Source organism: Melitaea cinxia, chromosome 5, assembly GCF_905220565.1.
Source record: "Melitaea cinxia chromosome 5, ilMelCinx1.1, whole genome shotgun sequence".
Lineage (NCBI taxonomy): Eukaryota > Metazoa > Arthropoda > Insecta > Lepidoptera > Nymphalidae > Melitaea > Melitaea cinxia.
The window spans coordinates 18,037,969-18,182,147 of NC_059398.1; the positions used below are offsets into that span (position 1 = coordinate 18,037,969).

Consider the following 144,179-nt stretch of genomic DNA (forward strand, 5'->3'; position numbering starts at 1 on the left):
ATTTACTCTAGAAATAATAGTAGATTAGCGTGGGCAAACAGGCTACATTTTGACACATCGCAAGGAATATTACACTAACTGAATTTTAGAGACATATTTTGAAATAATGTACTATGAGCTTACCAAGCTCATCAATTTAAATAAATTACTTTAGATTTTTTTAGTGTAACAGTTATCGAAAATTTTTAATTCATACAATCATCAAGCTGTATTATCTACGATAAATCGAGTTTGCGTATTATTAAAGTTATTGTTCCTTGTTATGTGTATTTATATTTTAGTCATAACGACGGTCTTATTATAACGTATCATATGAATTGACAAATTAAAAACAATTTTTAATCTTATATGAATTGAGATAAATTTGTCTTAAATCATTTAGAAAGTAATAAAAAATAAGTATTGCCGATAATATTTTTTATACAATCCGCTAAGACATGCCTATTGCGATCCGGTTACTTTAAAAAGATCAGTGTGTAGCCAAGTTGCTTTATCAGGTTCACTGCTAGCATTGTCGCTCTCAAAAATTTATCCCCCTAAAACCCCAATCAAAAACCTCTAAAATCCCCACAATTACTAGGGATTCCTCCTAATTTTCTTTATTACTTATAAAATAAATGTATTTTTTTTTAATAAATAATACATTAAAAATAAATATTAAATAGTAAAATATCATTAAACAAATAATAGTATATTTTTGACAATACTTTTTTTCTTTAACATTAGATATTTAGCGAATAACTTGCTGATAAACGTACAAATTGAACAAGCAAATAACTAATAATAATCAACGTATTTGTAGTAAACATAAAGGCAGTTTAACCTCGCGTTTTATTTAACTGTGCTTTCTTAGTAACAAACAATCGCACTAGATGTCGCTAAGGCGGTATGCCCTATTATAGTGCGTTTCATCGAATAGTTCCTATGGCGTTATGTTGGCCCCACTGAACTCCACTCTCTGTCAAATTCATTGCAACGAGAAGACGCGACCGCAGATTTTGTTTATTTTCATTTGATTTTTGACTGAAATCATGCCCAAAACTTTGAAAAGTGGTGAAAGAATGATGGTGTTAAAGGTGAAGACATTTTGTGAACGTGAAAAACGTAATAATCCCCCATTAATTCCTTTAAGATGTGTTCAGGCTCGTGTCGCCGCCATGACAGGTTAGTCAAATAGGGTTACCAGTAGCAGATAATAATTTCCTCACTTAAACTAACATTTTTTTTAACGGTAATTATTTTTAAGACCTAGGCAAGCATGTGTAATTGTGACTAATGTTGGTTTACGTATTACTTTGACAATAGATAAACCGCATATTTAAAAAAAAATAATTAATAAACCGAATTATTTTGTTTTAGGTATATCCGAAAAAACCGTGTCTAAAATCACTAAAGAAGGTGAGGTCGCAGCCAGCACTTCGACCAAGGTTTCAACACCACGCAAAACCGGCCCCCGGCCTAAAAGAATCGAACTGGATGACTTCGACCGGTGTGCTACAAGGCATAAAATACATGAATTTTATTCCGTAAAAAAGGAGTTGCCCACTCTAACAAAGTTATTGCATGAAATGAGAAGCGAGATAAATTTCAAAGGAAGTCGTACCACTTTGTGGAGAATAATGAAAGATATGGGATTTTATTTTAAAAAATGTGGATCCAAAAGAAAAGTTCTAATGGAGAGATACGATATTGTCGCCTGGCGTTATCGATACCTGGAAGAATTGCGAAATAATCGTCTCGGAAACCAGCGCCCAGTTGTATGTTTGGACGAGACATATATACATTCAACATATTGCGCCGGAAAATGTTGGCAAAGCGAGCAAGAAGAAGGTGTATTATCATCAGACTCCAAAGGGCCACGTTGGATTATCGTCCACGCAGGTGGTGCTATGGGTTTCATACCCAATGCTCAACTCATCTTCAGATCTCAGTCACAAGCGGCCGACTATCACGACGATATGAATAAGACGAATTTTAATAAGTGGCTTAATGAAAAGCTTATACCAAATCTGCCACCTCAATCAATTGTGGTGATGGATAACGCCTCCTACCACACAGTGCAGCTTAACAAAGCACCAACAATGTCAAGCAGAAAGACAGAAATGCAAAACTGGATAACAAGTAATGGTCTTTCTTACTTGCCAAGTATGGTAAAAGCCCAGCTATTTCAAATAATAAAGGAGCATAAACAACCGCCTGTTTATGAAGCCGATGTAATGTTGGAGGCGCATGGGCATAAAGTGGTAAGGCTTCCACCTTATCACTGCGATTTAAACCCCATCGAGCTGATATGGAGTGTCTTAAAAAGACGAATTGCTGAAAAAAACCTAGGTCAGGAAGCAAATAAAATCGTCCAAATCACAGAAGAAGCATTTGCAACGATCACCGAAGTAGAATGGAGAAAAGAATGTGAGCACGTGAAAAAATTGGAAGAAAAATATTACGCTGATGGCCAAGTTATTGACAGCGAGATGGACAGGTTCATAATTGAAGTGGGAGACGATAGCGACACTTCTGATGACGAAGATGATATGGAAGATGAAGATGACGACGATCTCTTGGGTATAAGTCCGTTAGATGAGCATCTTTTGCTTGATCATAATTATAATAAAAATTATCAAATTATTTATGCTTTTCATTACCGTCCTGATTTTTAAAATTACAACAATCGAATAATTTTTAAATATATAATCAGTAATAAGACCTTTGCACTTTATTCCGTATGTTTTTTTTTTGTTTTTAGTGTGCAACAAAATAAAAATAAATAAATATATTAGAATAACTAAAAAACGTGTATAAAATTACCCTTACTTCGAGGTAAGTTATTATAGATAATGTGGGAACACTGGAAAACATTACTGCCACATTAACGCCATAGGAACTATTCGATGAAACGCAGTATACATTACTTGGTCTATGGCGGTATGAATAAAAATGAATATGATTCGCTACTCGCTAGATTGGATTATCCCTAGAAGCAAAGAGTATATTATATGCCAAGAAGCTTATATACGGTACATCCAGTAGAAAGTTATGTGGTATAATACAACGTAGGTCGACGAAAAAAGCGTCAAGTAAAAACGCATTATTAGATATAGCTCGAAAAGTAGTTGTTAGATCTCAAATAAATTTAAATGGTACCAATTGGCACACACCACCTTTCGATTAAAAGAAAATTTGTCGAAATCGCTCCACCCAGTCAAAACTTCTGATGTAACATACATAAAAAAAATACAGTCGAATTGAGAACCTCCTCCTTTTTTGAAAGTCGGTTAAAAACATTATAAGCTTCTTGGATTATCCCAGGGCCTATTCTATTACACCTTTATTTTGCTTATTTTGACATAAAAAAATGAAATTATAAAAATTCCTAAAAATACCCCTACAAATATGACACCCGTAAAAAAATCCAACCCCACTTTTTTCCCCCTAAATTTGGAGAGAAAACCCCTAAGTTGACATCAGTGACTGCTGGCCTAGCACCGGTGCGAGGTGCGATACGCGAGCGAAATGCCGAACACGCACCGCTGAACCCTGTTTATACTATAGTAGGTACTCTATGGGTGAACCGGTCTGATGTGCATTATCTCGCCCATGGAGCATAGTCTCGCCCTACTAGCTTTCATATCAGTGTGACCAGATTTAGTCGATTTCAAATTTTTTGGCAGATTTCGAGGTACTTGTAACAATATCTAGTAGTTAAAAATTATTTGGTGTATTTTGATAGAATTCACGCTTTTTTCATTCGTATGGCAAACCTCTCGTTAAAATGCGAGGTATTCTCCTTTTCTTCGAATGAATTGTAACTATCTCTTTCTAATATTAATTATTCGAGAGGGAAAGCTGTTGTGGGAATCCCCATGTATTAAAAAAAAAATGACTAGGTAATTTTATTTTTAATTTTTATTCTTTTTGCAACCATTCGTGCCGTGAGTCAGTGATGTAAAAGTTACCGATTTATCAGTGAAACTCCCAATTTTAGTGAATAAATAACTAGAAAATGATTTTAGTGTATAATCTCCCAATTTACTCTATTTTAGCACATGAAACTTAAATTATACGGGTTTTGAGGTTTGTAGCACTGTTATTACCTAAATTTAACTGTACATAAAAGGGTAATTCCCGAGGGTATTTTATATAGGCCTCTTATTAAACAAGCCAATCTAAGCTGTATTTCATAGGTTCTAAGAATTGAATATTATTGTCCTTAGAACGTGGAGGCTTCCCACAGTTATCAGTTACGAGTGAAACACAAAATTTCGATAAAAGTAGAATAAGTTAAAGATTTTAAGAAATAGGTTTTAAAATCAAATTAATGGACTCAAAATAGCTTTATAACAATGTTACCCAACATAAAGAAGAAGAACCATAACTCGACATACCTATATTTCTGTAGATTTTAATTTTAAGTAATAAACATTGATTTGTCTTATTTATAGTGTTTTCCTTGTTCATCTTTAAGAACATTTATGATTCTTCGTTGTAACAAAAAAAAAATTCAGTAGATTTTTAGTAATTTTTCGTTTTCTTTTGGTAGAATTTAGTAGTTTTTAACCTGCACAAGCAGTAGATTCGTTAAATGAAATCTGGTCACACCGGTCTGATGTGCGTTTATGACATTAGATGAAAGTGTAAAATTGGTGTAAAATCGGAGGGAATTGTGTTATTAATGTGATTTTCATGATTTATTTTCGTGTTTTAGACTTAAAATACACTAAATAGAATGGCTTTATATTGTGCAAGTACGTATTAAACATAATACAACTGTAATAACAAGTTTTATTCGTGATTTTAATCGTGTAACAAAAACCGGTTGAATCCCGCTTTTATGAAGTATTTTATTTTGGTGTTGCACCAAAATGAAAAGAATTAAGTTTAATGCATATATATCTTTCTGCATACTCGTATTTTAAGACATTTGTTGTAAATATTTTTTACTGCGTGTTTGGATCTAACCTATTAACCTAGTGTCACCTACCTTTTCTAGTATCAAATGAAGTGCCCGAAGTCCCCGTGGTGTCCCCTTCTTCAGGGGCCGTGTTTGAGAAGCGTATTATCGAAAAATATATAATTGAAAATGGTGTTGATCCCATCAGTGGGAAAGATTTGAGAGTGGAAGACCTTATTGAAATAAAAAGTAAGTAATAATAGTAAGATTGTTAAACACGTGAATATCATAAATCTTTGCCATTTTGACAAGATACTGTATAATAAAAAAAAACTTACTGTAATATTAATATAACGTATACTGATGGAGCCATAGTATTTAAAGAAGAAGAAGAATATAATGTATACTCTATATGTACTAATTATTTATTAACACAACATTAGTGTAGTTGTTAAAGCCAGATATCAGGTTATGTATGTGATCGGTAGGAAAACTACAGAGTAGATGCTACTGAAATGAGAGCTAAGCACAGCAGTCTCCATCTAAACTTATAAAATACTGTGTACTGATTCATTGACTAGTATTTAAATAAATTAATGATGTAGGTAAATGAAGTTTGCTCTGCATCTCTCTTTTGTAATATGGTTGATAAGTAATGATTTTTTTAAATTCTATTAATACTACTAATTTATGCTTATTATATGTAATCACATTAATCTTTCTACAGCACCACCAATTGTAAAACCGAAGCCCCCCAGTGCCACATCGATCCCGGCCACACTGAAGAGCATGCAGGATGAATGGGACGCCCTCATGCTGCACACATTCACACAACGACAGCAGTTGCAAACTGCTCGACAGGTATAAGAACAAAAAGAATATAGAAATGAAAATGTGCTGCATTTTGGGGCAGCTTCACTTACTAATACTTCGCGCAACATTGATAAGAGCCGTCCGTGTCTACATTGATTTAGGATATAAAATATGAACACAAACAGATTGGTAATGTAAACTGAGTTGAATTTTTAGATCAGAGGTTCCCAAACTTTTTGTGACGTAGACCCCTTGCCATGTTTTTCGGTTTTGGATAGACTCCTTACTTGATATTGATTTTTGTAAATTTCTAACTGTAGTGATGTTTAGTGTTAAAAACTTAAAGTAAAAACACATGTTAAGTTTTATACATTTACTAATTGAATCTAAATTAAAACTACTCAAAATGAAACTTACAACTTACACAATTTTATAATCACTTCAGCCTATGGCAGTCCACTGCTGGACATAGGCCACGCAAGTTCGCGCCAGACATCCCGGTTTTCCACAATCCTCATCCAGCCTACACCGGCAATCTTACGTAGATCGTCGGTCAACAGTGGCCATATCTCGGCTGCGTATGTAAACATAGGCAGGACGCATTGCTCGAAGACTTTTTTCTTCAAGCATTGCGGAATCTTCGAAGTGAAGACTCGAAGAAGTCTGCCAAACGCCGCCCAGCCCAACCAAATCCACCTGTTGGCCCCCTTCTCGAAGTTGTTGCGGCCTAGTTGGATAGTATAACCTAGATAAATATAAATCTAAACAACTTAGAGAAGGGTACCATCGACCGATACCGGTCTCGGTATGACTTTGTTGTTAAACATAACTTTTGTTTTGTCCAAGTTCATACAGAGACCAACATGCTGGGTTGACTCGTTTAGGCCAGCCAGCATGTGGCCGAACTCATCCTACGTCTCTGCAAAGATGGCAATATCGTCGGCGAAACGAATTTTATAAACATACATCATATTTTTTTTTACTTTATAAGAACCTTTTACAAATAATGTATGTCTTTATATTATAAGATCGTATGATGTAAGTAAATAGGTACTGTATATATATATGTATACTGTATGTATGTATGTATGTATGTATATATGTATGTATATATGTTGAGATCTACTATTGTGGACTCTCATTTTCAATTCGGCCTCAATTTTTTTTTCTGCTGACATAGACTCCTTGCAGGCTGTCATAGACCCCTGGGGGTCGATATAGACCACTTTAGGAATCATTGTTTTAGATGAATTTGTTGTGTGACTGTCAAATTTAAGCTCGTGTCTGTGGATATAATAAGATACAATTTGATTTTTTTAGGTGACCTTTATTAATTAATTTATACTAGATTATAACTTTTCATGCAGATGCAGTTTACTGTTTTGTTTGGTTTGATAAGTATTTGTGATATTTTTTCTTTTTTCTGGACCTTCACTTCATTCTTTTTTAGGTCATTAACTGAAGGTATGCCTTTCTTTTTTATACTACTTTATTTAGTTTTCCATTTCATATCTTGTTTACTTTAAACCAAAACTGAAACAATATTTGTATGTTTTGTTATTAGGAATTAAGTCATGCGCTCTACCAGCACGATGCGGCGTGTCGGGTGATCGCTCGCCTCACTAAGGAGGTGACCGCGGCCCGTGAGGCACTTGCCACTCTCAAGCCTCAAGCTGGCATCGTCGCACCACAGCCAGCACACGTGGTAACTTATTTATTATTTAATCATGTTTTTTGTAAAACAACAATATTAGTCATTCAATTTATGATTGACTAGCCGACCCGTGCCCACTTCGTTGGGCGTTAATTATTATTATATTAACCAAATAACATACTTTAAAAACAAATTTTATAGCGCTAGTCGAAAGACTAATAAATTGTTTTCTAAGTGGCGGTAGATGGCGCTAGTTTATTTACCATTTTGATATTATATTTTAATCGTTTTCTTATTTACTGAATTTTTTGTTCAATTACAATGAAATATAGCCTATGACACTCCTGAATAGTGTAGCTTTCTGTTAGTGAAAGAATTTTCATGATCGGATAAGTATTTGCGAAGATTACCCCCTACATATAAAGTTATAAACTTTACCTCTTTATTATATTAGTATAGATTTATTATGACATACACATAATATTTGGATTTTATTGTTAGGGAAAGTTAATCAATTACTGAATTTATATCTGGGTAACTTTTGAGTGATGGTATAGTTTGAATCACGTCGGGGTCACCAGTTTGGAGATGCGGAGGTATAAGGTGTTGAGAATGACGTCCGCCTTCGAAAAGGGAGGATCCTCCGACCAGACGGGTGTTGTGTCTGGCGGGCTAACGCCCCAACGGTTGTTGTCGGGATCTTGAACACGTAGATAACTTTGATAGCGTGATGTAGGATACGTCAGTTTTTCTGTAGTTTGTATGTTGCGCGATAGATGTCGCTACAAATTATCTTTATTTCTATGCCAAAAAGATTAATTTAGTAACTGTGATCGTGACATGCTGTCGCAGGCGGAGGGCGGCGCGGCGGGCGGCGGCGCGGCGGCGGCCGGCATGTCGGCGGACGTGGTGGCGCGCCTGCAGGACCGCGCCACCGAGCTCACGCAGGAGCGCAAGCGGCGCGGCCGCACCGTGCCCGACGGGCTGGCGGCGCCCGACGCCGTGCGCGCCTTCCTCACGCTCGCCTCGCACCCCGTGCGTACAGGCTCGCATATCTATACATACATTACACTATATTTTACGGTACTAAACAATATAGCCACCCCCTCTCTTCCCGTGGGTGTCGTAAGAGGCGACTAAGGGATAACACAGTTCCGCTACCACCTTGGAACTTAAAAAGCCGACCGGTGGCGGGATAACCATCTGCTGGCTTTGAAACACACAGGCCGAAGACGGGCAGCAGCGTCTTCAGTGCGACAAAGCCAGTACTGCGGTCACCAACCCGCCTGCCCAGCGTAGTGACTATGGGCAAAACACATGAGTTCACGTTATTTTTGGCGTAAACTTGTGGAGGCCTATGTCCAGCAGTGGACTGTATAGGCTGTAATGATGAGTTATACAACTATACAACATTTTTAAATTTATCAGTAACTTACCTCAGTTTTTTCTATTTTATAAGTCTAGTGACTTACAGTGTTCACAATATCGTATATAACAGTAGTATGAACTAATCGCAACCCGCAGGGTCTCCACTCGGCCAGTGTGCCGGGCATCCTGGCGCTGGACATCAACCCGTCGGACCACAGCCGCCTGCTGACGGGAGGCAACGACCGCAACGCGACCGTGTTCAACAAGGACACGGAGCAGGTGGTGGCCATCCTCAAGGGTCATACCAAGAAGGTGACGCGCGTCATCTACCACCCCGACGAGGACACCGTCATCACCGCCTCGCCCGACCACACCATACGTGTGTGGAACGTGCCTACGTATGTATTGCAATATGACACCTAATTCACCTAAAACAAATTTTATTATAATGTTTTGGTAGTGACCCGCTCCGGTTTCGCACGGTTGCAAAAACTATCAGTCTTCCTCGACTATATTATGTATGTATTATAAATATAAACCTTTCTTTGGAATCTCTATTTAGTAAAGAAAACCGCATAAAAATCCATTGTGTAGTTTTAAAGATCTAAGCATACAGACAGCGGGAACCAACTGAACTTACAGATCTTTTTATAATAATTTTGTGAGTTTTTAGCTGTTTTTTTTTTTTTTTATTTAGTTGGTAATAATTAAACTTTAGAAATGTAAGTTTTTTTTTCTACATTTTGGACTTAAGCAAACTAAATATATTGGGTAGGGTGTACTCGAGTGTTAAAATATGGCTCACTAGGTACTAAATGTAGCTGATTAGTTACTGTCACTACATTTTTAATATGTGTTCATATTAAACAAACTCTTACTCCCCATGCTTTCTTTAACCAGAATCTAATGAGTAAGTCTTTGAAAGTAATTGTCTGGTCACAGTTACCATCAGGTAAAAGTTTTTAGGTAGCTAAGTTCATATAACTAATACCATGTAATACTGATTCTTCAGGTCGCAGACGACGGTGCTGTTGAGGTCGCACGAGGGTCCGGTGACGGGGCTGTCGCTACACCCCACGGGCGACTATGTGTTGTCCACGTCTTCCGACCAGCACTGGGCTTTCTCCGATATCCGAACTGGCACGCTGCTCACCAAGGTACCGTACTATGGCTTTTTTTACGAATAGGTCCGCAGACAAGATTGTGTCTAATGGTAAGTGGTTATCGTAACATATAGACACCTGCAAAACGAGAAGCATCGCAAGCGCGTTGCCGACCCTATACTTGACCCTCACAAGGAACTCTTTCCACCTTACTACAAATACTACCTGAAAGCCGTATACAGTTATTTAGCTGTGTATATTGTCTGTATGGTTGAGGTAAAGAGATAACAGTTTCACTACCACCTTGGAACTTAAAAAGCTGACCGATGGCGGGATAACCATCCAACTATTGGCTGTGAAATACACAGGCCGAAGACGGGCAGCAGCGTCATAGGTGCGACAAAGCCAGCCCTGCGGTCACCAACCCGCCTGCCCAGCGTGGTGACTATGGATAACACACATGAGTTCACACCATTTTTGGCGTGAACTTGTGGAGGCCTATGTCCAGCAGTGGACTGTGATAGGCTGAATGTTGAGGTAAAGGTCCCAAGACGGGCTGCTCAAGATTTTGAACAGGATATACCCTACTGATCGTCTTTTTGTAGTAGTTTTTTAAAGAAGTAATTATAGATTAAATTTCACCTACTCATATGTTTTCTTTTTATATTTCAAATTGTATTCGGTTTTACAGGTTAGCGACGCTTCTGGTGTTAGTCTAACAACAGCCCAGTTCCATCCGGACGGTCTGATCTTCGGTACCGGCACCGAAGACTCTCAAGTAAAGATCTGGGATCTGAAGGAGCAGAGCAACGTGGCCAACTTCCCTGGACACGCTGGACCGGTCACCTCCATATCATTCTCAGAAAACGGTTACTATTTGGCGACGGCAGCTGAGGATGCATGCGTCAAACTATGGGATTTGAGAAAACTGAAGAACTTCAAGACTATCCAATTGGACGAGGGTTACTCTATCAAGGAGCTGTGCTTCGATCAGAGCGGGACATACTTGGCCATAGCGGGCACAGATGTAAGGGTGTATCTATGCAGACAGTGGCAGGAGTTGAAAGTGTTCAACGACCACACAGCGTCTGCTACAGGCGTTCGATTTGGGAAGAACGCTCAGTATCTTGCATCTACAAGTATGGATCGTACCCTCAAACTATACGGCATAGAGTAACTATTATTTTTTCAATTTCTTTTGAATTAAATATATTCTAAACATGAGCAACGTGAGGGTAGATACCAGTGTTCCCAGTCATCACAAAATTATCGTAAACTTGACATAATTTGAAGCATTGTACCACGGAGTAGTATATATACTTCATGCGTTGAACGATCGTACATCCAACATTGATTTTGTCAGTTAACTTTTCTTTCAGGCAAACTTATGCGGGAATTGGAACCAACTTGTACTCCTACTATAACTCTAAATAAAGCAAAGTTTAAATACTCTGATATTGGCAAATCCGCAAAGGAGCCATTTCAAGAATAATAATAATAATAATATGTGACAAAAAGTTACGATAAAATGAGTTTTGTACAGTAATTATACTATTATAGTATTTTAGATATGTTTGATTTTCATTGTAATTTGTGCGATTTAACTATCATTTATTACCCGCTCGATGCATGTAGCGCCCCACGAGTGGTTTATTGACCTATAATTATCCTTATAGTAATTTTCTTATATATAAAATTCTCGTGTCACAGTGTTACTTACAATACTCCTCCGAAACGGCTGGACCGATTTTTATGTAATTTTGTGTCCATATCGGGTAGGTCTGAGAATCGGTCAACATCTATTTTTCATACCACTAAGTAAAATTTTAAGGAAGGAGGTCCCCCTTGGGGTTAATAACATATATGGCAAATGGGCTATGGCAACGTTTGCGAGGTCACCTATTGTTTATATAATTTTAACACATTCACATGAAATCTACAGTAATATCACATAATCTAATGTCAGTGCTGTACCGTGAGGTATATTCGACCCGTTCATATTCATTAAAAAAGTTTTCTGAAGTAAATTTGTGGCCAAATTTTAAATGAAAATAATTTTGAATAAAAAAAAATTGAATTGTGTAAATTTAGTTAAAAAGTTAAATTTTTTTTTTGTGGCTATTTTTCGAAAATCGATAATTTCACGTCACTGTGTCGATCAGACGGGCAAAAGTTTCTGGGAACACTGGTAGATACATAAGCTACGTATAATTTTAGTATAGGACGTCATTCTAAATTTAGCCTCTCGATAAGACTTATTTTGTAAATGTGAGTTCTTCCGTATGCGAGTGACCTTATTATGATTGGGACTCTTTATTGATAACTAGCTGACGAACTTCGTAACCGCAAAATTTTTTTTTCGTCATCGTTTTTTTTTTAATGTTCTTTTGTACAAACGTTGTCTTGACAATAATGAGCACGATAAAAATATCAAACTTATGTAGTTATTCGCAAGTTACTTACGTATATACATTTTCTCATTTTAATTATTGACCAAAAAACTATCAAAATTATAATATTACTTGATTTCCTTCAATGTCAGTTAAAATTCTGGTGTAAAATATTTCCATTGTTTGGTGATGAACAGAGCTGAGGAACATGATTAAGACTGCGTATTGTTTGCATTGACTTCTTTATAATTTACAAGAAATTTATGTCAAAGCTACTTCTTTGATACTTGAAATTAATTTTTATAGCCATAGAGTTATCTTGATATTTTATAAAATCTTCTAGTAAATAAAGGAAGTGACGACATTAATCTTGTTTTATTTTTAAGTTTTTATGTATGATTGACAAACAAACAAGTTGAGAGACAGTTTTTTCTGTTCAATTTCGAACATGTGCTCGTAATTTAACTGTTCGTAATCAGAACGAATATTTTTTTTTAATATAGGAACCGGACTTACGACGACAAATTGACATTTTCATCTCTTGTAACTTTTGTAAATAAATAAATATACCTTATATTTAAAAAAGTCCAGTTTTAAGACTTAATTGGTACATATATGTAATTAAAATTTAACTAGCCGTGCTCGTGACTTCGTCCGCGTGGAATAGTGAATTTAAATGTTCAATGTGATTCTTTAAATTGGCATAACTTTTTTATTTATGAACCGATTGACATGAATCAAACACTAAATGTTAAGCAGAGCATGTCACAATATATTAGTAAAAAAAACCACACCTGAATCTTTCTGAGATTAGCGTGCACAAACGCATAGACAAACAGGCAAAAATTCTGACAATCATTGTTTTGGGTGTTATTTGCATTGACAAAGGTCACAATAATATTTTTTTTCTCATATATCTTAAGTGTAACAGCGACCCGTTGCATTTTTATTATATGTATTGATGTTCAAGTATTATGTAACGCAAATTTCAAAGATTTAGTCCCCCCCCCCAAACGTTACGTAACACCCACATTTGACCATTTTTATCCAAATGTCAACTATGTTGCGCAAACCACCAAGATGTTGTTAAAAAAATCGCGTTTGCGGTAAGAATAAATATATATATAGGGTTATATATATATAAAAAGACCCCTTTTAAAAAAAAGCGAAAGGGCTCTAAGCGGCGATATCAAGATGTGTTAACAGATAAAGGATAAAAAAAGGTGTATTATTCTTTTTTTTTTTATATCACTAGGTCGGCAAACTAGCGTACGGCTCACCTGATGGTAAGCGATTACCGTAGCTTATAGACGCTTGCAACACCAGAAGCATCGCAAGCGCGTTGCCGACCCAATCCCCACCCCCCCTCACCCCAGGAGCTCTGGTCACCTTACTTATCTTCTGTAAGGTCGAGATACTACCCCACTCGGACTGCTCCAGATTTTGAGCAGGATATTCCTGCTGTGCCCTACCTTAGTTGCGTTTTCGTTTTAACCATCGAATTCCACTATTCTTATGACAAATTTCTATTCGCAAATATTTATTTAAAACTTGTGCTTTATTACTTAAGGTGTAGCAGGTCCTAAAGACCTATTGTAATCTGCTGTTCAGGTTTAATTTAGTTAGTATAACATTTTAATTCACTAATATTGTTATCAGTTACTAAATAATAATTATGTAAGGATTGAAATAAAATTAAAACCACATATTTGATAGCATCGTTTATTTTAATAATTTACATTAAACAGTTTGAAAATAATTATATACACTTATATTACAGGAATATTAAAAATAAAAAATTACCGAATTATATAAAGTAAAAACGATCTACAACTAGCGTTATGCCTGCGAATGTTACAATCGAATCATCAGAGCTATAATATACAAAATTTTTGAAATCACGAGCCGTGGGTTACGAGGGCTCTTTTTGGACGAGCTTTAAAAATAGGCCGCTTAAATAGAAAAGGTAATATTTTAAGCCCTATTACAATACTACTTTATTAGATTCAAGCAACTAAAATTAATCTTAAGACGGTTGCTTTTGTTTTATTATCGTATGATTCTAAACGATTTTTTATCACTCGTTACATGACAGAAGGAAAAAGATTCCCGCCTTTGTCCAGGTGTGTTAACAGATAAAAAATGTAAAAGATAAAAAAACTTCATAATTTGACATTGTTGCACTCATAAAAAAAAACTTGTATACTGAATAAATAATGTAAAAAAATTCAGACCACGTATGATTCTTTTATCCGTTTTATTTAAACAAAATCGTCTAACTACTGTCTCATTAACAAAACAAATTGTTTTGAGTTTACGTATGCGTTGTCTTAGTAACGTTTTTACGTTATGTATATCGAGATAAATACTTCAAAATAACACGATATCTAAAGATTTTAAATTCACTTTTTTATTTAAGCGACATAGACTATTATAATCACAAATTCACATCTAGATCAACTAATTTTAAAGCACTTAGCATAACTCTTCCTACTTTAGTCCTTTTACCGACAATCGCCAATCGATCGAAAATTCTTTTAAAACACACCTATCACCAAGTTCGCACAAATCAATAAAACTCTTAAATTTATAAAATAACTACACGCGTCTAGTCTTAATCGACTTTATCATTGACACCTAACTTAAAAGTAGATATTTTAGCGCATAAGTATACAAGGAAAATTTTTTTTATTAGTGAAATCAACCCAATTTCATTCATGTTTAATTTTACGTGACTCACTCACCACTTCAGCCTAATACAGTCCACTGCTTGATATAGGCCTCCACAAGTTCGCGCTAAAAATGGCGCGAAGTCATGTGTTTTTATGTGACATTATTAACTAATTTATTTTAAAAAAACTAGCTGTGCCCGCGACTTCGTTCGCGTGGAATTCAACAAAAAAGTTATTTTTCAGTTCGCAATTATAAAATAAATAAATTTCTAATAAAAGGTTGCCAAGTTACTTCTTATTACATCAGCTATCTGCCAGTAAAAGTCCCGTCAAAATCAATCCGACGGTTTCAGAGATTAGCCGGAACAAACAGACAAACAGACGAAAATTGTAAAAAATGTTATTTGGGTGTATGTACCTTGTACATTATACATACATCCATATGCATTTAGTCAAAAGCGGTTATTTTAATATTACAAACAGACACTTCAATTTTATTTATTTGTATAGATAACGTCTTCGATATAAACTGTAATCTCAAACATTATGCTCACTGATGATACTTTTAGAAATATATATAGGATCGCTATAAATTAAAAATATATCTCTTTTATTTTAAAGTAAATACTTAGTAAAATATTTACGTTTTGATTATAAATTCATTTTATTGCTCTTGTTAAGGAATTACTATTAAAGCGCATAATATTAATGAGTTTATAACATTTGCAACGGAAGGTAAACGAAAACTTGGAAAGTAAGGGCCTGTCTTCACCGCTGCTGACTACCGATATCACATATATACTAAAATTAATAAATAATTGGGTAAGAATTGTTTGTATTCCGCACAATAATAACGCTGGATGAAACTGACAGATTAAACATGATCAGTCATTGCTTCCTCGAGATCCATTCGTCTGTGAAGCTTACACAATCACTTTAGTACATCATATTACAATACATTAGCTGAAATGTACATCACAATAAACAAAAATTACATTTGAAGGTAATCCATAAATAAATCGAAAAAACGACCGCCAGTCTTCTTAAAACACAATTATGTAACAAAGTTCTCGCACACTTTACAATGCATCAAAGACAACGAAATAGATCGAATAAAATTTACAATTAATAAATATGATTTATTTAAACATATTTTTTAATTATTTTTTTTTCAAATTTATTATAATTTTAAAATGAAATGTGTAAATACGTAAAATAATCAATACTACGCTTAATAAATTAATATTTTAATCACATCATTGTAAAGTGTACGAGACTTGAGGTAGGTTTAGTGTAGCGAAAATATCGATAAATTTTCGATAGCAACACTCAATCGACGCGGACGTTACTGGTGCAGCGATGATTCCATTAAAAAACCTTTATGTCAAAATAAATTACCCCACACTCGCACTTTGTACTGAGCACACATCACACGCGTTGAACTGTTAACTAGTTCGAATTTTTTTTCCCTTAAATGTATGTGATTTTGGTATTACTGTGTAGTATAAAAATTTAAAAGTTAATGGTTTAAATGCATAAATATAATTTTATATGGCAACACTGTTTTAATTTTATACTTCACGACTTTATAAAAAAATGAAACTTTTTTTTACAAATAATAAATTAAATCCTATCAAAGTAGCTGGTCGATATAAACAGTCAAATTTAAAAATATTCTAAGAATTTTTTTAACTGGAGCGTGACAGCACTAAATATGAATATGACATTTATTACGGAAAACCATATCAAAGTGTATCAAAGGAACCATGCAATTGAATGACGTCCAAGGTCAATTGTCTCTTTCAAATGATGCGATTTAGAAAGAGACCAGAGACCATAACTAGGACAAGGTGAACCATACAAGCTCTGCCATTGACCACAGAGCAGACTAAAAAAAAAAGAAGAAAAAATACCATAGACCACATTTTAAAAAAACAATTTTTATAACCTTTTCCCATATTTAGAAAACAATTCGTTTCACTTACAAAAACTTAATTTTCCAACAAAACATGCTATAAATTTAACTTTTCCTACGGAAAACGAACAGTTTTCCGAATAAAGGAACCGGGTTTACGTGACCTCTATGTCTTGTTACTCTGAATGCGATAGTAGCATTTTACAATCGAGAACCGTTTCATAGTATGGTTGTGTAATGTGGTGTATGTGTGTGTGTCGGTGCGTCGGGAGGAGGTTGGAAGGTCAAGCGAGGTCATGCGAAAATCAGCCACAAAACGAAGAGGATTGCGACCCACAGGAAGATCTTCGATAGGAACTGCTCTTCTTCGTACTGCGCTGTGCCGCGGGGAGCTGGTGACAAGGGCATTTACATATCATTTTATTCGTGAAAGAAGTAATTATATTTATTCAGCTGAATATCTAATAATGCTAATTTATTTGAAGTGTTTGATCTTTAAGATCAATTCAAGTGCTAATAAATGAAGTCGTTTTCACGATTAAAAACTTTAAAAAAACGAGAAGATTCCCAATTCGACTGTATTTTTTAATGTATGTTACCTCAGAACTTTTTACTGGATGGACCGATTTCGATGATTCTATTTTTAACCGAAAAATGGTGCATGTCGTGTGATCCCATTTAAATTTAATCGATATCTGACAAGTGTTTTTCGAGTTATATATAATATTGCGTATTTACTTGACTATTTTTTTATCGACCTACGTTGTACATATACCTCGAAACTTTTTACTTTGTGTACCGATTTTGATGATTATTGTTTTAATCGAAAGCTGATGGTTGTCTTGTGGGAGAATTAAAATTTTGATAGATATCTGAAAACTATTTTATTATGAATAGTCTTCGATAACGCGTATTTACTTGACTATTTTTTCGATGTAATTGAAATCGGTTTTTTTTTGTTTGCTTGCAACACAATTATATGAGCTACAAGGAGTTCGCTCGAGTTGAGTTCATAACTTCATAAAATCACTCACAAGGGCTCTACTCTACAAAAAACTCCAATTTTTTTTCAATTAGTTCTCCTAAAGGATAAAGCCAGGAGCGGTAGCGCCCGTAAAATTTTTTCGCCATCGCTCGGAAACTACACATTTTTCCAAAGGTGCATTCCAACTTTCATGTCAGACCGGTCAAGCCGTTTGAGCCGTAAAAGAGGAACAAACACACAAACAAACTCACTTCTCATTTATAATATTAGTATGTATTGTTATATTGTTAAAGATTCTTAATTTAATTTTAAAAATTTGTACGTACATTTTAAAAGCAAAATATATAATTATAAAAATGGAATGCGGCTATTATTGTCGATATGAAAAAATAAAAAATAAACCTTGAATAATTTAATACCTACTTAAATGAGCAAACATTGGTTTATCTCAATTTATTTATTTCCGGAATAACATACATCATAGTAGACGTAAAATATTTCCATATGATCGAATTATTTACAAAAATTATATTAAAATCTCACTTTAGAATGTTGTCACCTATGTAAAACTAGTTAGCACTAGAACAAAAAAAAATATAAAAAATAAAAAATTATAACTAATTATTATAATTTTTTATATCAGTATATATTTTACGACGTGTATAAAACACGTATATACTATTGTGTCTATTTATATATGTATATTTGTATGTATTTATATGTTGCGTATGTATTATTTAATCTAGTAAACGCTATTATTATTCATCTTTAGAATCTTCAAATTGTAAACTTCCTATCCGTCGCTACTACGAGCATATCGTGTTCCGTGCCCAAAGGTTATCTAGAAAAAATCGCTCTTCAGCGATAAGATCGCCTTAGTACATCATTGTTTTAGTCACTATTCTATTTGTAAAGATTATTATTATTATTATTATACTCACCAGCACTCGGCCGCGGGTCGCCAAAGTTGAATGTTGATGTGAAGACGCCGAAGGGGAAGGCGCCGATGCCGAAAGACATGTGGAAGCCCTCGCCGAACCCGAAGCCCGGGAAGCCGCTGTTGCTCTCGGGCTCCGTGCGCTGCCCCGCCGGCCGGGGAGGCACCTGCAAATTATTAGACAATCAATGTAATGTTACAAATATTTTTGAAGGAAATCGTTTTGCGCACGCTTGACTTGGAGATTAAGCTGGTAAATGCGTCACGAGAGCGTTACGAAAAGCGTGATCGGGCGATGCGAACGGAATTTTGGAATAGGGAGATATAAATTAGTGAAGATAGAAAGAGACAGAGTTACGTTTCGTAAGTTTTATTTCACTCGTGTGGTCTAAAGCACACTGTTTTTTTTTTTAAATATGAATGGCCAGGATAGCCTATGGACGCTCGTAACATTCCTAGTATTACAAGACGGTTGACGAAATTGCCGTTGGTGTTGACATAGCGCGAAATTATGGTTACTTCTTTAAGAACACAACTCTACTTGAGATCCAGTGTTATAAGATTTTATCAGTAACTACAGTTTTATTTTTCAACAATACAAACAACCGGTCGAAGTTTAATTTATTTATAAAAAATATAAACAGATTTCCATTAATATCGCAAGTAATGTGTTAAGTAAGATAAGAGCGCTGTGTAATAATGACGAACACAATATTTTATCACTAATAAAATATTCGACATACATTTGCGTGTGAGCACAACTTGAGCCTTGAGAAAAGTACGCATCGTCGCTGTTCTCATTAGCGACACAATTGCGCTTATTACTAAACACGTGTAGAAGTTACCTCTCATTTAGATATATTTAATTATCTATACTAATATTATAAAGCTGAAGAGTTTGTCGATTTGAAAAATCTTGTCAATAGAGTCAAATCTTGTCAATTTATCGAGAAAGGACATATACGACTATCATCACGCTACGACCAATAGTCCGAGTAGAAATTTTTTCGTCTTCCTTAGAAGGATCGGACCAGGCATGCCTGATCAGGACCAGATAAGGCATGTAACGCAGATGATTGGTCTGGACCTGATCTGGATGAGATGGGATTTCCTGATGGGGTCCAGATCAGGAAATCTTATCTCATCCTGATCAGCCGGTTCGCTCCGGTCCTTTTAAAAAACACGAATGTATATTCTTGAAAAATTGTTTAACAAAAAAAAAAAAAGCGAAAATATATTATAAATATGTTACTTAGCATAATTATTATGATTTTTATTTCCGTTTATTTTTTCCAATGTATTATTTATTTATGTTTTTACTTTAAATATTAATTATTTTTATGTTAATAATTAATTATTATTATTAATTAAATTTTATTTATTAACTTCTAATAATTAACTACTAATTAACTATATTCTATTACTTACGACTGCTCCACTGTGTCGAAATGGACTCCCAGCTAGACTGTCCTGATAACTGTATATATACTAAGTGCGCTTAAAAACATTAATAGCGCGATTCAGGCTCACTTCGCGTAATTTCTTTCAGGCTATCCTGATCTGGACCGGACCGGGTCCTGATTCAGTATGCCTTACCATACTTGATTATATTTTACATCAGGCTATCCTGATCCAGTATGCCTTACCATACTTGATTATATTTTACATCAGGCTATCTTTGTTTGGACCGGACCAGGTCCTGATAAAGCTTGCCGGATCAAGCATGCATTACTCTATCCTGATCCAGTCCAGATACATGATCTGGTTGAGCCTGACCTTTTTTCTACTCGGGAGCAGCGAAGTCCACGCGTACGAAGTCGCGGGCAGAGGCTAGTTTAAATATAATTATCGTATTAAAATAGTTGCTTTTATCGTCGTGACCTTTAAAAGTGAAAGATGAAATTTTACAATAGTTACAAAATTATCTTTACGTGACGTGAAATCTATAATATAAAAATGAGTCGCTGAATGTGTTGCTAAACGCAAAACTCGAGAACGGTTGGACCGATTTCGCTAATTCTTTTTTTTAAATATTCCTTGAAGTACGAGGATGGTTCTTACGGAGAGAAAAATCTAAAACAAAAAAAATTTAAATTTCCTGAAAAAGTCTAAAAACAACACTTTTCTATACTCCCACACAAAAGATTTGTGATAATACTTAAAAGTCACTGTTAGGCGATACGAAGTTCGTCGGGTCAGCTAGTTTAATTATGTAAATAAAAATTAATCACTCGTGTTGCTAAGCTCAAAGCCCAAGGACGGTTGTTTTTTGTCAAAAATTCGTCTAGTTTTTACAACTTTTCTAATAATAATACTTTTTGAAATGTTCCTGCGGAATGAAAAATTAAGAAAATTATTTTTCAATATTTTGTAAACACAGAGTAACTTCTGTCTGATCAGCTCACCACATCATCATCATCAGTAGAAATCAGTCAAATAAACTTCTTACACTCAACGCCCATAGCAGACCGTACGAAAATACATGACAAGAGCACAAGTGCCAAGACCACATAGACACATTAGACACAAGCAGGATCGAACGTGTAATACTTAGTAGCCATGGGCGTACCCACAGTGGGGCAAAATGGGCATTTGCCTTGCATCCTGACTCGAAGCTAATAACAGAATTTTTAGATTAATAATTTAAATGAGTTTAGCCAAAATGTCCGCAAGATGTAATTGAACTAATATAGATAACGAAGGTAGAAAAAAAAATAATTCAATTTTCTACTACGTACTGAATTCTCAATACGCTCACGTCAGTAGTCGTCGTAACTCCTGCTCCAGCTGGTTACAATACTTCTTGATGTATAGAAGTTATGTTACATTCAAAAAAGCACTAGCTGACCCCACAAACGTTGTTTTGCCACATATGTTATTAACCCCTTTGACCCCCCCCCCCTTACAACTTAGGGATATGAAAAAATAGATGTTGGCCGATCCTCAGACCTACCTAATATGCACACAAAATTTCATGAGAATCGGTCCAGCCGTTAGTAGTTTAGCTACAAACACCGCGACATGAGAATTTTATATATTTGATTGAAATTCTTTTACAATAAAATTAGTTTAGAAAGAAAGACGTAATAGGTAATGGCAATGTGGGCCTACCTCCAGCCCGCTGGACTGTCGATTCACCTAAGAAAGGACTATTTTAATAAATACGATCCCATGAGAGGGTCCTGATAAAATATAGCTTAAATGCTTTCTGGGTTTTCAGGCGTTTACGTACCAAATCTCATTTAGTACAAAGATGATGTAACAGATATCTATTTAATCGATCTCGCAAAATTTCCTATTTATAATATTTGCGGGATATTATTAACTCGTCTAAAGTGCCAATAAACAGGAAAAGTATGAATAAACACAGTTTACAAGAGAGAAGTTACGACCGTCACAACTAGCTTTTCCTTTACGATATGACGTCAAGAAATGTATCGACGCGACAACAATAAAACCTTCGAAATATTTTGTTTCCTTTACATCTATAATTAAACATTACCCGCCCTTCACCGGATTGCTCGACCATTGTTTTTTAATCTATTCATAAAATTAACATCAACGCACAATAAATTACTTTTTTTTTATTTGTTCAGAAATACAAAAAACACTTAACACTTATTCATAAGCCTGCCACAAAAACCTACAAGAGCTTATCCGGACAAGCCGCCGCATCGCATATCTATATATTATCATCTTAATATATATAAATCTCGTGTCACAATGTTTGTCCTCAATGGACTCCTAAACTACTTAACCGATTTTAGTCAAATTTGCACACCGTGTGCAGTTTGATCCAACTTAAAAGATAGGCTATATTTTATTTTGATATATTATGTTATTATTATATTTCAGAAAAAAATAAGGTGATACGAAGTTCGCCAGGTCAGCTAGTATACTATATATACCGTACCGTACCATATTATAGCAATTAAATTTAAAATAAGGTTTTGTGACTATTAAACTTTTAGAGATTTCAATAAGATAAATGTTCTTTTAGTGATCTTCTATATTTGCGTTTGTCCTGGTATAACTTTTGTAGGCCTTCGAGAAGTTCATTAACAAATGCAGGTATAATGATGTTTTACATTCTAGCTCCGTAAAAAATTCTAGCATTCGGTATAGCAATTTTTTTGAGTTTTGAATATTTCTTAGGGTATTGGGTCTACATTTTTCGATTAATAAATCATTCAATCATTAACTTCATTTAGGACATTGAATTTCACCAACGTAAATACATCATTCATTCAAGTTACTAAGATGCCACACTGAACAAAATGTTAATCTAGCGTATTTCAAAAGAATTTTTTTTTCATGTCATATTAGAAATGTGTAATGAACACGTTTCAGAAGAAATTAGGAGATATAAACTTTATGGGTAGGTCTAAACATATCACTATAGTACACAATGTCTACATAAATAAAAAAGTTCAGAGAGTGAAGTTATTGAAGACGTACATATGCCACGTTCTGACCGAATGTGTTTAAGTTGAATCGGAGAGCCGGGTTTTTTTTTGATTAAAATAATATTACTTGTTTGATTTAGGTCTGCGTAATGTAATTTTGAGTAATTATTTTTTTTTAAGGTCAGATATTCAAATTTATCGGCCCTACAGATGTTTGCCGTGGTCTGGGCGTTTGTGCTAGTGGATTGTATCTTTCCGTCCGACACATGTGTTAATCCTAGTAATTGTCACTGTGAAAAGTGAATCAACGGATTGCGAGGCGTTTATTTATTATTTAAAAAAAAAAAGTTTGAATAAACCCTCTATCAGTTAGCACAGGTGCATATAAAAAAAAAGCGACATACAAAGAAAAAATGGCTGACTGGAGTTTGACATGTCAGTTATTATATAGGTTTTTATGGGTTATCTATAATATAAAAATGAGTCGCTGAATGTGTTGCTAAGCGCAAAACTCGAGAACGGTTGGACCGATTTCGCTAATTCTTTTTTTTAAATATTCTTTGAAGTACGTGGACGGTTCTTACGGAGAGAAAAATTAAAATTTTTTTTTTTATATTTCCTGAAAAAGTCTAAAAACAACACTTTTCTATACTCCCATACAAAAGATTTGTGATAATACTTTAAAGTCACTGTTAGGCGATACGAAGTTCGCCGGGTCAGCTAGTACTATATAGATTTTAGTTACAAGTGTAAATTTTTTAATAGTGTCACGGTCAATAACCACGCTCGGTCGACGACTGTGTAAATATAAATTTGAATAACAATATAATCATAAGATAATACTGAGTTATTTAATGATTATCTTTATAAAAATGACTATTGTTTGAGTTTGTTCAGCTATATAATAATTTACTAAATCGTGTTAAAAATTCAGACACCATATAACTTTATATACAATGTAATTGTAAATGTGTTCCAGATGTAAAAAATATTACATCCTATTACAGTTTATTGATTGTGTCTCATTGTAACTCAACTTTATGTTTTTATGATAAATAAATTCTTTAAGCTTCAGTAGCAAAGGATGTAATAATAACTACATTTACATTTAAGTATATATTAATATTCAATACATATAATAAAAATTAAACGGGTCGCTGTCTGTACATTTAAGATATATGAGAAAAAATATTATTGGGACTTTTATCGACGCAAATCAAAACAGAATTTTTGTGTTTGTCTGTGCGTTTGTGCACGCTAATCACAGAAACGGCTTATCCAATTTAGGTGTAGTTTTTACTAATATATTGTGGCAAGCCTAGCTTAACATTTAGTTTTTGTTTTGTGTCAATCGGTTTATAAATATAAAAAAGTAATGCCAATTTAAAGAAATACGTTGAACATGTAGTCACTATTCCACGCGGACGAAGTCACAAGCACAACTAGAGTTTTATAAGGTACATAACACAACATTTGAAGGAATCTATTTTTGTGATGAGAACTGCTTTTTGCTACATCTCAGTTTCATCAGACTGTGTTCTGGCAAAAGAACGTCCAGGAACAGCGTGGAAAGTCCTCTGGCCCGCTAGACTAACAATCTATGTAAAACCAGGATTTCTGGTGCGAACTTAGGGAGGCCTATGTCCAGCTGTGGACTGAAATAGGCTGAACTGTACTATTTCATCACAACAAAAGTTATAAGGTGTTACATCTATTGAAAAATTTATTACATACACTATCTATCATATTGCTTTATTTACCAATTAACCAGCAATAGATAACACATAATACATACAATTTTAAGTAAAATTCAATAAACATTGGAAAAACATATTTTTTATATCAAAATATTTTTTCCTTTCGACATGTAACCTTTTAATAATTTTATCAGTTTAAAAATAAATATTATACTTATGCATGTATATTGTGGGGCTATCTATTTGAATCAGTTTTACATTTTACATTAAAATATAATCTAACCTAACTAATCAAACTTATTTATACATACACCTTAAGCAACTTCTAATAGGATTTAATGCTCTGTTCGAGTTAAGAATAATACAACACAAATTAGAAACCTGGCTGAGGTAGGGAGGATATAGAGCAGCCCGACTGGCAGTGCCTCAACCTTACAGAAGATCACAGCTAAATAATACTGTTGGTGAGTAAGGTGACCAGGGGATGGGGAATTAGTAATAGGATTGGCAACGTGCTTGCGATGTTTCTGGTGTTGCAGACGTCTATAAGCTATAGTAATCGCTTACCATCAGCTTGATGCTTTACCTAGTTGTAGAAAAAAAAAAAACCCTACCACAGCTAAAGACTGTACCAATATTACTACTAATTACACGAATATTTAATCTCCAGATTAAATATTCGTGACTGCTTGTACAACAATCAGTAATTGTGACTACTGCATCAACAGAATATCAACCTAAGTATGTATATACAGTAATACAACAGGTTAAATATTACTTTAGTGTTCTACTGATGTATACTATCCAGGTGTCTCTTGGCAGCAGTTGACTATTTACCAGATTACTTTCAGAAAAGTAAAATTTTTCTTTTTTAACATTCTAATAATTGAGGAGGTTATTAGGAGGAGGAGGAGGAGGTATTTTCAAAATTAGTCGATTCCCATTTTGTAACAACTTTTGAAAGTTAACTCGATTTCTAATAGGCTTTTAATAGGTAATGTTAAATTTATTTTTAAATAATTTTCACAAAATTAGATTTTTTTAAAAGATACTTAATTACTTCCAATTGTTAGTAGAAACAATTTCATTCAAAAAGTTTAAAATCTTTAATTTCACTAAAAAGTATAAATGACACCTAATTTTATACACTCACCTTATTTCTGGGGTCTTCCTGTTTTGTGTTTCCTCTGCCGTAAAGTGGAATGACCTTCTCTCTGCTTATAGCAGCTTTGCAGACTGGACACACCTGCCGGCTGGGTCTAGTTTCTAACCATTGGTGGAGACACGGCCAACTGTAAATATAAACAAGCTGGAATCCTACTAATACATTGGCAAAATAATTTTGTGATTTATTTAAGAATCAGACTACTGAAGAAGACAGTTAATATTTTGCTAAAGTAAAAAAAAAACTAAGGGTTTTAAACGTCAATCAATCTAAAGATGAAAAAGCAAATTAAAAAAAAAAACACTAAAACGCGATATATATGTGTAGTCATGATGATTTGATAAATTTTACGATAGATGAAGGATAAAAATACTTTTTACGACAATTACATCAACATAATTAATGTGACATCAGATCGCGACTTCAGCCAAGAGAACATACCAGAAAAGATGTCCGCACATGCTAACTACGGCATCTCGAGCCGTGTCCAGGCAGATGTTGCATTCCAGCATGCGCTCGTCGCGCTTCTCCTCCTCCCCGCCGGCATCGCCACCGGGCGCTGAGGCACTCGCTTTTGCTTCACTAGTTTCTGCCATTGTGTACTCAATAAAATCCCTTTTTAATATTACGTCACAATAATATTAATTCCTACACTTAACGTATTCACAAACGTAAGTTATCACTTGCACTAAAAAACACCACCTTTACCATACGCACTTGAACTGTTAGCCATGCAAATTACACTTTTACAACATAAATTTAACACATAACGAATTATTCCGGACTGAAATAAAAACAATTACAAAGCTCCCCAACCCCAATTTGATCTGTCAAATTCGCCATAGATTATAGAATTATGTCGAATCATCACGAGAGCCACGTTGGTTAAATACAAAAAAAAAACTTTTTCAAGTACATTTCATATTATACTGTGGAAAAATCTTAAATATCAGTAATTAAAAACGTGATATTAATTAAAAATATGTACGAATCCAGGCTACAACAGTCAATCAATGTTCATAACAATTGATAAGAAATAAATGACCTTATCTGTTATACTTATTTAATAATATTAAAAATAGAGTAATTATCTATGGTTCTTATTCTACCTTAATTTTGCTATTAGAATTTCTAATTGATTTAGATTTCATCTTGCACTCTACGAATTACATTATAAATATATCTTTTGTATTCTTCATTCATTAAAAACCGTCTCCTCCTGAAAATAATGATACGTGGTTTGTGAGTAGGCATTTAGTGGTTTTATTTAATACTAGCTATGCTATCAGTGTTTGTTCGTATTTTGCAAAAGACATGTTGAAAAACAATTTTGACGTCACAAATCGTATCAGCTAAACAATTTATTAATCGATAGTGATTTCAACAATAATATAAATAAAATGGGTGGTGCCGTGAGTTCCGGCCGCGACAACAATGAGTTAATCGACAATTTGATGAGCGGGAATTATATCCGCACAAAACAAGTGGAGAGGGTCCTCCGGGCGCTGGACCGAGCTGAGTACATGACGCCGGAGGCACGGGACGAGGCGTACAAGGACCTCGCCTGGCGGAATGGACCTCTGCATTTGTCATCGCCTTGTATTTATAGGTGAGACTACCATACATCATTTAAAAGGTCTTGTTTTACTATTTAAGAGTTTATCTGCTAACGATTTCTATGTTATGGTTCACAGTTGCCACATTATAGGTAACATAATAAGATAAAACATTAAAACATATTGTTTAATGAAGAATATATTGATGTACTCGATAAAGAATAATATTATTGTTATGATGTACAATTTTATCAGTTATATTATTTATAGTATGATTAATATTTCATTTACTAAGTATGTAGATAATTGACTGTAAATAAACATAAAGCAGTGTTACACAGTTCCACTACTACCTCGAAACTTAAAAAGCCGACCGATGGCGGGATAACCATCAAACCACTGGCTTTGAAATACACAGGACGAAGACGGGCAGCAGCGTCTTCGGTGCGACAAAGCCAGCCCTGCGGTCACCAACCCGCCTGCCCAGCGTGGTGACTATGGGCAAAACACATGAGTTCACGCCACTTTTGGTGCAAACTTGTGGAGGCCTATGTCCAGCAGTGGACTGTAATAGGCTGAAATGATGATGATGATGAGTGTTTATTTGTTGATGGATACAATTTATAGAAGTTAATATAAAAAAAAAACAATAAACTTTTGGATTTATTTTACTGATATAACACAGAGACAATAAATTGTAACTATGAAGAATTTTTTTTGGAACCAGGGTACTGTCACATTCAGGGGACTGACCCCACTTAGACTTGGAATGTTATTATTCTATATCTAAGTGAATTCCATTACCCAATAGTGAGGTGATGGAGGGGTTAGAGCTGAAACCCGGCCTGTCCTTCCTGAACATCGGCTCTGGGACGGGATACCTCAGCACCATGGCCGGCCTCATCCTTGGTACATCTGGCATTAGCCACGGTGTGGAGGTGCATCCAGCTGTATATGAGTATGCAGTGAAGAAATTGAGCCAGTTCATTGAAAACTCTCCTGTTCTGGACGATTTTGACTTTTGTGAACCAAGGTTTTATCTTGGTGAGTATGAGATCTACTGTTATTAGTAATTTATATGTATCAAATAGTACCTTTTTGTTAGATCTTAAAATGAAAAAAGTCATAACATTTACTTAAGCATATGCTAACAAGTTTAAACACACATTTTAAGTTTTAGATATTTAAAATAACAAAAAAAATATGTTGTTTTTATTCTAAACTAACTGTGAAAAAATGTACATTGTATTAAAAAAAACAAACTTTTGTCTGTTATACACACCAAGAACACAAAAAAATTTATTTGAATTTAGTATAAATTAAAATAAAATATATATTCAAGCTAAATAAGTAGGAGTTTACTTTTTAAATATTATTTTGATAAGTTTTAAAATATACATTCAAATGTTGGTACTATTGTAATAATAGTAAATTTCGTCCAGGTAACGGGCTGTGCCTGAGTCCATTGTCCGGTTGTTATGACCGAGTGTACTGCGGCGCTGCTTGCACAGAGGAGTATGAGAATTACTTCAAAAGGCTTATAAAGGTGTGTAATCAATCATATTCTTTTCTATACAAATACTTTTATGAGTAAACAACGATGACTTATAATTATTAGTGAAGAATATATTTGGTTGGTAATTTTCATGCCCTCTTTAAACCCATTTACCGAAATGGTGGCCATAGTGCGCAGCCTAGACCTGGATTTGTCGCCAAAACGGCGGGTTAGTTTCTCTTTAAGATCTTTGGCAGTTTCGACCATCGTGGTAACCACTACTTCTACATTATCATTGAAGTTCTCGACTATGTGTGTCGTCTTTCGCAACTGCCAGCCCACGAGACCCATCCAGCATTACTCTCGTGCACTTTGCAACCGCCAAAACTGGGTCGTTTTTCACAGTTAAAAGTTTCAGTAATGTGTCTTCTCCTCCTGTAGCGTCAACCGTAGCCAAGAAAACCGCCTGTGCCACTATTCCATATATTTTCCTGACATATGTCCTTTGATAATCTGTTACGAATCGTTATAATATATGGCCGCCTCTGCTTCATCGAGCTGCACTATAAGTAGCTTTTCGCTACCTTGCTGGTAGGCCTACAGGATCTTTTTGCAGGTTGTCAAGTTGACTTCTCGATTAGCTATGGCCAGGAATTAAAACAATGCGTTTACAGCATGGTCTAGCGTGTTCAAGGGCGGTCCTAGTCTGGGAGGGATCACTAGGGGGGCACCCTATTGGCCCTGGTTTGGGGAGTTTTCGTCTTAACTGGTTTCCCTGAATGGTCAATGCCCTTAATGTCGAAGGTAAGGGCCTTAGTTAAAGCAAAATAGACGTCGCTTATATTGGAGAGACCAATGTATGAATAAATTTTGCAATGCCCCCAAACGGGTATCTGGAACTTGCTCTTTATTTATATTGGTCACAGAAGTGGTGGCGTCTGACCTCTATGCCACTATTTTAAGTAGAAGGCGCTTGGGCTCGTTTAGTGGAGGCTCATTGAGAACAGGCCTTGCAGGTGGGAACAATGGTTTAACCTGCGCTTTCAGAAAGCTTAGCTCTTCCCCCCTGGCATCGTATTCTATGATCTCGTGCCTTTCCGACGCCACTAAGAATCCTCAGTACTTTGCTATATCGCCTTTAACAAAGCTGAAGGACTCGAAAGATTAGCGTGGATGCCATGAGAATTCACGTGGCATTCACGCTAATCTTTTGAGAGCCACCATCTTGACCTTCCCCGCTGAGATCTGTGAGTATCGAACATACTTGCGCAAATGTGGACTCCGCACGCCATTCGAAGAGTGGCATCACTTTGCCTTGCAACGGCACGATTAGGTAGGTTGAGCCACTCACCGCCCGTAAGTCTAACGCATAAATCTTATTTTTTTTTTTATTAGTCCACAAAACTGACTACAATCATTACATGATTATATGTCTATATTAAACAATTGTAGTCAGTTTTGTGGACTAATAAAAAAAAAAAAAAAAAAACATGACACACATGAGTTCACGTTATTTTTGGCGTAAACTTGTGGAGGCCTATGTCCAACAGTGGACTGTATAGGCTGTAATGATAGACATATAAAGTAAAGGACAAAGTGTTAAGTATGTATGTACAATTGAGTCTACTAGATGTGGACATAGCATGCATTACACACAAAAAAAAAAACTAAACTAAAATCAAAACAGATAACTTAACAATAGTGCAAAATCAAAAGTTAGGAATATAAAATACTGAAACACATGCAGTTCAAATAATAAAAGAAAAACAAATTAAACATTTCGATATAAAAAAGGGAAAATTCATTACAATAGAAACCTAAAATACTGTAAAGCAATATACAATTTAAACACGTAGCTCATTACACAGCTTATTTTTAACGGTATACTATCACAGAAGATATCTATTACGTCTCTCTTTCCAATTGCGAAAAACTGCATTCTGTGCAGTTGTGTGTTTGTGTCTACCAAGATTACTTTTTACTCTGGGCAAACTAAATGTCTTACGGTTATGTAAGCGGCAACCCTTACGAGGAACAAGCAATTTAAGGCGTTCAATCAATTCAGGTGCATCGATTAACCCTTTCAGAAGTTTAGACAGGAAAACGATATCCGCGATCCGCCTACGGTCCTTTAGCGTTACCATTTTATAGTAAGAAAAACGAGCCTCATATGTAAACAATTTTTTACACTTGAAGTCTCCGTAAGCTAGATGGAAAGGGAATCGCTTTTGGATTTTTTCAATTCTATCGGAATGAACTTGATAACTCGGGCTCCACACAACACTACAATATTCAAGAAGGTTACGGACAGTACAGTTAAAAACTAGTATCGATAAATTGGAGTTATTGAACATTTTCATCTGTCTGTAAACTAGCCCCGACAACTTAGAAGCTTTGGTCGTTACGTTCTCAATATGTTTGCGAAAACTTAAAGTTGATTCTATAGCTACGCCAAGATCCTTGATACAGTCAACTTCAGTAAGTTCTATATTGTTTATTTTGTACACGCAGGTAAACCAGTTTCTCTTCCTTGTGAATTTATCAATGTTTAAGGACATGCCATTTCTGATGCACCAGGAATTAATGGCATCTATGTCACTCTGTAGTGCACGTATATCATGCTGGCAGTCAATAGCTCTGTAAACCTTTAAATCGTCAGCAAACAGTTTCATTTTAGAATGTAAACAATGTGTTAAGTCGTTAATAAAAATTAAAAAGAGAATGGGACCAAGATGGGAACCCTTTGGGACACCGAATGCTACCTGTATCGTAAGACTTACAGCCATTTACAGCAACGAGTTGTGACCGATTCTCTAAATAGGACTCGCACCAACGAAGTAAAGAACCGTGAATTTCCATGTACTCAATTTTCAACATGAGGAGTTTAAGGTTGACCAAGTCAAACGCTTTGCGGAAATCAGTATAGATTGCATGTACCTCACCAGCTGAATCCACTATTTCTGCGATATCGGAAATATAGCTAACTAAGTTACAAGTCGTAGTTTTGCCAGGGCGAAAACCATGTTGGTTGTTGTCTAAGAATGGGGCCGTGTGGTTTCCGGTTCAAAAGAATAGTACCACCCCATTTCTTCCCAGGGAGTCGTAAAAGGCGACTAAGGGAACTCAAACTAGACCTTCTAGTTTGCGTAGTTATTCACCATCCAGGAAATGGAAAATTCCGTTATTAAACCCGGAAGGAGTCTCCGTTAGGCGTTCTCGCAGCTGATTCCTGCAACCGAACTGGCTCCGCACGTATCGGCTTGCCGTTCCTGCGGATTAAGTCAGCTAGGTCGAGAGGGTGGGCGTGGGTCTTGGGCAACCCTGCGTTTTCCTTAATCTGTGTCCCAGGCGACGCAGTGTCTGTGGAGAGGTCACTCTGCCCACGACAGCGCTGCTGCGTGGAAAACAACACGGGGAGTGGCAGTGACCGGTTATAAGTCCGCATATAATAGGCGTCAAGTGCGGGCGCCAGGGGTCACTCTCGTCAGTGGGAGGGTTCATCGAAGACCCATTGATCGGTTACCGCCCGCTTAAACCGGGCAGCCCCCGGCCAATTAGGTACCGATCCGCCTCGTCGTGGATTTGCTTCTTTAGGGTGTAGGAAGCACTAGTAAATCTAGAAAGTTCACGTCGTTACCAACCACACCTGGATCTAAGCAGCAATTAAAAATACACACCAAAAACCCACTTTTCATGCGTTTATCGACATGGAATGTCCGTACGATGAGGACAGGCTTCCCGGACACCAATGGAAGCTCAAATGGCGCTGACGACCTGCGCAAAACTGCCTTAATCGATGTCGAGCTCAAAAGACTCAACATAGCGGTTTCCGCACTGCAAGAGACCAGATTACCGGACGAAGGCTCAATACGCGAGGCCTCATATACATTTTTCTGGAAGGGAAAGGACTCTGCTGCCGCACGTGAGCATGGCGTTGGTTTCGCAATCCGCAATGATCTCCTTTCCGCAATCGAAACTCCTCGAGGAATTTCGGAGCGCATTATGGTGTTGTGGATGCGAAGCAACTGCGGCTTTGTTACTTTTTCCGCATATGCCCCAACACTAGTTTCACCTGACGAAGCCAAAGACCAATTTTACGACCAACTCACTGAGACGGTACGTGGCGTAAGTTCTAGTGACAGGCTTTACATCTTGGGTGACTTTAACGCCCGGGTCGGCCAGGACAGCTCTGCTTGGCCCGATTGTGTGGGTCCCCACGGCATTGGAAAACTCAACGAGAACGGACAACGTTTACTTGAGTTCTGCTCGAGCCAATTGCTGTGTGTGACCAATACTTTCTTCAAGGGTAAGCCTATGCGTAGGGTGTCCTGGAAGCACCCTCGCTCTGGTCACTGGCACCAGCTAGACCTAGTCCTCACCAGAAGAAAAGACCTCCGTGAAACCATTCACACGCGTACATTCCACAGCGCTGAATGTGACACTGATCATTCCCTAGTAGTAACACGTGTAGCCCTGATCCATAAAAAGATTCATTCGTCCAAACCACCTGGTAAGAAGAAATTAGACCTTCCTAAAACTAGGCATGACGATTTGATTCGTGATTTTGAGGATTTGGTACGTAAGGAGACTGAAACTTGGGATGTAAATGCGACCGTCGAAGACGAATGGAGTAATGTCAGAACTCTTCTCACGGAAACAGCTGCCAAAGCTTTCGGCTATCAGAGAGCTAAATCTCAAGACTGGTTCACTGAAAATATAGAGCAACTTTCACCCTTGCTTGACTCTAAACGCGACGCTGCTCTTGCTCACCGTCTGAATCCTAATCCAAAGACGCGCGAAGAGCTTACAATTTCTAAAGCAGCTCTTCAGCGCAGCACACGCCACTTTGCGAATGTCTATTGGACCAATATTTGCCACAACATCCAAGCGTGTGAAGACTCAGGAAACTTCAGCGGTGTGTACTCTGGTATAAAACAGGCCATCGGCCTAGTTTCCAAAAAGACAGCTCCCCTTAAAGAAGCTGATGGCTCTGTTATAACAGATCGTCATCGTCAAATGGAACGTTGGGTAGAACACTTCACCACTCTCTATGCAACTCCAGTCAGCATCGAACCGGAGGCTGTTCAGAGCATGCCTAAACTGGATACTTGGAGTCAATTAGACGACCTACCTACTATAAGGGAATACCACATTGCTGTAAAGCAGCTTAAGTGCGGTAAGAGTCCTGGTAGTGATGGAACCCAAGCAGAAATACTTAAACTTAAGTGCGTTCACCTATTCTGCACAGTCTGCTGTGTAAGTGCTGGGAGGCGGGGTGCGTGCCTCGGGATATGCGTGATGCCAACATCATCACACTATACAAAGGGAAAGGGGATCGCGGCGATTGCAACTCCTACCGTGGCATTTCCCTTTTGAGCACAGTCGGCAAGCTATTTGGACGTGTAATATTAGGAAAGCTCCAAAAACTTGCAAATCGCGTATATCCTGAGGCACAGTGTGGTTTTCGCCCCCGGCGTTCCACAGTCGATATGATTTTCTCCCTTCGCCAATTACAGGAGAAGTGCAGAGAGCAGAAAACGCCATTGTACGTGGCGTTTGTTGACTTAAATAAGGCCTTCGATACCGTCAGCAGGGAAGGTCTTTATACTGCACTGAAATGCATTGGGTGTCCACAAAAACTCTTGAGCCTTGTTCAATCCTTTCACGAGGATATGAAGGGCGCTGTAGTTTTTGATGGCCAAACGTCTGATCAGTTCGAAATGCGTAGGGGTGTCCGTCAGGGCTGCGTGTTGGCTCCTACCCTGTTTGGTATATTCTTTTCGATTATCCTAAGAACTGCTTTCGGCGATAGCCAACAGGGTATCCACCTTCATACAAGAGTAGACGGAAAGCTATTCAACATCTCACTGCTTCAAGCTAAACGAAAGCGTCATGATCTTTTCGTTGACTCTTTGTTATTTGCCGATGATGCAGCTTTTGTGGCAAACTCAGTTCTCGAGCTTCAAACAATCATGGACAAATTTTCCAAAGCATGCACTTTGTTTTCCATGTCCATAAAACCCAAAAAAACTGTGGTTCTAGCGCAAGGCAGTGCAGAAATACCTGCATTAATGCTGGATAGCACTGCTTTACAAGTGGTTGATAGGTTCTGCTACCTGGGATCGACTGTCTCGTGCAATCTCTCTCTAGAAGCAGAGATCAATACTCGCATCGGAAAAGCGGCGACTACGTTCGGGCGGCTCAGTACAAGAGTGTGGAACAACAAACATCTTACCAACAGGACCAAGATGATAGTATTTCAGGCCTGTGTTTTGCGCACGCTCTTGTACGGAGCGGAGGCGTGGACGTCCTATGCGAAGCAAGAACGTCAGATTAACACTTTTTATATGCGCTGCCTACGGAACATCCTGGGTATAAGTTGGAAAGACAGAGCGACCAACGAGAGGGTTCTACAAATAGCGCGGATGCCCAGTCTAACTGCCATGCTAAAACAGCGTCGGCTGCGTTGGTTGGGGCATGTACGCCGGATGGACCCCTCTCGACTTCCGCGGCAGATCATGCTTGGCGCAGTTGCGAACGCAAGGAGGGATGTTGGGAGGCCTTTGCTCCGTTTTAAAGACTGCGCCAAGCGCGATATGGTCGCTTTTAACATAAATCACAACAGCTGGGAAAAGTTAGCCGAGAACAGAGTCCAATGGCGTAAGAGCGTGAAGGATGGTCAACAACATCACGATGAAGCCTGGTTTGGACTCTTATCGGACAGGAGAAACAAAAAACACCAGAACAGCGACATCGGTGACACTAGCACATCTTTATTTATTTATTATTTATTTAACACTTTATTGTACACCATACAAATAAAATAAGCAAGCAACATTAGCAATAATTTGTAGAAACAAAAATGTACAAAAGTCGGCCTTATTGCTTAAGAGCAATCTCTTCCAGGCAACCTTAGGGCAAAGGAGATGATATATTGACGGTGTAGGTGTAGAGTATAATTTTATAAAAAATAATAGAAAGCAACTCAATAAATAAACATACATACTAAAATAGATAGTTTGTTTACATACATACAAACACACACATACACACAGACACACATTCATACACACACATACACACAAAGTTCATACTAGATAACTAAGAAGTTTTTAAACAAAATTAATAGTGACAGAAGAAGACAATCATAAGACTGGAAACCAAAAGCAAAGGATTAATTCCCACCCATTTTAAGAAAGTGTAGTTTAACGGATTTCTTAAAAATAGGAAGGGATTGAGAACGTCTAATCCACAAGGGCAAAGAATTCCAAAGTCGAGCAGCTTGTACGGTGAAGGATTTGGTGTAGAAAGTAGAGGAATGAGAAGGAATTTCAAGAAGTAGATTGTTGTTCGACCGTAAACTACGTTCATGTAAATCAGTTAGATATTTAAACCGCTCTTTTAGGTAAGATGGAGTTGCCGGATTAAACATAATGCAGTATAATAGCCTGAGAATGTGAGTATTCCTGCGAAGGCGAATTGGGAGCCACTTGAGTTTTTTGCGAAAATTGGAAATGTGATCATATTTGCGGAGACCAAATATGAATCGGATACATAAATTTTGAATGCGCTCAAGCTTATTCAATTGCTCCTCGGTTATGTCAAGATAGCAAGTGTCAGCATAGTCATAGATAGGTAAGAGAAGACTATGTACGAGCGCAATTTTGGTGGACGTAGGAAGGAAATTTTGTAGCATGCGAAGGGATCCCACAGCAGAAAAAACTTTTCGACTTATCTCACAAATCTGTGGACACCACGAGAGGTTTTGATCAAATATGATTCCCAAATTTGTCACTTTTTCGCTATATGGAATTTCAACACCGTTAAAAATTACAGGGGATAATTGTGTCTTATTTAAGCGAGGAATAAGTTTAGAGCTTCCAATAATGATAGCTTGTGTTTTTCTTGGATTCATTGTTAAGCCAAAAGATTGACTCCATTTAGAAATGGCTAGTAGGTCTTCGTTAATACGAGAAACAGCCTCTGGTAATTCTGTAATGGTACAGTGGGTGTAAATTTGCAGATCGTCAGCGTAGAGATGATAATTTGAAGATATAACGTTAGTGACCGAGTTAATAAAGATAGAGAATAAAAGAGGAGACAGTATGCCACCTTGAGGTACACCAGCACTGATCTCGACCCAATTGGAAAAGGAGTCATTAGCTCTAACTCGCTGCCGACGACCCTGCAAATAGTCAGTAAACCAGTCAATAGCTTTGGGAGATATGTTAAAGGTACGCAGTGTATCGATTAACAAGTCAAAGTCCACGGTATTGAACGCATTACTAAAATCTAGCAGTGTCAACACCGTAACCTTCTGATTGTCCATATTAGATCGGATGTCATCAGTGATTTTGATTAGTGCAGTAGTCGTACTATGACCTGGACGAAAACCGGATTGAAAAGGATTGACGAGATTATATCTAAAAAGATAACGGCTAAGTTGCTGATGTATGAGACGCTCAAGAGCTTTAGAGAGAAATGGTAGAATGGAAATAGGACGGAACTCGGATATAGAACAGGGATTACTTTTTTTAGGAAGTGGAATTACATCGGCATCTTTCCATGCTGACGGGAAAGAACTAGTGGAGATGGAGAAATTAAAAATAAATGTTATAATGGGACATAGGATATCAATAAGAGGGATAATCATAGCACGACTAATGCTATCCGATCCAATCGAATTGGACTTAATCGCGAGAATGTTTCTCTTAACTTCACTTTCACTAAACCGACCAAAGAAGAAAGCAGGAGTATCAGGGATTGGCAAAAAAGAAAGCTGGTTTTTTGTATTTAGTTTGGTTGTACTATCAATTGCAGTCGAAGAGGAAAAATGGTGATTTAGTGCATTAAGATCAAAGTTTTGGGAATCAATCCGACGAGTTTTACCAACTCCTAGCGATTTGAGAAAATTCCAGACTTTACTAGAATCTTTCTGTGAGACAGATTTATAGATAAATCTTCGTTTTGCATCTCTACAAGATTTATTGCATCGGTTGCGAACCTTCACATAATTTACTCTGTTGGCTTCACTAGGATCTTTTCTATATTTTGCCTTAGCTCGGTTCTTTTTCTCCTGCAATTTCTTAATTTCAGGTGAAATCCACGGTGCAGGGAGATGCTTTATTTTTACGGGCCGAACAGGTGCATGGACATCATATAGCTGGGTCAGTAGTGAAACAAAAATAGCTACTTGATTGTCAATTGTGCTTGCACAATACACCGGAGACCAATCAATTTTTAATGCATCCTCTTGCAGACGTTCAAAATTTATCCCACCAAAATTTCGCTGCAAAAGAATTTTTGTTTTTGTTTTAGGAGGCCTAAGTTTATAGGATAGATATAGTAGGTCGTGATAGGAAAATGCCTCAGATGACATTTGACCGTGTTTAGTAACATGGTCAGTTGAAGAGACAATAATTAAGTCTAACAGTGAAGGAGAACAGTTAGGAAAAATATGAGTAGCAGACAAAGGTAAAATATGCAAATCCACTGCTTTGACAACAGAATTAAGACGGGAGGACCGGTGGTCATTTTTTAACAAGCAGGTGTTAAAATCGCCCATGATCACTGTGTGGCTGTATGAAGGAGTAATGTTTTGTAACAATATTTCAAAGGACGTGAAATAGTCAACAGAAACACATGGACTATAAAAAACACCGAGAAGCAGTTTGGTATGTGAAAAACCTACCTCAATAAAAAGATGTTCAGCTCCACCACCAGTCTGAGGTTGCGAAAAGTCAATAATATTGTAAGGAATGTGTGACCGAAGGTAGATCTCAACGCCTCCGCCTGACCGACCAACGCGGTCATTGCGGATTAGGTGAAAACCCGTTAGAGAAAAAGAAATAGAAGACAGACAAGGCCTAAGCCAAGATTCAGAAATTAGAATAGCCTGAATATTACTATTGTTGCTAAAGGTAGACAAGAAATCTGGAAAGTGAGCAGGAATACTCTGTGCGTTGATATGTACTACATTAAAATTTTTTTGGCAATCTGAAAAAATAGAATTTAGATTGTCACTTAGGCTAGGAATACTATAGTAACTATCGTCACTACTATCTTCTGAATTCGATGATAATGATACAAGATCATCGATATTGTTTATAAAAGACATCTTTATATAAATGTGATGTGCAGTTATAATACTTGTGAATGAACAATATAAGGTCGTAATTAATATAAATATTAACTAAATAAAGATCAAAATTTATTAAAGCAGAAGCAGTAAACGTAAAATATATGTATAATGTAATAATAATGACAATAATATAATAATAAGTGTTGTTACAATATACCATACAACTTCACCCGCCAGCCGCAAGAATATGAAAATAGTACTTTCATAAAAAAGATACAATAACCATTATAATAGACGAGTGATAAAAAACAACAAATCCAAATCACAAAAAGAAACAGAAAAAAAATATTTATAGTAAAAAAAAAAAAAATTGTTTGTTTAATCTAAATAAAATACACAGTACTATGCTACAGATCTTATCTATATAACAAAAAAAACACTAACGATGAAAGTGATTAAAAAAAAAACAACAAATCGAAATCACAAAATGAAATACTAAAAAATATTTGTAGTAAAGAAAAAAAAATGTTTAGTAACTTAATCTAAAAAAAAACAGTCCTGTGCTACAGATAATATAATAACAAAAAAAACATGACACTATCGCTGAGCAACTTTAATCATTATCCTACCTTACAACAAATTGTAACAACTAACTTACACGTGGGTAGATACACAAAAACTTTATAAATATATACCCACCAAAATGTCACAAAACAATAAATGAAAACAAAACCAAAACAAAGTATAGTTATATAAATATGAAAAAGTATGTTATAAAAAAAAAGTAAAAAACATGTAAAGTGAAAACAGAAATTTGTTAAATAGTGCACAACAGCGGGGACCCTGGGCCCCGAGACAGAATAGCCGCAAACAAGCTGACAACATTCACAGGTAGCTTATTTATTTCTAACTGGCCTCTTCGAACGAGACGCAACTCCTCTGCATTCCGTGGTTTTTGGTGTAGTAGCGATGGTTTGAGGTGATGACCTGGCCAGTGTTGTAGGTGTAAAATCAGGAATATCATCCAGATCAGATAAACATTCAGCTCTGTTGCGCGATCCGTCCGGAGCGAGAATAAAAATGCAGCCATCGCGTGTCCAGCACTTACTGACTCCAAAACGCTCTCGAGCCGCCAGGAAAGCGTCATGCCGCTGTTTGGTTAAAAATTCAGACTCCGTAATTCCAGTTCCCTTCAACCTTGTTTTTGCAAACCATACCTTATCTCGAATAGCCACCTCACTAAATTTTACGACTATAGGCCTAGGTTTCTTGCCTGTGGATCGACCAAGCCGGTATGATGACTTAATACTAGTACTAGAGAAGTTCGGTAGGTTGAGATTTTCAGCGACGAGACTGGTGATGCGAGCTGAAACGTTCTCAGATTTGTCTTCGGGTACTCCATGAAAAAGTAACATCTTGCGCCGTGTTTTCATTTCCTGACGATCCATGATTCTACTCAGGAGCTCAACTTGGCACTGAAGCTCAGAGAGAGCAGTCAGGATGAATGTCTTGAAAGTATTAAAATCAGATGCCAATGAAGAGGAAGTTAACCGTGGTGAATTTCTTTCCAATTCCTGTTGAAACTCGTTCATCCGTTCATGGAACATTTTCGTCATCGCTGATAACTTAGTGGTCACTGAATCCATAGCAATATATCTTAAATAGGAATATAGTAGAATTTAAAGGAGATTGCTCGCAGGTGAGTGGTATTATTTAAACGCGATAAAAATTCATGAAAAAAGTTCAAATTACTATTATAACCAAATTATAACACTAAAAGTTTTAGCAGAGATTTTCAAACGTTGTTATCACTTCACACCTACCCGCTAAAGTCTTTTGTCATCTTTTCCTTGTTCGGTGTGTGGTAGAATCTGCCGCTCCCGTATCGGCTTGTACAGCCATCAGAAGAAATGCTCTTCAGACACCGTTTAAATCGTCTGGAATAGACGTAAAGGCCTATGATGAAGAATGGAGCAATGTGAGAGTAAATTCGCTTTTGAACTATACTTTCCAAAACTTTACCACTTACTGACAAAAGGGATATTAGACGATAATTTGTAATATCCTTAGAGTTCCCTGATTTGTAGACCGGTGTAACATAAGCAGCTTTCCATCTGGTGGGGAAAATACCTGAGTACAACGAATGATAATATATAAGGGTAAGTGGCATAGCTAATTGACGAGCGCATTTTTTTAGACATAATGGAGAAAGGAGATCTGGCCCGGCTCCTTTGCATGGATGCAAATTACAAAGATGCTCAAAAACTTCTCCCTCTGACAACTGACCAGCACTTAATGGCATATTAGAAATATCGTGCACAGGGGGAGGGATGGGATAATCTTCCAATTGACAGTCACTAGGGCAAGTATAGATCGATTCAAAATATTTAGCGAAGGCATTGCATATACTTTTACCTCCTATGGCTACGAAATCTTTGAGAAACATTTCATTTGGAATAAAATTATCGCTATTTTTGCGTTGATGCTTAAAGAAGATTCAAAAATAGGAAGGGTCAACCACGAATACATTCAGAGACACGCTTTTTTAAATTTGTATAAAGATCTTTTATCATTACTGCGCATCGTTCACGCAGTATCTCATAAGAGTATTTATCCATTGAATTATTATATTTCTTGCTTTTACAGTGATATTTTGCCTTCTCCCTGAGTGCCCTCAATAATGGAACCGAAAATAATATGGGATAGTGGCTATCTCGGGGCTTACGCATAGGTGTATATTTATAAATAATAGGCATTATTATAGGTATTATTATTAGGTCTGATAGAAAATATCTACTTTTTCGTCCACCGAGGATGCATTATTAAATGCGGATAATCAGCCTATGTCATCTAATTCATTGGATACACCGTCAAAATCACACAAGAAAAAGTTCAAAAATGGTGTACGGGAAGATCTAATATAATTATCACAATGAGTTTTTAAATTAATATTAAAATTTAAAGGCGGATGATGGCGATCTATTGATACCAAAGCATCATCTGTTTTGCTTACTTTTATCCATTTAGAACCATTCGCTAGTACTAAATCTAAAATACGCATTAATCAATACGACCCAAGACCCATACGCATCAAGGGGTTATTAATAGGCCTGAGAGGACTCGGGGTCGATGTCAGAAATAAAAGTTCTGTACGCTTTGTCAAACTTCATAGCGAAACCTCTCTAAAGCGAGTTTAACTGTTTTATAGTCATCAGATTTTCGGCTGCCGGAGACCATGCGGCGGCCTCATAGAGAACTATAGGCTCTATTACCGCCACATTTGTAGTCCTCACTATCACTCCATTCAGACCCCACGAAACCCTCACCGCATGTGCCAGTTGCTTATATATGTCTGCGGCTTTTTACATATACCAGACACAAATGCATTAATGATCAGTTTATAGTCTATGGTTAAGCTTAGCAATTTGATTTTGTTTAGAAAACCCAGCTGGGTGCCGGATATATGGATTATGAGTGGGTCATATTTGAGCTGTTTTGTAAGTAGCGTTGCTTTGGTTTTGTGCAGCGCGAAGCTCAAATTATTAAGGGTGCCCCAATCCTAAAAGACAGTAAGGATGAATTCAGCTTGAGATTATAAGACGCTAGTGTGGTGGGGAGAGAACATGAGGACCACGTCATCTGCAAAGGCCTGGCAATAAACCCTTGATATTGCCATTTTTGTAGTAGCGAATCCGCTACTCCACTCCATCCACTGAAATTTTATGTGTTAAGAAGGTAATGTCTGTCGATCAGGTGGGAGGGATCCTGGTGATGCCGTTGAACGACACGCTGCAACACGTGCGGCGCGTGGGCGAGAACCAGTGGGTGACGCGCAACATGCTCAACGTATCGTTCGCGACTCTACGCGCACCCAGCCGCGAAGAGAGTGCCCAACTGCTAACGCTTGGTGAGATGAGAATTAATATAGCCCACTGATGTGATTGGTTTCGTACAGCTCTGAGCCGCATATTGAATATACGACATAACTCTTGTTGAAGACCCAAATTATAGCAGTGGTTCTTAACCAGTGGTCCGCGGACCTCTGGTGGTCCCTGGAAGCATCCGAAGTAGAATAGCGTTAGGCTATATGTACTAAGTACTCAGCGTGGTGGATTAAGCTCAGTAGTGGGATATTACAGGCTGAAGTGTGACTAAGTACTCCATACTTTCCCAAAAAACAGTAACAGTTCGTGGTAAAATATTAATTTTGAAAAATGGTTTCTCATCACTAAGGCTACGAACCACTGATGTAAAGCGTGTAGTACAAAAATTGGGTCTCCGTTGTTTTTTATCATTGATCTTATATGCGTGGATCGGCGGTAGGTGAAAATAGACAATATAATATTTTTGTTTGCGTGGCGCGCAGACAAGCAGACCCCGGTGCGACTGCAGCTGCTGGCGCGCGCGGTGGTGCGCACGGCCATGCGCGGCGGCGTGCTGCGGCGGCACCCCGAGCTGCGCGAGGCGCCGCGCGCGCCGCCGCCCGCCGCCTGCCCGCGCCGCATCTGCATCCCCATCGAGCCGGGCGGCGCCGTCGGTGAGTACCGCTCGCACTCGACACACTCACCCCGAGCTGCGCGAGGCGCCGCGCGCGCCGCCGCCCGCCGCCTGCCCGCGCCGCATCTGCATCCCCATCGAGCCGGGCGGCGCCGTCGGTGAGTACCGCTCACCACGAGCTGCGCACACTCACAACTCGGTCTGAGTAACTAAAGTAAGGCACAGCAGGGAATATCCTGCTCAAAATCTAGAGCTGCATAATTACGAAAGAACATCGACCTTACAGAAGATCACAGCTAAAATATAAAACTGCTTCCTATCAGTGTTGTGTTTCCATACTGTACATCTAAGGTGGCCAAAGCTCCTGGGGCCGCCCAGTAGAATAGGGTCGGCAACGCGCTTGCGATGCTTTTGGTGTTTAAAACGTCTATAAGTTACGGTAATCGCTTACACCAGATGAACTATACGCTTTTTTTGCCGACCAAGTTGTATATCATTGGCCTTAGTCCGCCTATTGTAGACGATTTAGACAGTGTCAGACAGACATTGTATCGCCTAGGCCACTGTTCACGAAAATGCAGAGTTGGTTTGTACATATACATATATAAGTTGTATATGTACAATAAATTACTTTTTTTAATTTTGCCCCAGAAAGTAACTTTTATGCGTTCGTTTCATTCGCAGAGGGATTGAACGTACTCCACGATCTGGACAGCGAGAACGGTGCGAACGAAATGAACGCACTGCTGAGCCTCGTCATCAGCATGGGACACAACCGGGTGGCTGGCGCGTTGCGCTTCGACCGTGTTGAGGACACGCCCTCCGATTCTGAAGACGAAGACAACGACGACAACGACGACGACAACGACAGACCGGAGAGAGACTCACGAACTGACAGATCAGAGACGGACTCTCGGGACAATAGAGACGACAGAGACTCACGAGGCGATAGGTCGGAGATCGAATCGAGGGGTGATAGGTCTGAGACGGAGTCACGGGACGAAAGGTCTGAGACAGATTCGCGTGACGAGAGACTAGACAGCTCACGAGACGAGGACCAGTACGAGAGGGACACAGAGAACAAGCATGAGCGAGGTTCAGACAAACCAAACAGAGCCTCTCGAGTCAGCAGAGATTCGGAAGACGACAGGCGGCCGAGGCGCGAGAGTAAAGGCAAAGAAGACAGTCGTCAAAGTAAGCGTCAGAGGCGGACGCGAGGCGACGGGCCCGACGATCTAGAACTCTTCCCGCCCTGTCGGGAGCTCCTGTCCTACCGGCCGGACGAGCCCTCCACGTCCAGTAAGGGCTCACAGAGGGCGAGCGGAGAATCCACCGAGAGGTCCGAACAGTCCTCATCTAAGGATAATAATGCAAATTCTAGCAAGGTTAGTTTATTTGCAAATGTGTTTATAGTTCATTTTATCTTGTTGTATGTAATGCGCATTTTTGGAAGCAAGTTATACGTGTCCTTATCACTTTGTAGTTGGATTCCAATTTGGAAGAGCAATAAAATGAGACATCAAACATGAATTTGTTTGTCTGAAAATTTAGTTCCTTAGCTAGATCTTCTCACAAAGTTACTGTGTCCATACAAAGTTAACACAGCATCATCAGCCAAAATGACTTGAATTGCTATTTCTATTTTCTAGCATATTTTTTATTTTTATTTTTATTAACATTGTCGTCTACCAAAAATTATCCTGTAATAATCTTATTCTGTAAATAACATCCTTGCAGGAAACCAAAGGCACGGTACCTCCGGGTGTACCATCAGAAGTTGAAATCGACTTGGGTGCAAAGATAGCGGCCCAGGAGGCCAGCACATCTCAGATGGACTGGGACGAGAACCAGTCGGACACCCTGGAGGTTAGCGAGGATGACACAGAGAATACAAAGAGCAAGGCCAAGAGACAGAAGCTGGACAGCGGGATAGGAGAAGAGGCTACGCCGAGCAGCTCGTCTCCGGACAAATCCAAGACTGAGTCAGACAGTGATCAGTCTTACACTACCACAGATGATGCGGCGTCTCTAAACAGTGAGTGTACTTTTAATAATGATAATTTCAAGTTACGTGGTTATTTTTGTTTAACCAAAAGGTGTGTGATCGGGTGAGGCGAACGGAGCAAGAGAAAGAGGTGGGTGAGGCGTGCACACATTTTTTTCTCTTTCTCTCATAGCCAGTTATTTTTCGTGTATCTAAGACACAGTGCAGGCCTATTGTTAAAGAAGTTTTACTTAAGTCGTGTGGTCTAAAGCACACTCGTTTTTATTCTAGATTTATGTTTTAAGTTTAGAATCGTATTACTTTGTGGTTGTCTCGTCTTCCTAGATGAAAATTAAATATGAAGTAAATTTCACCAAGTACCCATATTTATACCTATGCACAATTTAATCGAGCTCGACATCGAAAGCTTACCCCGATTGGTAGGAGGCGGTGTCGTCTGTACCGATGTAGTGATGTAACAAGATGTAGTAACGCAATGTTCGTGCGGCAGGTGCGCGCTCGGAGGAGGAGTGCCCGGAGCTGCGCGCGCACGCGGCGCGGCGGCGGCGGCGCGTGGCGCGCGGCGGGGACGCGCGCCGCGTGCGCCTGTCGCTGCTCATGAAGCAGGCCGTGCGCGAGCTGCCGCTGCCGCACGCGCTCAAGAAGTACGTACACACGCACCGGCGGCCACGCGCGAGCACGCACACACCACCCGCCTCACTGACTCACACACGCGCGCCGCGTGCGCCTGTCGCTGCTCATGAAGCAGGCCGTGCGCGAGCTGCCGCTGCCGCACGCGCTCAAGAAGTACGTACACACGCACCGGCGGCCACGCGCGAGCACGCACACACCACCCGCCTCACTGACTCACACACGCGCGCCGCGTGCGCCTGTCGCTGCTCATGAAGCAGGCCGTGCGCGAGCTGCCGCTGCCGCACGCGCTCAAGAAGTACGTACACACGCACCGGCGGCCACGCGCGAGCACGCACACACCACCCGCCTCACTGACTCACACACGCGCGCCGCGTGCGCCTGTCGCTGCTCATGAAGCAGGCCGTGCGCGAGCTGCCGCTGCCGCACGCGCTCAAGAAGTACGTACACACGCACCGGCGGCCACGCGCGAGCACGCACACACCACCCGCCTCACTGACTCACACACGCGCGCCGCGTGCGCCTGTCGCTGCTCATGAAGCAGGCCGTGCGCGAGCTGCCGCTGCCGCACGCGCTCAAGAAGTACGTACACACGCACCGGCGGCCACGCGCGAGCACGCACACACCACCCGCCTCACTGACTCACACACGCGCGCCGCGTGCGCCTGTCGCTGCTCATGAAGCAGGCCGTGCGCGAGCTGCCGCTGCCGCACGCGCTCAAGAAGTACGTACACACGCACCGGCGGCCACGCGCGAGCACGCACACACCACCCGCCTCACTGACTCACACACGCGCGCCGCGTGCGCCTGTCGCTGCTCATGAAGCAGGCCGTGCGCGAGCTGCCGCTGCCGCACGCGCTCAAGAAGTACGTACACACGCACCGGCGGCCACGCGCGAGCACGCACACACCACCCGCCTCACTGACTCACACACGCGCGCCGCGTGCGCCTGTCGCTGCTCATGAAGCAGGCCGTGCGCGAGCTGCCGCTGCCGCACGCGCTCAAGAAGTACGTACACACGCACCGGCGGCCACGCGCGAGCACGCACACACCACCCGCCTCACTGACTCACACACGCGCGCCGCGTGCGCCTGTCGCTGCTCATGAAGCAGGCCGTGCGCGAGCTGCCGCTGCCGCACGCGCTCAAGAAGTACGTACACACGCACCGGCGGCCACGCGCGAGCACGCACACACCACCCGCCTCACTGACTCACACACGCGCGCCGCGTGCGCCTGTCGCTGCTCATGAAGCAGGCCGTGCGCGAGCTGCCGCTGCCGCACGCGCTCAAGAAGTACGTACACACGCACCGGCGGCCACGCGCGAGCACGCACACACCACCCGCCTCACTGACTCACACACGCGCGCCGCGTGCGCCTGTCGCTGCTCATGAAGCAGGCCGTGCGCGAGCTGCCGCTGCCGCACGCGCTCAAGAAGTACGTACACACGCACCGGCGGCCACGCGCGAGCACGCACACACCACCCGCCTCACTGACTCACACACGCGCGCCGCGTGCGCCTGTCGCTGCTCATGAAGCAGGCCGTGCGCGAGCTGCCGCTGCCGCACGCGCTCAAGAAGTACGTACACACGCACCGGCGGCCACGCGCGAGCACGCACACACCACCCGCCTCACTGACTCACACACGCGCGCCGCGTGCGCCTGTCGCTGCTCATGAAGCAGGCCGTGCGCGAGCTGCCGCTGCCGCACGCGCTCAAGAAGTACGTACACACGCACCGGCGGCCACGCGCGAGCACGCACACACCACCCGCCTCACTGACTCACACACGCGCGCCGCGTGCGCCTGTCGCTGCTCATGAAGCAGGCCGTGCGCGAGCTGCCGCTGCCGCACGCGCTCAAGAAGTACGTACACACGCACCGGCGGCCACGCACGAGCACGCACACACCACCCGCCTCACTGACTCACACACGCGCGCCGCGTGCGCCTGTCGCTGCTCATGAAGCAGGCCGTGCGCGAGCTGCCGCTGCCGCACGCGCTCAAGAAGTACGTACACACGCACCGGCGGCCACGCGCGAGCACGCACACACCACCCGCCTCACTGACTCACACACGCGCGCCGCGTGCGCCTGTCGCTGCTCATGAAGCAGGCCGTGCGCGAGCTGCCGCTGCCGCACGCGCTCAAGAAGTACGTACACACGCACCGGCGGCCATGCGCGAGCACGCACACACCACCCGCCTCACTGACTCACACACGCGCGCCGCGTGCGCCTGTCGCTGCTCATGAAGCAGGCCGTGCGCGAGCTGCCGCTGCCGCACGCGCTCAAGAAGTACGTACACACGCACCGGCGGCCACGCGCGAGCACGCACACACCACCCGCCTCACTGACTCACACACGCGCGCCGCGTGCGCCTGTCGCTGCTCATGAAGCAGGCCGTGCGCGAGCTGCCGCTGCCGCACGCGCTCAAGAAGTACGTACACACGCACCGGCGGCCACGCGCGAGCACGCACACACCACCCGCCTCACTGACTCACACACGCGCGCCGCGTGCGCCTGTCGCTGCTCATGAAGCAGGCCGTGCGCGAGCTGCCGCTGCCGCACGCGCTCAAGAAGTACGTACACACGCACCGGCGGCCACACGCGAGCACGCACACACTACCCGCCTCATTGACAACGACGTACACACGACGTAACACACATTCGTAAACACGTACCGAACCGCACGCGTGCACAGATATCGAGATTCTTCAACTTGTTGCAAACGTTTTATGGATAAAGATATTTAATTATTATAGCACGGAAGCGGAGCACGAAGAATTTCGTACAATGACCTTTTTGCTTACTGCCAGTGGTTCTCAAAATTTTATATAAAGTACGAAGCTTTAAAAAATCGGTAGAGTTTAGAATTTGGAATGTCTTAGAACTCGTTGTTTGCACATTACACTAAGTCTACGCTGTCTCTCCGTGGATCGGTCTAGTCACAGAATAAAATATTTTTTGTTTAATCATAGAAAATAACTTATACATAACTTATAAGTATATATACATATATATAAATAAAAGTTAGTGTATATATTACTATGTGTACAATTTGGTGACTATACTTTGTATATGCAAAAAAATCTTAGATCTGTTGCTGTGTGAAATAATTGTGTTTGCTCGCAAACGAAAAAAAACCGACTTCAATTACATCGACAAGTAATACAACGTAGATCGACGAAAAAATAGTCAAGCAACTACGCTTTATCAAAGATTACTCAAAAAGTAGTTATCAGATCTCGATAAAATTTATATGTGACCACATGATAAACATCAGCTTTCGATTAAATTAAAAATTATGAAAATCGGTACACCCAGTAAAAAGTTATGCGCTATAATACAACGTAGGTCGACGAAAAAAGCGTCAAGTAAAAACGCATTATTAGATATAATTCGAAAAGTAGTTGTTAGATCTCAAATAAATTTAAATGGGACCAATTGGCACACACCACCTTTCGATTAAAACAAAATTTGTCGAAATCGGTCTACCTGGTCAAAAGTTCTGATGTAACATACATAAAAAAAAAAAAAAAAAAAAAAAAAAAAAAAAAAAAAAAAAAAAAAAATACAGTCGAATTGAGAACCTCCTCCTTTTTTGGAAGTCGGTTAAAAAGACACCAATAAACACACATTCGCATTTAATATAAGTATTGTTAACTTTTCACTTAAATTAAAAATGAAAAACGATGAATCTTGTGACTTAACTTTGGTAAAAAAAAGTAAAAAGGTTGACAAACTGTGAATACGGCTATCACTACACCTGTGTGAGCGCAACGGCAATATGTTTATACGCGAGCGACAAAGACCAAAGATGAGGGGTCAATGAACGAAATTCTACGTGCTCCGCGTCCGTTCTATATAAAATACTCCTTGCATTTTATTTTAATTTTATAAATATAAAGTACAAAATAAATATTTGCAATGTAAGCGCAAAAAAAATTTGTTTATTAACGACATTACATTAGAAACATCTAAAACTATCAGTGTTCCTCTACTATATTATACATGTATTATACATATAAACCTTCCTCTGGAATCACTCTTATTTACTAAAGAAAACCGCATCAAAATTCATTGCGTAGTTTTAAAGATCTAAGCATACAGACGGCGACTTGATTTTATACTATGTATCTTAAACAAACTTATTTGTTGTTTGCGACCTTTGAACGGCGCGCAAAGCGATCCTCGCTGTCGCCGAGCGCTCAATATCCGTACCATTCTAACGACAAGTAAATATGCTCGTTACAAACTGCCCTTTGTCTGTTTGAAAACTATTACACCATAATCATTTCTCAATTTCCAGATTCGTGAACCTGGGTCGCTGTTTCGAGTTCTAAGTACACCACAATCGTATGAATAAACCGACCATTATGTGTCATAATAATATAGTTATTTTATCTCGTACCGGTCGGGGAGGATGGGGCTTTTGTGTATGCAAAGCCCGCTCGGAAGGAATCGTAAGGACTGATTAATACTTATATATTGTCTGTTATTAGTAAACTCCAGCGATAAACGTGTCGTCTCTTTCACTATCATGGAGTTATCTATGTTAGAAAGAGACAACACGAGGTGTTAGTTTCGAGTTTATTGATAATAAAATGTATGTTCATTATAGCGTGGTTAAGACTCATCGGAGTTATTAAATAAGCGAACGTAGTGAAGGTTTTTTAAAAAGATATTTTATTAGTCATCAATGTAATATTAAAAGTTACTTTTGGCTATAAGATCATGTCACACTATGTTGTATGTTTATTTTTTTTTTTGATTTTGCTTGTCATCTTTTTTGTTTAAAGTTTTTTTGAAATGAAAACTCGCTAATGACGCACGCGCAGCTGCCGTGTGCTGTGTGCATTAAATGCTTTTTGGACTGGGTGAAATCTCGTGCGTTGCGTCACCGACACGATTGATGTTGATAATTTTTAATTCAAACATGAAATTCCAAATTTAAATACTAATAGTTGTAAGTTTTCACTCCTAGCTGCAGTCTATAGCTGCCAATTATTTTTTTTGGAAATTTAAAAGTGTCAAATTTTGTGCCAAGGAATTTGGATTGTATTGGAATTGAATTGGTTATTAAAAAAATTAGAACTCTTATTTTTTGTCATAATAATGTAAAAAAAAGTGTGTGTCTGTGCAATTCACGCTCGGCAGATGTGAAACTTCTTTAGCTCTATCTAACTTATATATCCCTCTCAAGTTTCGTTCGCCTCGGCCGATCACACTTTTCGTAACGCTCTCGTCACGCATTCACCAGCTTACTCACAAAGTCAAGCGTGCGTTAAGAATTTTTACTTCTAAAATCGATATAAACACGAAATAAAGCCGTTACGAAGTTTGCCGGGCAGCTAGTAGTACACTGCAATAATATGTGGCATACTATTAAGTCGAACGTTTAGTCAATTTAAATAAAAAAATGAATTTATTTGGTCGATTTAAATAGTAATTTTGAATCTTCATGTAATAAAGTATACGTTTTTGTTTAAATGAAATAATTGTAATTAATGTAAAGCTGTAATCATAAGGGACGTAGGTTCTACTGAAAAACTTAGCTGCCCGACTTGGGGAAGTACCTCAAGGTTACAGAAGATCACAGCTAAATAAAACTGATTTCAGGTAGGTAGGGTCAGGTAACATAACAATGTTTCGGAGTAAGGTAGCCAGAACTATTAGATAGGGTTAGGGTAGATTGTGTTACAGGTGATAGGTTACGGTACCTGCTTACTAGATCAGACTGTACGCTGTTTGAGTAAGGAGTTTATGTAAAACATAATTATGTCAGTTATGTAGGAAAATACTATACTACCCTCCTTTACTATTTTTTTTTTTTTTCAATTGAAAATTTTTCAGGTATTATTATTTCATAGTGTGATATGGTAATAAAGCCTTTTTGGTGTGTTATTGCGCTGTTTCCTAATTTAAAAGGGTTATCGTTTGTATATATATTGAATTTTGCTTGTAGTGACTATCATGTTTATTATGGAAACCCCGCTTGGTTCTCGGGCACGGATTTCGGCGGGTAGGTCATCTTGGTTGAAATTGTTTCTATCCCTGGTTCTAACAGCTAGGAATTAAAAATAATCTTTTTAGGTTTGAAGGTTTACTGAAAAATGGACTATAATACAACACTGTTACTTAATGAAGCAGAAAAACAGCTTAATGTCAATATGTGTGATATCCCCTCGTACAGTCAATAATTTTTAAATAGTTTTCTTATAAAGAAAAAAGTCCATATGTAAAGTCATTCCTAGCAAATCAAACACATTTGGTGCCTACAAAATATCAATCAATTTTTCTGGTGTTTTGCCAATTCGGCGTCGTTAAAGTACGTTAATATAACATTCATATCCCGTTGCTCACAATATGCTTTGGCGATGATGACCAAACATTATGGATGAATTTAATTTATTAATTTGCTTCCGACTTTTCTCTTTTAGAAGACATTTTTCCGATTAGCACAGAATGGTAGCTGAAAAAATTAGCCACAGTTAGATTTTTTGTCCACTAACCAGGCTCAAACACTCTTTAAAGATAAAATTAGTTTTTCCTAAAATAATAGAAAAGCAGACTTTATTGACTTGCCCTGACGACCCGCCCATCGTTCGCATCAGCCTGTAATATCCCACTGCTGGGCATTGGCTTCTTTCCCCGTGTAGGAAAAGGGGAAAAACCACTCAACAATATCAACTAATAGATTATTAATTAGCGTGATTGCACTAACAAAATCCATTTTGTCGAAGCTTCTAATGTGCTAAATTTATACCATTTATGTATAAATATGGACTGACTGCCTGTGGTCGTGTGAAATAATAGCGGTTATAAAGCGAAGAGACACGAGCAATATATACTGTTTCGTAGGAGATGATTAAAAAAAATGTGTAAATACCCTCAAAAATATCTATAATAATTAGTCTTCTTCTGGTGGCTTCTTTCCACTTTCAAGTATGCCTAATTTAAAAAGATTCGTGAATTTGCATTTTCCCTACTGTACATATATTGCAAAGAAATTGCATTTTATTTCATACGACGACAATTTGTAAGATAGTTCAATTTATTTTTCTAAATTTAAGCCTTTTGATTATTTACATTAATTAGGTCACAATAATATTATAGTTGATTTACAGTTAAAACTAATGTAAAAGTTATTCTGTGTAAAAGTTATAATGTTCAAAATCTGTTTATTTCGCTGTCTCTAAATCTTTAGTTTTTTTTTTTTTCAATTGTCAATAGCATATTGGAATTTCGACGCAAGTTATCAAAACTTTACTTTCATTTTGTTACTTCAACGTAAAATTGGAAATGACATTTTAACAAAAAACCCGCCACATACATTGCAATTTAATTTATTCAGTACGACTAAACGACCTTTACTACTTGTACAGCGTTCATATTCTAATAAATAGTTATTGTTATGCAAATGAGTCGCGGTTTACCAGATAACATTATGACAATAGAGATCATTTTCAACTCTTCTTAGAACACGGAAAGTTAAGATTAGTTTGTAACGATTTATGTAAATATATTTTATAGTAATATCATTTGTTTTCGTTGCAATTATAACATGATTTTATTATAGAATTTTCCGTTTAGTCATTAATTATTGTCTATGTACATGTTTACAGTAATCTATACTCTACGGTTAATTTTAAACGATTGTCTGTAGACTGTTTAGAGGCGTTACCATTGTCTATGGTGTATTTCTAACGGCCACTTAGTGTAGTCACAGAACAAAACTAATCGCAAATGACATTACGTGGCTGCTAGAAAATATATTCGATACTATTTGAATTGTGAATTTTTAATTGTTTAATAAAAACGCTGATGTTGTCCGAAAATTGATATTTTATTTTACATACATAATACAGGTGAGTATTTAACGGTGGGTGCTCATGTTTAACTTATATTTACACATTCAACATTGGTATAGTTCAACATCAAAAATACAAATTATGTTAAGTCACGTTCAACATTATTTCTCCTAGTCATCACATAATCCGTTCCTGTTTCAGTGTAAAGCTAAAAATATAAGGTTTGAAACCCGTATTTTTCAGTAATGTACTATTACGATATATATATACCTAATTGCTTTTGAAGGATAAGTGCCTTTTCACATCGATGCATCGGGTTTTGAATGAGGTTTGGCCTCAGTTCAAATTTCAATGGTAATCAAAAAATTACCGCAGTTTCCATCGAGAACAGGAGTATCGTACTACGTGTTGGGATGTAGGTTTTCAGCGTTGTTTTATGAGCCTTAGGTTACATCATTTTTAATGCCCAATTATTTATAATACCAATATTTGATAATGTATAAACTGCAATGTCAACTGCTCTGAAATAGAACAAGTGTTGTTCATTGCGCGACGATCTAATATTTGACGGTCGGAACACAACATCACAGTTGTCTTCAATGAGCGAGAGTCTTCTCGAGTGTGCTTATCTCGTCAGTTGTTTGAGAAGTCAAAAGTAGACTATGATTCAAGATTTGGTCCAATTTTTGTGTAACCGTTGTTATTACGAATATTCTTTGATGTAACACTGAGTCACTTGTTAGTACGAGCTAGCGTGCAATATCTGCAAGCCGTAACAGCAGCGACGCCCGGGCGCTACGAGCACCACCTGGGCGGCCCGAGGCGCGAGTGCACGCCGTCGGGGTAGAGGTCGTCGGCGGCGGGCGCGAGGCCGGCGAGGCGGCGCGCGGGGCGCGGCGTGGCGCGGCCGGCGTCGCGCGCGCCGCGCTCGGCCGCGTGCGTGCGCTTGGCGGGCCGCTTGCCGCCGCACTGCGCCTCCGCGCCCGGCCTCGCCTCCGACTCGCTGCCGTCGGCCAGCGAGTGCGCGCTGCGGGCCTTGTGTAGCGAGAGCCGCAGCGGCTTCCGCGGCGGCGTCGGCCTCGCCTTACCCTCGTCTTCGTTCCTCGAGTAGTGGCTGAGCCTCGACCGGTTCTCGGAGCCGTAGTCGAGCCGCGGCGAGCTGCCGTACGCGTCGCCGTTCGGGAAGTCGGAGCACTCGGACTCGAATTCGGACGATTTTGCGCTCCTCGAGTGCAGCTTGGACGACCGTCGGCTCGATTTGTGCGCGTTCTCGAGTACTTTGCCGTCTATTCGGTTGTAGACGTAGTGCCTCTCGGATTCTACTTGAATGTTTTCTGCGCTTTCGTTCTTTTTCATTTTCCGAAGCCGCTGCGAGCGCTTTAATTGTTCGATGATAGATAGAGTCTTTCTCTCGGCCCAATTCGTCTTTTTGATGCTTTCCTCGATTCGTTCGGCGGCTTTTTTTATTTCCGTTCTTCTCTGATCATACACGCTCGACTGTGAGTCTCTCGTGTCCAAATCGCTGTCGGATCTGAAGTTGTCTTCTTTCGATTTGCTGTATCGGTCGGTCTTCATGCGTTGCTTTTCCATATGCCTTTGGTTCCTCTCTATCATTCTAATAGCGGCGTCTGTTTCTGTGCTGTAATCGTGAATGCAGTGATGCGAAAGCGAGTGGCGCATACGACCAGCTCTGTGTTCCAAACTGTGTGAACTATGAGATCGACGATTTGGCGTTGGCGAAGTTTTTGGAGAGGTTGCGACTCGAGATGATGCGCCTGAAGCGTTTGACCTGGGCCTCACTACTGGTAGGTTAGCTTCTGCGCCGTCCAGCCCAGGAAGCTTCGCCACGATGGCGGTAATATCGGGTCCCTTTTGGAACACCTGCACCTCAGACTTGGGACTTGTTTTGGTGTTGGCCTGCGGTTCGCTCGTGATGTTGATGTTGGTGACGTTCTTCTTTGTTTTATTGACGGTAATACAGCTGTCATTACTGCTTACTGACTGGAGCTGTAAAGATACAGAAATTAAATTATTATTTTTTATTTACTGGCTGTTAGCTTGCAGTTACGAGTTCGATCCCCGCTCATGACAAACATTTGTATATGCCATACAAGTGTCTGTAGTGGCTGGCTTACTGCTGGGCTTTTGTGCTCGTATGTTATGTGTACTAAACTCCCGACTCTAGAGAAAATCCTACTGATTGTCGTTGAGTGGGGTTGTGTTCTTGTAAAGTGAACCTAGAAAAAGAATATTCAAACTAATATCTACAATTTTTCACACTTAGAAACTCGTTTGTCGTGTTATTTGATAACTAATAAGTGATAGTCATAAATTATCCCTATTTAGTAAAAAGAAATATTAATTTCCGACCGCCATCTTTGGGGTCTGTGGATAAGCGTGTAGGTGCCGACACAGCGGCCTCTATCTTTTTTCGCTCCCGGTCAATACACTGATTGTATCTCCGATAAATCTAGTTTAAAATAACGGCATAGATAATATAGGGAGGCTGTAGTGTTTTAAGTGAGGGAGGGCACAGCGGGAATTATCCTGCTCAAAATCTGGGACGGCCCGACTGTGGAACTACCTCGACCTTACAGAAGATCACAGCTAAATAATACTGCTTTCAAGCAGTGTCGTGTTCCAGTGGCGAGTAAGGTGACCGCGAGGTTTTGGTCGCTTGCGATGCTTCTGTTGTTGCAGGCGTGTATAAGCTGCTAGTCTGTAACAAGAGCGACCTGCGGGTGGCGGTCCAGCAGCTCGGCGACCTGCTCCTCGAGGTAGGAGATGCGGTGCGTGAGGCGCGTGTTGTCCGCCCGCAGCCCCTCCTTGGCGCGCTCCGCCAGCTCGGCCGCGGCCCGCAGCGCGCCCAGCTCTATTCGCAACGCCGCCGCCTCCTTCTGCGTTACATGTTCTACTTTTAATACAAATTCGGGCGTTAAAGACAGGATAATTATGTTATGATATAAGCGTTATTCCTTTTTGAAGTAAAACTTCTTTACGAACGCTTGACTTGAGGAGTAAGCTGGTGAATGCGCGACGAGAGTGTTACGAAAAGTGTGAACGGGCGAGGCGAATGTAGCAAGAGAGAGGTGCGAGCACACATTTTCTTTCTCTCGTAGACAGTTCTCGTATATCTAAGACACACAGTGCAGGCCTATTGCTAAAGAAGTTTTACTTCAGTCGTGTTGTCTAAAGCACGCTCGTTTTTTTTTTTCTTACTATTGTTAGTTTGTAAGGTATTTATTAATTGTTTTTGGGGTTATTGCTCCGCTCTTAATTTACATGGTACGGTATAGTTTGATGTATATTAAAACCTACAACTTTTCTCGATAAACATAAATTAAAATAATTGTGTTCTTCCTAAACGAATAAATACTGAATTCAATTACATCGACAAGTAATACAACGTAGGTAGACGAAAAAAAATTATGTGGTGTCATGGGACACAAGGTAGGAACGAAGTTCCTTCGGATAGTATAGAAACAACACAATATGAAAAAAAAGTGTTGAATTTTATATATATTTTCTAGTTCTTGATTTTTTTTTTAATTTTTTTTATTGTTTTTTAATTAAGTACATAAAAGTATTTAGGAAATTTAGTATTTTAGAAAATAACAAATACCTAACTAAACTATTAAGTGAAATAAAAAAACAGGTCTTTATTTATTTTTGTCGACAGTACAAAACTACATAACATCACACTCACTTCAGCCTATCGCAGTCCACTGCTGGACATAGGCCTCCCCAAGTTCGCGCCTCACATCCCGGTCTTCCGCAATCCTCATCCAGCCTACACCGGCAATCTTACGTAGATCGTCGGTCCAACGGGCCGGAGGACGTCCCACACTGCGTTTGCCAAGTCGCGGTCTCCACTCTAGGACCCGTCTACTCCAACGGCCATCGGTCCTGCGACACAGATGACCAGCCCACTGCCACTTCAACTTGCTAATTCTGTGGGCTATGTCGGTTACTTTCGTTCTCTCGCGGATAGTCTCATTTCTAATCCTGTCTTTGAGAGAGACCCCAAGCATAGCCCGTTCCATTGCACGTTGAGCGACTTTAAACTTGTGGACCAGTCCCTTGGTCAGTGTCCACGTCTCGGCTCCGTATGTTAACACAGGCAGGACGCATTGCTCGAAAACTTTTGTCTTCAAGCATTGCGGAATCTTCGAAGTGAAGAATATGTAAAACTACATAAATAATTTTTAAAAAGTTTACTAGTAATATTTAGTTTAACAAACGTCATATTATACAGTCGTGTGACTGATATTACGTCACTTCCGTTACATATTTTTCTTACGGTTTTAGTATCACATTTTTTTCAGTTCGGTCGCCCAGCCAAATGTCAAGTGTCGTTATCAAAGATTATTCAAAAAGCAGACATCAGATCTCGGTTAGATTCAAATAGAACCATGTGGCAAGCGCTAGCTTTTGAATAAAAAAAAATCGAAATCGGTCCGCCCAGTAAAAAGTTCAGAGCTAACATACCCACATAAAAAATACATTCGAATTGACAAGCTTCTCCTATTTTGAAGTCGGTTGAATAATAAAAACAGCGCAAATCGAATCCGAATAACTTGACCAATTATTATTTACCCAGTGATTCACGCATGAAAAATATTTAGACCGTAAAGAATGATTTGATTGATTAGTTGTCGTGGTCTGTGCGTTTGTGATTGTGTCGCGTATTTCCGGACCTCTAGCGATGGATTCTCATCCTTGTGGGAGACATTAAGTATATTGTTTATTTATTTATCCGTCCGACTCTAAGACCTGCCGAAACCATCATAAAGACAATGAAAAATGAAAACAACTATGACATAAAGCGCAATTTTTTTTTTGTCACTAGGTCGGCAAACAAGCGTACGGCTCACCTGATGGTAAGCGATTACCGTAGCTTATAGACGCCTGCAACACCAGAAGCATCGCAAGCGCGTTGCCGACCCAATCCCCAATCCCCCAGGAGGATAAATGTATTACAATTAAAATAAGCGCATATACACATTTACATACCACATATAAATAAATACATCTTCATTAAATTTAGTAATAAAATTATTTTAGAGTATTCGTCTGTCAATTCTAGTAGCTCTGTGGTACCTGTGTGAAGTGCGCAGATGGCGCTGTCGCGCTCTGCGCGCGCAGTAACACGAGGCGGGTCGGGGCTGCGGGCGACGAGCGCCGGAGCTCCTCCTGGTTACAGCACAGCGTCGAAGTACCGTTCACTTCCAGAACCCTGTGTAGCAAGCCATAATATTTGTAGAATTATTTAAATAGAAAAATAATAATAACGTTTAACAATAAATACCCCTTGAACGCTTCAGCCTGTAATATCCCACTACTGGGCATAGGCCTCTTTCCCCATGTAGGAGAAGGATCAGAGCTTAATCCACCAAGCTGCTCCAATACAGGTTGGTGGATATATTCCTTACTATGAGTACCGATCGCTATCAGGTGTACATGATAACAACCGGAACCGACGGCTTAACGTGCTCCACGAGGCACGGTGGGGATACCCACAAGGACTGCACAAACACCCAGACCACGGCAAACACCTGTATGGCCAATACAAATATTTGTCATGTGCGGGGATCGAACCCGCAACTTACTAAACTAAATACTCATTACATTTCGACAAATAAAAAAAATACAGCATTAAAAATAGTTTAAAATTACTGTTAACGTACCTATATAAAAAAAATTCAATTCTTGGTGTTGAAACACATGGTGCTTTGAACGAAAATGTCTAAGACATAATTCCTTGTCACTACATTCGTCTTATTCGATTATAAAACTAGTATTAAACTGTAGTAAAGTGAGATCATTGTTAAAAGTCAACCCACTCCCGATACATACAGCATTAAAATTCAACTCATCCTACGGTCATTATTCACAAATTGATAATCCCCTATAAATAATTATACGAACCGTATAAATCGGAGCAATCAATATTTATTAATAACGATTAATAAAAATCGACACGCATCGCCGCTGTCCAGTCATTAATTCATAAATATCGCAGCGTAGGTATTATCCGATGTTGCGACGATAAATCCGATGTAACGAATGTCGAATAATAATATATCTGATGCAGCCTGACATTTGTTGTTCGAGGGGTCCGTATAATTAAAACACAGCAAATTTTGTATTATAAAACATAGATTAAAAAAAATTACAATTTGCGCTTTCAATTTCTTTCTTTCTTTTTTTTTTTGTAGCTTTTACATTTGTACTAAGAGTTGTAATGGAACCTTTTTGGTCATCAAAATTTTTACCCATGCCTTTTGTTTAACATCATGGATTACGCTTATCCTACAGACGATTTAATTATATATTGGACCGCTCTGCTGTAATGGTGCGTGTGCCGTGTCGGCGGCGCCTAAACACCGACGATCGCGGGTTCGATTCCCGCTCTGAGTGGATATTTATGTTCACACAAATATTTATTTCCAGTCTTGTTGTTAGTCTTTGTGGGTCTCCCCACCGTGCCTCGGAGAACACGTTAAGCTGTCGGTCCCGGTTGTTATCATGTACACCTGAATAGCGATCATTATTCATAGTAGGGAATATATCTGCCAAACCGCATTGGAGCAGCGTGGTGGATTAATCTCTGATCCTTCTCCTACATGGGTAACGAGTAGCCCAGCTATGCCCAGCAGTGATATATTACAGACTGAAGCGACATATTGACAGTCAGATTGTCTAGTAAAGCTAGAGGACGTGATCCGACGCTGACGATATTTTTCAAATGCATGGTCATCAACATTAAAATGCTAAACGTTTTGCCCATAATTATAACTTAACATCTCATTGGTTATAAACTTGGAAGTTTTATTGATAAGCAAGCAACAGTTTTATGACAACATAAAACTTTACGTCTTTACAAGGGCCAGAGTAAAAAGTCTTTAGCAGACTAGCATATTATGAACTCAAGATTAAATAAATGACTACGAAATGTGGGTTTATCGGCGCTGGCTTTAATGCATAATGCTTGTATTTGATTAATGATTGTATTTGTAATAGTTAAACAATGTATAGGAGACTTTCATTCTAGAGTTTCATGTCGGTTCCTTGCTACAGAACCTACATTTCTCATCGATGATGAAGCCACTTTACTAAGCTGACCACCTACTGTATAAAGTGATGATTGAAATGTGCTCTTTCGACCTACTTGAACAAAATAAATAATAAATAAATATCATATAACATACACACACGGTCGTCTGTTCCTATGGTAAGCAACTTAATGCTTGTGTTATAGGTAACAGCCGACTGTTATAACTATTTTTTTATAAACATACATAGAAATAATACATATATAAATATATAAAAACAAATATTATATTACACCCAGACTCAGGCGGGAATCGAACCCGCAACCCGCAGAACAGAAAGCAGGGCTACTACAAACTGCGCTAACAGGCTAGTCCAAAGTTTTCGATTTGTAGTCCCTCGGTAGGGTGAGGCATTGGAGACTACCTAGACCTATACCCAAACTTTATTACGATATTTTCTGCCCAATTCAGCCAACCCGCAGTGGAGCAGCGTGGTGGATTTAGCTCCGATCCTTCTAATACATGGAGAAACAGGCCTATGTCCAGCAGTGGGATGTATACTCGATAACGATCGATAGTCAGCGATCTTTAGTGCATAGGCTCACTTACTTAATCGTTTGACACAGAATACTTTCTGCTGCATCCTCATTTTATTTGTAACTAGCTGATCCCGCAAACGTTGTTTTGCCATATATGTTATTAACCCCCCTTAGCCCTATAACTTAGCTGTATGAAAAATAAATGTTGGCCGATTCTCAGACCTACCCGATATGCACATAAAACTTCATAAAAATCAGTCCAGTCGTTTCGGAGGAGTATTGTAACATTGTGACACGAGAAGTTTATATATAATATTTTTCACTGAATTTTTTGTTCAATTAAATGTAGCCTATGTCACTCCTGAATAGTGTAGTTTTCTGTTAGTGAAAGAATTTTCATGATCGGATCAGTATTTGCGAAGATTACCCCCTACATACAAACAAAGTTATAAACTTTACCTCTTTATAATATTAGTATAGATACCAATGCTGTAATAATATCGACGGGTCCCAAGAACAAAATCTTATGGAAAAATAAGATGAAATCTGTTTTATTATTGATTCGTATTAAACATGCAAAAAGCTACATGGCAATATTTTTTATTTATTTATTGGTCTTTTAGTTTTCTAAATACTCAAGCGAACATCATCTTATCTACAATGTACTGCAGCGAACAAACATGTATTCACATATACAAGCTTGTTCTTTACACTCCGAAACCGTGCGTGCCGCGACCCATCGTCATTCACGTGTTTGTACTCGGCAAAGTCGGAAATTTTAGCAAGACATCGAGAATTCCTCGAGAACTCGGTTTAATATCGTAATTTCAGGTTTCGTGATTAATAAGTGACTGTCACAATGTCTGGTGTATCTAGAAAGAGAGAATATTAAATTAAGCCCTTTTTTGGATAAAATTAGTGACGATCCAAACTACTTGTAGCAACGAGGACGAAGAAATCTCTAAACAAGGTAAGTAATAGATATTTTTTTTTTCATTAAGGTAATTAAAAAATAGTTACTGGTGTTACTTTATAACTCTAGAAAGTAATTTGCCAAAATTATCTAAAATGCGTATCTTTTGGTCGTTTGTTAATTTACAATGTTGTTCTACAGAAATCTATAACCCATTTAATCGTTCCTTAACAATCAACATATTTCATTTACCTATATTTTATAGACACTAAAATACTTAATTGTAGTGTATTTAATTTTATCCCAGTAGTTTCACATAAGTTTTCGTTCGACAAAAATCAGTTTAAAGTCAGTCATCGCTTTAGCACATACGACCTTGTTGTATGAAATTGTACCCAAAAAATGTTGCTGTATCTAAATAAACGATTTTGTTTGTCGTATAAGTTTTAACATGCGAGCATGTTCTACTCAAAAGTATCGAATTTAACCTCTTTTTAAGAAAAAAATTATAACTAGAATATAAATCAATAGTTTTTAAATATAATACCACACAAATGAAATACATTTTTATTTTCATTTTGACAGAATCTGCCGGTCAACGTAACACCAACATGTCTCTTTTGCCACCAACGGCTCAGAATATCGACGTCGATATGGCAAAAATTTGGCATGTTTTTGATGAAAAGGTTCACACAAACGTATTAGGCTATCAACATGAAGTTAATACCGATATTTTTCAAGCCAACTGCGAGCATCTTGATTCACCACCTCCTCATTTAGTACAAACCTCACATCCTGACGAAGTGCTTACACCATTAAATATAGAAGTAACCTCTAGTTTAATAACTCACCAGCTGTTTACATTAAAGAGTTTGAGAATTTGAAGATCCTAGAATTTCTGTGCCATATATAAATACACATATGGTTTTAGCTACTCCAATGCCTTCCCCCGTTAATATACACATAAAATGTAATGACCCTTTTTGTCCCGATCATACTAGTTGGGTTGATTCAATTCGATTGCTAAACATTAGTGCATCTAACTTAATACCAGAAATGACGCGAAAGCAAGGATCAAAGAAACGTTTGGTACATGAGCAAGACTGGTCTGACGTGAAAAGAAAAAGTTTGCTTGGAAAGAGCTATGTATCAAAGCGAGGTAAATTTGTTGGTGAAAAAATAATGGGAAAGCCCTGTAGTTGTAGGAATAAGTGTGTGGATAAAATAACAAAAGAACAAAGACTGGAATGCTTCAATAAAGAACCACGCGTCAATATCGCGAAATCGTAAATAAAAACTATAGAACAAGGAGCCAAAGAATTTCGTTTCTGGTCAGATAGTTTTGCTGGCCAAAATCGGAATATATTTGTCTTTTTTTTCATATTTTTATACAGCCAAAAAGTACAAGGCATCAATCACACATCGATTTCTTGAAAAGGGACATACGCAGAACAAGGGAGACAGTGTGCATGCCCTTATAGAGCGGTCCTCTTCTTCAAAAACTATTTACACTGTAGATGAATGGCATTTACTTGTAAGAGGGGTAAAAACAAAAGGAGAACCGTATGTAGTAAAAAATATGACACAAGAAAATTTTCATAATTTTAAGGTTCACATAAATGACAAATTGTGAAACAAGAATATCTAAGATTTTATTTTTGTGTTACCCACATTAGGAATTCTAAACATTTTTGAATATCATATCAAAAATTGACCGCTCCAGCGGGGTTCGAACCCGCGTCTCCGACGTACCGTGTCGGCGCTCTAGCCAATTAAGCTATGGAACGATACACCCACTCGAGCGAAATTTTCGATATGATACTTTTTAATTTCGGTTTAAGCGAACCGTGGCGCCGTCTATAGTGAGCTCTTTACAGAAACCCGTAACTTTTTTATTCAAAAATGTTTTGTGAAACAAGAATTTTAGATAACAGAAAATATTGTGGACTAAGATTAAGGAAGTTTTCGTTGATAAATCGGAACCGAATAAATTGTATTATAAGTGTAATTTAAACCAAAGAATATAGACACCCCCTCTCTTCCCGTGGGTGTCGTAAGAGGCGACTGAGGGATAACAAGGTTCCAGTAGCACCTTGGAACTTAAGAAGCCGACCGATGGCGGGATACCCATCTAACCGCTGGCTTTTTGAAACACACAGGCCGAAGACGGGCAGCAGCGTCTTAGGTGCGACAAAGCCAGCCCTGCGGTCACCAACCTGCCTGTCCAGCGTGGTGACTATGGGCAACACACATGAGTTCACGTATTTTTGGCGCGAACTTGTGGAGCCCTATGTCCAGTAGTGGATTGCAATAGGCTGGAATGATAATGGAATGATGAAATCAAAGAAACTTATGAATGCTTCATTGTTTTCAGCGATACAAGAAACTCAGCTAATATTTTATCTGTATTAGAGTATGCTTATTCGTCACCTCTCAAGCTAACAAAAGCTAAATATAAAGATTTACTGAGCATGTGTGATTCTGGTGTCATAAATTCATTCAATGCAGTATTCTTTAAATCTTTACCATATTATAATTCTGATTGCAATGATGAAAGAAACGATATACATATATGACGATGAATCTTAACCATAATATTGATTTATGTAATAATGATAAAAAGTTTGAGACTTGTTGTTGCTGTGATTAAAAAACTAATATAAAATATAAAAACTAAGTAGAAAGTTTAGGACTTAATTAGTAATTGTAATTGAAACTGTGATTTTAAATAAGTATTCTCCTGAATGGACCAAGAAATAAGAGTAATTGTTTAATTTTTGTTAAAGTTTATTTTCTTTTATATTTTATGATGATTTATCTAGTAATAATGAGAGAATTTATAACACCTATTTGACGTTTGTTTTGTAACGAAGATCCCACTGTGCTACTTTTATATTATTAAAGCTTTGATTATTAAAAATAATTGTGTTTCCTTTAATATAAATGTGCACATACTATTATATTGTCGACTAAATTATCGGAGAAAAACATCATATGTTCACATGGGTTACTATTTTTTAATTCAATTTCCTAAAACAAAATCGTATATTTCGATAAGTGCTAGGTAGTTCCGAAGAACAAATCCCTATAATATTATAAGAATTAATTTTAGCCTAAAATAAAAGTTAAAGTCTTTATAAACATGTAGAAATAAATAAACAAAGTTCCTGATTAGCTTTTGCAATGATTTTCCAAAGATCATCTTTATTTGCGTAAGTAGTAAATGATTGTATTTTAGCAGAACTTCTAAGCTACATACTGTGATTTGGTAATTTTGCAGATACGATTTTGTTCTTCGGGCCCGTCGATATGGTATGTTAGATGAGGAAAGTAAACTCACCTGTCCCCGGGCTTAACGGCAGGGTTCTCCGCCCACTCAACTACGAGCCCCGCGCCTCGCGGCGTCGCGCTCCAGGTGCCTTCTCGTACCTCCGCAGACACCAATGACGCAGAACCACCGTACTCACGCACCGTGCTGGAAGCAAAATGGAGTTCAAAATTCATAACAGATTTATATTTTATATATGTGATAAAAGAAAAATAATGAATTAGATTACTAGCGAGTTCTGTAATTGTCTGGGTCCATCGTGAAAGTACCCATCGATTTTTGAAGTAACTTATTTACGCACGCCTTATTTGGGGACTAAGCTAGTTAAAGAATGACGAGCGCGATACGAAAACTGTGATCGGGCGAGACGAACGGAAGTTGAGAGTGAGATATATTAAGTTAGTGAAGACAGAAAGAGAGTTACTAAAGAAGTTTTACTTTAGTCGTGTGGTCTAAAGTACTCGTTTTTTTTTTTTTACGGAAAATACTATTATCAAACATTTGCTTTAGTTATCAAAACCGCTGAGGTTTTGTACTTGAAAATCTTATCATCCCTAGAATAAATCCTAGCCATTAATTTCTATTGAATTTAAAGTTTGCAAGTAAAGTAGTAGTAGTATCGTATAAATTCAGTGCTGTTTCGACTATACTGTCGGAGAGTGGAGAATATTGAGGCTATTTATCATAAGTAAATAATAAATAAATATCTTATAACATACACACATGGTCGTCTGTTCCTAAGGTAAACAACTTAATTAATACCTGTGTAGGCTCTAAAACTGGAAGTTTTTATTTCTACTACTACGCGACAAAAAAAAAACACACCATAAAACAATATACTACACGCCCTTAGTGCTTAATATATTAAAATAATAATTTAAAAAAAAAAAAAAACAAAAAACCCGCCTGCGTGAAGAACAACTAATAGAAAATCAACTGAAAAAGCTGGAACAAGATACAAATTCAATATGCACAAAAGTCAGCGAAATAAATAGAAACAATATCAAACATTTTGTGCTGTACATTTAAAATATATTAATACGGTAGTCCTTCGAAACTTTATGCAACGTCGCAGATAATATGCAGTTTAGTTTTACAAACGTCATATTATACAGTCGTGTGACTGATATTACGTCACTGCCGTTATATATCTTTCTTACGGTTTTAGTATCACATTTTTTTCAGTTCGGTCGCCCAGCCAAATGTCAAGCCTGCTTTAAGGAACTTCGTTTCAAAAAATAAGGCATTAGTAACAGACAAATACTGCCAGCGTCGGACCGCGTCCAAGCTTTACTAGGCAGTTGCAGGACTGTCGATCTGTAGGATTTTAATTCATGATGTGTAATAAAAAGCGTGGGAATTTGAGAGCCTATGGATGTTAAATTTAAATAATAATAAAAAAATTGACTTCGCACTTTTATTGTCTTATGCTGTTATGCGATATATTCGATATTTATTGCATCGAAATAATGTAAATAATGAAACGATACGTAATAAAATTTAATATTCGAGTACAACATCCTGACACCTCCCTCCTTGGAAGTGGTTTATCGTATTATAAGCACTCATTCGTCTCGCTACGATTTACAAGACAAGCGATAGTGAGGTGTTACTGTACGGTATTTAATGTGTATTCGTGATCCTGGCCCGCGGCGGTGCACTGACCGTGAGTGGGCTGCGGGCCTATCGACCGTTTAGCAGAGTCGAGATGTGCGGGTACGAGTATGGAGTTACGGGTTACGGATCGGGACGCCTGGGGCGGTTCGCTGACCGTGCCGCGTCGTGGCTTTGGGAATATTTTGAGACTATTAGTTATTATTTTCATTAGCACAAATTAATAGTTATATTTTCGGTAATAATCTAATATTCAAACGATTTTATAATATTCAAATTAAACGCCTTAATTTAAGCGCTTACATTTAAAATAGGTGTGCTACGGATTTACCATGTTTTACTAACAACGTGTTGAAATACAATTCATTGTATTTGACTCCCACGATGTGATTACGCATAAATGATTTAACTTTACATTATTCACATGTACTTATAAGATATCGAAACCATGTTCACCCTACAAATTGATGGTAAGACCTTGTACTCGACACCTACGACCTCTTTGGACTTTCCTCTGTATTGTGCAGCCTTATTCGTTAATACATTTAGAAGCGCAACCTACGTCTTGATTTTGTTGATCAATGTATTATAATTTTAGTTGTGCGTAATATTAACTATCGCACATATGAGTCGCAATTTGGATAATTATTCTGTCTGATGGATGGCAATGGATGACATTATGTAACTATATAATTATTTATTGTAACTTCAAGATTTATTCGGATGCTACATTTTATACAGAGGTATAGGTCACAGCAGGAAATACAATCTGTGTGTGGAAGCGACAGCATTATTATTTCATATTCTTTGTTCCTACAATGTTATATTTAACTGCAAGTTTTTGGAGTTATACCTACTTCTCTTGGCGCGTATTCAACGAAGAAGAAGTTAGCAACGTGAAGTTAGCTAGCCAATGAAGTACAACTTCTTACCGTACATACATAAGTACACACACTTTTTCAGATAGTAGGTACCTATATATGCATACACATGATCTAAATTCTTATTTTGTTTATCGTGTTATAATATTATCAATTAAAATAAAAGTCACTTTTAGAAAAACCAACGTTTCTTATCTAAGAAAATTTCTTTGAAGCATAAAACTTAATTTACGTACTGCAGCAACAGAAAAACACACAGCCGTAAATCTTAACTACATTAGCGTCTATTATCTCTGAGGTTTGTAAAATGGTGATAAATGCTTGAAAAGTTTGGAGCAAGTTTTCCCACGATCGCTACGCGTACGCAACTGCGTTTAGAGCCATTCCACACGAACAGTACGGCGTCGCAAAGTTTTTACGGCGGCGTCTCTGCAGCGATGAAAAGAGTGTTGACTAGGCTAATCGTCTTTCGAATTTTTATTTTTAGAATACAAATTGCCTAGGTGAGAATTTTTGAAATTAGATAATCCACGTCGATGCTTTCCTCACTGTCACTCATTTTTTTGCATAACAACACCATGCACCCGTCCATTTGCTGCGCAAACATTAGTCGTTGCCAATTCGCTCTACTTACACTCTTCACCGTCTGTAACTATCTTTATACTTTGTTTGTGGTGTACAATAAAGTATAAAATAAACAAATAAAATAAATACTCCTTCCTGTCTTGTCTTAAGACGAATGAGTGTGTGGTGTGGTGACAGAGTAGGTATACTTATGTAGGAATTTAGGAAACCGCAGCGTATTCGCAAAGACGCCGCGTCGCAACCGCACCGTATCGTGTGAAGGGCTTTAAGTCATAGGCTCATGAGGAACGTGAACGCACCGGAGCGATAACAGAAAATTACACTCAATTCGTGTTAAGATGCAATTTAAAATATACGTACCTATAACCTAACGGTTTGTCATTCTACTAATTTGTTATTTACCAGAGACATTCAAATATGTGTCTATGTCAAAACCTAAAATCACCATTTTCGTTGATATTCATAATCCATTCATTTATTATTTAATTTAATTAGTTTTGTTAATCTAAAGTAATTTAAAATTTTCTTTTAAAAGCTATTAAAATATTTATCTAATATACCTCCTACGCAAGTCGCTCAACATGCAATGGAACGGGCTATGCTTGGATTCTTGCTTAAAGAACCCACAGAATTAGAAAATTGAAATGGGAATGATGGTCATCTGTGTTGCAGGACCGATGGCCGCTGGATCAAGCGTGTCCTGTGAGCGGAAACGCAGTGTGGGACTCTCTCCGGCCCGCTAGGCCGACGCTCTGAGTATGATTGACGGTGGAGACTGGATAAGGATTGCGGAAAACCGGGGTGTTTGACACGAACTTGGGGAGGCCTATGTCCAGCAGTGGACTGCGATAGGCGGAATTAACTAACTATACTCTTCCATTAAACATATGATTGAAATGCATCAATGCTCGGCGGCAAGATATTGTTACGACGGCGCCGAATAAGGCATACGATTATCTTGAACGCAAGCGCATTGCACTGACAATCAGCGCCTTCGATGCAAACTGAAATAAACATATTTCTTTATAGAAATAAAACATAAAATGCTTTAAACGGTGAAATTGCATTGAATTTTATTTATTTCACAGCAATGGCTTAGGTAATTGTTATGGTATCTAGAAATGGTATGAATTTGTTTCAATAAGGTTTTTATTGATACGAAAATGGGTACAGTCCTAAATTTGTAAGTTGTTAGTTCTGTTTATTGCGCAACTTAGTTTTACACTTACAATTAGAATCAAGTTTCTGATCTTAAGGGTTACACTTCACTTGAATGGTGTGATAATTTATAGATTTACTAGCTGACTCCGCAAACGTTGTTTTGCCATATATTTTATTAACATTCTCAACCTCCTCATAACTTACGGGAGTGAAAAATAGATGTAGGTCGATTCTCAGACCTACCCGATATGCACACAAAATAATATATAATAATATGCACCCACAAACACCGCGATACGAGAATTTTATATATTAGATTTCCTTTTATTTATTTTGTATTTACTTAGGAACAGTAGAGGTTAGATGAGGAAGATAGAGTGAGAGAGCTTTAGAGCGAGAGCGAGAGAGAGAGAGAGAGAGAGATAGAGAGAGAGAGAGAGAGAGAGAGAGTTAGTTGTAGGTGGCAACATTTTTTATAAAAAAATCTTAATTTTTAAGTAAGAAAAAAAAAACGTCTTTAATGGAGCTAATTCTAATATGGAGCAGCCCGACTGGGGTAGTACCTCGACCTTACAGACGACCACAGCTAAATAATACTGTTTTCAAGCAGTATTGTGTTCCTGTTGGTAAGTAAGGTGACCAGAGCTCCTGGGGCGGATTGGGGATTGTGGGTCAGCAACGCGCTTGCAATGCTTCTGGTGTTGCAGGTGTCTATAAGCTACGGTAATCGCTTACCATAAGGTGAGCCGTACGCTTGTTTGTCGACCTAGTGACATAAAAAAAAAATGTATTGTCATCTGCCTTAATCGGCTGGTTTCATTTTTTCTTCTTTTTCACAAAATTTGTGAACTCAAAAGGGGTAAGTCAAAAAAAGAAGTTTTAATTTTATCAAATCGTTGATTGATTTTATTTGCGTTAGATATTTGTAAAATTAATGAAGCCGATAGTATCAAAGCTACTGATTTTCTTTTTTTTAATGTAAACGAGACCTAACCTTTAATAAATTAAAAGGATTAAATTAGTTTTACGACATTGGTCTTTTAATACACGCTTCTTAAAGTTAGTTTTGATTTTGTATCAATAAAACCGACTACAAAAAAGGACCAACCCGCCTGCGGTTACCAACCCGCCTGCCCAGCGTGGTGACTATGGGCAAAACACATGAGTTCACGTTATTTTTGGCGTAAACTTGTGGAGGCCTATGTCCAGCAGTGGACTGTATAGGCTGTAATGATGATGATGATGACAAAAAAGGAGGAGGTTACTCAATTCGACCGTATATGTATTTTTTAATGTATGTTCGGGGATAACTTCGTCGTTTATTAACCGATTTTGATAATTCTTTTTTTGTTGGAAAGGAGATATCCCTGGTGTGGTACCATGATAAGAAAACCAGGATCTTATGATGGAATTCCAGAGAAATCGAGGGAAACCCTCGAAAATCCGCATAACTTTTTACTGGGTGTACCGATTTTGATGATTTTTAATTTAATCGAAAACGTTTATCATTTGGTCACATTGAAATTTCATCGAGATCTGATTACAGCTTTTGGAGTAATAGCGTATTTACTTGACAAATTTTTCATCATCTTGTATTACTTGTCGATATAATTGAAGTCGTTTTTTTTTCGTTTGCCTGCAACATAATTATTATTCTACGTACACTCAACGCTGGACTGTTTTTTTTTTCTATAAGTCGTGTTAATTACTCTTCAAAACATCCTCTATATACTAGACATACATTGATATACCTACCAATATATGAGTTTATAAACACAATATTCATACAAGGCGTTAAATAAAGTTACGTATATAACATACTAGTTCTAAGCTATTAAAAATGAGTCAAATAGAAACAGTAGTTTAGGCTCAAGACCTGACAATAGATTGTCATGGTTTGAGAAATTGATCAGGTCTATCATTATTTACTTTTTCTTCGCTTGTATCCAATGAATATGTCATTAAGACGGTTAAGCAAACATTCACTGATGCAATTAAATTGTTTTTATATAAAAAATGTTACCACAGAATGTCAATTCTCATTTACATGTATGTAAATCCTCTTTGAAACGAAACCTGTTTCTGTTGATGAAAGATTCCCGACTCCGATAAACTTAAATGTTTAAAACAAGCGCAAATCAATTAAGTTCCATCGAAAGCTTTTAATGATATCATTTTAAGAATATTTTATGATTGTCATGATACAAACTATAGAATGTAGACTATGGTTTAGACCAGTGTTTCTCAAAGTACTCAATATCGTTCCCGGGGATCGATTTTATTTTGTAAGGGGTGATGTCACTTACAAAATACAAAGTGCACATGTCAGAAGTGAAACATCTTTGGCAAATTTTTAAGTCTCGTTTATATTTATACAAATCTAAAGCTTTAGATTTCCGTTCCAGCGCCATCGACAAAAACGTTGCCGTTTCATCCGTAAAAATTGTACCCTCATTCGCCTAAAAAAAATTTACATCAAAAAACGTAAGGCATGTGCAAATGCATGTAATTTAAACTGGAGCTAAATGAGAAAGATCTTTTTACAATACATATTTTATATTTATCGTTTTTTAATAAAAACCGACTTCAATTAGATCTACCTACTGTATATAACGTAGGGCGACGAAAAAAGAGTCATGTAAATACTCATCATTACAGATAACTCAAAAAGCACTCGCTTTAGCCTGTAATATCCCACTACTGGGCCTCTATATAGACCTCTTTCCCCACTATAGACCTCTTTCCCCATGTAGGAGAAGGATCAGAGCTTAATCCACCACGCTGCTTCAATGCGGGTTGGCGGATATATTCCCTACTATGAGTAACGATCGCTATCAGGTGTACATGATAACAACCGGGACCGACGGCTTAACGTGCTCTCCGAGGCACGGTGGGGAGACCCACAAGGACTGCACAAACACCCAGACCACGGCAAATACCTGTATGGCCAATACAAATGTTTGTCATTTGCGGGGATCGAACACGCAACCGTCAGCGCAACAGATACAATCCATGGCTGTAACCGTTGCGCCAACGCGCCGTCACTCGGCGTCACGTACAAAAAGTACTCGTCAGATTTCAATTAAATTTAAATGAGACCACGTGACACGCACCACCATTCAACAATAAAAAGAAACATCGGAATCTTTCCACCCAATTAAGACTTACAACAAACACACAAAAAAGTAATACATTTGAATTAAGAACCTCTCCTTTTTTAAGTCGGTTAAAAAATATGAGTGTATCAACCAAAGTTCAAATTATTTTTAAGATATTAAAATTGTTCAATGACTACAATACGTCCTTTGTGACTGATGTGTAAGAGAGCGTAATCAAGCCGACCACAGACCACTTTCACGAGAGCTCTCTCTTTGATATGTAATAAAAAAATTAGTAGTCTATTGAGAAAAATTTCACCGCAACGAAATGAAAAGTATTTTATATCTTTTTGAGCTTCCGAGGTCATTGACATCTATACTAATATTATAAAGCTGAAAAGTTTTTTTTTTGTTTGTTTAAACGCACTAATTTCATTATTAACTGAGGTAGGGCACAACAGGATATTTCCTTCTCGAAATACGAAGCAGCCCGACGGGGGTAGTACCTCGACCTTCACAGATCACAGATAAATAATACAAGTAGTGTTGTGTTCCTGTTGGTGAGTAAGGTGATCACAGATCCTGGAGGGAATGAGGATTGGGTCGGCAACGCGCTTGCAATGCTTCTGGTGTTGCAGACGTCTAAAAGCTACGGTAATCGCTTACCACAAGTTGAGCCGTATGCTTGTTTTCCGACCTAGTTATATCAAAAAAGGATATACTGGCTGGAATTGAAAAATTCTTTTTACATCGGATAGCACACTTACCGACGAAGGCTACTTTTTCCCTCAAATTAGCGTGACCATGATTTGGTTTTTGCATTTTCTTTCGTTAAACTTTTATCACTCAGCGATAACATAGCATAATAGCAATCTACTTGTATTGAAAATAAATTAAGAGCTAAAGCTTATTATTCGGTTTAAAATTCTATAAATGTTAAAGATGTGTGGATTTAGCGACGCTGTATCTCATGCAAGATATTATCAATTTTTGTATTAAAATACAGTTTTTTTAAGACTACCTGCATAGTTTCTTGTAGATTCTTCTGCAGAATTTACATTCCGAATCAGTGAAAGCTTCACTTTTAATCATAATTTCCAACCAATATTAATGAAAACTTTCCTCCTTATAATAAAAATAGCTTCTGCACGCGACTTCGTCCACGTAGAATACTTGCTTTGGGCTAGTGCTAACTTTAACCCGAACCCGCAGCTTACGCAGCGTAAGCTCCCAAAAGGAAAAAAAAAACATTTTGAATCATTATTTATTGGTGCTCCGCTCCTATTAGTCTTAGCGTGATGGTATATAGTCTATAGCCTTCCTCGATAAATGGGCTATCTAACACTGAAAGAATTTTTGAAATTGGACCGGTAGTTCCTGAGATTAGCGCGTTCAAACAAACAAACAAACTCTTCGGCTTTATAATATTAGTATAGATTATTAGTCAGCATGTTTACAAAACAATTTTTTCTATCGGTAAATGTAAGTGGTTTTTAAAATGATAAAACTTTTATGTTATAAAAAAAAAAGTAATTGAAATTGAATCTGATACGTGAATGCATTCATAATTTCTTGATAAAACCGTCGCAGTATAACCTGTGTTTTTATTGAGCAGATCCATTAGAGGTATTTCTCAAGGACAGCATTCATATAGTGCAGAATGTAGATGAAAAAAAAGACGGAAAAAGCATTATTTCACAAGTATAAGTTGGTTCATGTATAAAACTTTACAATGAGTTTGTGACCACACACATGCACTTGCACATATTTTTTACACACAAAGTTTACAATATGTTGATTAAGAATAAAAATAAATATATATCTAGGTAGTTTTGTATTTGATTGATAAATAATTGCAATTTCAAAAATAATGATGGTACTAGTTGCATTGGTGACACTACGCTAGGATGAAATGATTTATCTATACAAACAAATAACATTGGAGTGTCTGTTTGCAATATTAAAATAACTGCTTTTTACTAAATGTATATGGGTGTATACACGGTATATAAGTATACCAAAATAACATTTTTTACAATTTTTGTTTATCTGTCTGTCTGTCTTTTTGTTCCGGCTAATCTCTGAAATGGCTGGACCGATTTTGACGGGTATTTCACTGGGAGATAGCTGATATAGTAAAGAGTAACAAAATTTTCTTTTATTTTAGAAATTTATTTATTTTATAACTCTGCGAACAGAACAATAACTTTTTTGTTAAATTCCATACGGACGATGTTGCGCTCACAGTTATTGTCATAAAATCATATGTATGACGGCGTCTTCAATATTTGAGAACAAAAGACATGCCGGAAGATTTGAAGTATTTGCAAGATGAAGCTTTAGTGCGCAGACGTCAATTTATATGGTATCCGGTCAAACATATAAGTTTTACAAACGCTCGAATCAAACTGTAATTGAATAATAATTAGTAAAAGCTCTGTTGAAATAAAGCGAATTTATTGTGCTATTTTATTATTGTGCTCTTGATTTTATATTTATATATACATTTCATGGGAAATTAATATATTACTATTTAATTTTTAGTTATTATATGCATCGATTTTATAGTTTGACCGATTTATCCATCAACTAAGTTCAACTGCAACCGTAATTTATAAATACGAGTACATATCAGTTGACATCCTTAATCTGTGTAATTTTATCGTTCGGAATGTTGGTAATACTGTGAAGACCTACAAGCAATGTAAAATAGGTCGAAATAATTGATTGTAAAATCAATTTTTTTACTGAGGTTAGGACAAAGCATGAATGTTGCGAAAAATTTGAAGAACCCTAACTGAGAAATTACTGCAACATAACAGATGCATTTCAGCCTATCGCAGTCCACTGATGGTCATAGGCCTCCTTCGCGCCAAAAATGGTGTGAACTCATGTGCGTTGCCCATAGTCACCACGCTGGGCAGGCGGGTTGGTGACCGCAGGGCTGGCTTTGTCGCATCGAAGACGCTTTACCGATGATTACATATAGTTAAATAATATGGCGAGCAAGGTACCCAGTGCTCCTGGGGAACGCTATGGCAATCGCGTATCATCAGGTGGGTTGTACGCGTGGTATGAAAAAACTAAAAATCATGTCACATCGTAACCGTAAAAGAGATCTATTAGATAAAGTTTTATTATACTTTTTTGTAAATTAAAAGAAACGTTAATAATAAAGATATAGGAAATATTTTCTACTGTATTCATAGGCAGGCTCGTGGGAATTATTAGGTAACAATGGGAACCGCGCAATTAATATTAATTAGAAGCCGCAAATAGATCGATCAAAGTCATTTTGTTTCCGCACACTATTCACCTATTAGTCTTGGAGGAGAAAAACAGTGTGATGTTCACTATAGCGTTTAGATAAGAAGGGGGGGGGGGCTATAGCGTTCATGTGAGATGTACTTACGGGGAGCGAAACAGCAATAGGCGTCTATAATTAGGTTAACGACTGGGTTTTTTTCGCGATCTAGTACGCGTGGAAACATGAGACGGGAAAATCGTATTTCGCCGAGTATTTTTGCGAATTTTAAAATATTCTTACAGATGTATTGAGTGTATATATATATATATATTATGTATTAGTCTTTATAAAAGTCTTTCATTCGCAAAACCGTCATGATGTCCGCGGTTTTTTGTTTATATGTTTGGCACTAGAAATTTTCACGGTATACGAATAAAATGAATTGACAAATAATCGAGTTTTTCCGGTTGTTTCCGCTACGGCCATATTCCGCTATACAACGCCTTCAACCGTGCTTTTTGTTTTTTGTTAAAAATAATATTAATATTTTTATTACACGTCAGCAGTATTATAATAAAGGAAAATTACTTTAACCACGTAGAATATACGTATTTTTATTATTAAATATACCCAATTGGTATAACGTTATTTATTTTATTTTTTTCCTTTTTGATATGTGCACACTTCTAACCGCTATTGTGTCCTATGCCCAAAGGTTATCTGAAAGAAATCGATCTTTAGCGATAAGATCGCCTTTGTACATCTTGTTCTGTATCTTTTCTGTATGTGGCTGTATTTCAGTGTACAAAAAGAATAGATAAATAAATAAATAGATAGAATATGTTTGACTATTACATAAACACCAAGACACCACAAGGTATCTTTAATGATAGATATGTTAATCGACACCCGTTTTAACTTTCTACTATTGACGGATTAACCTACATTTGGGCATGAGATTTTTCTCAATGATTGCATTTGCATGGAAGAATCGAAGAAAGCATTGAGATGGTCCACGCCCCCAGAACAATGGACTGTGGCGTAACTATTATAACAATTACTGATAATTTGTTACCGGTTATCGCGCCATCTTTACGGCTTTCCGCTTACAAAAAAAAAATCGTCACAATTTACACGACCTCCTTTTCATATTTCAATAGACACATAAATTCATGTAAGCTCCACATGTATGACAGCTTTTTCACAGTCTTTCGTTTCTAATTTGGATTGAATGCATCTTACATAAGCGTTACCGGTAGGAACGTAATAATAATAATACTCTTTATTGTACACCATCAAAAGAAACAACAAAATAATAACATAAAATGGAAGATGTACAAAGGGGTCTTCAGACATCCTTTGGGACACGTAATAGAAACTGCAGTTAGGAACTAAACAAATAATTGGTGTGTCAATTAGAATATAAACGTACGTGTGTGGTAGGATTTTTTAGTAATTAAATTTCGAGTCATTAGCCCTCATGCTAGTTACATTGTAGCTTTTACAATACGTAATCACTACACCAACAAGAAAAACTTAAACAAAAAATTCGTTAATTATTAGCTAATATATATAAATCAACAATCAATCAAATGATGTGTGGTAGGGATGAGAACACTGTGTGGCTACGGTTGTAAAGAATATAGCCTTCCCGTGGGTGTCATAAGAGGCGACTAAGGGATAACACAGTTCCACTAACACCTTGGAACTTAAAAAGCCGACCGATGGCGGGATAACCATCCAACTGCTGGCTTTGAAATACACAGGTCGAAGACGGGCAGCAGCGTCTTCGGTGCGATAAAGCCAGCCCTGCGGTCACCAACCCGCCTGCCCAGCGTAGTGACTATGGCCAAAACACATGAGTTCACGCCATTTTTTGGCGTGAACTTGTGGAGGCCTATGACCAGCAGTGGACTGTGATAGGCTGAAATGATGATGATGAGGATGAGGTGTAGGTGGTACCTGTAGAGCGTGGTGCGGTGTGCGACGTCCGCTTGCTCGATGAGCATAGAGAGCGCGCGCGCCTGTTCGCCCAGCGTCAGCAGCTCCAACTCCTCGCGACCTATCGCGTACTGCAGCTCCGCTTGTTCTATTCGCGTGTCTATGTTCCTGTTGATGATATCACGCTTAAGTTCGTTCGTTCGTGAAGGCATATGATTAACGTCTGCCATTTCTGACAAATTGAACATCATTGTTATACATTTTAGACATCTGTTTTCCCGACAATAACGTACATCTTACTTTACTACGCGATATTTTACTTTCAACGTACTGGCACTGCGTGTTCGTACTACGAGAGCATTTCCTTAACACAGTGAACTCAAGGATTTAATGATCTTCAACTGGTAATCAATCTAAAGAAGTGGTTCAGCTCAGAACCTTTTGGTGATGAGGGACCATTTGTCAATATTTCTGTTTTGCCTCGCACCACCAAATGATTGAGGCAAAACCTTTAGCATTTAGTTATGTAATATAACTTTAAAGAATTTCATTGGCGTAGGTAGGTAACTGACGATATTTTGTCTTTACCGTCGAACTTTACAATTAAAGCAGAAGAAATAAAAACACCGATGATATCGAACAAAACTAATGAACCTAGTGAAACTCACTGTACACCCCGCTTTCGCCCACCACTTCGGATGCTTTCAGTGACCACTATTGGTCCACCACCGGCTAAGAACCAGTGGTCCACAGTCATTTCACGGTATTCGTGTGAAGTAGTCGTGTTTTTGTTTAAAATTGTTTACAAACGAATTGAATAATAATAGTTATCGCCGTGCGGTCCGGGTCATCGTCAAGTTTTTTACCTGGCGGCCGGTGCGTAGCGGCGATAATAAATAATAGTTGTTTATAATGAATCCGGACACAAACGTTACTAATGAGAATGACATGATCAATACAACGGAGATTTGTAGTAGTCCAGTAAATGATTTGCTACCAATAATGGATGAGAACTTATACCAAGAAGACGGAATTATGGAATACTTGTCGGAGAATACAGAGGAGATAAATTTAAGGGCAGAAAAGAGAATGAGAATAGAGGATGAAAGAGAGGTATGGTCTACAGTAATTAGAAAGAAAAAAAAGGCAAAAGCTTCGATCGATAAAATTGAAGTATATATCACTAGCTCAGAAATTCTACCGAAACAATTCGCGATAGCAAAATTACTAAAAGAAAATAATATTATTGGCATAGAAAACGTTAAACACATTAGTCCCTATAAAATACGTTTGGATGTATTAAATGAAATTAATGTTGAGAAAATTAAAAATTGTAAAGTTTTTATTGATAAAGGTTGGAGAATATACAAAGCAATGGAAAAAGATATTTCATACGGTGTCATTAAAAATGTTGACTTAGGATTGTCAGAAGATGAGATAGCGCAAAATTTGTCATGCCAAAATAACGTCGAAATAGTATCCGTTCTTCGTCTTAAGCGACGTGGATCTTCAAGTGAAAGTGGGTGTATTCCGAGTGAGTGCATTCGTTTGGGTTTTAGAGGTAGCTTCTTCTGTTTCTGTAGATGGTTTAAAAATAAAAGTAAATCCTTACGTATTTCCTGTTTCTCAGTGCTCGAAATGCTGGAAATTAGGTCATATGGCCAAAAGATGCCCATACACTAAAATTGTTTGCCCTAAATGTGGTGGTATGCATGCCAATTGCGAAACGACAAAGTTTAAATGTATTAACTGTCAAGGCGATCATATGGCCCTATCAAAACGGTGTCCAGTTTTTTTAAAGGAGAAGAAATTAAGGGAATTAATGGCAGAATATAATTGTACATACAAAAAAGCTCTTACTGTCTATGTACCTCCAACCCCTGATGTAGTGGAACCTAAACCTGAATTTGACTTTTTTAAATTTTCGATGAAAAAAAATGAATCTAATACGGAAAGAAGGTTATTTGATAATAACCCATCAAATAGCAACGAAAAAAACAAAGAAACGCATGACACACCGACTTATGCTGAAATCCTTAAAGTTGAAGCTGATTTTCATAGAATTGATGATCCGATTATTTTACCTGAAAACAATACTGTCAACAAAACGAAACATTCAAGAACTAAAAAAAGAAGAAATATAGAAAGTGAGACAAGTGAATTTACAGGCGACATTTTATTAGATTCAATGGAAACTGAAAAGGAACAACAACCAGATAACAAAGTAAAATTTAAAGAACTTTTTACTAGATTAAAGGATATTATATTTATTAAGGAAATATCTATTCAGGAAAAAATATACATGTCAGTGAAATGTTGTTTGGAATGGTTAATATTGTTAGCTACAGAATTTATATCGGAAAGATCTTTATTTAAGCTAGTTTATGATTTTTTTGTAAATAACAATGGATAAAAACAGTAGAAATCTAAAACTAAACATCATTCAATGGAATGCTCAAAGCATCAAATCTAAGATATTGTCATTTCAAAATATCCTTATTCAGGAAAAGGTACATATTGCTGCTGTTAGTGAAACGTGGCTTGATTCGAATACAATTTTAAAACTTAAGGATTACAATATTTTTCGAGCTGATAGGTCTGATTCTTATGGAGGTGTTGCATTGTTTGTACACAGGTCAATTAAAGCAGAACAAATGGTTCTTAACGATTTGGATTCTTCTATAGAGATGGTCGGTATAAAATTATTTAATTGTGATGTAATTAATAATGTCATATCAGTATATTGTCCTCCTTCGGCTTGTACAACACAGCGAATGTGGGAAAACCTGTTTTGTAAATTGAATAAAAAGTCTCTTATTCTTTGCGACTTTAATGGTCACCATACGAATTGGTCCAATAAAACCGATACAAGAGGGTCGCAAATTTTTGAGGCACTTATTGATTATCCATTTACTCCCTTGAACGATGGTAGCCCAACTCGGATACGTTTAGTCAATGACGCTCTCCAACAGTCTGCTCCTGATATATCTCTAGCTTCAACCGACATATTTTTAAAACTTATCTGGAACACTATAAATGAAACGTTAGGTAGTGATCACCTATTGATAAAAATTTCTTCCGAAATAAATGTTTTACCTAGTATTGTTCATCGGCGTAACTATAAAATAGCAGATTGGGAGTCGTACACAACTTTCGTGGAATCATTGTTTATGGACTTTAATTTTAATGGAAATCTACAAATATGTTACGATAATTTTATAAAAATTTTAAACATAGCAGCAGATCAATTTATACCTTACATAAAAACGAGTTTAAATCCTACTAGTAAGTTTCGTCCTCTGCCATACTGGAATGCTGTTCTTTCTAAAAAGGTGGCAGAACGTAGATTAGCCTTGGCCAAGTTGAGACGTAATCCTATACCTCGAAATCTGGATAATTTGAGAGATAAAGTTCGCGAAGCGCAAAGATCTTTTCGCAAAGCGAGAGACGAATCTTGGCACACATTTTGTGATTCTTTAAGCGAGTCGTCCAACCAAAGTGAAATGTGGTATAAATTGAGATGGTTTAAGGGCAAAAGAATGCCAAGTAATTACGTTAATAGGGATAAAGTAATTAATCTTCTTAAAAGTCTTGCACCCGACTATGTATCTCCTGCTATGCCAAGTTTTTCGTCACATAATTCTATTTTAGAAACAGAGATTTCCCTTCATGAACTAAACAGTTGCATCAAAAATAAAGACACTACCCCGGGCAGTGACGATATATCTTATTCCATGATCAAAAAACTTCCATTAAACGCGAAATTTATCCTTTTAAAATTGTATAATTTATTTTATTCTAGTGGGTTCGTACCTAAACAATGGGAAGAGATAACTATAGTGGCCATACCGAAACCAGATAGAAACCCGAATTCTGATTCGTCGCTGAGACCGATATCGATGATATCCTGTATATGCAAAATTTTTCATGCCATTTTAATAAAAAGATTAGAGTGGTTCATAGAAAAAAATAACTTTCTATTATCATCAACTACTGGTTTTCGGAAATGTCACTCCGCGTTAGATAATTTGTCTTTACTCGTTACTGCTATTCAAGTCGGTTTTTCGAGAAGATTAAGCACTATAGGTTGTTTTTTGGACTTAAAGGATGCGTATAACAACATTAATATATCGGTACTCTTAAAAAAGATGGATAACTTGAACGTGGGTAGTAGAATGTGTCGGTATTTGTGGAATTTTTTAAATGATAGATTATTAAAAATTAATATAGATAATGAGTTTATTAGTAGAAGATCCAGTAACGGTTTAGCTCAAGGAGATCCTTTCTCGCCCTTACTTTTTAATATTGCGACCCTCGAACTATGTAAAAATTTTTATAATAATTCTATAGCTATATCCCAATATGCAGACGACTTTGCATTATATATAACTTGTGAGAACGTTGAGAGAGGTACGCAACAACTCCAAATAGAAATTGAAAAATTCGTTAATTCCGCTTTACAGTTAGGACTTTGGGTATCTTCAAGCAAATCTAAAATTTGTGTTTTTAGTACAAAAAATAGAAATGAAATAGCAAATATATATGTCGACGGATTAGCTCTCCAGCAAGTTGATTGTATTAAATATTTGGGATTATGGTTAGATCGCTCGTTACTCTGGAATAGGCATATAAATGAAATAAAAGAGAAATGTTGTAATATATTTAAAATGTTTAAAGTGTTAGTAGGTTCCGGTTGGGGTGTACATCAAACATATTTGAGATGTCTTTATTTATCGGTGATACGTAGTCTTTTGGATTATGGCAGTTTCTTATATGCAAACAGTAGCAATACTCAACTGAACAAATTAGACCGTATACAAAATCAATTTATGCGGATTATTGGTGGTTTTATAAAAACTACACCCATTCATGTAATGGAATATGAGCTTTGCCTTCAACCCTTGAGTGTAAGGAGACAATTTCTTGCTGGAAAATATTGGTTTAAACATATGTCATTTTTACAAAACAATTTTTCATTACTGTTAAATGAATTAAGCCATGTTTGTCAAACTAGATCTTGGAGACGTAAAAAGAAACCCTTATTAGCAATTACACACGACCAGTATAAATCTATTAGTTTCTGTAGAAGTTTAAATTTAGAATGTTTCTCGTTAGATACTTGGATCAACAATGTGAATTTAACCAATATAATTGAATTTAATATTACTGGAGTGGATAATTCTAAGAAAAGTTATAATGCCTGTGTGTTAAAAGATATATGTGTAAATTATGTTAATATTAAATATAAAAACTATTATAAAATTTATACGGATGGATGTAAAGGAAAAAATGTATCCGGTATGGCTTTTTTTGATTTGCAAACAGGGATGTCAGCTAAATTTAAAATAAATTCGGAGTTTGTGTCGATCATGCATATGGAATTAACAGCGATAGCAAAAGCAATAGCATATATTGATTCATTAGAACCGAAAAATTATGTAATTTTGTCTGATTCAAAAAGTGCCCTTCAACATATTTTGAAATGTACAACTATATGTCGAGGCGCACCTATCGCTTATGAAATTATTAAATCCATTCAAATCATTCAGTCTACAGGTAAAGTTTTAAAACTTCAATGGATTCCCTCACATGTAGGAATACCTGGAAATGAGGAAGTAGACCGGCTTGCAAACGAAGCATGTTCAGATGGTATAACACATTCGGTTCTTCCATATTTCAGTGAGTTATTTAGTTTAGTTAAAAGAAGATGTACTGATAGCTGGAAGGAATACTTTGATGCTAGGTCACTCAGTAAGGGCATATGGTATAAAACTATTCAACCGTCACTTCCTCATACACCATGGTTCACAGGCATAAAAATTAATAGAAATAATCTTGTTGTGGCTCTCCGACTCCGATCTGGACACATTCCCCTAAATGGTTTTGCATATTTAGTTGGCAAGTCTCCAACCCCAAAATGTTTAGAATGTAATCTAATTGAAGACGTATACCATGTTCTGATCGAATGTGTTCGCGTTGAGTCGGAGACGTGGGATTTTTATATTAAATATAATATTAACTTGTTCGATTTGGGTCTGTGTAATGTGATTTTGAGCAATCCATTGCCAGCAGAGGCTGTAATGATGTATAACTTGTACAAACTAGTAATAAAGCGTAGATAAGTTTAATATAAGCCCCTATGAGGGTGACATATTCAGTGTATGAATAAACCCTCCATAAATAAATAAAGATTAAAAAAAAAAAAACCAGTGGTCCAAAGAATCAAAGAGATATTAAGACTTACTCGGTGACGTGAGTTTTCTCGAGACGCCGCTTGAGCTCCAGCATGGAGGCGCGGCGCGTCTCCAGCTCGGCCCGCACGGCGGCGGCGCGCTCCTCCAGCGCGCGGCGGTCGTCCGCGGACTGCGCGGGAGCCTCCTCGCGCGGACTGGTACACGGGGAGGAGGCCTGGGCCGCCAGCCGGGCCGCGCTTAGCGACGCGTTCAGTTGCTTCTTTAGACTAAATAGATGTGGGACGTTTTGGAAATAAGCTGTGGAAGTAATGTTCGATGGCGTCCTACTGTCTTATAGATCAAAGATTTTACTTATTATGAAGAAGATTATGTAGTTTAATCTCTCATGCTGCTTGAATTCATTAGCGTACTTATGTCTAGAAAATGACCAAGGTATGTAGGTTTTTTTCACATCCGTTTTATTGATCGTGGCTTGATGAGCTTCCATAAAAACGCACGTCATTTTGTGTAATCAGCATCTTCGTTCAACAAAAAGAATTTGTAAATGGTAAAATATAAAGTTCCTGATAACGACATTACAAATTTATTGCATAATATAAAAAATAAATAGAGATGATACAAAAGCTAAGCACAATCGTACTTCTGTATGAGCGTGTCCTTGTCGGTGAGAGCCGCGCGCAGCGTGTCGAGCTCGCGGGACAGGTCACGCGCGCCCGCGCTGCGCCGCCGCCCCGCCAGGGACACCTCGATGCTCGCCATCTGAATAACAAACCACGATGAAACCTTGGACTGTGGACTACATATTCCGATGCATTGCCTTTTACAGTGCATCCTCTTATAAGGAAAAAACATTATCATCTGTAAATGAAATTATATATGACTAAATAAACAACACTAAACATCACTTAAGATTTTACTGACGGTGACAATTGTTGTGGCTGTTCTAATAACATCAGACATTTCGTTAACGGTAACTTTGGGCCCTGCTGTTTAGACCCCTACACTGCCACTGCTGTACACTGCTGAAAGCGGTTACCGTAGCCCACGGACACGTACAACAGGAGTACCGCAAGCAGAATACTGGCTATGTCATTTATCAATGTAGCGCAACCTATAATACAAAATACCTACATATGTCATCACTGCGCCGAGGTCTCTTCAAATTTAAACAAAATGACAGCACCAAGCGTCCATTAACTAATGTCAATTTTAGGCGTATAAAAAAACTGAACTTTCTATGAAACTACTGGTGTTTGTAATTTTCACATAATTCATATCAGCGCACGCTGTCGCAGGCGTTTAACGTCGTAACATCACGCGACTCATTTTGAAGAAGTGCTATCATAAAAACATCAATACAATACACTCTATAAATACTCTCATACACTTTAATAAATAACAATAAATCATCGCTACTGATACAGACTGTTACACCGGTCTTTTACACCGGAGGGGTACAAGTACAAGTTAAATTTAAACCACATATACTACCTACCATTCGTAAGCTATACCTACCCAAAATATTAGTCAAATAGAAGAAGTAGTTTAGGCGTATATAGATAATGAATACATTGAAACTCGTCGCGGGTATCAAACATACAAACCAGAAATGGAAAGCAGGGTCTGTACCAACTGCGTCAATGGGTCAATCAAAGAAATGTCTCTTACATTATTAAACTGTTACTTTTCTGAAATATCATAAGTAAGTGATTCGGTACCAACATAGCAAAAACAGAGTGGAAAAAATGAAATGAAATAATTACTTCGATACTCTCTTACTTTACTACTTACTTAATTTAATCTAACAATTCGAAGTTCCTTAATACTTTGAAACTTCGTTTAGTAATTTAACGTCAAAGTACAAGCGCGTAGGGCTGTTATAACAATATTGATTACTAGTCATTATCTATAATTTCCCGCCGTATGGCGTGCACGCTCCACGAGTGTCGTCGCTGACGTGACAAATCGTGACGGGCGCCTGCGCAGGAGCGAGTAAATTACTGAATAAATCATGTCTATCACCTGCCATCAAGTTAACCACACGTCGTCGTGATCAACAAGCTGTTATGTCTTTATATTTATTATTTAATTTCATCTTCTCCACTTTTAATGTGTATCTTTAAGTTATATATGCGTAAATCTTTACTAACTGGAACTGAAACTGAAACTTGGAACTTTGGAACTGAAATAACCTTAAGCGTCATACTTCTGAGTGAACACGTCGTCTCCCTGTAGGAACAGAGTTGGAACTTAATCCACTACGCAGTTTCCTTGCTGTTTGGCTGATAATACTACACAAAGAGTAACGATCTTATCAAGCCACGATTGGCAGCCCTACTAAGACATTTAATTTTTTTTTCTACATGCCAATCTGTTCCTGATTGAACAATGAGCCACTACTTTGTCCGAATGATATTCTGGGAGACTTAGAATCAACAAAGGGTTAGTCCATTGACAAGTCCCTCATTATGCTAGCTAGACAAATGTTTTATTTAGGCCTGTAACACTATGCCTACTATGCCTTTTCAGTCTTCTAAAGTGAAATTTAATAGGACAAATGATTTTTATGATAGCAAGTGCTTGCCCAAAGCGGGAATTTAACCAGCCACCAATCTAGCTAAAGAACCTTCTTGGAGAACTACAAAAGAAAGGAGAAAATTACCAAAATGTTATAAGTTCAAATCAGTGTGCAATAAATTTTTAACATATAAATCTAAATTTTATCACATTTCCCTCACAGTTCATTGGCCCGATCAAATCTCAGTAAATACGTACAATCTTCGTGATTGAAGGTAAAAGTCAAATTGTTCTTAATGATAGCGCAAAACAGAAGGGACATGCAAATTACAGGTCCGCGCAACGGTATCCGCTGTTATGCGTTTAAGAGCTCTCGTAAATATTGCCCACTCAAGTGGTTTCAATTTCGGGACGGAAGATTCAAATATTCGGGATTTGGGTTTCTAAAATTGGGATGGTAACATCAGTGGCCAGGGGGTGGGGCATTATACCCCGGGCGCAACTAACAAAGAGGCGCCAAATGGTCTGCAAAACAAAAAATTGCTGGACATACTATATTTTTTTGAATGGAGTAGGGGGGGGTGGCTACAAATGTATTGTACGCGAATTAAACTCACTACGTTACTGGGTAAGATTGATAAAGTTCCTCTCAACACTTACGTATATGAGAATATTTAAGCAAAAATATTTTCATGCAATTACAATTACATTGTAACTCGAAAATGTTCGATTTTCCTTTCAAATTGACTGATTAAATTGAGGATTAATATTCTGAATTTGATGCATTCAAGGCGTCGATTAATTACAAATGTGGACGTGTCACGTAATAGCGGGAAATACTCCTCGTAAACCTGTAATAATTCGAAACGATTTTCAGTAAATGTAATGTCACTGTCTTTTTGTCCAGTCGTGTCGTCAGAGCACTGGGGTAATGGTTATTGCGATTACAATTTTCAACTATACAAATGCTCTTGGCGTATTTTGGTTTGGGTATTTGTGTTCGTGTCGTGTTGGTCCCCAATCTCTCTCCGGGATTTTCACTCTATTAGATCATATGGAATTTAACCAAATTGATAAAATGAATCCCGAATAAGTGGTAGTGCGTCAATCACTCAACCAATATTGTTTTGCTTCAATTGCAAGTGAACATAAACTCGTAAAGGAGAACAAAAATGTAAAGATGCGGCTGACTACGGAGCGACTGTATTTTCAACTTAATTAACTTAAATAGAATACATATTTTTCGCTCCAATCTGCTTCTAATTAAATATTGTCTATTTATAAAGCATTTCTAATGTGTATTTTTAATGTTCTCGGAAATTTTAACGATAAAACATAAAAATGAAACGTTAAACCAGTACTCCTTGACTTATGAGCTACGGATGCGATCGAGTTGACACAGTTGATAGTGGCTGTAATTGATAGCGAACAGGTCGTTGTAATTAGGGTACAACAATTGCAGGCATGCGGTTAGCAAGGAAGTCGTTGGTTGTTATAGCGCTTCCTGCGCTAGCGCCGCTTCGTTCCACTCGACGGCGCGCGACTAAGGTCCCTGTGGCCTTGGGATTGTCAAGACATCTTAAGCCTCGTAAAGAATGTACGTTATATGAACTCTGTACTTGTTGCTTGTGTACACATGAATGTTTACAAGCACACGCGGGTACGTGTGTACTAGGGATTAGACATGGTAATTAAATTTCGAATTTCGAGCTTGGAACAAAAATGCAACACCAATTCACTCATACGATTTCTGCCGGTTTCATGACTACGAGCGAGTTATATGACCCTAATCTTAGTAATTAGCATTCGTTTTTAAATCAGAACAGATAAATTGATAAAGCTTTTTATAAAAAAAAAAAAACAAGGAAATAATATTAACGTTACTCATAGTAGGGAATATATCCGCCAACCCGCATTGGAGCAGCGTGGTGGATTAAGCTCTAATCCTTCTCCTACATGGGGAAAGAGGCCTATGCCCAGTAGTGGGATATTAAAGGCTGAAGCGATTAAGAATCTTCTTTCCACATCCTCGTATGTATGTACCATAATGCACAAGAGTGTTTAACAAGCAAGATTTAAGAAACAAGCGTACAGCCCAGTTGTTGGTAAGCGGTTACCGTAATAGACGCCTGCAACACCAGAAGCATAGTTGCCGACTCTAATCCTACCCTGCCCAAGAGCGCTGACAGCTTTACTCATCACAGGAGCACAACGGTAGTTAATAGCTGGTGTAATTGATTTTAAAATTTTAAATTATTAAATAATAATATTGAATTTTAATAATAATTTTATTGGTTATTTAATAATAATAATTTTTGAAATCGATCAAATAACATATTGAGATTATAATGTTAAATAAAGCAATAAACAAACGCTTCACTTGACATTACAATAGATGTACAATTCTAAGCGTCTACCGATTCCTCTATTTATATTCTAAGTATAAACTCATAACATTTGCGATCGTATACAAAGGTATGGAGTAAGATAAAAACTATCTCCTGCATGACTAAAGGACTGAGGGTTGTGGGGATTTATCGCGGAAACGACCGCATCCTTATGCAGATTTCTGATTATGTAGAAATATTTGCAAGATTATATCAGCTTTGAATTGCAAAGTTATACCTCGGCGTGCACGATACGTTAGATTTTAAAATAGCTCATTAATTAAGCCTTATACAAATCGTCAAAAATCTGTTTTTTGAAGTGATACTTTTAGGCGCATGAGGGTAAAATTTTTACGGATGAAACGGCAACGTTGTTGTCGATGGCGCTGGAACGGAAATCTAAAGCTTTAGATTTGTATAAATATAAACGAGACTTAAAAATTAGTTCGCCAAAGAAGTTTCACTTCTGACATGTGTACTTTGTACGCACGCACTTTTTTTCTTCATATTTTTTGTGTACATACAATTAGGTATGTCTAATTTATTGTGGATATTCTTATGACAATTGCCACTGATTGGTTGATCAATCAATCATTTGCCACTCGATTGCCAAACGAGTTAGGACAAATAATTTTTTTTAATTACGCTCTCACAAACTAAGTGCATTTACATAAACATATAAATAGATTGGCCTATTGTCGCAGTTTGCAGTGACCGTGTGTTGTGCTCTAGGGGTTCTGGGTTCGATTCAGTTAAAATAATATTTACTAGCGACCCGCCCCGGCTTCGCACGGGTGTAATACTGATACTAAATACACTACAGAATATCTTTATTTGTAGTATGAAGCTAGCTTATATAGCATGGTTATTAACATAATAACAACAACATTCAAATATGCGTCGTTAGATTACACGTTGTTAAGGAATGCGTTGAAGAAATAAAGGTTCACTGCTCGTTCCCCGTAGGCGATAGCGTGATAATATGTAGCCTATATGTTGACCCGTCTTCTTAATAATATTCGTGCCAAATTTGAAGTAAATCCATGCAGTACTTTTTAAGTTTATCCCGGACATACATACAGACAAAAATTCTAAAAACTATATTTTTGGCTTCGGTATCGATTGTAGATCACACCCAAAGCATTCTTTAAAAAAAATATTCAATGTACAGTTTTGACTTTCCTACCATTTTTTTATATGTAAAATCGATTATTGTCTTCTATAAATTGTTAATTTTAACGAAATTGTCTTTTAACTAGCCTTGTATTTGTTAAAAACGTAATTTCGTTAAGATTACTAAAGAAAAGCTAACTTGTTTGAGCTGTTCGTCCGCATGGAGGTGTTAAAGTGATAACACATTCTCACCTGCTAAGCAAGTTTAAATATACATTTTACGAGTACAGGAATTATGCACGTCATTAAAAAAAAGTATGTTAGACAAATCTATACATTAGGAATTCTAAATATTTTTTGAATATCATATCAAAAATTGACCGCTCCAGCGGGGTTCGAACCTGCGACTGACCGTATCGACACGGTCGGTTTAAAATTCCTAATGTGTGGGTAACACAAAAATAAAATCGTAGATATTAAATGTTTTTTTTTTTATGTCACTAGGTCGGCAAACAAGCGTACGGCTCACCTGATGGTAAGCGATTACCGTAGCTTATAGACGCCTGCAACACCAGAAGCATCGCAAGCGCGTTGCCGACCCTATCCCCAATCCCCCCAGAAGCTCTGGTCACCTTACTCACCAACAGGAACACAATACTGCTTGAAAACAGTATTATTATCCTGTGATCTTTTTGGTCGATCTATACATATTATATAATACTGTAACAGATCGAATTCTGCGTTTTAAAGATATTTTGATTTTATTATAATTTGAAACCAATTGTATACAAAAATCTTTGAACGTACGGATCATATTAAACTGGTCTTGTAGGCTGTAATTCAATTTTGACTTATTCTCTCTCAGAATCGTTTCAACTATTGTACAAGATTGTCATTCTTGGTATGCGACGACGACCTCATTAATTTTCTTGTATGTAGCATGTGTCATGTTCCTATAAAGTGGTGTAGTCCTTATAGACTAAAACTCTTAGACTTAAGTTGGATTACTTATTTTATCGTACTATTAAATAATCCATTCAACTTTAGAACGAACCCTAAACCTTCGAAAAGAGCTCTGAATCGTCTTTCACAGGTAGGCCTAAAGGCCTAGGTACTAAAGTACCTTCCAACCAACTGTAAAGCCACTGTAAAGATCAACAGAGCCAATATCGATAAACGTTTGAAAAAGAAAATGGTTCATGAAAAGTAAAATTTCGAAAAAAATCTTGAGCGCAGACAGTTTAACATATAAGTTACTTAATATCCGTTATATGGCATAAAATAATACTATTTATTAAGACTCGCAAGTACGTTGAACATAAAATAACACTTCCTTTAAGTTATTTCATGCTTATTATAATTTTATACGTATTTCATTTTCTTAACGTACCTAATATAGTTTTTATAAGAACACGTCATTTTATTTAATTTTTGTTTTGTGTCTGTTTTGTACTTCCATATACAAATTTTTATTGTTAATTGTGTTATTGAATTTACTGATTTTGTTGCTTCGCGTTTACACTATGACTATTTTATACACACAATCGTACTAAATTAACAATCTCTGGAGTACAAATGCGTAAATACATAACCACGGAACGAAATCACAAAGAAATATACATCCTAATAACTTAAATATTTCTTTGTTTATTTATTTATATTTACTTTAATTAAAATGGTATAAAATGAATAACATTAAAGACTGTAGTCTGTTCTGTGAGCTCGAAGTGTATTTCGAGGTCACAGAACTTCTGACAAACTTACAATAAACATCTATATTAATCTTTACGCATTTATGTAATATACAAATATACTGTGTGGCTACGGCATTAAAGAATATACCCTTCCCCTCTTTTCACGTGGGTGTCGTAAGAGGAGATTAAGCGATAACACAGTTCCACTACCACCTTGGAACTTATAGAGCCGACCGATGGCGGGATATCCATCCAACTGCTGGCTTTGTAATACACAGGCCGAAGACCGGCAACAGAGTCTTCGTTGCGACAAAGCCAGCCCTGCAGTCACCAACCCGCCTGCCCAGCGTGGTGACTATGGGCAACACACATAAGTTCACGCCATTTTTGGCGCGAACTTGTGGAACCTGTGTCCAGCAGTGGACTGCAATAGGCTGTAGTGTTGATGATGAGTGATTTATGTAATAAAACGCTATACGTAATATTTTTCATTTTTTACATACAAAATTCAACATTTTCAAAATAAAATCATCATATAAGTATTACAGTACTGTTCAATAAACGTTTCGTTTTACGTTTCACTTAACACTAAACTATAATTTAATTGTTACTGTAATCTCAATAAAGTATCTTTCACACTAAATAGAAAATTACTCGTAAACTGGTGAAGCTGTAAACAGAGCTATCTTGATATCACGTACTGTGTATGAGGCTCTAATCTACGCCATTCCCAGTAATTGTCTGGTTTTCTTCGCGAATGTTTATTTGTTTTCACACGAATCACTCAAGAGTGAGAATGTGTTGTGATTGGGCGTTATCTCCGCGATTAGTTCGCTGTTTTATCTTTATTATTATTAGGATATTCTTTTACGAGATTACAGATAGTAATACAAAGCAATTATCTCATTACGAAATAGCACACGTAATAGGTGATTAATTTTTATGCGTTGTTTTCTAATTAAGTTACGTGTGAACATATTGTTTATTATATATTTTTTTAATATCCCAGAAACATTTTTTTTTTAATACCGGCCAAGTGTTTCGGACTCACGCGCTAATTGTAACTGTTCCGCGTATCCATTGTATTTTTTAATATTATGTTTTTGTTAAAATCAAGTCATAAACGTAAAAATGTTTTAAGAGGTGGTCACCTCTTAATTTTTTAATTCAATTTTTTTTTCGTATTCTATAGAGTATTCCGTTGTCACCTTGTAGTTACGGAAACCAAATGAAACATCCTTTTATACTACTAGAGCGGCAAAAGTATACGGTCCACCAGATGGTAATATGGTAATGACTCCAGCGTCAATACAACGCATCGCTAGGAGCTTGGGCTACCTTACTTGTCACAGATATACAACATTACCAATTAAGCTAATTAAAGAATCCATTACCTGGTAGGATAAAAATAACTTAAGCACCTAGCTAGACTATATTATTTTACGTTTCTTCTCCTTACGATGTAAGTATACCCAAACTTTTAAATTGTAGGTCCAATAATTTTCTAATAAATCTAAATCATTTTCTGTCTACAAACCTGTCCCGTGTTCGAGATTGTTCCTATACTCGAATATGTGCACCTATAAATTATATTTACATATATTACGAAGCTTTGTTAGTAAGTAATATATCTTAAAATCTATCATTCCGGTATAAATAAAATTATATCGGCAAAATTTTCAAAAAAAGAAAATACATAACTAGGTCGGCAAACAAGCGTACGGCTCATCTGATGGTAAGCGATTACCGTAGCTTATAGACGCCTGCAACACCAGAAGAATCGCGAACGCTCTGGTCTTCTAACTCACCTTAGGAACACATCACTATTTGAAAGAATTATTATTTAGCTGTGATCTTCTGTAGGGTCGAAGTACTTCGCCAGTCGCTGCTCCAGATTTTGTGCAGGAAATGCCCTGCTGTGCTCTACCTCAGTAAAAAAAATATTGAAAAAGATTTCACCATTGTCAATAAGAATGGAGAATACAGACGAGGTTGATCATAGTCTAACAACTAACGCCCTCATCCAAGGCATTGACAATGACTCCAAACGACTTTGTCAACACGCGACCGACCGTGAGAATAGTCATGTCACTTTTTTTATAATTACATTGAAATCAGAAACTATTTGTGCTCGTAAAATGTTATTGCTTCCCACAAAAACCTAACCAGTACTACCAACTTACAAAAACAATATTTAATAACGAAAATAGATTCAAAACCCTAGGGCAACGAAAAAGTGGATGCCATTAATCGTTTCTTAAAATTAAATTAGAAATTATCTGTAATTTAATTACATAACTCGTTTCGTAATAAAACTTTATAAATAATCATATTTTATCAATTTTGACAAGCTGTTTTGGTCTTTTTGATGGGTTTCAACGGACGTGTATAGAGCATATCAGAAAATTTCTTGTTCAAAATATAGAGCAGCCCAATTGGGGTACTACCTCGACCTTACAGAAGATAACAGCTAAATAATACTGTTTTCAAGCTGTATTGTTTTCCTCTTGGTGAGTAAGATGACTAGAGCTCCTGGGAGGATTCGAGGGGAATTGGGGATAGGGTCAGCAACGCGCTTACGATGCTTCTGGTCTTGTAGGTGTCAAAAGCCAAAAAAAGGAAATATAAACGTAAAAAAAATAAAAGCCTTAAACCGAACAGCTCCTTTAGGGTAAAAATTCGGGCGTCCTAAAAACACAACATTAACACAAACTCTCAAACGAAAACAAAAATATACATACAAACATTTAACGACATGAGATTTACAGGTCACGATCATTGACTACACAATTTACCATTGCAAACACGTAGTTTCAATAAAAAATGATAATTCCAAAATTTAAATCTAAGTAGTTTACTTTAAAAAAGTTCACATAACATGTTTAAAAAAACAGCACCGCGTGGAATGGCTGTAAACAACGCTTATCGCGGTGGATCATGTCTGATGTTATCTGTGCGACGCTAATTGTCCCGCCAGTGCCATCTTGCGTGCGCGCCAATGACAGCCGCTTACCAATGCTTCACTGTGTTTCAAAATCGATTTCGATTCACGATCCATATTTATATTCATTTGTATTAACAAATAATAATATATTAATACAAGGCTTATCTTTATTGATTTTTGATGATTGCATAGTTGGAAATGGTAAACTGGTAAAATCTATTTGGTACATAAATTATTTATCGGTAGTCAAAAAAAAAAATTTAATCGATTAAAACATACCTTACTTATTCATTTTTATATATAATCTATGTAAAAAAGTAATTTTTACTATCAATGAAAGACTTATTTACAATTATATCGACATTGCTGTCTTCCTTAGTTATTAACTTGTAAGCCGCAAGAATGATTTCAGTAATTATATATTTTCTCGCCTATTTATTAACTATCTGTCATTTTCAAGGTTTCTAAGTTTTTTTATCTTAATTACATCCACTTTTACTATCGCAATGATCTCAGATCCCATGGATGCGCATGCGCAATTACAACGGTTTGCGACTGCGTCTTGCATTTTTTAGCAGAACCTAGCATTCTGTGAAATCATGAGATATTTTTTACAGTCTTTTTTTTCGTTACAGGAATACGTATGAAGATACCTGGTCTTAATCTGTATGCTACTTAATAGATTTAATAATTACTAGTAGTTTTAGAAGATATGTCAATAAAAATACTTATTTTAGTAATGCAAAGTAAAAAAAAAACAATGTTAGCCAGTTCACTGACCTTGGCTTCCAGATTCTCGAGGTTAACGACTCCCGGCTCCAGAGTTTGCTGCAACAAACAAACAAATAGTATTTCTTAAATGTTATGATAATTAGCGTCGGACAATGGGCCCTTGCTTTGTGCTGAGGGCTCGGCCTCCACCGCGGAGCATTGTTAACGAACTTTACCATTCTGTCACTTAAATTTATTCAGATACTTAGACGGGATTTTGAGAGCCGTTTAAAGCAGACAGCTTTAAAAGTATGAGTATAAAATTTGTTTAATCTTAAACATCAGGCCGGAAAGATTTTGTAAGCAAAGACTTTTAAACAGTGTGGACAGAATTTTGTCTTAAATCTTCTGAAATATTAGCCCAGTCTCCTAGAGGGTATTTAAATGTTGATTATTAACTAAATTAAAATGAAGGAAATATTGGAATCCCTAGAAACTATCATAATGCCTATTTATTAAGCTGTATAAGTTACCGTTTTATTTTCGTTAATTTAGTTGAATATTTTAAGTTAATAAAATAATATAAATATGTATATGCATAAGTAGGGATTTTATTCTTAAATAATATAATACGTAAAATATATGTGTATAAATGTAAAAAAAAAACACAAACATTGTTTAATAGAATCTGCTAGATCTTTTTCTGTTCCAAAAAAGGTTCTAATTCTAGTTTTACAACGTCAAATAAATAAATAAAAAACTTTGGTCGGCGAGTCATCTTAACCAAAAATAAAATAAGTTTCTGCATTTTTAATTATCATAATTTAGTCATAGTTGTGACTCATAGTTCGTTATGTTTCTTACTAAGCGGACCAGAGCGGAGGGTATTAGGAGTCACCAGCCCGTGGCCTGCCGCCAGCACGCGACTTCCCGCGAACCGATTAGCTGTACTGACTAACGTAGTCTGAGCAGAGTAATTGCTGACACTTCTTACTGAACTTGATGAGACGTTTTTACGCTAACGGCTAATGTACATGTGTGAATGCATTTATTTTATAATTATGTACGATACAAAAAAATAAGATAAAAAATATAAATAAATATACTTTGATATTTTGGGTGATTATTACCAGACAATCATATCATATTATTTATTTAAGAGAATGGTGGATGAAGATAGGTGGATGGTATAATGATATTACAATTAATTTAAATACACTTAGGGATATATTTATTATTAATTATACCTTACACTATGTATATATTTTGCTGTTTTATTTAAATGTATTCTATGTACTTAATTTTTGTATGTCACATCGCTTTACTGAAGGTACTTTACAGATCTTTCAAGTCACATTGGGAGACTCAGGATATTCTAAATAGGAATATTTGAGCGTAGCACGAAATATCGAGGCAGAAGAAACCGCGATGGAAGTCTATTACTAGTATAAATATTTATAACGGGACATAGGAAGTTCCCAGCAGGGATGCGCGTTGTACAGTACTCGCAGTAGCATGTTTGATTTAATGATAAGCTGCGTTTCCCTTCGAGAGATCTTATCTGCTATATTTTTATTCTCTTGAACATGAAGACAAGGTTGTTCCACGCAGATGTTATCTTGTTTTAGTTCTTTATGTTGTATTTCTACAGTATTTTATAAAATAACATCACGTACCTAACGGTAACGCCCGCATTGTTTTAGTCACTTTATTACTGTGATGGGCCATGCTGACAATGATTGATCGATTCATCCTGAAAATAGGTAGCAAGAAATACTTTTTAGAGTGATCGATTTAGGGGAAAGAGTGGTAAAAAAATAAGATGACAACGTATGGAACAAAATATGGAAAAACCATTGGTGTAAGAATGTAGAAAGAAAGCTGGGAACAGATTGGGTGGGATAGAGATCCGACTGGAGACACATTCTTGATCTGGTCAAAGTCCATTCTTGGCTATAGCGCCTGTTACACGAATTACTGTTAAAGTAAAGACGTATAACGGTATCCAGGGACCGACAGCTTAACGCGCTCTCCGTGGCACGGTGAGGAGACCCACAACGACTAACCAGACCGGAAATAAACATTTGTATAAACATAAATATTCACTCCGAGCGGGAATCGAACCCGCGACCGTCGGTGTTTCGGTATACACGACATGGCACACGCACCCTTAGACCAGAGCGGTCGTATTCAAAAAGGTCGATATGGGTGAAAGTTTAAGTATCAACAAAGATTCTAATTAACGTTAGGATTGAGATAAAAAAAGTCTATTTTAAAATTATTGGAGCGGATTAGAAAACCTCGCCAGTTATTCCGGGAACACGATGAGATGGACTCGCGAGATCAGCTAATTGCATTTTACACATTCTTAACGGGCAAAAACATACTTGATGACTGTTTCAAACAAAAAATTATTACTTTTTAATATTACCTTAGTTTTATAGTCATACGCATATCACAAAATTTTAGTATACTAAATGTAAAATTGTCAGCTAGTTTTATATATATTTATTGTTATAAGAAATTATAGTATATCTCGTGGCTTATTTACGCTAGGTCCAAACGGGCCATGCTAGCACGAGCGGCTGCCCAAGCCTAACGTACGTAGTAGGGATGTGTAAAAAAAAGTCCGTCAAAATATATTGCGGATATGTGCCTTTTACAAGATGAAAAACAATAATCGATTATATTCCGAAAACTCACATCTCTAGATACGCTGCTTTTACCTTTTTTAACCGACTTCCAAAAAAGGAGGAGGTTCTCAATTCGACTGTATTTTTTTTATGTATGTTACATCAGAACTTTTGACCGGGTGGACCGATTTCGACAATTTTTTTTTTAATCGAAAGGTGGTGTGTGTCAATTGGTCCCATTTAAATTTATTTGAGATCTAACAATTACTTTTTGAGTTATATCTAATAATGCGTTTTTACTTGACGCTTTTTTCGTCGATCGAGATCTGATAACTACTTTTTGAGTAATCTTTGATAACGCGTAGTTACTTGACTATTTTTTCGTCGATCTACGTTGTATTACTCGTCGATGTAATTGAAGTCGGTTTTTTTTTCGTTTGCGAGCAAACACAATTATTCACGTCATTTATGGAGCGGCAAACTTTAAAATACTCCACCGGTCTGCTGTAGGTTTAGCTGTGAGCGCAGCTGACATGACTTGAAATACTGTCAACTACCTACTGTGCAGTTGTGTACACAAGCAGATAGTCGTCCATGGAACTATAATACATTTAGATGCGGTAAATGACCTAGGTGTAATTTAACTCAAGGTAGATTATTAAGACTGGCCGTTAGCGATTGAATTAACTAATGCGGAATTCGAAAAGTTCTTTTTGAAGAAGTAACACTTTTGAATGTGCGTGTGTGTGTGTGTGTGTGTGTGTGTGTGTGTGTGTGTGTTTTATTTATATAACTAGGTTGGGAAACAAGCGTACGGCTCACCTGATGGTCAGCGAATACCGTAGCCTATAGACGTCTGCAACACCAGAAGTATCGCAAGCGTATTGCCGACCCTATCCCTAATTCCTCCCAGGAGCTCTGGTCACTTTACTCACTCACTAACAGGAACGCAACACTGTTTGAAAACAGTGTTATATTGCTGTGATCTTCTGTAAGGTCGAGGTACTACCCCAGTCGGGCTGCTCCATATTTTGTGCAGGAAATTTCCTGCTGTGCCTTACCTCCTCCCTAGTTTAAGGCATGTACTTGTTTTTTTATATTTTTACCCAGTGCTACCAATTTCTTTCTTTGTGCAAAAAGAGTGGTTTTAAAATACTCAAGGAAAACGTTCTACTGAAAATTGTTATAGAAATTCCGCAACTATAACGGAATCACAACTTACAAGGCTTAAACCCTAGGTATAGTCAATAAAAGTATAAAAATCGGAAGATACAAATTTAATCTTAGTTAAGTTAACAAAGTTTTAAAAAATTTGCTATACGAGGTCAAAATTTTACTTATTTTTTATGAAGGTGAAAAAGAATAAAAATAACAAATCTCCGGGAATAGACGATATCCAAGGCGAGCTTATAAAGTATGCCGGAACTGGTTTCGAGAAGGAGTTTCACCACCTGGTTCTCCAGATTTGGAATGATGAAAAAATGCCTGATGATTGGAATACATCTGTTATCTGTCCCCTACATAAGAAAGGCGACATATTGGAGTGCAATAATTACCGAGGCATATCTCTCTTGAACACCGGTTATAAAGTTTTTGCCAATATGCTTTTCAATAAACTAAAGCCATATGTAGAATCCAGCTTGGGGGAGTATCAGTGTGGGTTCCGTCCAAACAGGTCCACAATAGACCAAATCTTCTCGCTTAGGCAGATCCTTGAGAAAACGTTTGAATACAACGTGAACACTCACCACCTTTTCGTAGACTTTAAGGCTGCCTATGACAATGTGCACAGAAGTTTCCTGTACCAGGCTATGATGGAGATCGGCATCCCAACAAAGCTCGTGCGCCTGACGGAGATGACTCTTAGAAACTCTCAGAGCGTTGTCAGAGTTCAAACAAGTGTATCAGAACCGTTCAGAACCAATGACGGCTTAAGACAAGGGGATGCGCTCTCGTGTCTACTGTTCAACATCGCTCTCGACAAGTGTATTCGCGACTCAAAGATCGAGACCAAAGGCACTATCTACCACAAATCCGTTCAAATTCTAGGGTATGCGGATGACCTCGATGTGATAGGAAGATCTCTACCTGCAATGGAGAGTGCATACCTTGCTCTTGAAAAATCAGCTGTGGAGGCCGGTCTTCAAATTAACATGGCTAAGACTAAGTACCTGAAAGCGTCAAAAGACCAGCAAACCGTACTACAAGGAGTTAATATTGGCAATAACACCTTCGCTAGCGTCAATCATTTCGTATACCTGGGATCCTTGGTAACCGATAACAACGATGTGTCTTCAGAAATAAGTAGAAGAATAATGGCGGCTAACAAGTGCTACTTCGGACTACTAAGATACATACGTTCGAAACTCCTTTCAAGAAGCATAAAACTTCTCTTGTACAAAACCTTACTAAGGCCCATGCTCACCTACGGTTCCGAATGTTGGGTGCTGAGCAAAAAAGACGAAAATTCCTTGTTGGTATTTGAGCGGAAAATACTAAGACGCATTTTCGGAGCTGTGATGGAAAATGAGAGATGGCGAACGCGTTATAACCACGAGCTATACCAAATGTACGATGAGCCAAATATAATTAAGACCATAAAGATTGGGCGCCTGCGTTGGGCAGGGCACGTATTGCGAATGGACGAGGCCAGAGTACCCAAGCGCCTTTTAGAAGGCCGACCGGAGGGCCGCAGAAGTCGAGGAAGGCCCAAGCTCAGATGGTTGGACGGCGTCGAACAAGACATCAAGACGTTGGGAATAACAAGTTGGAGAAGGAAAGCCTCTAACAGATCGGACTGGAGAGCTTTGCTGGACCAGGCTAAGGCCCACCCGCGGCTGTAATGCCTCAGATGATGATGATGATGATGATGAAAAAGAATAAAGCTTTGAATGAGGACTGATGAGTGAAAGAACAGTCAAAAGTCGAAAAGAAATAACGTTTCGAGTATATATTTTTAACTGGTCTTAAATATTATAGTTCTCAAGCTCTATTTAGCGAAGTTCTCGTTGTCTGTAATAAATAATCGATATTTCTTCGTAAACGGTCCCGCGACACGACAGGTCGTGGGCGCTGCCTTTGTTGTTACAAGCAATGTAACTGACATAGACAATGGAATGACATGAAATCTTGCTACAATTTAAACTCTTATGTTTTATATCACGTATTTTTATATTTAATTGTTCTAATTATAAAGTTTTAGTATTTTTTTTATACAGCTAGTGGCACTTTAGACCAGCAGTTCTCAGACAGCCTACAAAAGCTAGGACACGGTGGGCATTCATAGGTTTTTTTTTTTGTTGAAACTATGTTATATATATTTTTTTCTATATTATTGTTAGCAGAAATAAATAAATGTGTGGGAGAGCCTGAACTCGGTTCCCATGTTAATTATGTTATGATAGAGTCTTAATTATACGATTCAATAGAGGAAAATTAATTTTTTTAATAATTTGTTTTTTTATTTTTATACATATAACTTGTATGATACAAGGTTCTTATGTAACCTTTTTTGTGTAATTTATAAAGCCACGCATTATTCAACCACACGTAATTTAAAACTAGATAGTTTTTTTTTTATTGTAAAATATTACTAAGACCGCCGGTAAAAATGAGGTTTGCAGACAACTGAAATATTTGCCGCAAACTTGGGGACTCCTATGTCCAGTACCTAGTGGGCTGCAATAAGCTGAAGCGAATCAAACATATTACAGTAAACTTATATAGGATACTAGGGTCTATCTATAATAATATTACAAGGCTGAAGAGTCGGTACGTTAGTTTGGTTGGTAAATAGTGGTCCAAATCGAAAAATTATTTTTATGTTTGACATTCTATAAAATATATAAGTACCTTTTAATCTCAACTTAATGCTGGTGAAATTAAGAAACACAAAGATGAATGTTATGAATTCATACTTTAGAATACTGGATTTACATTCATTTGATGATGATTCCATATTGGAAGGTAAAACGCCTTAAAGGAGTACCACATTTATGTCTCATGACAAAGTCAGTAAAACATTACCTAAACATTTAGTACAAATATTAAATACAAACCAATTTTAATTTGTTTGCACTTCATTACATCTCGAATAACCTTTTGTTTTCCTTGCGGTTCTCGGATTACAAAGATGTGATGTTAGGCCTGTTTTGTGTCAACAACGCGAGTACCATGCTTGAATAGCGATCAATTTCTTTTGTAATGCGAATACAGACAAAGGAATGTACCTAATGTAATATCGCTACCTTTTAATGTAGGATAAAATTAATTATTATAGTTAGAATTATTTATTTCGGCTACTTTGTTTGATTAAAAAATTATAAAAAATTATTTTTATATAAATCGACTAAAATCTCTTTTAATTACCGTTTAAGATGATATTTTTTTAAAAATAAATTTCGATTTCCTTGAGGTATTGATTATTAATATAAGCAGCGAATTACAAATTTGGAAAAATATTGCGTATTTTTTTTTCACTTAGACAATATACAATTTAATTACTTTAAGTTATTGTTTTTTTTTTTTGACAGGTAACTATCATTATTCATCTATATTATTCCGACGACGAGCTATTTATTTACTTATTACATATTTCAAATGTAGACAACTCAGGCCATCAAATTAAGTTATTCAAATATAAAAAAACTGTTGTAATTATTAATAATAATGAAATTATGCGAACTCACCAGCGAAGCGGACCGCTGTTGCTTGTTGAGGTCATGTTGACTGCGACTGCGTTCTTCGCCAGCGTCAGAGAACTGCCCTGACTTCCGGGAGCTGAAAAACATTAATACTTAAGTATTTTAACCATCTCATCTAAATAGATGACATACAGAAGAAAAAAAGAATTTTTTTTTTTTTTTTTTTTTTTTTTATGTCACTAGGTCGGCAAACAAGCGTACGGCTCACCTGATGGTAAGCGATTACCGTAGCTTATAGACGCCTGCAACACCAGAAGCATCGCAAGCGCGTTACCGACCCAATCCCCTATCCCCCCAGGAGCTCTGGTCACCTTACTCACCAACAGGAACACAATACTGCTTGAAAACAGTATTATTTTGCTGTGATTTTCTGTAAGGTCGAGGTACTACCCCAGTCGGGCTGCTCCATATTTTGAGCAGGAAATTCCTGCTGTACCCTACCTCAGTTAGCAGAAGTCAGTTAGAATAGTTACATGATATTAAAAATATAAAATTAAAATTTATTTTTTATTTTTTGCTCGCTTAGAACCATTCTGCTTAGATAAGTCTTAAATTATTACGCATTACTAATAACAAAATTAAAAGCAAAGTTTTCAATGGTTGAATAAATATAATAATTGATATAAAATTAATTAACGGTTTAAACCGCGAATAAAATGTATTAATAATTCAATAAACTGTACTGAGTGAGCTCTTCACTTCATTGATTATAACGTGAAACAGTAAGTAACACATACAGACGTACAAATAGTTCTTCTGTCTATATTTCGCATTTATAATTAGACACGCTTAGATTACTTATACATTTAAAAAAAGTAATTGAATATATTTTTTCAATTTTGTCAAATGTCATTCAATGCAAGAACGCGATGGTCCATGACAAGAATTCGTACTTTGTTCCGTCATGACGCTGACTCAACACTTGTACCAACTTCACCTAAATATACACGACCTTGAAATGTTGTATCAATTACCTGTACAAAATCGTACTAGATTTCGTTAATAATGCGACACTAATGTAATATTTGGTAGACAAACAAATAACTAATCTGGTATGTTTAAATTTTTTTAGACAACTTTATATAGATTTTTCGTTTGAGAGTGTAAGAAACTAGCGACCTCTATCCGTCCATATTTTTTACACCCTTAAAACCTTTTCCGAAACACGCAGCATCTTATGGTATAAGTATTATTCCGATCGGTTCAGTAGTTTTCACAGTATAACCGAAGAAGAAAACCGGCCCTCCATTTACTAGTATACATAGATATAGATTCGACTGTTCCTTAGATAGGTAATAATATTTAACACTGTTAACTGATATTTTTTAACAAATGCACGTAAATAAACCTGTATATTTATCTGGGTGGGAATCGAAACCTGGAGAAAAAAGCAGGGTTAACGAGCCAATCAAACATTACTTAAATTATTTGCATTTGAAAGTAATTTATTAAATCCTAGTCTAAAATCAATTTAATTAAGTGTCCTTATGCGTATTGGAATTTATTATCGTATATATTATATTATGTATCGTATATGTGTATGCGTGTATGTATAAGTATCGTATTATTTGTATCTACGTGTGTATAAATTATTATGTATTTATTTATATGTTGTATAATTATGTATTTATATTATATTTTTATTATGTATATGTTTAGATTGTACACGCTAATTTTGCGACTGTTTTATAAGTTTCCTGTGGCAGGACTACTGGAAGAGATTCCATCATGGGATAAGTAGTGCCTTTGTACCAGCATTGTTTATAAGAGCTATTTCCTTTTGCTTTCCTAGTGCACATAAATTGTTAAATAAATAAATAATAAATAAATATATATTTGTCAGTGGCCTACCTATAAAAAGTTTGAAAACCTGCGAATTATTTGAATGGTATCGTAGGTTTGACTAGCTAAAAATAAATCGTGGCTATTCGTAAATATTGTAAACAAGATTTGCTTCAAGATGACAGTCGATGGGCTTTCAATGCCCACGCGTCAGAATAATATTATAATCCTTTAGAATATTCTTCGAGAAATAGCTTAATGTGTACACTATATGATTGTGCATAGTAATTGATCAATATAAAATGTATCTTGTCCTGTCTTATGAACTGTCAAATACATACAGCTTAAACAATCGTAAAATTTTATAATGTTCTGCAAAAATTTTCCTTTTTCTAAAAAAAAAACCTTTCTTATAGATAGATAAATTTATAATTTTAGATCCCGTGGAATCGGAATTAAAAGTAGCATATGTGTTGCTGTATACAATACATATTACATACATACATCCATCCTCACAATCTTTTGCATTAATTTATAATATTAGGATGCAGTTACCTGGCGAGCTTGCGGTGCGCGCGCCGGCCGCCGCTGATCATGGAGAGAGTGCTCATCACGGCGGACATGACGCTCTGCGCACGCGCGCATGGGGCCTGCAACAGAACATACTTGTCACTCCGACCGGAACGCATCTCAAGAACTAACATATATCTATCCAACGACACACTGCACACTGTTCCACTGTAAACATGTTTTAATATTAAATATATGTCACATATTGCAAATAATAGTATTTCGTAAATAATTTCAAAATGTATTATTCTCGATTTTTGGTGTATCGGCTATCATCGCGACCTTCAGGCTCCAGTTGCTGCTGTTACGTGTTCATTGTTTCTCATTTGTAACGCTACTCGTGTAATAGCTGTAACTATAACGTGTAAAACTTCGGTGTTAACACATTTAGGTGCCTATGTAATGTATATTATTATCCTATGAAAATGAATAAATGTTATGCTATTACAATCTTTTTTGTCGTCACAATTGTTAAATTAACTAAATTTTATACGAGTATATTTTTAAATTAGGTAATTTGATTTCGTGTAAAAAAAATTATGATTCATTTTTGTTTTAAAATGACATAATATCGACAAGAACTTCGCTGTTCCTGTAAGCACGAAATGTAAATAATAATATCTAAAATAAGTTTAGTTCATCAGTTAACTAATAAATAATAAATAGGTAAACTAAAAATGTAGACACGTCAAAACTTTCATGACACCATAATTGTATTAATTGTATTTAATTGTATTTATTAATTTGATGGTCTTTTGTGCTATTATTATTCTTTTCATTTGAGTTTAGAAAATTTGATGTAGATATGTTTACAGACAATGGAGAGTAATTATAGTCAGTCAGTTCAGCCTTGCAGACACTGCTGGACATAGTCATGCCCAAGTTCGCGTCAGAGACCTCGGTTTTCCACAATCGTCATCACGCCTAGTCGGTCTAGAACCGGAGGACGTCCCACACTGCTTTTGCCAGCACGTGGTCTCCACTTCAGGACACGTCTTCTCCAACGGCCATCGGCCCTGCGACGCAGCTAACCAGCCCACTGCCACTTCAACTTGCTAATTCTGTGGGATATGTCGGTTACTTTCGTTCTCTCGCGGATAGTCCCCTTTCTTATCCTATCTTTGAGAGAAACCCTAAGCATAGCCCGTGCCATTGCACGTTGAGCGACTTTAAACTTGTGGACTAGTCGCTTCGTCAGTTTCCACGTCTTGGTTCCATATGTTAACACAGGCAAACCGCATTGCTCAAAGACTTTTGTCTTCAAGCATATTTTAAGTTCGAAGTGAAGACTCGACGAAGCATGTCAAACACCGCCCAGCCCAACCGAATTCTTCTATCGGACATTGTTATAAGACTTAAATTGCTACATTTTGTAACTTTTAAAAGTCTTCACCTTTAGCAGTGGATAAGTGACTAAATAGTAAATACCTATCGTAGGGAATCTCCCGCCAGTTATTTCACCATGTACAGAGATTGCTACATCGTCGATTCGATACATCAACGGTCAATTTTATAAGCACAGTCGCTTGCTAAAGTGATAGTTAAAATTAATTATCTTTTTTTTTATATTTTTAAAAATTACATACATTTAAAAAGTTTTATCAAAAGTTATATATTTTTATAATACAAAATGAATAATAATTAGGATTGATCACTCGTTTAAAATAAGTTATTGGAACGTATGCCTCCTATTCTTATTTATTTTAATATTTTCTCCCACTGAAAAGCACATATCTGTACAGTTTCGGTATATGTTTCAATGACCGTTTATATTTTTTAAACTTTTTCTGTAAGAAGTTTACTAATAAAAAATAATCCTTTCCAATATTCCAATATCAAAATATAATATTCGCAAGTTGCTAACGCGCGCGACCACCATTTTGGTGACTCCACAGTAAATGTATATATATGAAAAAAACGGATGCTCCAAGTAACCGTTACCTTTAGTATTTATAACCACAGCTGTAATTTTTTTAAATTATTTTATTGTAGTTTAAGTTTTAGTAATATTCGGAGTTAGAGACAAATCGTTACATAGATTACTATGTATTAAACTATTTAAATTTATTCCTTATCTAGAACACAAAAACAATATTGTAGCTTGTTTTTTTTTTTTTTTCAACAAAATACCACAGTTTCTGTTATCGATTAACTTTGTAACAAATCGGCGGAACAACATGTTACACAAGACTCGTGGAAATTCCTAAATTAATAATTACTTATAATTTTTCAAACTCTTTTTAAATGTCATGGGAGTTGTTTAAACTCAGTAGTAATTAATTAATAGAGATGCTTATTAAAAAAAAACTGTTGAATAAGTTAAAGAAACTCTTATAATTCTCCTTTATTTAATGATATATATTATTTATTTTATAACCGTAACCGATTTAGAAGTTTTTTTATTTATTTACTGGCCAATACATAACAAATACATTATAGTTTTCAATTTAAGTACCACGAAAACGTCGCGGGTTTATCTGGGTACAGAGAGTCACTCAGTTAATTCCGTTTGTTTTTGTAAAAAATATTTTTTTAAACGTGATTTGTTTTTCGTGGTACTCTTATACATTACTTGCAGTTCTCTGGGTAGTTCGGTAACATATTCGGGTATTAAGTAGTCGTCAGTTCTCTTTCCATATTTATTGTTAGTTTTTGGTAAGTGATATTTAAGGTTTGAATCAAGTTGACGTAATAGGTCTTAGTTTTTCATTTAACAAGAAGAAGTTAGAATAGAAAATTTAAGTTTATCATATATATTCGTAACATTACAAGTAGAATAAGATTCGTTTTTTTTTATTTCGTAACATTAAATATTTGAGAAGCAGTTGATATAAAGGCAAGGGAAAATACAAAAATATTTTCCTGTAGATAAATATTACTTCGATAACATTTTTCCCAAATGACCGTAATAGGAAAACTCCCGTGTTTATTTTTATTTTGAATAATAATCACTCCATTTGTAACTCAAAATAGACAATATAATGTGTTATTATATGCAAAAATATGTCTACATTCGAAATTAATGTTTAAGTTTTTGAAGTAAAACAATAAAACCAGGGCTGATGAACCAACGGGTGAATTAATTTAATTTTAAGAAATAAATCACAGTATAAGTACTTTTTGTACGGGAGTAAAACAAAGTTTTTGGTATTATTTATTAAATAATACTATTATATAATAATTATATTATTAATATAAAATAACGACTACACGAAGCTAATGACAGTGGTATGTAATTACTCTTAGTTTGTATGAACAAATGCCAAGCTCTAACGTCGGCGGAACCGCTGCGGCGGTTCGGTCACGGTTCGCAAATTGCACAGAGCACGCGTGCTCGGGCTAGCGACGAGATAGCAGGCATAATGTATTTTAGCGAATGTGATATTTGACGAGTGAAATAATAGTAAAATATTCGATATCTAACGACAATCAAATCAAAAACAATGTACCCTTAGCAAAATATACAATCGAATTATTAAATTCTAAAACATAAATTATAAATAATTTAAAATTTAAATTCTTGGCATCTTTAAAAAAATAAAGAAAAAAATATGAAAAATTAGAAAATGAGGTTTGATTGTTATGCTGATATAAAAAGTTTGTTTATGTGTGGATACGCCACAGTATTATCTATACTCTATACAAATAAATAAAATTGGAGTGTCTGTTTGTAATATAAAATAAATGATAGAGTAAAAAAAATAAAAAAAACACGCTTTTATAGCTAATCGAACTAAAAAGTAGAAAATAATTTTTAATTACAAAGACTATGTTACAGTATAGTAGAAGATCGAACAATCAATTATAATTAATTACTTCAAATTAAAATTATAATAAAATTTAAGAGAATAATTCAATTCAGAGTAAAAAACGTGGGGTACATTTTACTATATTTTCATAACTTTTTACTATGTTTTTATAATTCTCCGCACATAGTTGCAAGTAGAATAATTGTTACATATATATCAAGAACCCCACGCTTTTACTTAACCCATCTCAATTGTACAACTGTAACGCTTAGTTAAAGAATAAAAGGGGAGCGTTACACACATGCGTACACATAAAAACTGGTATTCAAAAAGTGTTTTATCTTGACGCGCATTACTTTTCCATCAGACTTGAACCGATCAGATAGCGCCGTCAACCGTCTCACAGCTGCTTGAGGAATATCTATACTACGTTGTCATGATTTTGTAACTTGGCTGTTTGCTGTCTTTATTTTAATTACATCACAAATACGTTAAATTAATCATGTAGACATCGCTCCGGTAGCGGGGCTTGCACCGTGTGGGCGCACAAACAATTGTGAGTTCGATGCCCAATCGAAATGGATATTTCTATTTTTCAAATATTTCTTTCCGGTCTGTTCTGTCCTTGTTTTTTTTTTTTTAATGACATACGCACAAGGTTGTTCTGTTCCTAGGGTAAGCAACTTAATGCTTGTGTTATAGGTAACAACCGACTGTTATAGTTATTTTTTGATAAACAATAATACCCGTAGAAAAAATACATATATTAATATATAATTACAAATATTGCACGCTGACCCAGGCGGGTATCGGACCCGTAAATCGCGAAACAGATAGCAGGGCCACTACAGACTACGGCAACAGGCAGGTCATGTAAGTTTAATACTAATAAAAAAGTGCTCATTAACGTTGTGAATTTATTACTCAGTTGTTGATTTATCACTTTATACGTAATTCGTTAGACGCTATCAAAGTTAAAAGGTCATAAAAAGGTCAAAAAATACAGATCTATATCTGCAGACACATATTTCTGAACTGCGGGAACGTCTTCCTACTCTATCAACAAACGTAACAACAAAAACGTGAGAAACAATTGTTTAAACGGAAGTTCCGACATTAAGATGCAATTTCACACAGTGTAAGGCTCACCCGGCCTATAAAGGCTTAACCACATTTTCCGCTAAGCTAATACGCTTGGGATGGCGTGCGCACTGTCAAATAATACCACATTATAATAACATTAGGAGCGAAGTGTCAGGATTATTATCTAGTTTTAGAATTAGTCATGACATAGTCAGTATTTTTTAAGTAACTGGGTTGGGAAACAAGCCTACGACTCACGGGATGGTAAGCGATTATCGTAGCCTATAGACGCCTGTAACACAGTATACATATGCTAATCGCACTATATCATCATTACAGCCTATACAGTCCACTGCTGGACATAGGCCTCCAAAAGTTTATGCCAAAAATAACGTGAACTCATGTGTTTTGCCCATAATCACCACGCTGGGTAGACGGGTTGGTGACCGCAGGGCTGGCTTTGTCGCACCGAAGACGCTGCTGCCCATCTTAGGCCTGTATATTTCAAAGCCAGCAGTTGGATGGTTATCCCACCATTGGTCGGCTTTTTAAGTTCCAAGGTGGTAGTGGAACTGTGTTATCTCTTAGTCGCCTCTTACGACACCCACGGGATGAGAGGGGGTGGCTATATTCTTGACTGCCGTAACCGCATAGCAGCACACAGGTAGCATACTTTTAGATAATACCTTAGTTTCATCCTTCCAGTCTGATAATTATTATTACTAAAAACGAGTGAAACCGCATGGGAAATCTAGTTTATTATATGCAAATATATAACTGATACAGTACACTCTATCAACATACCCCCAATTCCCTCCAGAAGCTCTGGTCATAATACTCACCACAAGAACACGACAAAACAGTATCAGCTAACTGTGATCCTCTGTTAGGTCGCTACTTCGACAATCGGGCTGCTGCATATTTTGAGCAGGATATTCCCTGCTGTGCCCTACCTTAGTTACCAACTTAAATTGCATAATATAATATTAGGTACATTTTTTTTAAACGTTTCGTAGGATCTCCGTCGATGACGAATCACAATATGAAATCACCATGAAGGTCCTAGTCTCCATCCATACTTTTAAATAACTAGCACACTTAATCTGAAGCTTATTCTCAGTTAATGACTTAAGGTTATTATTCACTTTAGTCACTTTTTTTACTGTTGGTTAAAATTAACTTTTTAAAAACAGATAGAAAATTGTAATAATTAATTATATTCTAAGCGTAACAAAAATAACATTTTATTCCTTGTTTAAGGCCTATGTGCCTAGCAGTGGAGTGTTACTGGCTAAATCGTGATACAAAGACTATTTCAATTTATAATATTTAAATGATCGTATTTATTTATAAAAAAGTGCGTGCGTACAAAGTACACATGTCGGAAGTAAAACTGAACGTTGCCGTTTCGTCAAAACGTTGCCGTATCATCCGTAACAATTTTAGCCTCATGAGCCTAAAGAAGTTTTACTTCAATAACATTAATTGTAAAACGAAATTTATTCTATATCATTTTAACCGACTTCAAAAAAAGGAGGAGGTTACTCAATTCGACCATATATATTTTTCATATGTATGTTTGGGGATAACTCCGTCGTTTATGTACCGATTTTGATATATTTTTTTTGTTGGAAAGGAGATATCCCTAGTTTGGTACCATGATAAGGAAACCGGGATCTGATGATGGGATCCCAGAGAAATCGAGGGAAACTCTCGAAAATCCGCATAACTTTTTACTGGGTGTACCGATTTTGATGATTTTTAATTTAATCGAAAGCCGATGTATTTCATGTGGTCACATTTAAATTTCATCGAGATCTGATTACAACTTTTTGAGTAATCTTTGATAATGCGTATTTACTTGACTATTTTTTAGTGTACCTACGTTGTATTACTTGTGGATATAATTGAAGTTGGTTTTTCTTCGTTTGCCTGCAAACACAATTATTTATCTATACTTTTATTAATGAATATAGTTTAGCCTTGATTGTCACTACGAGTATATGTCAAAGTTAGATATATCGCACTCATCATTATAAGGTAACGGAACAAGTTATGGAAGGAATAACTTTTAAAATTACGAATTCAATGTAGCTAACAAAAATATTATTCAAAAGACACACATATATTAATTATTACAATATTTTATGCTCAGTGATCTCTTAGTAAAAGGTTTCGTCCAAAGGTTGTCTGGACGAAACTACTATATGAATTTTATGTTTCTGGTGTGATTGGTATATACTACTACGAGGAAAGGGCTGATGCCGTACGCCACGACCAGTTGTCTTTTCAACGTGATATACAATTAATGGAGTCACCATTAATTGTATATCAGCATACATAAATTAATTTTAATACATTTTTCATTTAATATCTAATACTGCTATAGATAAGTATTGTCTCATTTAAATAAGTTTAATTGTAATTTTAGTTAATTTTAAATAAAGTATCAAAAAGTCTTGGTTTGGCTGTCGTTTGCTAAAATAATTTTATTACTATTATAATATATTTATATAAGAAGATATATTTATTTATAATATCATAAAAGAAGACAATTAAAAATTGAGATAATTTCTATAATTTTACTGAAACGACTAAACGGCACAAATATTCGTCACTAATTCTAAATTACATCTTTGTGCCGTTTGCAGTCGAAACACTTGGACCTCGGAGTAGCAGTGCTAATAGATTTTTTAATGAGATAACTCCTCGCCTTATTGCCTCTACTGGTGACAAGAGGGCTGGTGCATTTTTTGCCCAGAGAATCGGAACAGACATTCGACGGGGAAATGCTGCCAGCATTCTTGGCACAATTCCACGCGGACATGATTTATACCAAAACCATCTGTAAATATTTAGTTCTTAAGTTATGAATTGTAAATATGTATAATGTTTAATAAAATAAAATTATACCGTTACTAATTCTAAAATATAGAAATACATTTTAACTACAGGCTTTATAATTAAAAATCTGCACCAGGTACCTCAAAGAGAATTCTTGCTTCTTTAAATCAAAAGTAAGTCCTAAGAAACAACATCATTCTCCAGAAAAGGTTTATCTTACAACTAACCACCTCCAGGGCCGGACTATCAGAGAAAAAACGATATTTAGGGAATCAAACATTAATTACATTTTACTATTTTATTATTTACTTTTACTATTTTAATTCAAAGGATTATTTACAATAACGTTATATTAGAAGAATTATCTAAGTATTATTAGTTATTAAAACTTAATATTCTTAGTATATAACTCTATGGAAAAAATCTCATAGATTTTATATCTCGGTACATGATTTGGACTGCATTTGTCCACGTTCTTATGACGTGTATGAGATTTTTTCCATAGAAAAGCAATTGTATTAGGTTTAAATGATTTCAAACGTTTAAGGGGCGACTTCATATGATATATTCTTCATGAAGGCACTAAATACCTAATTCAGCCCTGCCACGTATCTTTAAATCAAAAGCTAGTAACCGATGTCTGTAACATAAAACACTACGAGCGACATGTATTATTAATATCAAGTCATTTTTATTTATTTACAACTCAGCTCAAGATTCATCAAGTGTGGTAATCTACGATGAAATAGGATGGATGCATTTTTTCTCTTTCATAGGAATATTTTTTTGATGTATAATTTTCAAGAGTGTATCAATTAAAAGTTTTTTTTTAGTAGATTATCTAAGTTAGGTCATTAAAAAAATTACCTTCGTTTAAATAGTTTTTTCTGTGTACTTAATATACTTTTTTTGTTAATGTGTTTGTATCATAATAAGGTTATATCTACATACGGTTATACGGCTATTGCCGACAGTACCTATATTAGACTCATAAATTTTTTTTTCTATATAAAAAACACTTTTTTTTCTACACATAAATATATACAAAGAACGCACAAGAAGAGAGAATCGCTGTAAAGTGTTACAAATTTCATTTACATCAAACGATACGACAACGCTTTTTAAGTTAATAATTGAAACCGCCAAAAAAAGCAAGTGAATTGCAAAGAAGTAACACTAAAAATATATCGTTATCATTTATAAACTTTAATGAAGCGTCGCATTCCTTTGTGAAACGGTCGTATATAGAAAGTATGTGTATATAACGCATCAGTGAATCGTTTGATCGTGATCCAAAACAACGGACTAACAGAGCAATTTCACTGGGAAGGCTCAAAATGACGGCAGAACGAGAAACCGGTCCCGACCAAAGCGTCGAACTGACTTTTTATATTTTCTTTTTTCTTTCACATAATCATAGCCCGCCGAGCGAGCGATCCTCCGTTGTAGGAATTATACAATTATTCGCAGTTATTCGGACTTCCACGAACGATTTTATTGAAATAGGCGTTCTCTAGTTAAGAAAGAAATATAGTAGATTAATTTAATAAGAATCACCAAGAGAATTGTACGTTTTTTAAACAATTTCCATATAGTACAACTGAATGGTGGTCACAGCATGTTCTTCAGTCAAGTAAATCGCGCGATTGATGTTAAAACTTAAATATAAAAAAAGAGTATGAACAGAAATAAATAGACTAGATACATATTAACGATATAAATATAACTATTAGAAGTAATGGCTTTCACAATTGCCAAGAATATAATATATGTTACCATAAGGCACTATGACAGAAATATATGTGGATGTAGATTATTAAATAAAGACTAATTACTGAAATAATACTTCTTTACGCACGCTTGACTTGGGGAGTGAGCTGGAGAATGCGTGACGAGAAGTGTGATCGGGCGAAGCGTTCAGAAGTTGAGAGAGATATAAGTTAGTGAAGATAGAAAGCGTTTTCGGTGCGACAAAGCCAGCCCCGCGGTCACCAACCCGCCTGCCCAGCGTGGTGACTATGGGCAAAACACATGAGTTCACGTTATTTTTGGCGTAAGCTTGTGGAGGCCTATGTCCAGCAGTGGACTGTATAGGCTGTTATGATGATGAAGATAGAAAGAGAGAGAGTAACGTTAGTTAAATATTACTTCAGTCGTGTAATCGTTTTACTTTTTATCAAATTCAATACATGGTCAAAGTCAGGCGTAGAAATTACCATAACTCAAGTATTGTTTGTTGAAGATTATTCTAAGTAGTTTTAAGGTTAAACTAAAAATAAATAATTGCTGCCAGCATTCTTGGCACCTATCCATGCGGACATGATTTATACCATAACTATCTGTAAATAGTTATTAAGTTGTGAATTGTAAATAATAATTTTTTACAAAAAAAATAATTGAATAAATAATATTAGGTAGTAGGTAGGTTACAATTAGACGTAAAGAGTCCCTTACAAGCGAGCGTCTGCAGGAGTTTTATTAGACAGTAAACGCATAATTCATAAAATCAACCGCAAGATTTGGTTTGTTAGACAGATCGAGACATCCGCGAATACGTTACAGTATATGTTAGTCGCTTTCCAATTTATGTTAAACTTTTTTTTTAAACTTTAATTTTATGTAAGAGAAAAAAAGATTTTATACGAATCCCTGACCGCAAAAGTATTTAGAAACGAATTGTAAGATTAGCATTTAACATATAAATTTTAGGTTCCAACGATTGTTAGTAAGTATTCTATCCCATAAAAGCATAAAATTGAACGCCACAGTTCGCTAGATTACAATTTTAAGGACTTGGATGATACATTCGTATGACTAATATGCAAAAAAGTACCCTAGATTTAGTAAAAAAAAAAAAAAACTCAAAATAATTAAAATAATTAGCAGCTACTTGTTGACAGCTGGTTTTAAATATGTGCGAGTTCTTCTTCAAGTCGAGGCAGAAAAAGATTAACAAAATCTTCTGCCGCTAGTAGTACTGCGGCTAGTTTCTCTGTTTGTAATCGACATACGATTATTTCAATTAATCGAATCGATTTCTACTAGCCAGTAATCGGTCTATTATTAATTAATTCTTAGATTTCCTGACAATGTTCACGTTATACATTATAACGCAAGAACTTTATTAAATATAACATTACACAGTTCAAGAATCTTAAAAGGGTAACCGATGTGTTTCTTGCCTGTTCTTCTCAGCTATATTACAAGTCGGTGAGGCGAGAGGAGATAGCTTCAAACAACTGTATTAATTAATTAATTATTGTTGTAAGGTTTGTAAAAAGATATTTCGAAAGTTCTATTTGTGTAGAGAAATTCTTGATGTATTAGGTTATTTATTTATTATAATTATTATTAATATTAGGTTATAAACCTGTTTTTATAAAAGATTTTATTTTTAAAATTAGAGATACATTTCTTTTTTGTTTCTTGGGTTTTACTTGTATTAAAAATTAGTACTTTAATAATTGTGTTTGTTCGTAAACGAAAAAAAAAACGACTTCAATTACATCGCCAAGTAATACAACGTAAGTAGACGAAAAAATAGTCAAATAACTACGCGCTATCAAAGATTACTTAAAAAAGTAGTCATCAAATCTCGATGAAATTTAAATAAGACTACATGACAAGCAATAGCTTTCAACTAAAGTAAGAACCATCAAAATCAATAAACCCAGTAAAAAGTTATGCAGCTTAATACAACGTTGGGTGACGAAAAAGCAGTCAAGTAAATACGCATTATTAGATATAACTCTAAAAGTACTTGTCAGATCTCAATAAAATTTAAATAGGGCCAAATGACATGCAACAACTTTCAATTAAAACAAAATTCGTCGAAATCGGTCGACTCAGTCAAAAGTACTGAAGTAACATACATTAAAAAATATACAATGGAATTGAGAATTAAAAAAAAAATAAGCAAACTGTGTGTGCTAACGTATCGTCTTTAGATCATCATTCATCATTACAGCCTATACAGTCCACTGCTGGACATAGGCCTCCACAAGTTTACGCCAAAAATAACGTAAACTCATGTGTTTTGCCCATAGTCACCACGCTGGGCAGGCGGGTTGGTGACCGCAGGGCTGGCTTTGTCGCACCCAAGACACTGCTGCCCGTCTTCGGCCTGTGTATTTCAAAGCCAGCAGTTGGATGGTTATCCCGCCACCGGTCGGCTTTTTAAGTTCCAAGGTATTAGCGGAACTGTGTTATCCCTTAGTCGCCTCTTACGACACCCACGGGAAGAGAGGGGGTGGCTATATTCTTTAGTACCGTCGCCACACAGTACTCTCTCTTCTCGTCTTTAGATAATAAATTGAAATAATATTCTAAGTAGATATTCAAGTTTAAGTTAATAAAATAATTTATATTGACACAAAACTAATCAACTGAAATGCCAATCAAGAGACGATATTATCAAGAAACAATATTAACATATTATCATACTGTTTTTACTGTTTGGTATCATCCACGATGTTAAACGATGCTATTCCTCACAAAAAAATATCAATGAATAATTTTACTTTACAGCATTAACGGGTGTAATCAAGTTGAAGCTATCTTTTATCTAGAACAGTGTTTCTCAATCTTTTTTTCCGTACCCCATATTGTGACTTCCAATTTTTTTTTTAAGAAGAGGGGGCAAACGGACAGTTGGCTCACCTGGTGGATTCCTCATCAGAGGATTTTCAGATTCAGAGATTTAAACTATATTGTAGACATAGTTTATATAAATCAAAATTAAAAATTAATCGATAAACGTAGAATTAAGTAAAATTAAGTGAAACTTCAGAACGGTTGGACCGATCTAGCTGAAGTTTTTCTTAAGTTTTTTCTAAGACTGATGAAATTTCATACTAATTGAAATATGAGTAAAATTACGCAGGTAAATGGGAAATTTTGAAAAAACTTTCGATTAGTTTAGCTTCACGCGTTTGAAATTCGCAAGACAGAATAACGTCTGTCGGGGCAGATGTTACATAATAATAATATTTAAAAAATTAACTGTTTTAACTTTCAATGGAACCACTCGTACCGCAGGTTGAGAATCTCTGGTCTAGAATGTCCATTCCTGCAAAACAGAGCTGTGAAGTTGACTGATAACTTCATCGGTTTATGAGTTATTACGTTGTTGAACCTGTCAATCAAGAATTCTCTCATCGAGGACTTCGTAATAATGCAGAAATGTGACAATAATTAATACATACTAATGTTTATTGTTTTAATGACATATTAACGGATATTTTATTATATTTGGTAATTTATGTCTTGTGACATAATCTTGTCTATGGTATTTTTGTGATAATTATGTTATTGTACAGTTATATCACATTTAAAAAGGTGATAAATAACAAAATATATATAAATAATCTAAAAGCTTAAATAAACTTTTTTTATCATTTTAAGTATTGTATCGTAAATCTAAAAATGTATAATATATACATATTATGTTGTAAAATGTTTATAAATAAATAAAAAATATTTAAATCTTAAGCAACAAGATATATTAACTTTTTCAACCTTTAACCTTGAATATATTAAGATACAAAGATGAGATTTTGAGAGATTGTTTATACAAGTTTTCCGCTTATTATCTTTCTTTTTAAATTATTATTCCGGTCCGAATACTTCCAATTCAACTTTAATTTCTTTAGTTAATCAGAGATTTTCGTTAACTTTCGCTCACATAAAATCAAATAATGCAATTTGAGAGATTAACCATAACCAGCTTCGGATCCGGAGAGCAGTTTTTCCAAACGGTTAATTCCTTTTTTAAATGTATCTTAATAGCTCAGTAAAGAATACCATGGGAAAGAAATAGCCAACACTTTTAGGAAAGCACTTCATTCAAAACAAGACTTCATTCTTTGTTAAAATTATTAAAAACGGGATATTTAATAGCAAACCTACGACAAAAGGAGGTAGTGCGGTATGAACACTTCTAATGCCGTCAACATCTACCCGCAAACTTCAGTCTCAAACATGGTATATCCCGTTTAAAATAATTTTCGTAGTGAAAATAACCATGTTGTGTAAAAAAAAATCATTCTTTATTGCTATAAGGTTGCATTGTTTATGCTGACCTAACTTAACGGCCTGATATATAATAAATTACAAGTCATATTTTTTTTTAAAACAATTACAACAATAGTTTATTAAACATTATACATATTTACAATTCACAACTTAAGAACTAAATATTTACAGATAGTTTTAGTATTTATACTATTATGTTTATTATGTCCGCGTGGAATTGTGCCAAGAATGCTGGCAGCATTTCCACGTTGAATCGCTATGCTCATTCTCTGGGCAAAAAAATAGTCATATTTTCATATACTACTTTAAATATAATAATGATGATTTCACTGAGGTGGAGCACAGAAGAAAATATTCGGCTCAAAATCTATAGCGTCCCGATCGGGGAAGTACCTGAATCTTACAGAAGATCAAAGCTAAATAATACAATGTAGGTATGGTATTATCTGTAAATATTTAGTTCTTAAGTTGTGAATTGTAAATATGTATAATATTGTAAAATTTTAATAAGAATATAAATTATAAAGATCAGTAAGATGACACATAAACTGAGTTTTTTTCAGTCAGTAGCTGAGACCACTACGCTTATTCGTCATTATTATAACTTTTAATACAACTAAAATATTGATAAGCACCAGCTTATAAGCAATACAGGAAGACAGGCAAGTGTAACAGGTCACGGTGTCCGGCACTCCGGCGCAGCTAGGCGTGACCGGTGCGCAGGTGCTAAGGGCAAGGGCCGCCTGAGCGTGAAACGAACCATTGTTGACGAGCTCCCACGGTCCCTGAGGGCCCTAGGCGTACCATCAGGGCTCTGTAAGATGACCTTAATTTTTGCTACAATTACAAAAATTTAAAGAAATTGTTGTAAGCAGCGATAACAACAGAAAATACACTCCATAGCGACAGTTATCTTGTATCATTGCGATAAATAGATCTCATTCAAGCGTTATTATTGATTTATTAAAAAAAAAAAAAAAAACAGGTATACATAAAAATATTGGCCACAATCACAATAACCTTAATGTCATTTCAATATGTGTAACCACATTACCTCGTCGTTTATTAAGCAAAAAAGGTTACAAACTAATGCGATCTGACTGCGAAATGTGGCGTACATTTTGCGTAGTAATATTTCTTGTTAAGCACTTAGTATCTTTAACGCTTATGTAACTGTAACAGTTGTCGATGCACACTTAACACGTACGTAGGTCACATTGTCTAACAACGTTATGTCAGACGTGCATGCTGTAAATACAACACAGATATAAACTATGTGTAAAATTAATTTGAGACTGTTATCTCAACCACACCGAGCAATCTCCTTCGTGTGGTCTACACTCTACGTGACGTTGGCGGAATCCACCGTACTCCACTGGAATAACTGAAAGCCATTAAACCAATCAATCAATTATACTATGTGTACTAATCTATTGTACTAGAAGTAGTTACTAGACGATCTGTATAATACGAGTAACAAATAAATTAATTACAATACACAAGCAACGCCTAGACCACAGCAAACACCTAAATGGCAATATTTAAATCCCTAATCCGAAAATGCTTTGTTTTCCAATCGACAAACCGTTCCGGGGCACATGCCTACGGCTGCCATCGCAACAGCCAAAGCAGTGTTCGCTAGTCCAATGTCTTTCAATATCTTAATAAAATGAATTGCAGCAAAGTACATTCTTTAAAACTGACCGATTACGGGATAACCATCCAACGGCCGAAGACGGTCAGCAGCGTCTTCGGTGCGACAAAGCCAGCCCTGCGGTCACCAACCCGCCTGCCCAGTGTGGTGACTATGAGCAAAACACATGAGTTCTAGCTGTTTTTGGCGTGAATTAGGGAGGTTTATGTTCAGCAGTGGACTGCGATAGGCTGAAGTGATACTCTTTAATGTTAAATCTCTTGAGTTTCAAGTGTTTCACAATAAGAAAAACATGCTCAGTTTAATCAGTTATTTAAATAAATTTTCAATTAATAATTAAATATTTTTTTAATTAATAATTTAGATAAATTTCCTTTTTATGTCTGGGTTGTCTGGAAGAAATGGCTAATTAGTCATAAGTCCGCCCATTGTTCTGTGTACTGTCTGTAACTATCTTTATGCTTTGTTTGTAATATATTTATGCAAACTACGTAAAATATGTAAATTATACCTACGCACATACATGGGAGTTCAACGTTTTCTTGTTATCTATAAGTATTTCCGCGTAAAAATGTTAATTAGGTTGTTTTAAGGAAAAAAATATTTTGTGATAATCTTTACCTCTTCATTTAACGTTGTTTCAATCAAAACATATTAAAGTGAGAATCAGTGAACGCTTTAAAGTTTATGATTATTATATATAACTAGCTGCTGCCGCGACGTCGTCTGCGTGAACGCTATACAGCACCAAAAATACATACGATTATACCTTTTAAAATAACATTCATTTACCCGTTTCTTCTTTACATTTCATATCTACAGAAAAATCTCATAGATGGCGCTGCTTTAAAATTGTCATGTCTACTTATATTAATTTATGTTTATCGGCTTAGTTTATCGGTTTATTGCGTGATTTTTATAGTGTGAAGCTAGCTTATTATATATCATGGTTATTTTGTTACAGAATGCGTTGAGGAAATAAAGCTTTACTGCTCGTTCCCGGTAGGTGATAGCATGATAATATGTAGCCTATATGTTGACGCGACTTCTTAATAATATTCGTGCCAAATTTGAAGAGAATCCATGCGGTACTTTTCGAGTTTATCCCGGATATACATACAGACAAACAGACAAAAATTCTAAAAACTATATTTTTGGCTTCGGTATCGATTGTAGATCACGCTCCAAGTATTCTTTTAAAAAAATATTCAATGTACAGTTTTGACTTTCCTACCATTTTATTATATGTATAGATCATAATCATTTATAATTTTTAATTATTTATTGGTATGTTAGATCATTTCTATTTTTCATGGTATTCAACTTGTTACGTCCGACCTGGAGTATATTGAAAACGAGTGGAAGCGTGATCTCAGGTACGAACGGGACGAACAATTGTCTGCAGTACGCAGAGCTAACACTCAATGTCTTAAATAAAAATCCTACCTTAGTTTCACTGAATACTGTTCGGTGAAGCCTCGCCAGGTATAACTTAATTAACATCAAACTATAATTGGCCAATCATTACGTCTAATGCTAATCAATTATACTTAACTGAAGTGGCGGGCTGAAGCAGGAACCAGCAATCAAAATGGCCGTTGTTCGGCGTAGTTCCCTCACGTTTTTCACAATAATTCAACAAGGAATACAAGGAATACAATTTGCTATTAACAATTAAATTACTTCAAACAACAAAGGATGGTTCGATCAACAAAAGGCGATAATTTTTCGCGAGAACGAACAAGTACAAACAAAAGCGTAACTTTTATACGGAGACCGCAAAAACGATGCAAATTTTTAAATTCAAAAGGTGACGAATGACAGCTCATAGATAAAAACCATTTCGTAAACTATACTAACTGTCATAGATAATATAATAGTTTAGTGTTGCTACATTTGGTTCATAACATCTACCCGCCTCGGCCAGGACTACCTGGCCGCTAATCAATTGGCAGTCGTGACAAGGTTGATACCGCTCTCTTCAGAACAGAACCGTCCACCCGAACCTCAGCAAAACGGGGCACTCCATCTGCTCCAAAGACGAGGTTAAGAATGCGCCCTCTGCGCCAACACAGTGGCGGTGAGTTAGCGTCCTTAACCAGAACGAGGTCACCAACATGCGGTGGATCAGTCTTGTCAGTCCACTTAACGCGCTGCTGGAGAATATGCAAATATTCCAAATTCCAACGTTTCCAAAAGCTGTGAGTGAGTTGTTGGATCAATTCAAACCGCGAGAGACGATTGAGTTTCACATCAACATAGGGGTATTCCGGCAGGGCGTTCAGCGGCCGTCCAATCAAAAAATGGCCCGGTGTGAGGGCTTCCAAATCGTTAGGGTCTGAAGAGATCGGGCACAACGGGCGTGAATTCAACATGGCTTCAATTTTGCAAAACACAGTTGCGAGCTCTTCAAGTGTTAATACGGACTCGCCAATTACTCGTCGCAAATGTGTTTTGGCAACCTTTACAACACTTTCAAAAATTCCTCCCCAGTGGGGGCATGACGCGGGACTGAACTTCCAAGTTATTCTGCGACTAGCTAGTCTAGACGCAATCTCAGTCTCATTAGACGCCAAAAATTCATATATCTCTTTTAAATAGTTATTTGTGCCTTTGAAGTTGGTGCCGCAATCCGACCGAATCAAGGACGGTAGTCCTCGTCGTGACACGAATCTATCTAACGTCGCAACAAAGGCCTCTGTCGAGAGGGCTGAGACTAGTTCTAAGTGTACCGCCTTGGTGGACAGGCAAACAAAGACGCACAGGTAGGACTTGACCGTTTTACTGTTCCTGAGGGTCGAGGTCTTAACCGAAAAGGGACCTGCAAAGTCCGTCCCAACTCCAGCAAAGGGCCTTGTCTCTGTGACCCGATCCGACGGCAGGTCACCCATGATAGGCTGCATGGTAGAGGCCTTGAGTCTATAACAAGACATGCAGCGAAAGACCACACTACGGATCGTCCTTCGGGCCGATAAAATCCAAAATTCTCGTTGTAAAATGGCCAATAAGGCATTACAGCCGGCGTGGGAGTTCTTGATGTGACGATCAGTCACCAACAAACTCACTAAGTGGCCACTTTTGGGCAACAGGAGGGGATGACGAGCTCCATACGGGAGGTTTGCGTTCCTTAGACGCCCTCCGACTCGCAAAAGACCCGCACTGTCCAAAAAGGGGTTCAGTTTGCAAATGGCTCCAGACAGCTTACATTTGCCTTTTCTCAAAATATCAATCTCATTTTCAAAGTTCTCTTCTTGCACAGAACGAACCCAATGAAGAAGAGCATCCTGGAGCTCTTGTGGCGATAAGAACGCCTCCAAGCATTTGTTCTGTGGGTGTCTACAATTTCTGGTGAAGCGCTTGATCCAAGCGGTGACCCCCAGTAATTTGTCTAATGAGCTGTAGCGATTCATTAGGAAGTCTGGGTCGAACGAATGGTCCCGCCGTTCAATCGCAAGGGTTCGCAACCCAGGCAATGTGACAGTATCCAAGGCCGGTGTTCGCGGCCAATTAGATTCTGACCTGGTCAACCACTCAGGTCCCCACCACAGGGAGTGCTCAACCAAAAAGGGGGCCATACATCCCCGTGATGCGCAATCAGCAGGGTTGACTTCGCCAGGCACATGCCTCCAGATTAACGGGGTTTCCGATTTCTGGATCTGAGAGACCCGATTTGCAACAAACACCTCTAAGGTGTGGACTGACGTCTTCAGCCAACATAGGACAATTTGACTGTCAGTCCATGCATAGACTGTCTCAATGTTAACTGACGGGCACAAGGTGGACATGACGTGATTCAAGAGGCGAGCAAGAAGGGCCGCCCCTGACAACTCTAGCTTGGGAATTGTCAAGGTAGTTCGAAGAGGCGCGACCTTGCTCTTCGCCATGACCAATGACACCTTCACTTGACCATCCATGGTCACGGTGCGCAAATATACGGCTGCTGCGTACCCACGTTCCGAAGCGTCCGAAAACCCATGAAGGGACGCTGTATGCTTCCCTGGTGGAAGCATAGCACGGGGCAACGATATCATATTGATAGCAGGCAATGAGGAAGCAAACAGGAGCCAGTCCTTCAAAATAGCTTCGCGGAGTGGCTCGTCCCATCCAAGACCTGCAGTCCAAAGTCTCCGCAGGAAGCATTTGGCCCAGAATATGACTGGGCATATCCAACCATTGGGATCAAACGTTCTCGCGACAGTCGACAGAACCAGCCGTTTCGTCCAAGTGCGAGGCGAATCCAAATGACGTTGAACGTGAAGATGTCCTGGACTGGTCTGTACTGTATTCCAAGGACTGTCATCATGGTAGGATTGTCACGGTTCTCAAATAGGTGAGGATCCTGCTGGTGGTCATCAGGTAGCCCATCCAAGAGCGCAGGTAAGTTGGAGATCCATTTACGCAATTCATATCCTGCGGAGGCTAGGATGCCAATCAATTCGTCACGCAAAAGGAGAGCCTCTCTCTCCGTGGACGCACCAGTGCATATGTCATCAACATATAGGTCCTCCTTCAAAATGGCGGCTACGCGAGGAAACGACATACGCTCTCGATCTGCGAGCTCCCAAAGCGAACGTATGGCCAAAAAGGGGCTAGACCGCAGCCCGTATGTGTTCGTGTTGAGTTCGTAGACAAGTATGGGGTCTTGCGGGTTTTCCCGCCACAATATCAGCTGGTATCGACGATCATCAGGGTGGATTACCGTTTGCCTGAACATCATCTTGATGTCAGCTACGAAAACGAATTGGTGACGCCGAAACCGCGTGATGACGTCACAAAGGTCCTTAAGCAATTTGGGACCAGAATGAAGACACTGGTTCAAGGACACTCCCGATGTGGTCTGCGCAGAACCATCAAATACTGTGCGCAGCTTGCCACTTGACGGCTTTATCACAGCATGATGCGGGAGGAAAAAATGCTCCGTCGAGCGCCAGTCAAGTTTTGACACAGACATGTGTCCCAAATTCTCATACTCCCGCATGAAGTCAATGTACTTCTGTTTAAGTAGCGGGTCCCTGCTCATGCGGCGCTCCATTGCCAATAAACGCTTCTCTGCAGTAGGCCGCGAGTCGCCAAGGGGCGGTCGTACGGCAAGAAATGGCAATCTTGTCATGATCCGGCCAGAACGAAGATAACTGGTGTTGCTCTTGTAGAACCGTTCACACTCCTCGTGTTCCGGATCAGAGCGGGGTGCTTGTGGTGGCTCTTCCACTTCCCAAAATCTCTGCACGGCGTCAGAGAGGGCGGAGCCCACCATCAAAGCCGTTCCAGGTTCAGCAGGAGGGGGAGCCCTCAATACAGGCCCCATCAATGCGAACCCAAATATGGTCCGGAGGGCTACTAAGCCACCTGGCTGCAAAACACGATCCTTACCGAGTAATATTTTGCCCAGTACATCGGCGCCAAGCAACAAATCGACCGTGCCAGGTAGGTCGAATTTAGGGTCAGCCAAGTCCAAATCGGCGGTCAATTTTACCGCATCCGCAGACAACCGAACTTGCGGGTGACTGCCCAAGATGTTCTCCATCACAATGGCCGACGATCTCAGCGTCGGGCGTGGAGAATTTGAGGGCGAGAACTCAAACGAAACGTGGCCCTCAACCGTGGTTACAGGGGCGTTCCCGACACCTCTTATTACATCTGAATACCTTTTAATATTCAGGCCAGTCTGCCCCACCAACCAAGACGAGGCTATGCACCCTTGTGAGCCTGTGTCCAATATTGCTCGGACTACAACCGAGGCGCCCGTCCGTCCCCAGACCCGGACATAGGCCGTGGGCAAGAGGACGGTCTCAAAAGGGGGTGGTGCATAGCGGGGGCAGACGCCAACATCCTAATGTTGGCGTGGCGGCGATCTATCGCCGTTGTCCCGGGACGGCACGTCAAAACGAGGGAGTGGTTTAAACTCGCCCTCCTCTCGATGGCGACTGCCACGAGCCATAGTCGGCGGTTCGTAGCGCCGGGAGCGTCCGTACTGAGGGTTGCGCGGCTTCAAACGGGGACGCTCCGCCAGAGGGGGGGACGGCAATCGTACCGGACGTGCGTCACGGTAATCGTGGTAAATGACTGGAGGTGACCGTGATTGGACACGAGGGTGCGGTGAGGGCGAACGGGGCACAAAGGTGCGGGATTGAACCCGAGGCCCCCTTCCATACCCGCCCGTGGGGCTGCGCGCCGAATCATGTCGGCGATCCACAGCAGCACAATCTGCGTGGCGGGGGGGAGGTGAGCCGGACTCCAAATTGCGGGACTGAGCCCGGTGTCCGCTCTCATACCCGCCCGAAGGCGACCCCGGGTGGTCGCGGCGGCCATTTGCGTTGGCGCACAGCACCTTTAAATGTTGCCCTCCACAAACAGGACACGGGTGCATGTCGGGGCAAGCGCGCTGAAAGTGGTCCCCCAGGCAGGAGAAACACCAGCCTCGGGCCTTAGCAATCCGCCTACGAGAGGCCACATGCAACGCTACAAAGTCCGGGCACTGCATCGTTCGGTGCCCCCGGGACTTACAGAACCGGCAGACCGGTCGCGCAGCTTGCGCGACTGCAAAGCGGGGGGACGCCCTTCCCTTTGGCGCCGTTTGAGCAGTGCGCCGTTTGTTGGTGGGTCCGGAGCTTGATAGTTCCACCGGCGCATTCATAACGTCGCCCATGCGACACTCATTCTCCAGGAACGCCAACAATTGCTCATAACTAGGGAGAGGAGATGCCTCATCCCTAGTGTGCGCCTGTTCAAAACGTGCTCTCAGGGACACCGGCAACCGCTTGAGCATAATACGCACCAACCAGTATGACGACTGGTCAACCGGCAGGCCCAAGCGGCTAAGAGCATTGGTAGCTGCAACGAGGGGGTTAAGCATCTTGGTCCTCAACTGGGCGGTATTACTCACGACAGGAATGTCCATTATCTGGTCGATATGAGCATCGGCCAGACAGCGCTGGTTTTGGTAGCGCTTGGTGAGTAATGACCGCGCGACCGCATAGCTCCCTTCACAAATCGGGAGGTGCTGCACCAATTCTCTTGCCTCTCCATCCAGCACTGAGAGCAGGTAGGCCAGCTTTTGGGAGAGGCTCAAATCCTCCCTAGAGTCCACAAGGCTTTCGAACAGGCCGATGAAACCCATCCACGCGTCGAGTCGACCATCGAAATGGGGGAGATCCAGGTTAGGCAGTCGGGTCAAAAGGCCCACGGGAGTCTTCAAAGAGGCCCTTGTAGGCGGTACTCCGGCGCGCGAGGCTAAGATCTCCCGGGCGCGTTGGGATATTTCATCGGCGAGGCCCAAAATTTGGACGTAGTCCTCGTGGACTTGCTCCCGTCGCTCCTTCGGAAGCGACTCCATTGGCACATCGTCAAGGTGCAGAAGGAGGCGCTGGTACAGAGTCTCGACCTGTTCAAGTCGAGCCGGGCATTTCTCGTACCTGTCTATTAAGGCCTCCGTGCGGTCTTCCCTATTCACCAAGGCGACCGCTGAACTGAACCATCTCAGTTGAGCTGTGATTCCTGAACAAGATTCACGGACCATGGTGACCGCGGTCGAAGTCATCTTCAAAGGCACAGATATAACAACAGTAACAACAAACAATAATCAAATTAATTCCAATGAAACAACTGCTATCACTGAATTGAAATCAAGTATCAAATCTTAAATAACTTCAGTAATAATACAAGAAAAAATTAAAACTAAGTTTTTTAATCTAATATTTCAACAAACTAGATTCAAAGCAATAACACAATTTACTCAACAAATTAATGAATTTACTGATAAATACCCATTTAAACAGCTATTTCTAATCTTATACTAACAAACAAGAGTATTTATAAGAAATTAACCTTCAATAAAGCATAAGACAACAGCTGTTATTAACTCAAATCCAAATATTAGACCTTAAGTATCTAAATATAATATTTTAATAAAGAAAGAATTAAACAAATTGTGACCTAACTTATTCATACAATATAATAAACTGAGCAACAATAAGTTAACCACGCTCTGCTACCAAAACTTGTTACGTCCGACCTGGAGTATATTGAAAACGAGTGGAAGCGTGATCTCAGGTACGAACGGGACGAACAATTGTCTGCAGTACGCAGAGCTAACACTCAATGTCTTAAATAAAAATCCTACCTTAGTTTCACTGAATACTGTTCGGTGAAGCCTCGCCAGGTATAACTTAATTAACATCAAACTATAATTGGCCAATCATTACGTCTAATGCTAATCAATTATACTTAACTGAAGTGGCGGGCTGAAGCAGGAACCAGCAATCAAAATGGCCGTTGTTCGGCGTAGTTCCCTCACGTTTTTCACAATAATTCAACAAGGAATACAAGGAATACAATTTGCTATTAACAATTAAATTACTTCAAACAACAAAGGATGGTTCGATCAACAAAAGGCGATAATTTTTCGCGAGAACGAACAAGTACAAACAAAAGCGTAACTTTTATACGGAGACCGCAAAAACGATGCAAATTTTTAAATTCAAAAGGTGACGAATGACAGCTCATAGATAAAAACCATTTCGTAAACTATACTAACTGTCATAGATAATATAATAGTTTAGTGTTGCTACATTTGGTTCATAACACAACTGTAGTTACAACAATACGCTATCCAAATCACTAGATTCACATTGACTAAAATTAATTAATTAAAGAATTACTTACTTTACTTTTTTGAATTATTTACGACTTATTTTCATTTGTACTGTATACGGAATTAAGATTCAAACCAAAAAAAAATTAACATCGAGTTTTTTTAACTACTAGACATGAAAAAAACAGTAACTAATCCATTAACTCGTTAGTATATATCAATTGCATAAAATGCACAAGAAACCGCCTTCGCCACATGCACAAAAAGATAAAATCGATAATAAATGACAAGAAATTACAACGTTTGTATGAAAAAAAAAACATGTTGAAAAACTAAACGTGACAAATTGCTGAGCGTCGGTCTTAGGTGCGCCGTAATGGGCGAACGAGTCTGGTGACAGAGCTAATAACAAGCGTATCGAGTTTGCTCCCGTCTAATGGGATGCTCACCACTCCCTCAGCGACGGACTACATAAAAACCTGGTTGTTATCATGTTAACAGTCTTTAAATATGCGTGTAATTCCATTATCTACAACTGGCTATATTTCTTCTTGTGCAAGCTGATCAAAGATTCGTTTATCCATCTAATTCTTTTTTTTCTACCCTCGCCTATCAAAACAATAATAGTGATTTTTGTTTTTTTTCTTTTGTTTCAACTAAGTTTTATTTAAAATGAATTAATAGATAAAGCGTATGATTCGGTGCAGGATTACACAGTTGATAAAGATTTGTTAGTGACGCTGTATTTCATACAAGATATTTATTTATTTATTTATACTTTATTATACACCACAACTACATTTTAAACATTAAACACATTTAAAGACAGTTACAGACTGTTTCTGTTACTGTACATTTCTTCCAGAATACCGAAGATATTACTAATTTTGTACTAAAACACAGTTTATATATTGTTTTCAAAAGAGTAACTGAGGAGTTTCTTGCCGATTATTCTCTGCAGAATCTACAGACCGAATCGGTAGCTTTACTTTTAAAAAATAATAATCACCTTAAAATGTTTTAATTTTTGTAATAACGTTTCGAAAGTGCTTTTAAGGCCTATTTAAATAAAGCTGTTTTGATTCTTTTTTTTTAATACATTATTCTTTTATACTGAAGCATAAATTTACAGCTTCTATAGATTGGTGATATTGAAATAGTTCTAGTGAACGGATTTTATAATTATTATGCGTAAACACTTACTTGAATTAATTATGTCGTAGCTTCCGTTTGTTAATTCCTAATTATTTTGTTTATCTTAGCACAATCCATTCTACAACAGGTTGAGTAACTTTAAAATTTGTGGAATAATCCAGTTCTCAATGTCCACGCCTCATATTTAGATATGGTATGATCTTTGTGTTCAGGTCACATTTTTACGCCCAAAGAAAGAAACTTTAATACACCTAATTCTACATTCCTTACATACGAAGTCACCAGTAAAAGCAAAACAATATTACAATAGAATAGAACATAATAACAGCGAGTGTGAAAAATCCAATTTCGTTATGAAATTACATCTGTCGCGACGAATGCTTACGCAGCCGTGAGATGACGCCCACCGTCAGATTCTGACACCAGACGCTTGTTTTTACAAAAAGCTTCCTTACAATATTGTATTGTCATCTAGTATAAATTATCAGCGCAAATTACGTGTACGATACTATCTTAATGACTGCATCATACTAACACAAAAAAGTGAAGTTTACACAGCATCTTAGTTGATGCCGTATAATCATAAAAATATTAAGCTTTGTGCTAAAGCTTCCTAACTGAAGCTTCTATGCAAGTGTGTCATACTTTAGCACCAGTGTAAATTTAGGTTTAGGTTTATGGGAAGAGTTTTTTCTCAATAGGGGGAAGGAAAAAACTACACGCAGTGACGAAACACACTCACTCTTTATATTTAACTAGAGAGAAATCCTTGTACCTTGTATCGTTGTAGACCCCAGCTTTTAAAGTATCGAGGGCCCCAAAAAGCTTATATTTAAACATTTAGGAGTAATTAGAGCGATAAGGCATTGTTCTTTTCAACTATCCCTAATACCCCCTACTAGCCCGTTGGCGCATTTTGTGCTGTTCCGCAGGTTGCGGGTTCGATTCCCGCTGAGTCTGGGTGTAATATTTGTATTTATATATTTATATGTGTATTATTTCTATGTATATTTATAAAAAAATAGTTATAACAGTCGGCTGTTACCTGTAACACAAGCATTAAATTGCTTACCATAAGTTCAGACGACCGTGTGTGAATTTTATAAAATATTTATTTATTTATAACTTACCTTTCAACGACAAAACTAACAAAAACAACGAATTTTTTTAAATAATGAACCGGTGTCAAATTAACGGTCCAGAAAGATAAAAGACCAGTTCCAGCTAAGTAGTCGTTTGAACGTATTTCCGTGTGATAGCGTAACATGTTTTGTTATCACCTACATACATATATAATTATATATGTTAAAGATATGACTTGTTTTAGTACATAAACCACATTACTGTATTGTGTGTGTGTGTGTGTGTGTGTGTGAGTGTGCATGCGTGTGTGTGCGTATATGCGAGCAGGCGTGCGTGCGTGCGTGCGTGCGTGTGCGTGTGTGTGTGGAAGCTAGTTAAGAATAAAATGTACCACTGATGCAAGAGGTTATTAATTAAAACAAACAAAATTTGGGAGTAGCACTTGTATCTTCTTCAGTAATCCGTTCGTTTATTCATTCTTTTCAACTTTAGTCTCATGGTACACTTGCTCGTAAGTGTGACATACCAACACAATTTTGAAACCATAGACTCACAGTAGTGTCTCATGTGCTTTGAATACTTACGTGCTTGTGTGGATCGCACCCTTGGCAGGTACCAAGAGAGAAAGGTAACAAATAGATAATTTAAGAGTTACTTAACTTTCATTAGATGGTTAATTTATTTATATATATATATATATATATATATATATATATATATATATATATATATATCAGACACTTTCCATAGACCAGAACTTTTATCAGATTTTTTTTTTACTTTACTTTTTAAATGCGCCGCCCGGGGCCATGCCCTTCCCCGTGGCAGCCCCCACATGCCGCCACTGCTTTACTCTGTATATGGTAATCGAAATTTAACGGGTAAATTCCTGAAAGTTCATATATATAAAATAAATAAATAGTGATATCATAAAATAACCGTTGACTGCATAAGTTTGATCACGTTATTAATATCAATTATATAATTTTCTAGATGGTTATTATATACTAGACAGTAATAAAGTAGAAGTATCTTGAGTTGATTTTAAATAAATAATTAACATCCGCTCTCTCATTACACGTACTCAAGCAGAGACTCAAAGGTCATCCCTCATTCACGTAACGGCATTTGATTACATGTCCTTCTATAAATGGACAAACCTATTTATATAATTCTAAGTTAATTAATAATTTGTCTTTATTACTACCATGAAAAGTTTCCGCTATAAAGTACATAAAATGCATATTATATCCTTTGTACGCGTCCTTGTTTTTACGCTTATTTTTTGTTAGCAATGTGTCATGGTAACTGCAAACTAATTGTTTTGAATCTTATTTATTGTTACAATTTTTGTATTGTGCAAAAAGTGTGAAGAAGTACATTGCTAAATATATATTAGTGCTTTCTGAGACAGGACTATCGATATTAAAAAACCTAACAAACAATATCGAAAATCATGGAAGAAAAGATTTTGAATGAATTGTTCAGAAGCTTTAATGAACGAATGAATCATTAATGAACTTATATTATTTTTAAATTTTATAGAAATCGGACGAATAGTCTTTGAAAATAAAATATAAAACTGATGTTTATTAGCTAGCTGTAATATTAAATTGACCAAAATAAATTTAAGTTCAAACCGTTCAATTCAACGTTAGTAAAAAAAATCAAACTTTATAAAATGTAACTATTATAGTGTTTGTTACGTTACGTTATATTGTAATTTAAAATACGTTATTTTAATTTAAAAAAGCCAACCGGAAAGTGAATTTAAAGAATAATTGTTGTCAAACAATAATTTAGAAAAGGGGGAACGCTAGAAACTCGTTTGAATATCACATCCTTTGACAAATATTATTTCATAAACCTGTGAATCATAAATCATACAACAATAGAGTCGGGGACAGGGAACTTGAGCGTTTGACAACTGAATTATTCAAGAGAACGCGTGAAAAGATTTGTTGCAAATAAATTAACAACAACGCGGTGTCGAGTTACTGCGGCGATGACGCGACGTACCCATTTGACGAGTAATGGCTGTTACGGATTTGAAATGTACTCGAATGTATCTAAGGGCCTGTTATAATTATATTAATTAACTGAGGTAGGGCACAGCAGGAATTTCCTGCTCAAAATATGGAGCAGCCCGACTGGGGTAGTACCTCGACCTTACAGAAGATCACAGCTAAATAATACTGCTCTCAAGCAGTACTGTGTTCCTGTTGGTGAGTAAGGTGACCCTAGCTCCTGGGGAGGATTGGGGATAGGGTCGACAACGCACTTGCGATGCTTCTGGTGTTGTAGGCGTCTATAAGCTACGGTAATCTCTTACCATCAGGTGAGCCGTAGATACGCTTGTTTGCGGAACTAGTGATATAAAAAAAATATATATATACCAGTTGCTGATAAAACTATAAGAAGTAAAACTTTTGATATATTTTTACCATTAAAATCTATCTGTTGTACCATATTTCTTTTCTTAACCTGTAAATCCAAAATTTAAAGTATAGTATTGAGGTCAATAGGCATAAAACAGGTCTTTAGAGGCCTAATCAGAATTTTACGTTAACGATAAAATAGCCGATACGAACCGATGAACCATCGCCTTAATTGTGTGTAAAGTTATCTTTAATATACGTATTGATATTTTTATATATTTTGACTCTTCGACTCTTCTACTACAAAGATAGGGTCAGGTTTGGAAAATCACAAGGTTTTTTTTTTCTGGAAATAAAAACAGATCCGATGGTTTTTTTTTTCATAGAAAAAGCGGCACCTGTTTTTTTTCAGACTAATAAAATGAATTAATCTATAACAAAAGAAGTAAGAAAGTAGACCTAATGGCTGAACCCACTATCATCGGAACAAACAAAGCAGCGCAACTACGCTGTCTCGGCCACGTAGTCCCAGCCTTGATGGGAGACCATCTCGCAGAGAAGAGAGCATACTCGAGGAACCCTGACGGCTGTAGGCCCGTCGGGCGCCCCAAGTACCGCAAGGAGGACGAGGTACAGAGTGACCTGCGCGAGCTGGTGACAGCGGACTGGCGCGAGATAGCTCTGGACCGGGATCGCTGGAGACTTTTTGTGTCGGAGGCCAAGATCCATTACGGGTCGCTGAGCCAGAGGAGTAAGTAAGTAAGTAATCTATAACAAAATCTGTTTCATTTCCAAATCGAAAATAACATTCACTTCCCAAATAACAATAATCATCCGACCTATAAAAATACAACAATAATAAAAACGTACTTAAACGAAAACGTAATAAACATCGTTTTATTACTCTTCACGATAAAAGTAAATATTTTTTATGCAATTGTTACAGTTTAAAATAACGGTATGAGAGGTACGGGGTTTGACAATGGTACCAACAAATACATCACACACACAATAAGGAATGAAGCCGGGTGTGTGTACGCGCATCCCGGTCCTAATTTAATGAAATAGAGGTCTATTGTCGAAGTCTATCAAAATTGAGTGGTGGACCCCCGGTAGCGACCGGATCATGTTCTTGAGCGGTCGACACAATAAACTAATCACAATCCTCGGTACAAGTTACGAGTAAAAAGAGGATATATTGTTATGGTTTTTCATTTATTTAAAACTATACGTCTTTGTACGGGTGTTTTGTCTGATAATTTGAAACAAAAACGATTTATTTATACGAATTTATTTGATTGTAATTTTTTGAATTTTCCAAGAGTTTATCGTAGTGTTATCACGAAAACCTTATTTAATATGACGGAAGTAATTAATTTAATTATTTATTATCTATTTAATAAAACTTTTAATAACATTCGGCAATTATAATAAATAACTTTATAATTACTACCTGTACCCAGCGGTTTAATCCGCGTTAATTGAGAAAAAAACTAACTAAAATATTATATAGCCTATAATTATATTATTATTATTCATTCATCATTCAAAGCAGTAGTTTCATTAGCACGTACAAACCAACGAACCCTTATTTACCCTTATTACGTTTTATTATATTAGTATAGATAAAAAAAGTATCGTTTAATCGCTTGTTCTTAGGACTTGGGTCATGGGCGATGATTGTATAAACCCTTCATAATAGTGCAAGTTTCAAGTTCGTAATAGTAGAGGTTTTCTTTCTTTCTTTCTAGATATTTGGCTTTGATTGAAATCGGCATTTAATTTGTCAAACTTTCTCTTTCATTAAACAAAGTTATAATATAATATTGATTATAATATTGATTGTGGTTAAATGCTACGCTTCAGCCAGTAATATCTCACTACTGGGTATATGCCTCTTTCCCCATGTGGGAGAAGGTGACGAAGTGGTTATACACGACATATGAAAACATCATCAAAAAAAATATTATCTGGTAATATAAGCAATATCAACTCGTAATTTTTACCGCTTCGACATCTATTGTTAGTGTTGCGCTTCTTTGAATCGCGGTATAATATCATCAATATTATGTAACTGTGACTTTTTTTTTTTCTTTTACTTTATTTTGGAAACAAACGGTATTACATAAATATACAGGAATACACAACACAATAGTATCACTTAACCAAAAATAGTTTCCGATATTAAAAAAGAACATAATATGACAAAGTTCAGAAGAGATGCTTCACATCAATAGTTCAATATCAAAAAACTTAATAATAATACTAAAAACATTACTATAAATTGATTAACAATCATTGAGAGAAAAAAAAGTAATCGATAAAGAAATTCAAAAATCATTACGGGCATTATGAAACAAATAAATTAAAAAAAAAAACAGTTAAAAAAATCACAAATCAAATAATTAAGGATCAAGCTACAATTAAAATCATAATTAAATTAAAATCAAAAAATAAAATCAAATTAAGAAGAACATCACGAATATCATAACATCCGTCAAAGATACATTAAATCAAAGCATTCATCACATGCGATTTAAATTGATTGAGAGAGAGATGAAAAATGTCAATATTTATAAACAAATTATTGTACTGGGCACAACTTCTATTAATAAACGCGTTTTTATAAAATTTTGTTCTTGTAGCTGGGATGTCAAATGTAATTTTAATATTTACTTACTAGACTTAGACTTAAATAATGTTTTTTTTTTCAACATAAAATCAACATATAAAGTACAAAAAAGTATCAATTAGACAGCTGGATAGTGCTGCGTTTTGAATTCCGTAATTATTTAAATGCAAAAGTAGACATTCATTAATTGGCATTACTCATACAAGGGTTAGCCATTCAATTGACTTCACATTTCATAATTATATAAACAAATGTCAATGTATAGAAATTTTCGGCTATACAACTATAATCGGAGGAAGTCTAGGTTCGACTCCAGTAGATACATAATTGTGTTTGCTTGCAAACAAAAAAACGGGCTTCAGTTACATCGCCCAGTAATACAAAATAGATGAAAAAATAGTCAAGTAAATACGGATTATTAAAGATAACTCAAAAATTACTTCTTTGATAGTAATTAAAACTTTAATGAGGACACTCGACAAGCACAAGCTTTTGCCTAAATAAACATCGTAATCATCAAAATCGGTACACTAAGTAAAAAGTTACGAAATAACACATAAAAAAAAAATACTATCGACTTGAGAACTTCCTCTTTTTTTGAAGTCGGCTAACAATCGCTACATTTTGTCGCCATTTTTATACGTCCGTACGTCCGTCGAAAAGTGAATGGTCCTGTTATTTATTTCATACTTTTTCTATTTCTCTAAAACTTGTTTTACGGAACTGTGTCATAATAACAAATGTATTTGAGAATATTTATTTTATGTTAATAAGAAATAACTCAAAGGCTGTTTTGAATTATAAATTAAAGATTATCTGCCATTATTAATCACGAATATTGATTATGCAAAGTTGATGGTTTTACATTATAGAACTGTTATTTTCTTAAATTATTTTGAGATATATTATATAGCGGCTATATAATGCAAAGAAATAAATAATTATTACTATTTAATGCCTTTTTGAAGAGACGGCGCTTACTAAATCTTTTTAGATATAACTAGCGACCCGCCCCGGCTTCGCACGGGTGCAATGCTGATACTAAATATACTACAGAATGTCTTTATTTATAGTGTGAAGCTAGCTTATAGCATGGTTATTAACATAATAACAACATTCAAATATGCGTCGTTAGATTACACGTTGTTACAGAATGCGTTGAGGAAATAAAGGTTCACTGCTCGTTCCCGTAGGTGATAGCGTGATAATATGTAGCCTATATGTTCCCGACTTCTTAATAATATTCGTACCAAATTTGAAGTAAATCCACGCAATACTTTTTGAGTTTATCCCGGACATACATACAGACAAACAGAAAAATAGACAAAAATTCTAAAAACCATATTTTTGGCTTCGGTGTCGATAGTAGATCACACCCCAAGTATTCTTTTAAAAAAATATTCAATGTACAGTTTTGACTTTCCTACCATTTTATTATATATACTTATAGATTAGTTTAAATAAGTGTTCTAAAACCGTTTTGATGTTTATATATTTAAATATGTTATTTAAAAAATAAGGTCAAATTAGAACTAGTTACTTGTAGCACGTTTCGAATTTTATCATTGAGAAATTAAGACCAATCATGGAAACTCGATCTTACTTGCCAGCTTCGAATTCATTGATAAAAAAAAAAAAAAAAATTAAGCTCGCTTGACTTGAGGAGTAAGCTGGTGAATACGTGATCGGGCGAGGCGAACGGAAGATTAGAGGGAGATATAAGTTGGTGAAGATAGAAAGAGAAAGAGTTACGTTTCCTAACTCTTACTTCAATCGTGTGGTCTAAAGCACATTCGTTTATTTTTAGTAAAATGAATTTAATTTATGTTATTATAAGAAGTTATATAATACTTATTATATACTACAATTTATAGTTATCAAGGGATATGAAATTAATTTATAACGCTGTCGCCATTCCGGTGAAAAGTAAAGTATTTTACGTAAGTATTTCCTTAGCTTTTTGTCGTAATTCATTAGATATTTTTTTTTATATTGTTATGCCAGTCAAAGGAAATTTACGCTTAATAGTCAGACACGGCATTGTTCGCCCGCGCCCGCGCATGCTACCGCGCAAATTACCATAGACGATTGCGTATTGTTCCCCCTGACCGTACACTATTGTTTACGTAACAAAAGCAAAACGAATAATGTAATAATGGATTCGACGAGCAAATAGTTTCCCAATAATTCGATATAAGATTAACTGAAATGGAAAACAAAAGCAAGTTGTTCGTTCGTCGATGCGTAGAAAGCTATAAAATAACTTTGTCTGAAATATATTAGGATATCAATAAAAGTTTGAAAACGCGAGTCCACAATCACTCAATTATTTATCAAAAAGTATCAATTCAAATAGGCTTTAAAAGATCTTTAATGTTAGCGAATATCTTTCTTCAAGTACAAATGTACTTTTGATTTGTTATTTTGTAAAGATTACAACGCGTATGTAGTTGTGGGTATGACGCGTATGTACTCAAACATCGGCGATTCTGAGTCACCTGACTCACTCTCGGAATGGATATTTATAAACATTTTTGAATATCATATCAAAAATTGACCGCTCAAGCGGGGATGAAACCCGCGTCTCCGACTAACCGTGTCGGCGCTCTAGCCAATTAAGCTATGGAACGATGTACCCGCTAGAGCGAAATTTTTGATATGACGATTTTTATATTCGGTTTAAGCGAACCGTGGCGCCGTCTATAGTGAGTTCTTTACAGAAACCCGTAACTATTCAAAGTTTCATATTACAATGAAAATCTTTGACAGCAGACGACACCATGCTATTTTTAATATCTACAATTTTATTTTTGTGTTACCCACACATTAGGAATTCTAAACATTTTTGAATATCATATCAAAAATTGACCGCTCCAGCGGGGATCGAACCCGCGTCTCCGACTGACCGTGTCGGCGCGGATATTTATATTTTTGCAAATTTTTATTTTCGTTCTGGGTATCGGTCATTGTGAGTCTCTCCACCGTGCCAAGGAGAGTAGGTTAAGCTGTCGGTCGCAGTTGTTATCATGACACCTGATAGCAATCATACTCAGAGTAGAGAACATATCCGCCAGCCCGCAATGGAGCAGCACCTCCTACATGGACAAAGGCCACTATGTCCAGCTGTGGGATGTTACAGGCTCAGTCGTGAAATTATATAGACTGACTATATTACAAATATTGTCTGACTATATAGACTAAGTATAATACAAAGCAGCAGCGTCTTCGGTGCTACAAAGCCAACACTGCGGTCACCAACCCGCCTGCCCAGCGTGGTGACTATGGGCAAAACACATGAGTTCACGCTATTTTTGGCGTAAACTTATGGAGGCCTATGTCCAGCAGTGGACTGTGATAGGCTGTAATGATGATAATACAAAGGTTGTCTGGAAGAAATCGCTTTTAGCGATAAGACCGCCTTTGTACATCTTTCTTTGCACCTATCACTTTTTTTTGTAAAGTTTCTTGGTGGTGTACAATATTTTTTAGTATTATTAGATTCACTAATGTCAAAATCATTTTGTCTATTTTTGTGTTAACCGGTCCTATTTATGTTGGTCTTTTTTAGACCTTATCAGCGTGGCGACGATTAAAACGGGTATTTAAAAATCAAGGATTATGTTTAAATCATTCTCGTGTGAAATGAATGAAATTATCGTAAGACTTGTACTACTATTGATATACATACTATTTCTATCTTCTTTTATTTTATTTTTTTAATTACTATACTTTTTTTATACAACTAGATTAGCATACAAGCGTACGGCTCACCTGATGGTGAGCGATTACCGTAGCTTATAGACGCCTGCAACACCAGAAGCATCGCAAGCGCGTTGTCAATCCTACCTCCAGTTTCCCTAAGAGCTCTGGTGTCACCTTACTCATCACAGAAACACAACACTGCTTGAAAGCAGTATTATTTAGCCGTGATTTTCTGTAAGGCAGAAGCACTTACTCAGTCGGGCTGCTCCAGATTGTGAGAACGATATTTCCTGCTGTGGTCTACCTCAGTTATTTTGGAAGAAATTAAAAGATTTATATCATGTATGTTCACTAACTCACTTTGCAAATTTAGTTCCAAACTCTCTCCTTTTAAGATAAAGGGACTCTTGCCTAGCAATATAACTAACCTTTTTTTTACGTGGGGAAAATCCATCATGGATACCCTCCAGCGCGGGGGCGCCAGAGGGTTATGTCAGACTCCTACTGACTAAAAACCACCACGTGTTAGCAGTCATCCGCCTGGGTGGGGCGAGATGGGGTCGCGCTAGCATTCGCCAATTAACCTAACCTAACATACTCGTAGTACGATTTTATTTTTTTGTTACCCACACATTAGGAATTCAAAACATTTTTACTATTACTCGTAGTATTTTCAGACTCTAGAGAGAGGGAAGAAAAAGAGAGAGGGGGAGAGGGGGGATTAAAGATTAGTAGAGAATAGAAACTAGAGATTTATTACTAGAATATTACAGTATTATTCTGCGTAATTTGTTTAGTACTGAAACAAACTAATTACATTTTCATGAGATCTGCCAAATTCTGCCGACTTCCTGCGGAGTGCTCGATTTGAACACGTACTTTATAACTTTGAACTGGCACTGATCGATTTGTTCGCTATCAGAAGTTCGCCGTTGAATATATATCGGTACTTAATATAAAAACAAACTAAGTGTTTCTCGTGGTTTTACTTGCGTGAAATTAGAATTTGTCTACATTTTATTCTGGGTCTCTATCACAGTCTTCAATAATAGAGAGAACCTTCCGTTCAGCTACAATTTCATTATTCAGTCCCACTGCTGGGTTTGGGCTTCTTTCGCCACGTAGTAAAAGGATCAGATCTTAGTCCACCACGCTGCTCCAGCAACAATTGCTATCAGGTGTCTATGATAACAACCGAGATTGACAGCTTAACGTGCTCTCCGAGGCACGAATGGGACATCCACAAGGATAGAAATCCAAACTGGAAATAAATATTTGTATAAATACAAATATCCATCCCGAACGGTAATCGAATCCGCAAACCGTCGATGATTAGGCACCTACATAGCGTACACACCACTACATCAGAACGGTTGTTATTACAGCTACTATATTTAAGAATCTAAATGTTCTACTCCTAAACCTAGACTAAGAAGAAAAGAATAAAGGAAGGAACTTCTTAATGATTAATGCAAAACAATACAATACAAATATGCTTTAGAGCTAAAAGGGGAAAATTTTACATCGAAAAAAAATGCATGTATGAAGTAAAAACGTACCTAAACATGCAAAAAGGCGGTCATATCGCTAAAAAAGAAAACACCGCCTAAAAGAGCGATCTCGCAAGCGGTATAGTATGTGAAGGATATCTACGCTTTTACACTATCATTATCTCATTAGTAATATTACCACTGCACTGTGATTAATTTATAACGATCTTCTATGAGTTTGTTTTTTCTTTTTTTTTTAATTTCTATTGCATACATCATTTTATAGCAAAAAACGCGGATTTACGGCTTCAATATTCTACTTATTTCAAACTTACTAGAGTTAGAATTTCGACGTAAGCTTCTTTGGTCATATCGTGTCAAAAATCTATCGCTCGTGGGCAGAACCAAAGATATAGATTATTAAAAACAGCCGTTAATGATAAGCTCGGTCATAGCAAACAAGCATCTAACGAACAAAAAAAAGGATCAAAATCTTATCATTCTTGAATGTTGTTCAGAATTTAAATTCAAAACTGGAAGAAATGGCTAAATAGCCTATTTTTGTCATATATTTATTTGTCATAACAAAGTGAAATAGCTAAACTCGCGCTTAGACTAACTGACAGAAATTTCAATATAGCACCGTCATAAACGAATATTATATTAAAATATTACAAATTTTCACAAAATCTTTTTCTAAATAAATGCACTAACTCAAGAAGTTATTTTATATTATATGAACGTAATTAATTAATTCTATCAACATAAAATGCACTTTATTTGAACAATTAAAAAAATCCGTTAAGACGCACTCCGCCGCGTCGTGAGCCCAAATATTTGAAGATAAAAAAATAATTACTCCGTCTGCCGTAGCAGATACGATCAACGGTTTTCTAACGCGTCCGTTGAGAAGGGTGTGTGATTTTTTAAATATTACACGCGTAATATATTTGTATTTAACAAAAACATACCTTATCGTATCAAATTAAGGTTTCTTTTCGAACTAGTCGTTATCGTAGATATGATTCAAAAACAGGATGCGATCCACGAGCGACCCTTTTGTGAAGAGAAAAAGAGTACGTTACAATATAATATTATAGTATACATCGAGCGGAGAAAGTCATTAGAGCATGTTTTTTATAAGTTAAGATGTGTTCGTTTGGAGAATTTTAATATAATCGGATGGTTTGACTTAATTTATGTGACGAGAATAAAGTTCGTTAGATAAGACTTCAACGCGCTTAAATCAATTAATGCGTGGAAGATATGATGGAAGATATGATAAGTAGTTATGAGATCATTCTCATTATGTACATTAGATACTAGCTGGTACCCGCGGCTTCATCTGCGCAGAATTAGGAAGTACTTCGTGTACCTTATTATCTTCTCAATATTTATCTTTATACCAAAATTCATCAAAATTGGTTCTACGATATAAAAATCAATTTATTATTACCAAATGTGCATTAGAAATATATTATAAATTTTTTTTTTATTTATGGTTCACTGTTTTTGCGATAATGGCTTACTCATCAAAGATAGATATATGCTGTCGCGGACTTTTTTGTAGGACTAATTAAGATAAACATTTCTCTTATACATTATATACGTGTAAACTCTACAGTTTTTGCAGCGCACGCCAGAATAGCTCGCGGTTGGTAGATTATTTTGCGACTTACTTGACAATTATCGTTATATTTTGGACAATTCACACACTAAAAATTATAGCCTACGTGTTATTCTAATGTATAAGCTATATTATTGTACGCTTTCATTAAAATCCATTCGGTAGTTTTTGCGTGAAAGAGGAACAAACATCCATACATCCATACATACAAACTTTCGCGCTTTTAATATTAGTAGGATTGAAGTAAATGGTATATTTTATTTCAAATTCATAAAAATCTATAGTATATGGAGATACATGTGTGACATTTTTTTCGTAGATTTACCAAAAACAAATGTTTTTACAAAAAAAAAAAAAATATCAAATTAATAAAAACTTAAAAAAAAAAACAAACGTTTCAGCCGTCCTCAACGGTGACTCAAATATAATATATTTTTTATATTTGATTTGATTTGATTTGCTAGATCAGTAGTGACAATAAATTGTTTTG

The 144,179-nt window shown here is 37.2% G+C and overlaps 8 protein-coding genes across 8 annotated transcripts; 4 read left to right on the forward strand and 4 right to left on the reverse strand.

The window, feature by feature from the left end:
• Positions 1-890: 890 nt before the first annotated feature.
• Positions 891-1,772, forward strand: LOC123653905 (the record flags this gene model as incomplete). Its single annotated transcript, XM_045589881.1, has 2 exons — positions 891-1,164; positions 1,360-1,772. Coding segments are annotated over exons 1-2 (546 nt in total), but the record flags the coding sequence as incomplete, so codon positions are not given.
• Positions 1,773-1,958: 186 nt separating this feature from the next.
• On the forward strand, positions 1,959-2,657 carry LOC123653906. The gene has a single exon (XM_045589882.1). It carries the CDS (start codon positions 1,959-1,961, stop codon positions 2,655-2,657), a length of 699 nt encoding a protein of 232 aa, XP_045445838.1.
• Positions 2,658-4,600: 1,943 nt separating this feature from the next.
• LOC123654109 (pre-mRNA-processing factor 19) lies at positions 4,601-11,397 on the forward strand. Its single transcript, XM_045590070.1, has 8 exons — positions 4,601-4,742; positions 4,988-5,137; positions 5,616-5,749; positions 7,266-7,406; positions 8,208-8,390; positions 8,880-9,121; positions 9,736-9,880; positions 10,518-11,397. The coding sequence occupies exons 1-8, from the start codon at positions 4,724-4,726 to the stop codon at positions 11,001-11,003; spliced, it is 1,500 nt and encodes a 499-aa protein (XP_045446026.1). The 5' UTR covers positions 4,601-4,723; the 3' UTR covers positions 11,004-11,397.
• A 5,410-nt stretch (positions 11,398-16,807) lies between these two features.
• On the reverse strand, positions 16,808-26,816 carry LOC123653772 (E3 ubiquitin-protein ligase RNF185-like). Its single transcript, XM_045589755.1, has 4 exons — positions 26,435-26,816; positions 25,982-26,120; positions 18,730-18,892; positions 16,808-17,195 (listed from the first exon to the last, which is right to left on the reverse strand). Exons 1-4 carry the CDS (start codon positions 26,587-26,589, stop codon positions 17,098-17,100), a joined length of 555 nt encoding a protein of 184 aa, XP_045445711.1. The 5' UTR covers positions 26,590-26,816; the 3' UTR covers positions 16,808-17,097.
• Positions 26,817-27,393: 577 nt separating this feature from the next.
• Positions 27,394-50,910, forward strand: LOC123653907. Its single transcript, XM_045589884.1, has 9 exons — positions 27,394-27,602; positions 28,361-28,593; positions 28,992-29,095; positions 42,879-43,032; positions 43,492-43,662; positions 44,307-45,007; positions 45,360-45,657; positions 46,118-46,271; positions 50,558-50,910. Exons 1-9 carry the CDS (start codon positions 27,394-27,396, stop codon positions 50,589-50,591), a joined length of 2,058 nt encoding a protein of 685 aa, XP_045445840.1. The 3' UTR covers positions 50,592-50,910.
• A 3,944-nt stretch (positions 50,911-54,854) lies between these two features.
• LOC123653908 lies at positions 54,855-105,745 on the reverse strand. The gene is made up of 10 exons (XM_045589885.1): positions 105,655-105,745; positions 103,303-103,393; positions 96,051-96,098; positions 85,256-85,374; positions 84,666-84,881; positions 78,443-78,589; positions 65,907-66,041; positions 59,160-59,295; positions 56,795-56,956; positions 54,855-56,066 (listed from the first exon to the last, which is right to left on the reverse strand). The coding sequence occupies exons 1-10, from the start codon at positions 105,720-105,722 to the stop codon at positions 54,855-54,857; spliced, it is 2,334 nt and encodes a 777-aa protein (XP_045445841.1). The 5' UTR covers positions 105,723-105,745.
• A 17,227-nt stretch (positions 105,746-122,972) lies between these two features.
• On the reverse strand, positions 122,973-125,063 carry LOC123653909. Its single transcript, XM_045589886.1, has 2 exons — positions 124,238-125,063; positions 122,973-123,370 (listed from the first exon to the last, which is right to left on the reverse strand). The coding sequence occupies exons 1-2, from the start codon at positions 125,061-125,063 to the stop codon at positions 122,973-122,975; spliced, it is 1,224 nt and encodes a 407-aa protein (XP_045445842.1).
• A 41-nt stretch (positions 125,064-125,104) lies between these two features.
• Positions 125,105-126,556, reverse strand: LOC123653910. Its single transcript, XM_045589887.1, has one exon. The coding sequence runs from the start codon at positions 126,554-126,556 to the stop codon at positions 125,105-125,107; it is 1,452 nt and encodes a 483-aa protein (XP_045445843.1).
• Positions 126,557-144,179: the final 17,623 nt, after the last annotated feature.

Excerpts from the sequence above, each read along its gene's own strand:
- LOC123653772 (XM_045589755.1), bottom strand. The coding sequence starts at position 26,589 with ATGGCAGAAACTAGTGAAGCAAAAGCGAGTGCCTCAGCGCCCGGTGGC. Across the intron at positions 18,893-25,981 it reads AGGAAGACCCCAGAAATAAG|GTGCCTCCCCGGCCGGCGGG; the intron begins GTGAGTGTATAA and ends AATAATTTGCAG. Across the intron at positions 17,196-18,729 it reads CGACCCGCGGCCGAGTGCTG|CTCCCCGCGGCACAGCGCAG; the intron begins GTGAGTATAATA and ends CCTTGTCACCAG.
- LOC123653910 (XM_045589887.1), bottom strand. The coding sequence starts at position 126,556 with ATGGAGAACATCTTGGGCAGTCACCCGCAAGTTCGGTTGTCTGCGGAT.
- LOC123654109 (XM_045590070.1), top strand. Across the intron at positions 5,138-5,615 it reads AGACCTTATTGAAATAAAAA|CACCACCAATTGTAAAACCG; the intron begins GTAAGTAATAAT and ends ATCTTTCTACAG. Across the intron at positions 5,750-7,265 it reads AGTTGCAAACTGCTCGACAG|GAATTAAGTCATGCGCTCTA; the intron begins GTATAAGAACAA and ends TTTTGTTATTAG.
- LOC123653907 (XM_045589884.1), top strand. The coding sequence starts at position 27,394 with ATGGGTGGTGCCGTGAGTTCCGGCCGCGACAACAATGAGTTAATCGAC. Across the intron at positions 29,096-42,878 it reads ACTTCAAAAGGCTTATAAAG|GTGGGAGGGATCCTGGTGAT; the intron begins GTGTGTAATCAA and ends TCTGTCGATCAG. Across the intron at positions 46,272-50,557 it reads CTGCCGCACGCGCTCAAGAA|ATTCGTGAACCTGGGTCGCT; the intron begins GTACGTACACAC and ends CTCAATTTCCAG.
- LOC123653909 (XM_045589886.1), bottom strand. The coding sequence starts at position 125,063 with ATGATATCGTTGCCCCGTGCTATGCTTCCACCAGGGAAGCATACAGCG. Across the intron at positions 123,371-124,237 it reads TATTTTGAGAAAAGGCAAAT|ACCCTAACGATTTGGAAGCC; the intron begins GTAAGCTGTCTG and ends CGATCTCTTCAG.
- LOC123653908 (XM_045589885.1), bottom strand. The coding sequence starts at position 105,722 with ATGTCCGCCGTGATGAGCACTCTCTCCATGATCAGCGGCGGCCGGCGC. Across the intron at positions 96,099-103,302 it reads AACAGCGGTCCGCTTCGCTG|CAAACTCTGGAGCCGGGAGT; the intron begins GTGAGTTCGCAT and ends TGTTTGTTGCAG. Across the intron at positions 78,590-84,665 it reads GAGAAAACTCACGTCACCGA|GAACATAGACACGCGAATAG; the intron begins GTAAGTCTTAAT and ends TATCATCAACAG.
- LOC123653906 (XM_045589882.1), top strand. The coding sequence starts at position 1,959 with ATGAATAAGACGAATTTTAATAAGTGGCTTAATGAAAAGCTTATACCA.